The following is a 144,179-nucleotide window of genomic DNA, read 5'->3' on the forward strand; positions in this document are numbered from 1 at the left end:
TATCAGCCTAAGTATAGAATTTATGACTAAGGTTCCAATGGCAATCACAGCAACAACAAAAATGAATAAATGTGACTTGATTTAATTACAAAGCTTCTGCATACCCAAAGAGCAACCAATAGAGTGAATAGACAACCTATAGAATGGGAAAATATATTCAGATGCTATACATCCAATAAAGGGCTAATAACCAGATTCTACAAAGTACACAACCAAATCAGTAAGAAAAAAATCAAAGAATCCTATTAAAAAGTGGGCAAAACACATGAACAGAAGCTTTTCAAAAGAAGATAAACAACTGGCCAATAAACTATGAAAAAATGCTCAGTGTCACTAACCATTAGGGAAATGCAAATTAAAACTCTAATGAGATATCATGTTGTCCCAGTCAGTATGGCTTTTATTAAAAAGTCCCCAAACAATAGATGCTGGTATGGATGCAGAGAGAAAGATACACTTATACACTCTTGGAGAGACTGCAAACTGGTAACACCACTATGGAAAATAATAAGGAAATTCCTCAAAGAACTAAAAGTAGACTTAGTTTCCATTTCATCCAGCAATTCCAATGCTGGGTATTTACCCAAAGAAAGGGAAAAAAGTCATTTTATCAGAAAGACACTTGCACTCAAATGTTTATTGGAGCACAATTCACAATCATGAAGGTGTGGAATCAACTCAAGTGCCCATAAATTCATGAGTGGATTAATAAAATCTGGTGTATGTATAATATGGAGTTCTACTCAGTCATAAAAATAAGTTAATACCTTTTCTAACAATCTGGATGGAACTGGAGACTATTCTAAGTGAGGTATCAGAAGAATGAAAAAACAAACATGACAGATACTCACTACTAAATTGGAACTAACCGAACAGCTGTGCAGAGTAGGAAGTAAAACTCAATGGAAATCAAGCAGGTGGGAGGGAGGAAGAGGTGATGGCTGAAATCATAGCTAATAGGTACAAAATACACTGTCTGGATGATGGGCACAGCACACTTATAACTTTGTCTAAAGTAGTACAAAACAATCTATGTAACCAAAACATTAGTGCCCACATAATATTCTTATAAATAAATAAATGAATGAATAAATGAATAAATAAATATTCTTTTTACTTACGATTGCTTTGGCTATTCAGACTCTTTCTTGGTTACACACAAAGTGTAGAATTGTTTTTTATAGACTTGTGAAATATGACATTGGTATTTTGATGGGGATTGCATTGAACCTATGAAACACTCAGGGTAGTATGGACATTTTAACAATTTTATTCTCCTGATCCATGAGCATGATATGTTTTTCCATTTGTTTGTGTCATCTGCAATTTCTTTCTTCATTATTTCATAGTTCGCCTTGTAGAGATCTTTCACTTCCTTGGTTAAGTATATTCCTAGGTATTTTATTTTCTTTGTGGCTATTGTGAATGGTATTGATTTGATTTGATTATCAGATTGACTGTTATCGGTGTATAGAAATGCTACTGATTTGTGTACATAGATTTTGTAACATGAGATGTTGCTGAATTTATTTATTAATTCCAGGAGTCTCTTGGTGGAGTCTTTGGGATTTTGTAGATATAAGATCATGTTACTAGCAAAGAGCAATTGTTTGATTTCTTCTTTCCCTATTTGGGTAACCTTGATTTCCTTCTTTTGCCTGATTTTTCTGGCTAGGACTTCCAACACTATGTTGAACAGAAGTGGTGACAGTGGGCAACCTTGTCTGGTTCCAGATCTAAGTGGGAATGCTTTCAATTTTTCACTGTTCAGTAGGATGTTGTCTGTGAGTTTCTCTTAATGGCTTTTATAATTTGATATATGTTTCCTCTATGCCTAGTTTGTTGAAGGTTTTATCATGACATTTTGCTGAATTTCATTGACTGCTTTTTCTGCATCTATTAGGATGATCATATGTTCTTTGTTTTTGCTTCTGTTTATGTGGCGAATCACATTTATTAATTCATGTATGTTCAACAATGCTTCCATCTCTGTGATGAAGCCCACTTGGTTTGTAGAGGGTTTTTATCATGAAAGTATGCTGAATTTTGTTGAATGCTTTTTCTGCATTTATTGAGATGATAATATGCTCTTTGTTTTTTCTTCTGTTTGTGTGGTGAATCACATTTATTGATTGATGTATGTATGCTGAACCATCCCTGTATCCCTGGGATGAAGCCCACTTGGTCATGGTGCATTTTTTTTTTCTTTTTGATGTGCTGTTGAATTTCATTTGCTAGTATTTTATTGAGAATTTTTTTTTTTTTTTTGAGACAGAGTCTCACTCTGTTGCCTTGGCTAGAATGCCATGGCATCAGCCTAGCTCACAGCAACCTCAAACTTGTGGGCTCAAACGATTCTTCTGCCTCAGCCTCCCGAGTAGCTGGAACTACAGGCATGCACCACCATGCCCGGCTAATTTTTTTCTATATATTTTTTTAGTTGACCAATTAATTTCTTTCTATTTTGTTTGTATGTTTGTTTGTTTAGTAGAGACAGGGTCTTGCTCTTGCTCAGGTTGGTTTCAACTTCTGACCTTGAGCGATCCTCCCACCTCGGCCTCCCAGAGTGCTAGGATTACAGGTGTGAGCCACCACGCCCAGCCGAGAATTGTTGTATTTATATTCATAAGGGATACTGGTCCATAGTTTTTGTTGCTGTTGTTGTATCCTTTCCTAGCTTTGGTAACAAGGTGGTACTGGTTTCATAGAAAGAGTTGGGGAGGCTTCCCTCCTGCTCAATTTTGTGGGATAATTTCTGCAGTATGGGTACCAGCTCTTCATTGTAAATCTGGTAAAATTCAGCTGTGAATCCACCTGGTCCAGGGTGTTTCTTTGTTGGAAGATTCTTTATTACTGCTTCAATCTTGTTGGTCATTGCTGGTCTGTTCAGGAGTTATATTTCTTCCTGATTGAGTTTTGGGAGGTTATATGTTTCCAGAAAATTGTCCAATTCTGCTATGTTTTTGAGTTTATGTGCATAGAGATTTTCATAGTTTTTATAGATTTTATTTTGTATTTCTCTGGTATCACTTGCAACATCTCAAATTTGGGAAGATTTTAGCCATTATTTATTTACAAATTCTCTCTTTCATTTTTTTCTCTCTTTTCTTTCTAAGACTCTCACAATGCATATGTTGGTTGATGGTTTCCCACAAGTCCTGTTCACTTCTCTTCACTCTTCTTCCTTTCTGTTTCTCCTACTCAAGAATTTCCATTGTCCTATCAAGTTTTCTGATTCTCTCTTCTGGGTGCTCAAAACTGCCTATTAATCCCTAATTAATTTCACTTATTATAACTTTCAGCTTCATAATTTCTCTTTGGGTTTTGTTTTAAGTTTTCTCTTTTCATTGATTCACACATCATTTTCTTGATATTCTCCACATTTTCCTCTAGTTCTTTCAGCATTTTTAAAACAGTTGTTTTAGAGTTGTTGTTTAGTAATTTTGCCATTAGGTCTTTTTCATTAACAGTTTCTGCTGATTTATTGTTTTCCTTTGAAATACTTGCCTATTTCTTTGTATGCCTTGATGAAAGCTGGACGTTTGAATCACAATGTGGTACTCTAGAAATCAAATTCCCCTGCTCCCCAGGGCTTGATGGTTTTTGTTATTGCTTTTTTTTTTTTTTTTCAATTGTTGTAGGCTGTTTCTGTGCCAAAGATGAGCTTGGGTAAACTTCAGATATTCTCAAGTCTATTCTGAGCTTTAATCTTTCCCTAGGCATGCATAGTCACTTTCTAATTTTCCCCATATATGGAGTTGCTTTTGAATGCCCTAGTCCTAAATGTCTGGCTCCCAAAAGAGTTAAAAAGAAATTGAGGGGGGTAGGCAAACACACTGGGCCTTTAAATTCCTTGGAAGTCACTGCAGCCAGAGGAGGAGAGGGCTTGCAACAATATCCCCTTTGCCTGCACCTCTGATCAGAAGCATCCATCAGTAATTAGAACACAGATCCTAATATTTAGAAGACAGAATTCTTTTCTGTCCAGCATGGCTCCTGTAAATTGTGTGTAGGTTGTTCTAAGAACACATGCATAGCTGCCTGCCATGAGACTGGAGTGGGGGAAGGTAGCTACTACTGTGCTAAGAGCTGACCTTCACCTTAATTAGCTGCAATTTATTGTCCAAGTCTCCCCTAGAAGTTACAATCCTCTGATAGGCTCCAGAGTTCCAAATGCAATTGTTGTCAAGATGGGGAGACAGACTCCTGGTGTTTCCTCTTCTACATGTTCCCAAATTCCTCTCACCAATAACTTCTTATTGAATAACTGAAGGGTTTTAAATTTTATGAATATATCAGAATCCTGCTAATAAATCCCCACAATATAGATTGTGAAAATGTATATTGTTCTAACATTTTTAGGACTACAACGTTTCAATAAATATTTTTGTTGCCAAATCACAGAATTTATTAATAATATTTTCTTTAGTATAAACTGTTAGAAGTGAATTCCTAAGTACAGTATGTAAAAATGCAATGCCATTAAGTAATTTAGGGAAATACAGCATCAATTTATTTTCTTATCAACAGTGTACCTATCTAATTTCTCCTTAAATCCAGCCTTTACTGTGTCGTATCATTTTTTTAAAATGTCATTATATTGTTAAATTCTGTAGTAATTTGACTATTAATGTGATTATTTTATATGTTAATTTGTCACATATACAAATTCATTACTAAAATTTGACTTTTGTTTTAATTAATTTATATGACTTTTATTATTAAGATAATATTGTCATTATCTTAATTATAAGATTATTAATTAACAATAATATTGTCATTGTCTTAATTGTTAATTAATATTATTAATTATTAATATTAATACTAATTATTAATATTGTCTTTAAATAATTGTTTTTATTATTAAGATAATATTGTGGAGTTTTTTTGCATATATGCCACACACATTTTTCTTGGTTCATTTTTATGGTGTTTTTCAGTATATTTTTGTCTTGTGGTTTCAATTTTTATATTCAAATTGTCTAAAAGAAATTTTCGTTTTAGAATTAATTTTAAATATGTAAATCATTCAAAATTAAATGAGTCTGGTGGTGATAAATTAGCATTATTTTAACATAACTTTATTGAGATATTATTCAAACATCATAATATTCACCCATTTAAAGTGTATATTCAGTGGTTTTCAGTATATTCACAGAGTTGTACAAACATCACCACTATCTAATTTTGGAACATTTTTATTACACTATAAAAAAAAACCCTGTATCCATTAGTAGCCACTCCCCATTCCCCAAATTTTCCCACCCCACTCCTAGACTTTGAAAACCACTAATCTACTTTCTGACTTTATGGATGTATATACCCTGGATATGTTTATGCATGTCATCATACAATATGTGGTCTTTTGTGACTGGCTTCTTTCACTTAACACAATGTTTTCATTGTTCATCAATGCTGTAGCGTATATGACAAATAGTATCTCATGGTATAGAATATATCACATTTTTAAAATCTATTAATCAGTTAATGGATATTACCACTTTTTGGCCACTAGGAATAATGCTGCTATGAACATTAGTGTCCAACCTTTTGTGTGAAAATATGTTTCTAATTCCCCAGAGTAAAGACTGAGTAGTAAATTAGTAGATAACTCATAGGAAGTCCATACTGTTTCCCTAAGTCACTGCACCATTTATATTTCTACCAGAAATGCATAAGGGTTCTAATTTCTCCACATTCTTTCCAACATATTTTATATCTGTCTTTGTAATAATAGCTATCCTCGTTGATGTGAAGTGATATGTTACTATAGTTTCAAATTGCATTTCTCTAATGACTAATGATGTGTATGTTTTAATATGCTTATTGACCATTTGTATATCTTCTTTGGGGAAATGTCTATTCAAATCCTTTACTCATTTTTTAATTGGGCTGTCGTTTTATTGTTGACTTAGAAGAGTCCTGGATATTTTCCAGATAAAAGTCCCTTACTATGTAAGTGTTTTGCAATATTCTCACCAAACCCGTGAGATGGCTTTTTGTTTTCTTGATGGTTTTCTTTGAAGCATAAAAGTTCAGCTTTCATTAAGTCCAATTTATCTATTTTTTTCTTTTGTCTGTTGAGCATTTAGTGTCATATCTAAGAAATTATTATCTAACTCAAGATGATGAAAATGAATTCCTATGTCTTCCTCTAAAAGATTTATGATTTTAGCTCTTACATTTAGGTCTATGATACATTTTGAGTTAATTTTCATGTATGGTGTGAGGAAGAGGTCCAATTTCATTCATTTGTATGTGGATACCATTTGTCCCAGCACTATTTGTTGAAAAGACTATTCTTACACCCATTGAATTGTGTTGGTATCCTTGTTGAAAAATCAATTGCTCTTAAATGAAAAGGTTTATTTCTTGATTATCATCAATATATATCCATTTTTATATCAGTACCTCACTGTCTGGATTACTGTAGAGCTTTGTAGTAAATTTGAAAATGGGCACTGTAAGTCCTTCAATTTTCTTTTTCTTTATTCAAGACTGTTATAGGCCAGGCATGATAGCTTAATCCTGTAATCCTAGCACTCTGGGAGGCCGAGGCAGGCGGATCACTCAAGGTCAGGAGTTTGAGACCAGCCTGAGCAAGAGTGAGACCCAGTCTCTACTAAAAAAAATAGAAAGAAATTGGCTAGACAACTAAAAATGTATATATAAAAAATTAGCGGGGCATGGTGGTGCATGCCTGTAGTCCCACCTACTTGGGAGGCTGAGGCAGCAGGATCTTTTGAGTCCAGGAGTTTGAGGCTGCTGTGAGCGAGGCTAACACCAGGGCACTCTAGCCCAAGCAACAGAGTGAGACTCTGTCTCAAAAATATATATATAAATAAATAAATAAAAGACTGTTTTAGTTATTCAGGGTTCCTTACAGTTCCATCTGAATTTTAGGATCATTCCATCAATTTCTGCAAAAAAAAAGACAGCTGGGATTTTCATATGGATTGCACTGAATCTGTATATCAAGATTGTCATGATGTTTAAAAGAAGCAATGAATGTGAAAGTGCTCAAAAATCTGTCAAACATTATGCACATATAAATTATAATCATCACTCTTTAGACTAGGATTATTTTATATATATATATATATATATATATATATACCAGTATATATATATATATATATACCAGTATATATATATATATACCAGTTACAACCCAGCCTTATTATTGCCTGTTAAGGCTTTTCTCAATTTGCATCTCATTCATAAATAAAACAACTGAGACCCATAAAAGCCTTAAAAAGTAGCAGTATACTTTCTCAAGAGGCAACAAGTGATGAATTACTTCACGCAGAACGCCATCAACCTCCCTAAAATTCCTCTGTAGACAACATTTCTCCCATAGAGGTTCCAGACATTCTAAATTATATCAGAATATACTGTTATCTCTACAGCAGTGTCCTCTCTGAAATTATCTTGCTGGTTTATTTATGTGTTTACAATCTATCTTCCCCATGCTAGATTACAAACTCCATGACAGCCAGATCTTCCTGATTTTTTCTTTCTCTCCACTGCATCCCAGAACTGAGAACAATTATGGGCACAGAGTAGAAATGAAACAATGATTTAGCTTTTTAGTGACTAGGTGAAACTATATATTATAGTAGCTTACAAGTAAATTTTATCTGGAGCTAAAAGTTTGAATTAGGACCTTAGAATGTGCTGCACGACAATTTCTAAACATACTGAATATAAACATTACTGGTTATTTTGAGACATTCAATAGAGAGTATATATTGATCAAAATGCTTTGTAAATCACTATGATTATAATTTATTCATTCATTAAATAAATATTCATATAATTTAGACATAATAATATAAACAGAATATATATAATATCAACTTTTTATTCTAAATCCTTTTCTTAGAAGAAAGCTAGACTAGAATATTTCAATCTTAACTTATTGAGTGAGTTTTCTGCAGGAGAATATAATGTTCTTGGTTTCAAACATTAAAGAGTAAGTGCTAGAATACAGAACATGCCTCTAAAATAAGAGTAAATTGTTTTTCTGCTTAGTTGCTTTCATGGGCTCACCACTAATATCAATAATACTACATTTACTCAAAATATTTTGGAGAGTCTTTCTTTTGGAATTGACTTCAAAGCCAATTCCCATGCTACCAAACCCTAGAGAACTTCAGAATAACACCATTTTTAAAGCTAAATTATAATTGCATAACTTGATTAAATATTTTATTTACCAAACTTGAATCCTGGCTGTTAAATAGACTTTAAAAACAAATGGATTCATGATAAAAAAGACTCCAGAAACTAGGAATAGAAAGGAACTTCCTCTACCTGATAAGCGCATCTATACAAAAACCCCAGCTAACATCATATTTGATGGGGAAAGATTGAAAGCTTTTTCCTAAAGATCAGGAAATGACAAAAATGTTCGTTCTTGCCGCTTCTTTTTTTTTTTTTTTTTTTTTTTTTTTGAGACAGAGTCTCACTTTGTTGCCCAGGCTAGAGTGAGTGCTGTGGCGTCAGCCTAGCTCACAGCAACCTCAAACTCCTGAGCTCAAGCAATCCTGCTGCCTCAGCCTCCCAAGTAGCATGCGCCACCATGCCTGGCTAGTTTTTTCTATATATATTAGTTGGCCAATTAATTTCTTTCTATTTATGGTAGAGATGGGGTCTTGCTCTTGCTCAGGCTGGTTTCGAACTCCTGACCTCGAGCAATCCGCCCGCCTCGGCCTCCCAGAGTGCTAGGATTACAGGCGTGAGCCACCGCGCCCCGCCTCTTGCCACTTCTTATTCAACTTTGTACTGGAGTTCAAAACAGGGCAATTAGGCAGAACTTCCTCTATGAATGGAAATTGTGGGAGAATGTTGGGTGATTCGTCTGATGGATCTGGACAGAGTAAACTGAAAGCCTTCTGGAAAGGAATCACCATTCCAGATGCCATTAAGAACATTTGTGATTTTGAGATGAGATCAGAACATCTATATTAACAGGAGTTTGGAAGAAGTTAATTCCAACCCTCACGGATGACTTTGAGGAGGTCAAGCCTTCAGTAGAGGGAGTAACTACAGGTGTAGATCTTTACTGTCCTCACCCCCTCTCCACATACACACAAAATGATAACTATGTCTGGTGATACATATGTTAATTAACTCAATTGTGGTGATCATTTCACAATGTATACATATATCAAATCCTCACATTATACACTTTGAATGTTTACCGTTTTTATTTGTCATATATACCCCTCCCCCAAAAAGCTGCAAAAAACAACTCATTAAATCTACATCAGTTGAACTGGAGGGATTTTCATTGATTCCAGTCAGGTAATGTTATCTAAACTACAAGGGAGCTTTAGCTTAGATCCAGTTGCTCACTGCACAAAGATCCAATTATTGAGACAATGAGGATGGCCAAGGAAGAAAAAAAATTATTGAATGGGAGAAGTAGACTCAAATCCATCTCCCCAACTAACCAGAGATCATGGCTTATTAAGGAGGGGCCATGTGCATTGATTGGGGCAAGTCATTGAGAATGGTGATTCTTGGCATCAGGAATCTTACTCAGTGGCCTTCACAATCTCAGCTCCTTTATCTTGTAAAAATCCTGCCCTTTCTGGGAAAGAACTCACAAACTTCAAGTAGTTAGTTAAGAGAGTAGATTACTTAAAAAAAAAAAAAAATACAGGGGTCACTGAAATTTGTTCATAGAGCCAGTTAGATTAAGAACCACACCTTTTTGGAAAATAGATAACAACAGAACGACACATGTTTATCCTTATCTATGTTAATCCTTGTCTATCCATATACTTATTCAATTTTATGGGAGAGGAAAGGAATATGGCAAGATGTGTGCTAGGTTCTTAGATGGCATAACTATTGGGGGCAAGGATTGGGTGCTAATGTGAATGCAGAAGTAAATACAGGCCATACTTTTATCACTGCATGCTTTTCTTATTTTTGTAATCAATTTAGCTGCCTGGTTCAGTGGTCGTTTAATCTCATTCTGCCTACTCTATAGGCATCTTGTAAGGATAGATGAGAAGGAGCAACTTACTGCAATAGCGAAGAATCTAAATTCTTAAGGCTTTGGTTCACACCTAGACTCTACTACCAATAGCTATATGGCCTCACGAAGGCTACTTAAACTCTCTACAGCTCAGTTTTTTACCTGTGAGACGAGAATAAGAATAGCACCTATCTCACAAGTTTTTTGTGAAAATTTAATAAATAAATGTGTGTACAAAGCGTAGCACTGTGCCTGTCACTGTTCTAAACGAATTAATATAGAGGACAGTTAGCTTGCAAAGTATTTAGATTTATACAGCTTATATGGAAGATAATAATTATGATTGTTATGAATTATGTAATTATGAATAATTATGCAATTATGAATAATTACTAAATCATATACATAAAACATGTAACACAGACCTGACACAAAACAAGTACTCAAAACTTTGTGACTGTCCCTGAGATACGAATGACCATCTTTTTCCTTCTAACAGGACATATCCCATTACTGCCACTGCTCTTTCTCGTGGTTCCTCTTTTTTTCCTCGGACTAGAACAGTTTATCAGTTTCTTTATACACCTTAGTATCTCTGAGACAAGTCACTAAAGGCCTCTATTGCTGATGACAACTAGCGAGAAAGAGATGGGGGGGTGGCAAATGACATCCATTCATTTACTCATCCAGCAAACGTTTATTGAATGACTATCACTGCCGGCCCAGGCTGAGGCACTAGAAACAGGATAGCAATGAAGGAAGAATCAATCTGCAAGGGCGGTTTCAGGGTGGGACGAAGTGAAAACTTACCCTTTGCTCTTGGAAGTTTTGCTGAGAAATCAACTCACAACAAAGCAGATTTAATAAGAGAAAAGCTATACAGATTTATTTTTAACATGTATACCTGGGAACCCTCAGAAAAATGAAGATGCAACTCTTCAATGAGGTGCAGAGGTTTTTAAAGAATGGGGGCCTGAAAACAGAAAAACAGGTTTTGAGAGGAAGAGGCTTGAGTAGTCAGCAAATGTGGTCTTGTTATGTTAATAAAAACTTACCAGTGAGGAGAATAGACAGTGTTTCTTTTCAGTCCTTTTAAAGGTGTCCAAATCTCAGTTCATCTTTTCTAGATCCAGGAAGGATTGACCAACTGCATTCTCTACAGGTATAAATTCCACCTCCTGAACCCCCCAACACAAGAGCTTTGCAGTGTTATTTCTGTTTGTGAGACTCAATGGCTACCATCTCGAAATATGTCAAAGAAATATGTTTTGGGGTAAAATATTTATAATTTCCTTCAATGGTAATAGGTTTACGCGGTGAAAGGCAGTGAAGGAGCAGTCGCTGACTTGCTGAGCAGAGAGCTTAAACTTCTAGAGACACAATGAGAAGCTAGTGATTCACCCCAGAGAGTTTCAGAAAGATCTAGAAAGAGAGACAGCTCATACTGATTCTGCAGAAGGTGGGGGTAGCACAAGAAGCTAACAAGGCAGGCTTGGGGGTTAGTGTAATTCTTAAGATGTCTTGAAGCTCAGCCCTCTACCCATATATTTGTTGTATTCAGTGATTACCCCTCCACAAATTGCAAATAAAAGCATTTTTCCTCAGAGACACTCAACTTGAAAGGCTCTAGACCCTAGACACCAGACCCAAAAGAGGACAGAATGAGGCTTTAGACTGGAAAAGAAGGATTAAGTAAAAGCAGGTGACTTTAATTATTACTCTACATCCCTAGTGAGAGATTAGATGGCCCCTCTCAGAAGAGAAGTTATTGATAGTGATATTTGGTATATTACAACTTTGTGGGAGAAAGGAAAACTTCCTGTTTGCCCCAGAAGTTTTGCTGAAAGATGTACTCACAATAAGATACATTAATAAGAGAAAGAGATTATAAATTTGGGGTACAAATTTACCATGTGCACAGGGAGAAACACAGAGTAATCACCTAACATCCCAATGGGATCATGGAGTGAAAATCCAAACTCTGAAATAATTTAAAAAGCCGAATTCTGAGCCAAATTTGAGGACCATGGCCCAGAGCCACAATCAAGAAGGTTTGAGCAAGTGGACTCACCACAGTTGGGTTACAGCTTGGTTTTATACATTTCAGGGAGACAGAAATAACACATAAAGCCATAAATCAATACATGGAAGGCATATATTGATTTGGGCCAAAAAGGCAGGATATCTCATCGGCTGGGGGTGGGTGCCTTAGAAGTCATAGGTGGGTTTAGTGGGTTTAGGGATTCTTTAGTTGACAGTTGGCTGAAAAAGTTAGGCTTTGTCTAAAAGACAAGAGAGGAAATGCTTAAGATAAGGATCTGAGCACTCTGGGAGGTCCAGACAAGAGGATCTCTTGAGTTAAGATAAAGATCTGCTAGGGTGCTTGAGTTAAGGTAAGTGTGTCCTTTATTTTTCAGGAGATGCTATACCAGAATCAGGCTGGGAAGTAAACCACATTATATTGTGTGAACAAAACCTTTTTGGTGAGAGTTTATCACTCACCAGGCCCCTCAGAAAGAATTTGGGTGGGAAGGAAGGAAGGAAGGAAGGAAGGAAGGGAGGGAGGGAGGGAGGGAGGGAGGGAGGGAAGGAAGGAAGGAAGGAAGGAAGGAAGGAAGGAAGGAAAGAAAGAAAGAAAGAAAGAAAGAAAGAAAGAAAGAAAGAAAGAAAGAAAGAAAGAAAGAAAGAAAGAAAGAAAGAAAGAAAGAAAGAAAGAAAGAAAGAAAGAAAGAAAGAAAACAAAAAAAGAAAGAAAAAGATCAGAGTTAAGTCAGCAGGGCCCAGAAGTTTATATACCCTCATTGGGGGTGAGGTGGGGGGGACTATCATGGGCACATTTTCTCAGGACCCCTTGAGGCCATGTGCATTGGGCAGTCACACATATTCAGCTCAGAATAAACCTCTTTAAATTATTTCACACAGAGTTTGGGTTTTTTTTCCATTAACAAAAGAAAAAAAATTCAGACAAATGAATTCAGAAAAATGGATATCCAAGTGAAATTAACTCTGCTTGTTGTGAAAACACAGCAGTAAGATTGGCAACAGGCCAGGAACAGCATAAACAAATACCAGCAAAGTTATTCTCAGAATTTGTTTACTTAATATTTAACACTGAAATCAAACATAAGAGGGTCATTAGGGAGACCTTCTGCATTCTTCCACTAAAGCAATTAGAATCTGTAAGCAGTATAAAGATAAATTACTTATTTGGCCCTCCCACACAGCAGTTTGTTCATACAGTAAATATGAAAGCACAGCACTGCGTTGCAGGTTGTTTTCCATGGGTCTGTCTAGATTGTAGAGGAATGGAGGGCAAGGACAATTAGAAAGGGCCTGATGAAAGTGTATCACTTAGCTGGGTGCATACAGATGTTCAATCTGTTTTTGATTGACAGTGAAATTATTTTTTAGACAATCTGATCTAAAAACCACCCAAATCAATGTGCATAAATTCAAATGAAGCCTGCAGATTTTAGTTTGTCAATTCATGGTAAAAATAGCCCTAGTTAAACCAATTGTCCTATGAATCAAGTCAAAGTGATTCAACTAATGAATGTTTACCTACTAGGATGTGATGCCTAATATTTATAGTAAGCTTTACCATAGTGCCCTAACAAGGAAAATTATGCACCATGAACTGATGAACAGTTTAAAATAAGACTACTTATTATACTAGTATAGAAACACTAACAAGTTCAGGATATTCCACTTCAAAAATAAAGACCTTTCCCCCAAATGATGGGTAATTCAATCCTCGGGTTATGATACGGGATCGAATTCTGCCTGAAAACGATTTAAAAACTATGTAAACACATTTATCATATCCTTATGGGACATGTTTAGAAATTTTATTTTGTAGCTTTAGCTTCATTAGTGATTTGCTCCAATTTGCATAAGGAATTATAAGAGCAAGTGAGCTCAAGACACCCGAGTCCAAGCCGCTTTTCTTAGAAGACCTGAAGCAACTTCCTCAAGGTGTGTGACAGATTTGAACTTAATACTGCTCCCCTTTAATACTCATAAGATAAGGTACTTTAAGTATTTCAGTCGCTAGCAAATGAGATAAAAGGAGTCAAGTTGTGCATTCTCGATTGTCAATTACTGATTAATCAACAGAATCCTAACTGAATATTAATACAAATCACGTATTTCGTTGTGCGACCTAAGAGCATTAAGAAAAAAAAACAAAGGCAATACATTTAAATTTGCTTATTCATATGTATGCATGAAGAAAACATTTAATTGGGTCAACAGGAAATGTACCTTCTGGTGAATTTTACTACTAGCAATGAAGTCATCTCGGGTAAAATCTTCTACGTCCCTAAAGGCATCATGGCTAGAAATCATTTTTAAAATGCTTTACAGGGACATCTTTCTTCTTTCTATAGACGTCTGATTTGATTATTGTTCACGTATTCTTTTTTTTTTTAACTTAACTTTTTCAGTTTTTCTTTGGTTGGAATGATGTTTCCAGAAGAATAAGAGCCGGATAGAGCACAGGAAGGAGACTATATCTGCAGAAAAGTTGGAGAGACAAAGGGGAACGGGGTGAGAGGGTCTGAGGCTGGGGGAACGGAGGGGGCTCCTCTGTCCCCCTCTCCGCAACGTTGAGCGCCGCCGCTGTCCCGCGGGTCCCCTCCGCGGCCGTCTGGGGACTGGGGCTGCGCGCTCCGCCGCCGCCTGCCACCCCCGGGCCGCGCCGCGCTGCGATTGGACGCGCCGCCACCAAGCGCCCGCCACAAACACAAACGCGCCGGGGAGAGGAGGGGGGCGTTCGTGTGACTCGAGGGCTTTGGCTTTTTTACGTCTCCCCCCGCCCCTCCCCTCCGTACTCCATGCCGGGTCTCTCGCTCCTGCTCGCCTCGGCTCGCGCGCGCGGCGGGAGAGTTGGCACAGACCTCGCCGCCGCCGCCGCCGCCGCGCGCGGGCTCCCGCCGGTGCCGCTGCTCCTGCCCCTGCGCGCTGCGCCCCCGCCATGGGGCCAACGCGGGGCTCCTAAGAGTTGTGCGCCCTCGGCAGCGCGATCTCCCGCCCCAGTCACCGGGGGCGGGTTATGGCTTAGGGCGCAAGAGGGGACAGCCTAGAAGTGACGGGAAGGGGAAAGGACGGCTAATTGGGCAACAAGAGGAGAAGAGAAGAAAAGCCCAACGATGAGTTTCCACAAGGAGGACGGAGTGAACAGCCTGTGCCAGAAGGCGCTGCACATCGTCACCGAGCTGTGCTTCGCGGGCCAGGTGGAGTGGGAGAAGTGCTCGGGCATCTTCCCCCCGAAAGGGGGCAGCCAGGGCGGAGGCAGCACAGGTAACGCGGGAGGGCTCCGCTCGCGTCCGCGCGCTCCACCGGGACCCCGCGCGGCATCTCCGAGCTCCCCGGTCCTGCGCTTCCCGCGCCGCGCCGCGCCCGCGCCATCCTGGGGGCTCCGCACCTTCCTACCTCGCTCCTCCTCTCGTTCGGCTCCGGGCCACTTCGAGCGTGGGGCGTTTTGGGGGGTTTGGTTTCCTCCTGTCCACCTGCCCCGCTTCTCCCACTTCCTGGTGTGCTTGCTGCCCGCCGCCGCCGTCTCCCGCTCCGCGGCTCGCCCCGTGTCCCCGCGCTCTCCCACGCCTCGCGTCTCCCTCCCCGGGCGGCGCAGCCGCTCACGGGGGCGGCTCGCCTGCGGGACTCGGGCTGCCCGCTCTGGTCCCGCGGGTCGCGGGTCGCGGGCTTGGCGAAGGGGCCAAGCGGGAGAACCTGTGCCTGGACGCAAAGAAACCCCTTGTAGATGGGGCTGCCACGGCCTCGAAAGCAGAAAGTATCCCAGCAAGGGTAACCCGCGGCTGCAACCTGTCGAGCACTTGACAGTTTCCAAAACCCTTTAATACATGTGATTTTCTCGGATGTCATGAAAACGTTAGCAAGACAGCAGGGATTATTGATTACATTTTTGAAGCAATGCTTAAGGCTCAGGGCGCACTTGTGAAGGAAGTAGAAGAGAGGGAAAAGGTTAAAAATCCACTGCGTACATAAGCCCTTGCACAGCCCCCAACTCACAGGCATCCTCCCTACCCGTCGGGAAACTTGCAAGGGAGTGGGGTGGGATGGAAGAGGACATCCACCGTCAGACATCCGGAGATGGAAAGAAGTCTCAGGTCACAGCTTCTCCAAAAGGCTTGGGGGTGGGAAGGAGGGAATCAGAGCCACCGTTTTGGTCACAATCTGGATAAAGGGTTTTAACCACCCGTGCAAAGAAAGGTTGGTTTGTCCAGCCTGCTGCGCTGCTCACACCCGAGAGACGGACCCTGCGAGGACCACTTGTTGCGCTGGGAAATTAACACTGGTTTGGGGTATTTTCCGCATTCAGCTGGAAGGTTACCATTCCTTCTTTAGGGTTTTATTTCTTTCCCTTTGCTTTCCCCGTCATTTTGGTCTCGTGGAGGGATTTTGAGGGTTGAGGGTAGCCAGGGCAACAAGTGAAAGCTGAACAGACAAGCTCAGGCGGAGCGCGACAGTGGAGAGACCTGCGCGCTGGGAAGGAGCAAAGCGGGGCACACACAGTGAATCCCCTACACCCCACCACCCCGAGTCCAGGGCAGAGGAGGGGGCGATGAGGTGGGAACGGGTTTAGTTTAGCGTTTGCATTGCATTATTTACATGGCAATAGCTGTAGGCTTTGGGAATTCTCTGATCCGTAGCAACAGGAGCCAAGAGGGGCTTCTGTCCGCGCTTGGCCAAACTTGAGGAGATGCTGCTGCCGCTTGGACCCTGGAGCAGAAAACTTGGATGTTTTGTGAATGTATATACACAACTCAGAGTCTTTTCCATTTGTTCAGTAGGTGTTACATTCCTAGGACCGTACAAAACTCGATTATGAGTGGAAGAGACTGGGCGGACGCCTTGTACATGTGTGACACGTGTATGGTTGCTAAGCATGAGGTAGAGACCAAAATAGTATAACCTTAGAGCCCTCCGTGGTGATATCGGGTGAGCTCTTCCCAGACGCCTTTAGTTCACACACGCTCGGACAAGGGGCTGCAGTGGAGGAAATGAGAGCATTTAGGTTTGAAGCCCCCGTGTTTTGGTCATCCCACAGTGGATGTTGTGAATGAAACTGATTCCTCTCCACCTCCAGCCCCTTTGTGATCACAGCAGATAGAGGTTTCCTGGGTCTCAGGATGGCTGGTAGGGAGGAAAAATGTGTGAGGGTTGGAAACCAGATACCAGCTTCTAAATCTTTGTAAAATGCACAGCTGTATCAGCTTAAAGTAAAACACAGTACATGAATTGTAGAAAGGGTTCTGAGCTTATCCTAAGTGTTACAAGAACTAGTTGTAGTGCTAATTTCCTTTAGGATTTTCCTGTGGGAAGAAAAAGTTGGGAAAATCTAGTCTAAAATAACTGCAAGAATATTTTCCTCCCCATAAAGGAAAATATATACTATTCAACTAAGGTATTCAATTTAATATGTGAACATATATATTGAATGGATATCAGGAGAGAAGCCATTCAACTAAGTTGTATATGAGATATAAGGATGAACAAGATCACTTTATATTTTCCATTTGCAAATCTCTGCAACAGAAGTAAAATGCTTTAATCTGCAAATAGGATAAACTCCCAATATTAATAGATATCTATGAAGTGGATCCAAAGATTATTTACCAAATATTTAATTATATTAATTAGCACCCAGCTTCACATTGTTCCTTAAAATAGGTCTTCTTATAACTCTTGCAGTTGTGCCATTTATTATAAGTCCCTAAATAAAAGTACTTCCACTGACCCTCTACTCATTGTTTAATGAAAAGTGCATTATTGGCAGGAGGACTATCAGTGGTGTTGAATGGTACAGTGGTTATGTACTTTGTAAGTTAATCATCACTGCCCAGATGGCATTGGTTATTCAACATTACGGTGACAATTACAAGCTTCAAAATTGTGTATATTTTTAATTCCTCCACACAGAGACGGAGTGAGAGAAATTCAGGTAATCTGGTGAAAGTCATTCTACATTAAGGGAGTTACAAATCACATATACAAGTAAGGTGTCATCCTGTTGGTTTTTTAAGTGCCAATAAGGTTCAGACATCACCATCTCCTTTACCAAAACAGCAGTAGCAAAAGCTGCATTGAGGATTTCCCAGTCAAGTTGACCAATTTCATATTTTAGTAAAATTTGGGAAAACTTTAGACTGCAACTGACAACACTAGTTAATTTATTCTTCTGGAATAGTTTATTAGAGCCATTATATGCATCCACATTAATAGTATACTAGAAAGTTCATCATGTGCAATTTTTAGAAAATCAGATTTTTGGAGATTTTGGAGAAAATCAGATTTTTACCACTGATTCTCCTCCTCCCCCAAAATAGATAATGTTACCCACTAAATTCATTTTAATGCATAGATATAATTTAATACTAGAATGCTTATGGAAAATACAAAGCAATATATTGGGCTCAAATGTTATTTTTCAGGTGTACTGTTAACTAAATATAGTTAATAGTTTCTGAACTGGATTTTGGTTAATTTCTGGTCAGTCTTGAATTGCTGCCCAAATTCTTATTAGGTTCAAGGAACTTATGTTGTTTAAAAGGCAGGCCTCATCCATCATAGCTAATCAAACCCACTTAAGTTCACGCTCACTTAAGCTCACAATTGTATAGACTTAATTTAATATTGCCATAAGCATTTAATTCATCACTATTTTATTATTATAATAGTAATATTATATGAGTCGTGTAAATATGTTAACTTAAAAGATGACTCCAGATTTTCATCTTAGTCAGTTGCCTCTGCTTTCTTTGAACAAGAGCTGCTGATTTGAGTTTTATTCCACCTGTTTCTCTGCAGAATAGTGCCATACACAGAAGCAAGGACTGTGGTCAGACAACAGGGCGCAACCAAAGAAACAAAAGGCTTGGAATATCCGTGAACTAAATTATAATTTCTGATTAATTATGAGAAATCCTATTTTTGTACCTTTTGAAAAATTAAAGATGAACTAGAATTTTAAAATTAAAAAAGGAAAATGACAAAGGTAGACAGATAAGAGTATCAACCAAAGCAGTAGTGACTGGAATTGAGAACAGGAGAGCTAGTCTATGGTTTTCTGAATGATCATAGACACTTGGGAGCTAATGGTATTCATGGGCCACAGTGAAAGAATCATGCGAATGTTATGATCTTGTTAGCAAAGTGTTCTGCTTTACTCAGAGTTCTGCTTTACTCAAGAGTTTCTGAGGAATTAGCATTTTGGGGGTTACTTTATTTTCTGATAAGCGATCTGTTGTCCGTTTTTCAGAACTATGTCCCTTCATTTTGAGATAGTAAGACATTAGAAAGGAGTAAAATCTTTATAGCTAAAATGAGTTAGAGATATACAGTCAGCACAGATAGATAAGCAGATAGACAGTGGTAGAACCAAGTTTATACATATGTATAAAATCATACCAGAGTTGGAGCAGTTTTAAACCTAATTATCTGAGAGCCTAATCTAATTTCTGTAAATTTCATTAACTCTTAATATCACCAGATATAATAAGATGAATGTCATATAATGGGTTCTTTTTAATTTTCCAGAGACATTGAAAATTAGAGCTAGAGACATCCTACTCATCAAGTTTGCCCATTGTACTGGGTAACCTAAGAGTCCATGTGGAAAAGGCAGACCATTCATATTCATCACCCCTGTCCTCCAGTGATCTTTTCTAATCCACCTTAACTCTTTTCTTTTAGGATCACACCCAAACACTTGTCATTATGGTGAACAATGCCATCTCAGAACTATAAATTGAAATAATCCAATTCCCAACCAATAGCTCCGATATGTTCATCTTTCTCATTTGGAAACCCAATCCATTAACTTTTTAACTTATTTCTGAATCCCCTGCCAATAAATATGTCATCATGCATCATTTCATCATTGTGATCAGTTTCTCCTTTGGGGTTTGTTACATTCTCCTGGAAAAATAAATAAATAAATAAACAAACAAAAAACCTTATTCATTCATAAACTCATCTGTCTCTCTATCCTTACACCAAAGCAACTGAATATTTAGGAGGTTTTCAAACCGAGTAGACTAGTATCACTCTATTTGTCTCCAATTTCAGAAGAACTCTAAATTCTGACCAGGCACCCTGTGTTTTTCTATTCAACTTTCTCCTGTTTTCTATAGTTCTTATTTCAAACTTTCTTCACCTCTCTTTGAATTCCCAAACTATTCCCAAACTTCCCCAAATATTTGACAGTTGACAGTGATCCTAACTCCTCCTTTGGAAAGAAAAATGTTAGCTATAATAAAGAATTTTCCCAACTTCCTACCTGAAGACCTATAAATTTACTGGCATCTAGAACAATCGTTTTTTGGTTTTTTTGTTTGTTTGTTTTGTTTTTGTTTTACCACAGAAGCAGCAATTCAGTACTTTCACCTTTGCTTCATGAAGATCCCACTCACTGGCACTTTTATTGTACTTCACTATTAATTATTCTGCTTAACTTTCTGTCTCTTCTTGTCCACTGATTCCTTCTCATTTGTTTTAAGTATGCTGAAGTATTGCACATTCTACTAAAAACACCTTCATCGACTCTTACTATAGGTATTGCCCCCTCTCTCTTCCTTTCATAAGTACAATTTCCCGAAGGAATTGTCTAGTCTCACAGAATCCACTTCCTCACTCCCACTTATTTTCTAAACCACATTAATCTGATTAACAAAGCATCTAGTCTCACTCTCATTCTCTCTCGTCTCATCAGACTTGCCAAAGGCTTAATTGTTAAAGTGAATGGTCACTTGTCAGCCCTTGTTTTAACTGAACTTATTTTAACTTTTTACACTGTTGATTTTTTTCTTAAAATATTTGTCTAGTTTCTATGAAAATCCATTGACCTGATTTTATTTTTCACACCTCTCCTTTCTACTCTTTCCCAGTCTTCTATGCAGGCTTCTTGTTCCTTAAAATTCTCTGTCTTTGAATATTGGCATACGTAGGATTCTGCTTAGGAACTATTACCTTATCTTTCATGGACTGAGATCCCACTATTTAAGGAAGTCCTTCAATTTTAACCAAATTGCATTCATGCATGACTAATAGCTTACTTACAATTTCTACTTGCATGACCACAGGTACTTCAAAGTCAATACAACCAAAACTGAAGTCATGGTCTTCCTTACTTCATCATCCTACTTTTCTCCCAGTGAGTCACATTCTTGCCCTCTTTGAGTCTTTACACTCCGTCACCAAAGCTTTGTTCTCCCAATTTTCTCCTGAATCTGTCTTTTCCCCATTTCAGCAAACCTGGTTCAGAACCACTACACTCTTTCACATGGATGGCTGTTACAGTCTACCAACTTGTATTTCCTCCTCCCTCCTGCCTCCACTTCTACCTCTTCCCTAGCCACAATATGGTTGCTGAAATGTATATGTTGATTTCAACACTTTGACTGGGGCTACTTCTTTTTCTTTGAATTAAGTCCAGACTTTTAGCATCCTTCATGTCATGGTTAAATGTTGAATCACAATTATAAACATGGCATTTAAAATTTTTTGATGACTTTTATACATTCTCCTAGATCCTCAATCTTTGGATAGTCAGATTCCTTTTATTTTGTTAAATAAAGTTTGTTGGGAAAACGTTATGTCTTGAAAACCTAAGCATTAAGTACTGGATTTTGTTTTTTTAATACTATTAATGATTAATTATAATTGCCATAGTAAGTAATGTCAAAATAAATAAAATACAGTACTCTTGTTTGTATAATTTTAGTTTTATTTTTCAAGATAAATTCTTTTAACTTTTTCCTGTTAAGGGAAATTCCCTTTCCTCTTGCTTTATGTCTGTGGATGGAAGGAGCTACAAGATAGGAATAATCATGGAATCTCGACTCATCCCTATCCCTGAGAAATGACATGTCGATTTCCCCCTACTTTGAGGCCTATGCTTGACATCTTCAGGAAACAAATATTCTCTGCTTCTCTCTACATTGTAAATTTTACAAGGTCAGGCCCCCATGGGGAATGTCCACAGTAGTCCAGCCAAGCCTGTGACTATGTGGGCAAGTCCAATTAATCCAGGTGATATGTTAGCCAGTCTACTTTCTGAGAAATCTTAGCTGACATTCCCTAGTATTTTATTAATAATTGCTAAATTCCTGACTACTGTGTCCATCTTTCAGTTGTTCTGAACACAAAATGGATAAGAAAGTGAAGGGTTTTTGGCCTTCTGAAACATTAAAATTCACTTAGAAATTTTAATTTCTATTATAAACAAATTCATTTCCTTCAGTATCAAATATCACCACAAGATGATTTTCTCCCTTTCTTACTAACCTTCAGGATCACCAACCAATACTCAGTCAATACTTGATACCTATGCCTCTTTTCCCCTAGGCACCCTTGTTTAGAGAAAAATAAATAGTTGATAATGATAACTGTTGTACTTATTGTGCAAATTACAATGCCAAATACTTTGCACACATTTTCTTATTTAAACCTCACCAACATTCCTATGAAAAAGTGCAACTACACTTATTTTCTTGAGGCTCTTAAAACCTAAACAACTCGCTTAAAGTCACACAGTGGTAGAGTTGACATTTGAGCCCAGATCTAAACAGTTTCACAACACAAGCTATTAATATGTTATACCATCTTCCTATTAGGAGAGTTTCTGCATATTCTCTCCAAATATCCAACTTTTAGTTATCCAACCACCTTGAAATCCACCTACATTTGAGTTCCTTTTCAAATAAGTCCCCAAATATGTTTTTAGTAGCTCCACAAATATTTTTTGGCCATGTGATATATACTAGGCATTAAAAATAAAAAGATGAATACATTTTGCTCCTGCTCTGAAGGATCAGGGAGTGAGTGCATTCGTAGTATGGCAGTATTTGGAGAGGCAAAATAAGTATGAATTCCATAATCCCTTATCCACTATTATAAAACCCTAAAGCCACTGAAAAATGGAAATTCTTTTTTTAATTGTGGCACTCTGGCACCAAGAGCTTACCAGAATTGGCATTAATTATTTAATTAATTAAGACCATACACTATTATGATCTTCAATGATCCCACGTAGTGTGACTAAATTCATTTATTTCATTATAGATACAGTAATGTGTTCAGTTACTGGATGTCATTCCAGATAATGTGTACCCTATTCCCTTTCTGATGTTAAAAAGACAATAGTAATAATTTTTGAAACACATCATTGCCGAAGAGTTTGGGATAAAGGATTATAGGCCAATCGATAATTACAACACTAGTGTTATAGAGGTGAGTGTGCTTTAGAAGCTCCAAGGCATAGAGGAGACAGAGGGGGCTTCAGAAAGAGGCACTGTTTTAGTCAATTTTGTGCTGCTATAACAGAATACCTGAGACTGGGTAATTTATAAAGCATAGAAATTTATTGCCTCACAGTTCTGGAGGCTGGAAAGTCCAAGATCATGGGCCCACATCTTGTGAGGGTCCTCTTGTTGCATCATAACATGGTGGAAGGCATCACATGGCAAGAGAGAGAGAGAGAAAGGGGCAAAACTCATCCTTTCATCAGGAACCCACTGCCTCCCTAACTCACTTACTGCTGTGATAATGGCATTAATTCATTCATGTTGGCAGAGCCCTCATGACCTAATCATCTCTTTAAAAATCCCACTTCTCAACACTGTTGCCTTGGGGATTAAATTTCCAACACACGAACTTTGGGGGGACTCATTCAAACCGTAGCAAGTACTATTGGGTCTGATTGTTGAAGAATGAATACAAATTTGTCAGGCAGCCAAATAGGAGGAGAAAATGCATAGGAGCTGCATGAAGCAGCCTGAACAAAATCATGAGAGGGAAATGTGTGGTCAGGATAAGGGGGGGGCAGGGGGGAGGAGTGGCTGAAAAATGAAGCTGGATCAATAGCCAGGAGTCAAATCGCAAAGATGCCGTGTAATGCCATGCAAAGTTTGTATTTGCCACAGATGGCTAAGAGGAAAGAGGTACGGTGACCACACACGCTCGGATGCCAAGACACAACTCAATTTTTTTTTCTGCTACTCTGGCTTTATTGATAACAAATATTTTCCTTTTGAAAGTGTCCTGGTCTGGATGAAATGTATGGTCCTACAAATGACAGAACCAGATGTCAATAGGAAGACAGTTTTTAGCAGTGGGGGAAATGGAAGTAGGTTCACAGAGTTCCACAGGACTTTATCCTAAGATAAGAATTATGAATGGCAAAGCCCACCTCTTGGGAATAGTGACATAAAGGGATTTCATAAAACCCTGTGGGTAGAGTGTAGAAGGTTCTCTCATGCCTAACCCCCGTGAATAAAAAGGGCAAAATTTTCAGTTAAAACTGAAACTACTTGCATTCCTCCCTACATCCCACACTGTCCTGCAGTTTCCTTACGTCTTGGCTTTGGCTCCAACTGCATAGGAGACACCCTGTTGAAAAAGTCAACTGAGTTAAACTATACAGAAAAATATAATGGAAATGGAGCTGGAAAGACATGAAGATTATGAAGCCAAAATTTATATTTATTCATCTGTTTTTAAACCATAGCTAATAATCAGGAAGCACGTCAATGTATACCTTTTTCTTTTCCTTAAGTTATGGCGATGATGAATAATGTAAAAATAAACTACAAAAAATAAAATATGGTCACACTTCACCAATGGGATATAAACAGAAAACATTCAATAGTTGCTTAGTAAGCCACTGGAAAATGAAGGAAAACATGCCTATGTATCGCAGCATGTCAAAATTAGTTTTTATTCTAATAATTAAGTAGCTATAAAAACTTGGAAGTATTTCAATTTCTGAATGGACTTCCAGTAGCTACAAACTGAGGTGTTTAAATGGAACCATTTTATCTTACCAATTAGGAAAATATAAATTAAAACAAGGTATCCTTTCCCCATCAGATCGGTGAAAATTAAAGTGCAACTATTTCTCTGAGATTGTGGGAAACAGTAAACTCATGTGATGTTTCTGTTGCAGCAACCTGGATTCATTTTGGAAATATCTGGTAAAACCAAATATATACACCATCTATTACCCAGCAATTCTATTTCTAGATATTTACCTTGGAGGAACATTCAAAATTAAATGCACAAGGAGAAAAGTACAAGAATGCTCATTGCAGCTATGTTGTAGTAGCAAACATTGGGCATAATTATTAACCAAAGTCAATACTTTATTCATATTTCCTTAGTTTTTACCTGGTGTCCTTTTTCATTTCTGGAAACCCATGCCGCATTGCATTTAGTTATCGTGTCTCTTCAGATGCTCTTGGCTGTGACAGTTTTCTCAGAGTTTCCTTTGTCTGATGACCTTGACAGTTTTGAGGAGTACTGGTCAGGTATTTTGCAGAATGCCCCTTGGTATTTGTCTGATATTGTTCTAATCATTAGATTGAATTATGGGATTGGGGGAGGAAGACCACAAAGGTAATATGCCAATTTCATCACATCATATCAAGGATACATGCTGTCAACGTGGTTCATCACTGTTGATATTAACCTTGATCACTTGGGTAAGGTTAGTGTTTGTCAAGTTTCTCCATTGTAAAGTTACACCTTCCCATATAGTACTCTTTGGAAGGAAGTCACTAACCACCATATGCTGCTCACACTTAAGAAGTAGGGAATTATTCTCCACCTCCTTGAGGGTGCAGTAATCTACATAAATTGTTTGGAATTCTTTTGCATGGGAGATTTGTTGTTTCGCCATTTGTTTGTTTACCCAATCCTATTAACTTTTAAGCCATATTCCTTTTAATCATTTTCTACAAGGCATGTATATTAATATTGTAATTGTTTTCAAATAAAAATATTTTAAAGATACCTAGACAATTTGTCTTAGTCCATTCAGGTTGCTATAACAAAGTATGATAATCTGAATAGCATAAACAATAAATTTATTTCTCACAGTCTGGAGACTGAAAAGTCCAAGATCAAGGCACAGGCAGATTCACTGTCTGGTGAGGTCTCACTTCCTGGTTCATAGGTGGCACCTTCTTGCTGTGTCCTTACATGGTCCAAGAGCAAAAGAGCTCCCTTGGTCCTGTTTCATAAGGGCACTAATCCTATTCATGAAGACTCCACCCTTGTGACCTAATCACCTCCCCAGAGGCCCTAACCCTTAATATCATTGTTTTGGGGATTAGGATTTCAAAAGATGAATTTTGAATTGACACACATATTCAGACTATAGCACCATTCGTTAACTAATTTAGGACTTAAGAAAGTAGGAGCATACAAATTTATCAGAAAGCACCTATGAAGTTTGAAATGTAACTAGTAGTATTGTTATTAGTATTGTTAATAGTAATGGTAATGTGTTATTCTCATTTAAACTATAGAAAGCAATTTACACAAATATTAAGATTATTCCCTGCTTAGAGAATGAGAAGTTTGCATCTTTAGATCAAAGATGAAGCAAACAAAAGGATGTTCTATCATGTGCAGTTTCAGAATTTCTTTAGTTCCATAGCTTCATGGCAAGTCACAGATTGTCAGCCTTCATTTGCAAAATCTTGAACCCCTTGTAGTGTACTTTGAAATTATAATGCATGTGTCATCCTTTTCCCATATGTGATTGGAAATATTACCTGGGATAGATCTTTTTAAGTAACTCCTTTGTGAATTTCCAGACATGATTATTAATCTTTCCTCCCTACAAAGATAACTTAAAGATGAATCTTTGAAAGTCTACATCAGGAAACTATTAATAACAATTATCATGTAAAATTATCACACCATTTTTGCCCTTTTATGTTCAATATTAATTAATATTTCTTTACATTGTAATTTTTCCAGATATTTCGGTCAGCCTGTTAGCAGTCGTTGTCAGCTTTTGTGGCCTGGCCTTGCTAGTTGTCTCACTTTTTGTCTTCTGGAAGTTGTGCTGGCCATGCTGGAAAAGCAAACCTGTGACGTCCAACGTTAGTACCCTGCCACAGAGCATTTCGAGTGCTCCTACTGAAGTTTTTGAGACTGAAGAGAAAAAAGAAGTTAAGGAAAATGAAAAGCCAGCAGTAAAAGCTGTTGAGCCTGCAATAAAAATCAGCCACACTTCCCCTGATATCCCAGCAGAAGTCCAGACTGCTTTAAAAGAACATTTAATTAAACATGCACGTGTGCAAAGACAAATTACTGAGCCTACGTCTTCATCACGGTAAGAAAAGATCCAACATGTAAAGCTATTTGTGTGTGTGTGTGTGTGTGTGCGCACGCGCGTGTTTGTGTGTGCATGTGTGTTTGTGTGAGTTCATAAGAGAGAAAAACTTAGGTGGGAGGGAGAGAAGAGAGACAGGAGAAATGGGAAAGACATAAGAAATAGATAATTGAATAAAAAGGGAGAGGGAAGGACAGAGTAAGTAGGGGTGGAGAGAGGGAAACTGAGGACAAAGAAGCCAATCAGGAAACTGTACCATAAAAGGGGCTTTGTAGAATTTGTGGTCTCAGTAAAATCATATAGCTACAGACTATTGTTTAAATATCATTGGCTGAGAGCTGCTACCTGTAGCCTTTCAATTTAGTTTAATTCGATTAATAATGAAAAAAAGCCATTTGAAATGCATATCATGGAGGCACAAAACAAGGAATCATCTAGAATTTCACAGTCACAACTCACAGAAACTGACGTTTAGTCTACAACTATTTAGCACCTATACCATAAACATGAAACTGGTGGAAAATTTCATTGTTTATGTGAACTCATATAGGCCAAACTCTTATACTGGACAAAGTATGATAAGTTCCACAAGAAGACTAATATCATGAGCATACCAAGGAGTGTACACACAAGAGAGGAAGATCTCCTTAAGGAAATACATTGTAACTCAGCCTGGGAAAATCAGCAAAAGTTTGTTTGAATGAAACTAATTTGCCACAGTGAATTCAAATAATATTAACTGAAATCTTGTGGAGAGACATTTTTTTTTCCTGCTAAGTATAGTCATCAATTCTTAAATGATATAATAGTACCAGGTTTTCTCTGGTTCCTAGAAGTAGCAACTAGTTTTATTCTAGTGCAGGCTAAAATCAATGGTCTCTTATAGGGAGGTAACTGCTATTTCCTTCTAACTCATTTACCTCCTAATCTTACCTTCCTACCTTTCTAAACCTAAGGTGCATCCATGCTTTGCCATGCTTTCTGGCATAATATACTTTCATGAGTTTAGAAATCTACCAAATTGAAAAAACTGGGTCATGCTGGCTACTAATCTTTTGTGTAAATGAAAAAGGATTGTATCTATAAATAAATCCACTTCTTTCTGAAATATATTCCGGAAGGATAAGTAAGAATAATTGTTACCTTTGAGATAAGCAACCTTGGGATGAGGAGGATGGATGAGGTGCCTTTTCCATGTTGCACTTTTCTGTGCTACTTAAATTTTATAACCAAGGAGTGCTTAATATCTAGTTTTTATTTTGACAAGTTTTCTGAGCAGCAGCATTTAATATCATTTTAAAATTCTTATTATCCATGAATTTTATGTCATGTAACTAAAAAAAAAGTTCATTATAATTTGTTATTTTTTATGGATATTTAATGATTAAACTTAACTATCCACTGTACTACTTTTTTTATATTTTTTTATATGTTTTAGAAATGGTAAAAGAAAATGCCTTTGGAAGCAACTTGCTTTTTCCCAAAACATTGGTTCCAGTACATCTGTAGAGATAACTGCTTTATGGGGAATTATCTCATGTGGCTACTTAAGTATCACTACTACCATCCCTGAACACTCTGGCCAAATATGCTTTTAATATCCCCAAAGCCTTAGGACACTCAGAAATTTCAGGGTGAAAAAATTTCAATTAATCTGCAAAATGTTTTTAAAATACTAACAATAGCTATGACTATATATCAGGTTAGCATTCAGAATTATTCAGTTCTTTTAGTCGGTAAGTACAAACTACTTATCAGGACATTCAATTAATGAAGACAAATAGAGGTAATTTATATTTTTTGGAAACCTCAGAAAAACACAATACTATCTCCAAAACATTATCTGCTGAATATAAAGAAACCATGTATCTGATTATCCCTAGCTAGGGGAAGGTAAAAGAATGAAAACACATATGTGGACACTTGGCTTTACTAGCCACGGATTTCTCAGTAATTATGGGAAATTGAATAAATAAAAAAAAAACTTTTTTTCCTCAATCTTAAAAAACACAAAAATTAGATATATTACATATATGAATTAGATATATTTGATATTTTCTAAGAGAAAACTACAATACAAATTCATCATTTTGCTATAACTTTAATATCATTTCACCTGCCTCTTTGAATTTCCTTGTTTATGTGGGTGATTGAGGAATGAAGGAGAAATGATTTTTGAGCCACAGCAATTTGGTCCCTATGTCGAGGCACCCTTCCCGCTAACCCTTCAGCAACATGCATGAAGTGTTATTAATTATCCCCATTACTTGGAAGTTAACTGAAGCCCAGAGAGATTTAAACGTTTTTCTGAAGTCATGCAGCTGGGAAGAGTCAGAATTCAAATTTATCTAGATTGGTGGAACACATTTTAAGCATTAAAGCCAAGGGGATATAGTTTTTCTGCATTTAAAGGTGTTGGTTACAAAATGTGTTAAGGACAGGTAGTTTGGAGGTTACAGAATAAGAGCATCTTCCTGCTCCTTCTGCTCAGTTAGAATCTGGAATTGTTTGTGGTTATCAAGAATGACTAGCCGGGCGCGGTGGCTCACGCCTGTAATCCTAGCTCTCTGGGAGGCTGAGGCGGGTGGATTGCTCGAGGTCGGGAGTTCGAAACCAGCCTGAGCAAGAGCGAGACCCCGTCTCTACTATAAATAGAAAGAAACTAATAGGCCAACTAATATATATAAAAAAATTAGCCGGGCATGGTGGCGCATGCCTGTAGTCCCAGCTACTTGGGAGGCTGAGACAGAAGGATCGCTTGAGCCCAGGAGTTTGAGGTTGCTGTGAGCTAGGCTGACGCCATGGCACTCACTCTAGCCTAGGCAACAAAGCAAGACTCTGTCTCAAAAAAAAAAAAAAAAAAAAAAAAAGAATGACTAGAGTCATGATTTTAACCTCTTTGGCCTAGGGATGAATTCTTTGCAGAAAACTTGATTTCATTTCTAGTTCTCAAAAACCCTTATTTACATTAATTACTTCATCATGATAGAAATCACCTTTATAGAGAGAGGAAGAAGAAAGTGCTGAGTTCATTAAGTGCTGCAGTCCACTTGGACACAGAGATTAAGGGTACATTATTATAAAGCAATTATTCTGCTTAATGCCAACTTTGCACTAAGATGTAGCAAACTCAAACCTACCTGTACACGCATGCACACACATACACATGCACAAAATGAATTTAATACTTGGTTCTCACCTTATTAGGAGGTCCCAGCTCCCGCCTGCTGTTGGGTCTCCCTTTCACTTGGCTTCAACAGTAGATGGTAAACAAAATCATACCCTTTCAAGTTTTATTTCTCTGGAAATTGAAAAATATCCTGATGAGTCTAAAAGTTAGCAGCATTGCTGGAAACTGCCACATTTCCCAAGTTCTCAACTCCTTTTTCAAATACCTGGACATTTTGCCCTGTCAGCCTGCCAGGCAAACAAATGACCCAGCTGGCATTTGTGTATTTATTTCTCTATTACTAATATTCTTCCAGCATCCATCATGATTGTTTATTCATCAGATGATCTTATTCAATATGTATTTATCCTGGGCAGTCAGTGTATGCTTCTCACTCTCTCCATGCTGAAAAGGACCTGTAAAGAAATGTGCAATATAATATGGAGGTAAGACATGTAATACCAGCTTCAAAATAAGGAATTATAAGTGCCAACTGTGTAGTGGAGAATGTAGAATTCAGAGCACGAGAAATTATTTCTGCCTAAGGTGTGGAGAAGGGCCATCAAGCTGAGGCTAAAGGAAACCAGAAATTCACATACATGGCCATCAGAAGAGGATGTGCATCCCAGATAGAAACATTTTATGTGAAAAGTCATAAAACACTAAGCAGACAGCAGGTAAGCTACCTTGATCAGAAAATGGAGATGAGTGAAGGAATAATGGAAGATAAAATCAGCTGGAATTAAAGTACAGGGAGACCTTGAAATCATGACCAAGATGTTCTATGTCTCTCATGTCAAAAAAATCTTTGCAGCAGAAGAGTCCTATGGATAAGAGTTATGTTTCAGGACAATTAATTTGACAACAGTTTATAGGGCAGATTATGGGGGGAAGCATCTATTTTGAACCTAATATAGGAGCTCAGGCATAATAAAAATCAGGAAATAGCCAACAACAAAAAAGACAGAAACCTAAGAGAAGTTGTAAAGGAAAAATTGAAGATTTCTTGTAAAAAAATAAAAAAATAAATAAATGGCACTTCAGTCATTTCATGTCTAGTATAAACCTTTTAAAAGTCTGACATTCAAGGTTGGCATAAAGTCTGATTTAACCAACCTACCAGTATAGCATTTTGGTTCCATACACCCCTCAACACCCCCACATACCTCTGTGCTGCTTTCTTAGGCAGAAAATCTGCCGTATTCACCTCTGTATTGCTTTTTGTTGCCCAGACAAAGCACTTTATTTAGGAACTCAGGGTACACTTGTTGAAAAAAAAAAATCAATAAATGAATTCAAAGACCTCTTCTTGTCTATCCAAATAGAACTTCCATGGCTGCCTATTAGAAGGATGCTTGATCTTTTTATCATCCTCCTGAAGACCTTGGCTCTCTTTGCCTCTGTGTTTTTGTTCATGCTACTTCCCTTGTCTAGAATGATGATCTTTTTTTTTTACCTACTATAAGATCTTTAATGAAAATTCATCTGAGAGTCTGCTTTCTCTGCCCAAATTATAAACTAATATTCTTTATTATTTAAAGCTATAGTTACAATCTAACAATTATTTAGTGTCAATATAGAGCTCTAGTTGTTTACCGAACTATTAATAGATGCTAAGTTCTCAGAGAACAAGGGCATGTAACCTACTTTTATGCCTTCCTACCTTGAGCACAGGGTAGGTGCATAGCTTCACTTGAATCCTTTTGATTGATTGATCAACTCTCCACTTAATTTTGCTCTTTTAACAATATCATCAGGTGGTGAGATAATGCTGTTCATATTAGAAGGAGGTAAAGATGGCATACTCATAGGGATACATAGGAGAACCAGTTTTCTGTGCATTCATTAATAGTTTAAAGATGAGGTGAATAGTCAGTGGGAAAATAATTTGTGGAGGATGAGAACTTATATAGGTTTGCCACTGTTAGAACGAATTCTAAATTCTACCAAAAATAATGGCAAACATAATGGCAAACCCAATTGAACATGAAACAAGAGCAGGAAAATGTGCATGGGAAGCAATCACTGATTCATATGTGCTAATGAATTTACAATATTTATAATTAGCTGTGATTAGCAAAGTAATTCTTTAAATGACCACAAACACTGTCCAAAAGAATGCTAATGTACATTGTTATAAGGAAAATTAAGAATTTTGTAAAAATGCATAAAATGGGATTGCACAGTTTTCTATACTGTAAGAGATTTTTCAAAAATTAAATCACTCTCAAAAGATAGCAAAAATTAAAATTATCCATTCCAGAACACTGTACTGAATGGAAAATAAGATGTTACACAAAGGGAGAGTTTAAAAGATATATAGCTAACTAGGATATCAAGAAGCAAGGCTTGCCCAGGAAAATGGAAACATTTGTTTTAAGAAGATCTGTCTCCTTGAAGTAAAAGTTCATAAAACATGCTTTGCAGGAACTTGAGGCAGTTAAATAATCCCCTTTATGGAAGATGTGGATTTAGCATATACACTTTTCTAAAAGGGAATGATTCTTTGACCCAAAACCAGAGACCAATCTTACAAAATAGATTGAAACTTGAAGAGTTTGTTTTCTGGCATGTTTAAATATTATCTTTTCTAGACAAGCACCAATTATAAATGAATTGAGTCCTTCTTCTTTAGAATACAAATAATGCTTGGGAAGTTTGATTCTGTTAGTCATAGGAATCTCATACAAACTCCAGTGGGCATTTCTTTAGTCCCAGCATATGTTTATGATGAAATCCACGAAAAGCTGATAATACTTAGTCTCTGCCATTGTAAAGGCCCTTTTACTGGAATCCAGTAAAAGGGCTGGAGAGTGGGAGACAGGTCTGAAAACAGGTAATTTGAATACACTATTTGTAGTATTGCTCAAGGAGATGTGGCCACACAGAAGAAGGGTCGTCCAAGGTGGTGGTGAACTTAGTTGGAGGTCTATAACTATTTTTGTCTGAAACCTAGCTAAGCTCACCAGGAAGCGGGTTCATGATAGTCAGAAACGCATTCCAAAGTAAAGGAAGGCCTGAAATGGCACACTGAGCATAGAAATTCAGAGCTGGAATACATATTAAAGTCAAAAGACCTTCTAGGGCTGTAGTAATACTAAAAAAATAAGTTCTTGGATTTATTCTTTTGACCAGTTGCTATTGAGATTTTTTTTAATATTTAAGGGTTCATTCTATACTTGTTTAATATAAAATGTTATGTTCTCAGAACTTTATGGATCAAAAACTACAGAGACATATTTTCAACCCCATTACTTCATATGCATTCCTTTAAATATATGTTAGATCAAAAGCAATTGCTTATCATCTCTTGTTAAGGCAAGTAGTTTCCAAATAACTAAATATTTATTTCATTAATTTCATTATCCTCTTAAACTCCAACTCAGACAACCCTTCCAACTCACCTCAACCTCCAATGCGTTGATTCTATTACCATTTCAGAACCCCAAATTCCTTGATTATTCCTTGATACTATTTTGCCCTCTTCTCTCAGTTTTAATTCCATGGCCAGTCATTAGAGGCAGTCAGTCTCTTGCAAACATGCCCAATTACCTTGTTGCTCTCTACTTTCTTATTTGCAAGACAAACCCACAGCACTGGTTAAATTCAACTTTCTGTCATCTCTACACCTGCACATGGGCAAGTGACTGTGGCTGGTAAGGGACTTCATGCTGCAGAGTCCTGAGCAGTGCAGAGCATCACATGGTGAGGCTAGCTCAGGTCTCTCTTCCTTTTCTTGTATAATAAATTAATACATTAAATTCATGAGTGGATTAATCCATTCATGAGAGCAAAACCCTCATGATCCAATTCCCTTTTAAAAGCCCCCTCTCAATATTGCCACTTTGGGATTAAGTTTCAACATGAGTTTTGGAGGGGACATTCAAACCACTATTTTATACCAAGCAACTATTTTATACCTTCTTATCTTTGTTTAGACTTCCATCACCCTCTTCCTCCTTCTCAGCTTTAATTAATGACCTTCCCATTTTACTAAGAAAATTGAAGCAAAGAGCAGAAACCTCCCATAAACTCCCACCACATTAACAATCCTCTTGGTAGCATCTGTCCCATATAGTCACCTTCCTGATCAATATTAGATTAACTATCAATGCTTCTATCTAAGCCAATCCCTCCACTTGTCTACTAGTTTTCACTTTCTATTATGGCACCTTTAAGAAATTTCATTATGGCATTTTATACAACTTAGTTATATGTATATGTATACATATAGTGCTTTGCATAGGGTATGCTCAGATGTGTCATGAGTGAATCATTCTTGTCCTTGTTTCCAATTGACTGGAAGAATATAAGAAACAAAGAATTAAAAATTTGTTTACCAGAAATTTACTTTAGTCTTACTATTTGAGCCTCCTTAACTACGAAATGGGACTATAACTTAATATATGGTGATAGTCTCTGATGCATATTTCAATATTAAAACAGAAGAGGTGAATTTCTTTTAGACATATTTAATAACTAAATAGAGTACTGCTAAAGACATTTTTGCTTTTCCTCTCTGATTTTCTTATGCAATATCCAAGGTTAATTTAATAGACAGTAAAGACATTGCAGATTAGAGTAGGAGCATATAGGTTTCCCACTTTCGGAAAAGAGAACTATTGGGTGCTGAGAAGTGAGTTAGTCCAAGGGCTTCTTTAGTCTAGGGTGGTGGTCCAGGACAAGCTGACACAGGAATGACTTTTGCATCTCTGTATCCCTAGACAGGAAGCCTGGATTTGAGCTTGTCAAAACTAGAGAGTTCATTATGGCATTTGCACTTCGGCTTCTTGTGTTTTGAATTCTAATTATAATAACTAATGAAAAATTATAGTTTTCAAGGTCATATGCAATATCTCATTTGATCTCAAAAACTGTGAAAGGACTGTTTTCTAAATGAGAAAAAAAGCTTAAACAAGTTAAAGTTGCCCTCACTATGTAGGGGAAGTTGGGGCCAAACTGCAGTCTGATTCCATTCCAGCCTTTTTTTCCATCCCATCTCCATGTAAAAAATTTCAAACCCTATTTTCTGAGAGGTGAGAAAAAATGGGCTCATTTTCTCCTGAGTTTCCAGGACTCTACCCACATGTCAACCAGAGCAACTCTGTCTTTACATGTTCAACTCTGGCCTCGAATTTGGTTGGGGGAAAAGGATCTATTGGTAGTAAATATTTGGAAATCACTGTATAAATACACTATATTCCTGGGTCATCAATCAATATTGACTATATCTAGTTTGGTGTTCCAGGAAAGGTGGGGAAAGTTTTTTTCTCCTCTGGGAGAGTAGTTGGGTGGTGCCCTGCCAAGTTTGAAGGATAAGAATGGCAATAGTGACAGTCAAATGATTTTCACTGTGATTGGTTGGGTATTTGTGTGAGACTATATAGCCACTAATCACTGTCATTCTAAAAGCTGGGAAAAAGAGCAAGGAGAAAAAGAAGATCTGTGTTGTCATGGCAATAGTTTACCATTGTAATAATTAACGCTTTTCTTAACTGACTAGTTAAACTGTGAGTTAGAATATGCACTATTTACCCTATAATTAGGACACTGGCTTACTAGAACAAAAACGTTACTACTCTGAGTGCTATTAGAAGGGGCTTTACAGCCACGTGAATTATATTCACAGGCATAAAGAAGAAATTGCTTACTTTAGGGGAAAGATAGAAGTTTTATTATATTGAAAAGCATATGTGAGTGTGAAATTATATAATAAATCTATAAAAAAACAAGGTATTAAGTGCTTAGAGATTTTTCTGATAGAAATTAAAGGCTTGTTGCATAAGTGAAAGTGATTTTAGTAAGAATATTAGATTAGTCAATAAAATATTCCAAATATCTTAGGAACATTGACTATACAAACTTGATTATGTTAGACTCCTTTAATATACTATAACCTATATCACCTGTGTTCCTTTTTTTCTTCTTTTCTATTTTCATAAATTCTCTCTGACCTTTCCTCACCCTAATTTAAGCTCCTGCTCCTTTATATCTGGGGTAGATTCAGGGTCAAAATTCATTTCACATAATGCTTACTACATTAAAATGGGATAGTTCTGAAGGAACAGATCACTTTAAGATATGTTAGTAAAGACTTTTACATTTATATTCACTTAGATAAAGAAACTAAAATATTGGGTCTTAAATTCAGTATAGTTTTAATAATCCCTTAACCCAAGACAAAGTAGTCCTAGGATGTTTTTATATATAGAAATATTTCTTCAATATAGTCAAATTTTAACGTAATCAGTCATGTTTGAATATATGATAGAACATAAATTGCCTTGCAGATTTTACTTGGATACTTACTGTTTTCAAAATATGTGTTAATTCTTAGAAAATGTACAATATATATAGACTTGGTAAGAATTTTGTACATAATGTCTGATCATAGTTTTATTTAGAAATTAAACATTCTCCTTCCCTTTCAATTCTTGGCAACTAGTCAAAGAAGTTAAAAATATCTCTAAAACCATATTTCAAGCTATTTCAACCAAGTAAATGTTGGATCTTAGTATTACATAATTATGTTATATGTAATGTTTAAGTGGAAAAAGTTACATTAAAAACAAATATAAATGTTCTCATATTTTTATATGGTTATTTAGTAGAATGATTCATTTTAAAGTAATTTAATCAAACAAGATAACCGTGAATATGACAGTATAGCATAGTAGTCAAGTATGTGGCCACATGGCCCAGATTCCCTCAAATTTTAATTTTAGCGCCTCCCTAGTTGTGTGACTTTGAATAAGTAACTCACCTCTCTGTGCCTCCATGTCCTCATTTGTAAAATAGGAGACATAATAATAAGTACCTCATAAGGTTACATGATACTTAAATGAGTCAATAAAGAATTTACACACCTGCCACAGTATAAGCACTCATTATATTAGCTGTTAAAAGTGGGAAAATCAAAGAGCAATGGCACACTAGTTTTTACTGTAAAAATTCTATAGTGTATATTTGTTTATTTTTCCCTGCCTTTCATTAATTTTTATTTCACTCCAAATTGTCATGGATATTATTTTTTCCCATTTAATTCTTTATTTATTGTTTTTGCTGTTGTTATTTTTGTTCCCTGACCGGGAATCAAACCCAGGCCGCAGCAGTGAGAACACTGAATCCTAACCACCAGGGACCATTTAATTCTTAATATTCTTTCACACTCATCTGATACTGGAGTATCATTTTGCCGTAAGCCCTCTCTTTTCACCCATATAATTCTCTGTGATAGCACACAACAAGCCTCTCATTCCAGTGGGGAAGCTAAGCAGAACGTTGAGAAAGAGGTCTTTCGAGAATGCGGTAGTGTATTTTCACCTGTGGCACTGTTCCACCACTTTACCAGTCTCAATTTTGTCTTAATTTGCAATATATGTACTGAACTATAGTTTTGTTAAAAATTTTTTGACAAGTCTGTGAATAATACAGTAGTACCAGGCAGAGTTGCTGATACTCTCACTGCTCATTTTGGACTTCCTTAGCTATATAAAAGGAAACTATCTAAAGAGGCTGAATTAATTTCAATACAGTCCTAGGCATTTTTATGGGTGTGTTTGAATTATTGTTCATCATTTTAGTCCAATTATGAAAAATAAGCTAATTAAATATAAAAGAATGAATTTAGTACCATGTCAGATTGTAATTCAGATTTTAATAAATTCAATTTTATTAACACACATACCAATAATACTTTATCATGAATATTTAGACCCATAAAATTATCAAAGAACCGTAGAATGACGGAGAATGACAGAAATTTAGGGTTAGAAAACACTGAATGCTTTCTGCCTCAAGTGAGTTGGTAGACTTGAGGCAGAAATCTTTTTCTTTAACATCCAACCTTTGTTTTATACTTCTAGTTTGGAGCCGTTCACTACTTCACCATATTGAATAGATACTGGATATTTTTAAACATTCTTATATATTAAGCTAAAGTCTACCTCCTGTAACTTCTATAACCTCGGGCACTAGAAGACAGCTACCCTTAACCCATCTTTGCCCTTTGACCCTCCTGCTTCTTCTCCTTTCTTGGTTCAACGTCCTCAGGCCCAGTAACTGTTTCTCAAATGACATTGTGCCTAGGAGGGGTCTCACCTCTAGACGGTCACTAATTTTTTTATTCTTCTTTAAGAATCAGACTTCGAGTGTGCATCAATAAATAAAATGTTAATGAAGCAATGTCCTCCACTCTACTTAGCACTATAACAGGTATAAACGTACTGTAATAGAAGCGAGTGAAGGATTTTGAAGTGAGTGCCCTGACAGTGTGCTGACTAGATATTCAGTGTAAGAGAGGACGGGAAGAAGGAAAGCCAGCTGAAGGCACTTACAGAAAGCAAAATACACAGTGATAAGGGTCTGGACTGAGTAGCAGTGGAAATGGAGCATAATGGATAATTATATGACATGTTTCAAAGGAAACAGCAACAAGGATTTAGAAAACTAAGTAAATCCCATGAATAAAGGGAAAGTGATTCGAAGCACACTGCATGTTGCCAAGCATGAGTGACTGATAAAAATGTGAGTACTATTGTCCGAGATTGTGAGAGAGAGAACTGGGTTGAGGGAGCAAAAGGGAGAAAATGATGAATTTGTTTGAGTTTGGGGTGGAATGAGGAGACCAGTTTAGAAAACTTCCTTGGAGATTTAGAAACATGGAACTAGAAGGTTACATAGCTGTGACTTAGTTGACGAACCATCAGATTCCAGAACAGAATTATGGTCCGAGAACAGGTCATTAGTCTGATGGCCAGACTGAGGAGAGACAGAACGAAAGACCTGGGACTGAGCCTTGAGAAGACATATAGGTTGGCATAGCTATGCCGGACAACATCGAGGAAATTTGAGAGACACAGATCTTAACACAAGCCACATGTAGAAGATATTAGTAAGCTTATATATTTAACATTCTAGAAATGTTGGCTAGATGAATAATAATGATGACTATAGAAAATTCAGTTTGAATTTTAAAAACTCTTTTATGTTGGCCTCAAATTCTAAAATTCTACAATTTTTTTTTAGCCTTAGAGTTTTTGAAGCCCACCCCATGTTGAAAAAAGGAAAATGTGATCATTTTGGCTGTCACAACTATATATTCTTTTTAAAAGTAAATATCCATTTAGTTATCTTAATCATTAGAAACAGTTAACACATTGTAAGAATATGTGCACTTATAATTTTTATCTTAATACTGTAGTCACTAAAATATGAAATTCATGAAACCCAAATATCTCATGAAAAGAAGCCAGCCATTATGATTTTGTCTATAATGCTTACATCTCAATATACCCAGATGATGGACAATCTTCATAATTTTTTTGCAGAATATCCAGCTTTGTTGATAATCATGTTTCTCTATAATTGTCTTTAATTGTGTGGTTATGATTGCAAATACAAAGTTCCAAAAGCACATAAAAATGGGCATTCATGTTTCAGGTGTTTCTAGAATTTTTTAAAAGACTTTTTCTTTGAATATTACATTTCTTTTTTTTTAAAGAAGCTCTTTGATTGTATGTGTGTGTGTGAGAGAGAGTGTATGTGTGTGTATCTAGCCATATAGGTTTAGATACAGATATCTTTTCATTATCCTGGGGGGATGGAAGAGTTTAACGGCACTGTGTAACATTGTTGTCAATGACCTACCAAAATGATTTTGTGTGTATGTGTATGTGTACAGCCACAATTCCTTCAGGAGACACCTACCAAGGCAAATGCAGGTTTCCAGTGTTGACTTTAGCATGGGCACAGAACCTGTTTTACAGAGAGGAGAAACAACAACCAGCATTGGGAGAATAAAACCAGAGCTCTACAAACAGAAATCAGTCGACTCCGAGGGCAACAGGAAAGAAGACGTCAAAACCTGTGGGAAACTTAACTTTACCCTCCAGTATGATTATGAAAATGAACTTCTAGTTGTTAAAATAATCAAAGCCTTAGATCTCCCTGCTAAAGACTTTACAGGAACTTCTGACCCTTATGTGAAGATGTATCTTCTTCCAGATAGGAAAAAGAAATTTCAGACCCGTGTGCACAGAAAGACCTTAAATCCTCTATTTGATGAAACTTTTCAGTTTCCTGTAGTGTACGACCAACTATGCAACCGAAAGCTACATTTCAGTGTGTATGATTTTGACAGATTTTCTAGACATGACATGATTGGGGAAGTGATTCTTGATAATTTGTTTGAAGTCTCTGATCTCTCCAGGGAAGCCACAGTATGGAAAGATATTCATTGTGCTACCACAGTAAGTAATAATTCCACCAATATATTGTTTTTTATTTGACCCACAGTGATATATAGACCAATTATTACCCAGATTATTGGAATAAATTTTCCAGTAATGGAATTTATGTCCCAGGATCTTGCAAAGGTAGGATTTAATTTCATAATAATAATAATTCAGGGGCCTAACACTATATTGATAACTTTAGTGATTGTATAAATAAAAACTAGCTCTTGTAAGTTACCAAAAAGAGTAAGCCTTGTCTCCTTTGAAATATTTATCTGTAACTTATCCCCAATAGCCAATTTCCTCATAGTTAATATTGACTTTCATTATTTAAGATGATTTTGTTCTTCAGATCAAACTTAAAATGTACTTTGATGCTAGTTGGAAAAGTCCTTAATTTGATCTGTAATAGTCCATTACTTTAGAAGCTTTTGTGGAATACACACAATTACAATGTATGAAATGCTGAATGATCAAAAAGTGATTATTTACATTAGAACTTTTCTTTTTCATTACAAAATGCTTTTTCTGATCACAAAATATTACCAACTTTAGGATTGAAAATTCATAAAACAGAGTACAAACACGTACCATAAAATTAAAATAATCTACATTGGTACCAATTTGGTATAATATTTTAGCATATTTTTTTCCATTTTCTTGCTATGCATGTTTTTAAATAATTAAGATCATACGAAGTTTAAACTTTTTCATGCTATGTTTGTTTTAGTGCATGAAGTTTAGATATACGATCCATTTACCTCACTATTGTCTTGTTGTTAAACATTTAAATTAGGCATAAATTTTTTTACACTAAAAATTGGTGTGTTCTTTTTTTCCAAAATCCATTTCTTTATTCAAGACTATTTGTCCAAGATAGAATTATAGAAGTGGAATTAGAGAACTGATCTCTTAAGTTAGATTTCTAAATTGTTTTGGCTTCTTAGTTTTTAAATGGGGCATTTATTTAATTTTTACCATCAGATTGTCTTTATGTATTATTATCTTTTGCTTGAGTTTTATAAAAAATGTTAAGCTTAAAATGTTTAAGCTTAAAACATTTGAATAGAGACAAGGGATTATTTAAAAAATAAGAAAACAATTTTTTTACTCAAAATAACTCCTTTCATATTTTTTCATTATCAGTGTTTTACTAATTATTATACAATCAATATTTGGGTGATTATGTTTTCATTATAAATTATGTGGTGTTTTTAATTTCAGAATATTACAGGGTTCAAATGTTTACATTACATATGTGGATTACATTGCATCATCACAACATTGAATGTGATGAATTGAATTTTTCAGTTGAATTTTCAGTTGAATTTTTATTTCATGGTCTCCACTGTGATATCTATTAGGATATATATTAGGGAACAAAGAAGGAATGATGACATTGGATATATTTCAGAGGCACATTGGGGATCTTTTGATTTCACATGATTTTCACTGTATTGCTGAAATTTCTACAGGGAAATATGGTAAGAGTGATATTTATTGTTTTTAAAAATATGACACCTTCCAGAATTCTACAAATACAGCTAGTAATTGTTAGATTATTTCTTTTGATTCCTCAATCTTACTACTTTTTTTATTCATTCAAAAAATATTTACTGAGTACATTCTTTGTGCTTAGCATGCTCAAGTACCAAGCTTGCAACAAACATATTACTATTAAAAAATTGTTTTGAAGCATATTTTGTTCATATATTCAGGCTCAGAGGTAAGTCATCTGCAGATAGTCTAAAAATTAGTATCATTTTCTAGGAGATTGGCAGTGAATTGTTTTTTACATTCTCAATTTTTTGTATTCTAAACTGGTCCTTAGAAAAAGAATAGGAATTCCTCAGGGAAACTTCAGTTTTTGACTGCTAATAATACATACTCATATTTTGGTAAATATTAATAAATACTCAAATTTATTTTCAACCCTCCCATATGCCTAGTGTATTAATTTCTTATTTCTGCTATAAAAATTACCACAGATTTAGTGTCTTATTACAAACATTTTATAGTTCAATTAGAAATCCAATGTGGGTCTTACTAACTAAATAAAATCAAGGTGTTGGCAGGGCCTCATTCCTTGCTAGAGGTTCTTGGGAGATCCATTTTCTTATCTTTTCCAAATTCTAGAGGCCTCTGGCATTTGTTGGCTTAGACTGAACCCACGTGGGTAATCAAGGAAAATTTCCCCATCTCAAAGTCTATAATCTTAATCGTGTCTCTGAAGTCCCTTTTGCCCTGTAAGTAACATATTCACAGATTCTAGGAATTAGGACATGGCCCTCTTTGGGGGGACCTTTATTCTGCCTGCCACACCTGTACATATCTTCATTTCAGTATTCTGAATATAAAAAGAAGTTGGGTGAAAATAAAATTTATCATTAAATTATTTTAATAAAAGGACATTTTTCTTTAACTGGAACAGCAAGCCACACACTGTTCAAGATGCTGCTTACAGAATTTTTGTTTTTGCTTGAAAACATAGTAATGAAACCTAAATATCTAGACTATTTGGCCAAAGTTAATATTATGGTTAGTGTAGTATTTAATTAAAATTTCTGTTCAACTTTTGAAAATTTATTAAGCAATTTTATATTGACTTATTAGTAAAAATGAAAAAAAAAGATGTGGGTTGAAATTTGCTTAAGAAACTTTTCCTCTTCACACGTCTGTAATTTTAAATAGTTTATACAGAAATTATAGAATTTTCTAGAAAGAAGGAGAAAAAAAAGAAATAAATGAAAAGAAATATAATATATGCTCTTACTCATCCAAGTCCTATTGAAACCTACAAAGGAGATCCAATTATGCAGACATAGATATAAAAGAGTTTATGTAAAAAATAATATAATATAAATATTTGAATTAAAAGATTAGCTATCATTAGGTTAAGAGATAATAGCATTCCATGGTGTGTATATTAAAAAAATATTAATAGTGATGACAAATATAAATATTCTTATAAATCTTATAATTTTATAATTATAAGAATTCTTATAATTAAGGTTTTTATTTGAAATAATCATTTATGAGATTTTAGAGTGCCTTTATATAACTGCAAATCTCCAACTTAATTTAGTCCAAAATTTAATGTGAAAAAAGAGCATTTTGCTATCAGTTTGAAAAAAAATAGTTCATGTGTCTTTAACTTTTAAGGATTCTTTTTAGTATCATTAAGTCCTGCTTTATTATCATATTGATGGAAATTTCATGAATCGCTTTTTTCTTCTTCAAGCTAATTATATAATTATGCCTTATAATTATTGAAAATAGGATTTGGTAAAAATCAGAATAGCTACTTTTTGTGATTGTTGTTTCTAATTATTTTCAGGTGTCTGATTCCTACAAATTTCCATCATAGACACATTTTTTTCCATATGTTAAAGGCCTGTCCAAGGCCTCATCCAAAAATCTTCCCAGGACAGTTCATTGCATGAAATTGATTTTTTTTTCTACAGCATTCGATTCAAATAACTTCGATTTGATTACATAAATATTTACTGAGAACTTGTTATGTCCAAAGTTCATATTTAGATCTAAACTGGAAAAAATGACTAGTAAAATACAAGTTTTAGTCAAGGACTTCAGTCTAACAGAGGAGACAAGTAACAAAGAAAGTATCTGCCAGAGTGTAAATTATTATATAATTTTTTCCTGATGACCTCCATAAATGTCACACGTGCTCACACACACACACACACCCTTTCTGGTACAGATTATATCCCATATGAAAATAGTATTTGAGATCCCCTTTGGATGATGGTAGAATTCTGAAAAGAGAACTTGGATGTTCCTTGAAAACTGCATGAGCAAAAGGAAATAAATCAAGACTGTAGCATGTTTTCAGGGGAAAAAAAGTAGAGTGTGAATATGGAATGAAGAAGAGACTAAAAAAAAAAAAAAAAAAAAAAAACTCGAACCATAATGTTATGCTTAAGCTACAATCAGGAAGACCTTTAGGACAATGGGGTTTACATTTATTTTGTGTTTTATCACAAGAGTGCAATTACTGGAGCTATCATCTCATATGGCAACGCGATGGATGGGTACAGCCGATAAGAGTGGAGGCACTGTGAGATGTAGCGGCCAGGCAGGAACCCAACTCAGCAGTCTAGATGAGATGAAAGAAGCCTGACTGAGGCTGGTAGCAGTGAGAATGGAAAGGAGCTACTATATGCTAAGGAAGCATCGGCTGTTGCACTTATTTAAACATTCTGCAAATATTGGCCGTATGTCTGCCACTTGCCTCTGAGCTTCTGGAAGGCAGAATTCATCTTGCATCTTTCACAGCATCTATAAGTGCTTAATATCTGTTGAATAAATAACTTAGCACATTTTTATATGAGGTCAAGTGTAGAATTATTTAAGTACAAATCTACCACTACCAGAGGAAAAAAATAATGTGATGGTGTACCCCCACTGATTACAAATCAACTAAGTATAGTTAATTACAACTAAGTATGTGCTTAGTTATATTTTGTTAGCATTAGCTACTTTGTACAGAAAATTTTTTTTTTAATCTTCAAGGGATGACACCCATTCATATGTAAAATAAACCAGGAAAATCTTAAATTATTGGCAGAAATCTTATCAAGTTGAAGCAAGAGTCACATATTTTGCATTTGTGATTTCAGGACTAACAAATTATTTATATATAAGAATGATTAATATTTTATCAAGAATTAGCAATTTTTCTTTTTGAAATTAGAGATTGAACGACAAAGGAAACAATAAAGGTGAGTCTTTATTCTGTGCAAAACATTAGTTTTCACTTTAGGGGTGATTCTACTATATATCCCAAATATGGCAAGCCAGATACCTCTGGCACTAACATAGACATATCTCCAATGTAGGGGAAAATCACATTGAAAACCAGTGTGTACCCCATGCTGCTATTTCAGAAATGTAAAGGAGAAATACATATTCATATTCAGTTATATATACAAAACAAGTCTATGTAAAGACACACAAGAACTTAATAATAATAGTTTCCCATTGGCAAAAGTGGTAGAAACTGGATGAATGAATATAGAGAAGGAATGATTTGCAGCATATTGCTTTAGGTATATTTTATTTTAAAACCATTGTTGTGCATACTATTTTTTTCTTTTTTTTTTTCACAGTAGACATTGCAGGCCTAGACTGTGCATAATATTATTCACATGTTTAGTTAACTTTTTTCAAAAAGCCAATCACTGTAAATACTGATATGTTTTGAATGCTTGTATGTAGTTTTCCCTGTGCATTCTCAAAAAGCCATTGAAAGTATACACAGATTAGGAAAAGATTTCCTTTTCTCCAACAGTACCAACTTCATTTTGTATATTTATTTACTCACTTACCTAGTCAATGAATGGTTTTCAGCATTGTGTTCACCAACTTAAAAAATTTTCACAAGTAAAGGTGTGTGTGCCTACCACATTGACCTGGGTTATAGCTGTAAAATGTTTGAATCTATTATCTTCTTACCAAGTATCTGTCAAAGATTAGGCCTTGACATGACAAATACAAAGGAACTGCTAAGTTCACTATATCAACCATTTAGAGTACTGAATGTACCTACTGAACTTCAGTTTGAAGTAACTTACTTCATTACACATTATTAAAATATTTAAAAAATTTTAAAATTTGCTTTCTTATTTCTAGATATATATTTGCAATTCTACCCCCAATCATCTTAGATCAATTATAGAATCACAATAATATTATATTTTTTCCCCTTAGCTATCAATGCATTCTCTTCTAATATTTAACTATGGAATGATATGTCAGCTAATAACATTTTAAAGAGCGACAAAATTCCAGTCTCAAAATTATAAGGAAAGAGGTGTGGCTGACGGCAGGGTAGTAGGGACTGGACCTTTCTGGTCAGGGACTATCAGTGTCACTGGGTCTCCCAGGGAGTAGCAGTCAGTCTTGTAGCCGTAGGCCTCTAGATTGGGAGGATGAGCCCACATCTGCTTCTCTCTGAACACCCTCGTTTTCTATTTATCTCTGCAGTAAACCTGGCCCAGGAGTGTAACAGATTGCACATCTGCTAATGGGCAGCCAGTAATTATTCATTAACTCAAATGTTGCAAGTAAATTTCATGAATCTACATATAAAGTCTTTTAGTCATTTTGCAAGAACTGATGGAAAGTACCTATGTTGCAATATACAATTAAATTAAGTTTAAAATAATAAAGTCTTAGCTGGGCATGGTGTGGTGTGCACCTATAGTCCTAGCTACTCAGGAAGCTAAGGCAAGAAGATTACTTGAGTACAGGAGTTCAAGACCAGCCTGGGCAACATAGCAAGACCCCATCTCTATAAATAAATGAATAAATAAATAAAGTCTATCATAGACTATCGCAAGACTATGAGAGTTCTCAATGCATGATTCTTCTTGGCCTTAGCACCTGCCCAAGTTAGCCTGTTAAAAAAGAACTCCCATGAATATTTAATATTCAATAAATCACCATAGCTTATTGTATTATTTTTAAAGTTAGATCACATCTATGCACATTTAGAGAAAAAGATTTCACTGTCTGACCAGTCTGCTTTGACCTCCTTTGCATTTCATGGGAAAGATTGCTGGTAAGTAGCTATAAAAGAGTCCACAATAATGATTATATCAGTCTTTTTTAGCAGTTTACACAGCAGCTTCGGGAAACACTTGTTACAGGGTTCTGTTTACAAAACGAAAAATCAAAGTTAAGGCAAATCTGAAACTTAACTTTGCACCACCAGTTTTAAACTTAGTTCAATGCTGTTGCTATACTTTTTGGATAAACATAGCATTGTGAGGTAAGCACAGTATGATTTCTTTTTTTTTTTTTTTTTTTTTTTGAGACAGAGTCTCACTCTGTTGCCTGGGCTAGAGTGCCGTGGCATCAGCCTAGCTCACAGCAACCTCAAACTCTTGGGCTCAAGTGATCCTCCTGCCTCAGCCTCCTGGGTAGCTGGGACTACAGGCATGCGCCACCACACCTGGCTAATTTTTCCGGTATATTTTTAGTTGTCCAGCTAATTTCTTTCTATTTTTAGTAAAGACAGGATCTCGCTGTAGCTCAGGCTGCTCTCGAACTCCTGACCTTGAGCAATCCTCCCACCTCAGCCTCCCAGAGTGCTAGGGTTACAGGTGTGAGCCACCGAGCCCGGCCAGTATGATCTTTTGATTCATTGAAAGGGTATCATTCAGAAACGGGTAGCCAAAGTGGCCACTTAAAGAACAGCTACCAACCACATTTTAGTCATAATATTTGGGGATATTTAAAAAGCAAAATGACGGGGCCTTTTGCTTAAATTCATTGCATCTACATAATTTCCAATTTAAATTCCTACACTGTTCTACTTAGGAAGATTATAATTGCCATCTGGCTTCCCCAATCCTTGGGACTCTCTCCCCCCCGTAGCTATAGTTAAAGGCAGTATAGTCTAATCAGTAAAGCACTTAAGGCTCCGGCACAAACCCACATGGCTTTGTATTCCTGCTGTGTCACTTATTTGTATATGTCTTTGAGCAAATTACCAAATCTCTCTAAATCTTAATTATATTATTTGTAAAAGGGAGATTATGAGAGGGGAAACCATCATTTGTTGTGAGGACTCAAGATAAGTCATTAGCACAGAGTCAGGCATATTCTTTTCCCCATGGAAGAGTATGTTAATAACTAATAATTAAACTGCTTAAATCCTAGGGAGAAATAGAACAAATTTAACTAAACATCTTTAGAACCATACTACATTCTTAAAACTTGCAGCAGATCCAAGTATGTTGTTAGAATATCGCAAGGCTACAATGCTTCTCTTTACTTTCTACAACCTTCAAGCACTAAAAATCACATTATGCCTCAAATATGGATTTTTTTACTAATTGCATCTAAGAGAGAAAAATTGTCTAGAAATTTCCTGAAATAACATTGACTCCAAGGTAAAAGCTCATGCTTACACATGCTAGCTTCCAAAAAGTGTTAGCTATGGTATATATATATATATATATATATATACCATAGCTATATATATATTTTGTGGTAGGTTTTTGGATGTTATTGACTTAGCCAACATATTAAATATGTTAAATATATTAAATAGAAATAAAGACCTTGGTTCTAAAAATGATTATATCCTATTATTATGGTAAGGGATCATCTTAGGTGTTATATTTTTCTATTCAGGTGGGAAAGTTTTGACTCAGAGATCATTTAAATCTTTTTAGTCACAGTATGCTGTGATTCAGTGAGTGGACACAATTGCTTCTTTTTATGACGTACACACTTACCATGCCATCTAGCCTGTCCTTCACTCCTACCTCGGGATGATCTCCCAATTATTTTTTTCACATTCACTAGAATGTTGGCATTTTACTCAGTTTCTCTCCCCTCCCATCCGGGTATCACCCTTCTGAGCGCCCTAACTGTTCTACTGCCTCTCCTTCCCGTTCCCTTCTGACTTCCCACTACCCCTATTCTTGGTAATCTGGCCCGTTTCTAACTCTCTTTACTCATTTTTACCACTCTTCTATGTGGTTCCTCAGCATTGGTTTCACCTCACGCAAAGCCATAGCTTTTGCATGGCTGCCAGCTTCCCATCCACGGATGCCCCCTCAAATCTGCGTTCTCCCTCTTCCTGCCTGGCGAAGCCTCAGTGGACTTTTTAGATTCCACTCAACTCAGACTCTCCTCCTGGGGGAAGCCTGGCTTGGCTTTCTTCCCTTTCCACTGGGCACTTCCTCCTCTTTGTTCCCTCACCACCCTGCATCCTATGAAACCTCACGAGCCGAAGATGCTGGATGTCTCCATCTGTTCCTTTAGGTTCACTCTCCACTATTCTCCTCCACCCAGTGTGGGGCCTCATGAAGCCAACTTTTTTGGTTCTGGGGCTCTGTGCCTTCTGAGGCAAGAGTCTCTGCCTTCTGGAAAGCTATGTTAGGGAGGGAGAATGAGGTTGGGACATGTCTTTTCTGTCCATTGCTCTCTTCCCCTGTGAGAACTCCTCAGGCTGGCTAGGTCCTTCCCCTGAGGGTACAGTTCCTCTCCTGGCAGACTTTTCTTCTTCCCATTTTTCTTCTGAATCCAGGTGACTGTTCCCCTTCACTCTTTCAGTCATAGTGGTCATTACATCCTCCGCTGTTACCAGCTGCAGGGCATGGCACTAATCTCTGTGGTTTCCTACTTTTGGCTCCCTCACATCTGTGAATAGTCCCTTCATGAAGCCCTCTGGAATTACTTTAATTTGTGTGTGCCATCTGTTTCCTGCTGCATCCCTAAAGAAAGAAAACGATTCCTAATTACAGGCAGGTTAATTTCCTCTAACATTTCTGGACCATGCTGTGTATCTGAGGGTTCATTACCTTAGGAGAAATCAAATCCGTCCTTTAAAGGCTTGATGATAAGACAAGTCATTCAACCACAAAAAGTGAAAAAGACCCCTGACCATTGCTAAAACTCTCTACCCTGTTACACCGAGAACTTCAAATAATCTCCTTAAATATGGAATTCCACATTTCATTGCAATTGAAAAAGTCAGAATTTCTGGCTCCTAAAGTCAAGATTTTGGATAGGGACAATACATCATTTACTTAGAATAGTCTAGAAAAATAATTCTCTATTTATGCTCATTTTATAGATTCCAAAACATTTTTATGTTCCCAGGTTCTTGCTTTAAAAGTTAAAGTAGAAATACTTACAAAATGCTATAGATGTCCCTGCTTTTTAAGTAGAATGTACCAAATATAAGTTAACCTTTTCTTAGTAGTGATGATCTTTGAAACCATTAATTATATAAATTTAAAAAACAATTTTATTTTGTTCACTGATCTCTTGCATTTCACCATTTCATCTCTATTATACATATATATGCTTCCTATATTCCTTACTGTTCCAGTTTGTTGCTCTTAAGTTAAATAATCAGATACCAAAGTTGGTAGAATTATATATTAATAAAATCAGTATTTTAAATAATGACCAGAGATCTTTTTCTCAGCAAAGTACATAAAACTTGTAGTAGGTTGCCAAAAGTCTTTCATATTACCTTAATAGGTATGTTCTGGGCTGGATTTTGAGAGGTCTTATATCTAGATCACATGATCATTATTTAGAATTGGTAGAAGGTTCAAATTTAATCCTTTTATTTTATAGTTGAGAAAATTGAAACCCAAGGTTGTTTTTAAAATATCATTTCAATCCACAAAGCTGATTAGTAGAACAGCCAGAACAAGATTTTAAATCTTTGACTCTCAGTTCAATTGTTTTCCCTAAATCATGTTTCAGTTTTACAAGACTCAAAATATATTAAATACTAAAGAGAAAAGAAACAATTTTTCTTTTAAAACATGGAAGTTCAACTTTTGGCTTACAGAACTGAAATCTCTAAATACTAATATAGTGTGAATTAAAGAAGTTTGTACTATAACACTAGAGACAAAAAATATATTTATATAGCCTTTAAAACTTATAATCATGTCAAATCTATCTTATAAAACTGTGATTGAAATGTGTAGAGAACTAAGCAATGCCTGTCTTTGCCTTATTTTAAAAAAACAATCAAAGTCACTATTATTTCAGGAAATTCCTAGGCAATATTTCTTTCTTAGATGCAATGAGTAAAAAATCCATATTGGGGTATAATTTAATTGTGTCTGGGTATATTTTAATTTGTGTCTTGGTACATTTTAATGCTTGAAGGTTATAGGAAATAAAGAGGAGCACGTTAGCCTTCAGATATTCTAGCAACACACCTGGATCTGTTGCAAGTTTTAGGAATTTAGTGTGGTTCTGAAGATGCTGTTTAGTTAAAGTTGTTCTATTTCTCCTTTGCATTTAACCAGCTTAATTATTAGTTGTTAACATGCTTTTATATAGTGAAAAGAATATTCAGTTGCTTTTTAAATGCAAATGTTCGAAAGAATTCTCCTCTTCCTCTGTAACAAGTTGCACTAAACTGTTTCCTATAAATCAGGTATCTGATTTTATAATTTCTGAACATTTTTTTCAAAGACATACAATATTTCATCTACTACCTTTGAAATCTAAGACCATGTGAACAATTTGAAGTTTGTTTTTCTGGCTATTAAAATTTTAGGCATGATTTCTATTGGCGAAAGCTACAGAGTGAAGCAGGAAAGTATAGGAATTAAAGTGAGTGTACTTTCCTTAGAATCCTAGCATTGGTATCTTTTAGCTGCATCCCTTTGAATAAATTGCTTAACATTTCTGAACTTGTTTCCTCAGCCACAAAAAGAGTTTTATAGTATCAACCCCACAGGAATATTTTGAAAGTAAAATGAGATAATAAATGTGAAATGCTCATGAAATTTAAAGTTTCTAATTGTCAGTTATCTCCAACCTGCTATAATCTTGCACACAAAGGAGACACCTTATTTGCTCAGTTACTAATATCCTAGTTCCTTCCATGTCCTAAAGTTCTTGCTCTAATATTTAGATTCCTTAAATATATTACCCTTATGTTTTTTAAATGCATGAGAGATACTTATGTCTTAACTCCTTTCCTAAATCAGGAAATAGAATAAAATATGACGATATTATAAAGGGCTATGTCATAGCCTATGTTGCCTTAAGTCCTATAAATTTAATTCATTAAACCAGAGACATTCTGAATGGATGCCCATTTTATTCATGGTTTTGGAGTGCTTTTAGATTTTAAAATACTCTAAGCACAACCTCATACCCTATCGTAAGTAAAGGGAGATGAGCACCTATCAAATCTCAGCCTACAGAAGAGCTTAGATATCTGCATGAAGAAAATTATGCCCAAACAGGCAGTTATCATACTAATTACACTGCTAATGTTCTAATTTATAATCTACTTATATAGAGAGGAGCAAGGATTTTATATCCAGTGACTCAGCAAACTTTCATTTAGGTCTCCTGTATACCAGACACTCTACTAGGTATCTTAGGACATAAAATGTCCCTGTTCTATTAAGGCCTACTTTCTAGGAAAGGGAAACAGGAAATACCATGTTTCCCAGAAAATAAGACAGGGTCTTTTATTTATTTTTCCTCAAGTAGACACCCTAGGGCTTATTTTCGGGGGATATATTATTTTCCCCTCAAAGCCTCAGCTTGCAGCATGCACAGGATGGCCGGGACCTGACAGGGGGAGTCGACCTTGTTGGTGGGGCTGCCCTCACCTTTCCGGTCACCTCTGGGATAGTAGCTGTCACTATGGGGCAGATGAGAAGGGCTGCTCGTCTGCTTTACTGCTCCGAGACAAAATGCATGGGTTGTGCAGATGCGCTGCGTAGCCACGCCCATCACTAGGTCTTATTTTCGGGGTAGGGCTTCTGTTGCACAAATGCTTAGAAATCCTGCTAGGGCTTATTTTATGGGTAGGTCTTATTTTCGGGGAAACATGGTAGTGAAGGAAATATCCCGCATGTACCATGAAGCAATGTGTTTTATGAAACATAAGGCAGGATAAGAGATAGGAAACGGCAGTAGGACAGGGCCACCCTAGGTAGGGTGCTCAGGTAAGGGCTTTTCGATGAGAATGATGGGGGGTAGATAGCTGGGGGTTAGGTCATCTAGAGCCTTCAAGGCACAGAAAGAGCTTTGGGTTTTATTCTGAGTAATCGAGGCCATTGATGTTTTTTGTTCAGAAGTGAGCCATGCTCTCACTTAGAATCAATAAGATCTCTGGCTAGCACGCGGAGAATAAACTTGGAGAGGCAGGAGTGGAACCGTAAGATCAATTTAAGATAGACTCTAAGATAGTGAAGGCAAGTTCATCCAGTCTAAATGCCTACAGACAGCAGTACTTAGAGGGATTCTTTTAATTAATTAAGAATTTAAAAGTATTTAAAAGCATCAATCAAAAGAGAGTAGTCTATAGTTTATTACACAAGTTTCTATGCCCTATCTGTAAATGATAATTGAGTTTTGAAAACAAGTCTCCAGTTTATTTCACCGAGAAGCTTATGATCTCTCTTAACCAGTATGATGAAGAGTTATCAAATTTATATCCCCGATTTGTGTGCCAGGTTGCTCTTGTCCCCGTATCTATGTTGGGCTGTTCCTTCTTTGCTTCAGCGTCCCAGTTACACAGGCGATTCTGAGGCTTGATTGTTAAATCAAGGAAAGATTGTTTTAAGGCCTCAGCTCTGTCTCTATAACCTGAGCACTTCATGGCGCTTGGCAGTTAATGTCTATGGCTGTGCTGGATAGGATAAGTGCTAAACTATTTTGGCAGACGGTTATTTCTCTCTTGGCCAGGAGCTGAAAATGGGTCTCCCATGGGGCAGAAACATGGACGCTCTTAAACAGTACCCCTGGCAATAGCAGCTCTGGGTTGTTACCGTTAATCACCTAGTGCCCAGTGGGGTTTGTAATTATCCAGTCCCTAACACTGCCATGTTCTCTGCCCTGACTTCAGCCAAGTTTCACCTGGACTTTGTGCCATGGCCAAGCACAATGCTTAACATTATGTGCCAAATGCAAAATGCGTTCCTTCCATTGTGCAGAAATACAAGGAGGTCCTGCTAAGGGGCACCCGGTGAGCATTTTCTTTGTCTTCTAATGGAAAAGAATCAATAATGAAAATGGGATGTAAGAATCCAGGGATCTTACTATGTTTTTGATAGAGGCCTCCTTTTCCTATTCCTGCCCCCCACTCCTCTGGAACACAATGAAATCCGATTTAATCACAATCACTGGGAGAAGGAAGGCAGGGAGGAAGTGCTGTGTGAAAATTGTGGTTCTTCGAAAGAAAGAGGGGAATCGGGTTAGTAATTGAAGGATGCTTATAATGTTAATTACATTTCCTAATTGTACTCTATCAAGCAGCTTCTTCCTCCTTCCTGTTTGCCATCTAGAGTCACTAGACGCCTTGTGCTGGCTGGTTGGGGCTTGGCCAGATGTGCAAAGAAAAAAAAAATCTGTAGACCTTAGGGATATATTTGATTCTGAAATTTCAATGTACTATAGAATTACAGCAAACATAATCTCAGATCACACAAGACTAGAGAGATCTATAGAGAAATAAGGTTCAATAAAGCTATTAATGATAGATGAGTATTCTCTAACTGTAGCTCCCCAAACCTTACATGTATCTTTAAATGGCTCAAAACTGTTAAGACTATTAGTTTGTCACATTCTCGGGTCCGTCATATGTGGACAAGCCCCTGCCCAATTCTAGGGGGGAGGGTTACTCACAAAGACAACAAAAGACACAAAAAACTTGTTCTCTGGTTGCTGGGTAGTCTTCACTCCTTCCAACAGTAGATATCTGTGCTGCAACTGAAGTCCTGACCTGGACTGATGCTTTTATGATTTATTTATTTACTTATTCATTCAATATGCTTTTTATTGAGCATCAACCTCGTGCCAATCATTGACCCCAGAAAAATTGTCACGAACAAGGGGAAAAAAAGTGTATTTATTTTGAGCATCTATGTTGCAGGCTGCAAACTGGCCTGTATATATTATCTTTATATATTATCGTTTCTAAATCTAACTGCAACCCCTCCAGGTAATTGTTATTAGCCGTGGAAATGGATCTCATCTTGCAGGGAAAATCAGAGGTGATCTGATTCCTAAGGAGGGCCATTTAGAATAAGGCCACTGTGTTGCCATTTACATCAAAACTAGAGCCCATGCTTTCTGCTTGACCTTCTGGTCATCACTGGACACCCCACGCCTTTCACAGCCTCTTTGTATGCTGCACCTTCTGTTTTAAATTCCCTTTGCCTTTACTCATTCTTCAAGGTTCAGATTAAGTGTCACCCACCTCTGAAGCCCTCCTAGATTCTCATGGGAAGAATCAGGTACCTTTCACCACTATTCCTATAATCAAAACCCAAGAATCCCTCTAAAAAGCACTTATAATACTGGATTCCCCAAAAAGCATACACTTTGAAATGATGCAGACCTACGTTATCATTCCAGTTTGACGTCTCACTGTGTGATGTTCATCGAGATTAAGTAACTTGTCCAAAATCTCATATAAACCCTAGGAGAAGAAAAATTTTACCTTGGTCATCAGTATTCCTTCAATGACCAGATTGTCAGGGGCCATATGTGTCATGTTGAGGAGTTTGGACTTTACATTGTAAGCCCTGTTTGTCCAGCACATAACAGAGTATTCCCTTGAGAACTTTAGCAGAGCCAGAGGATAATATAAATAACATTGCACCTCTGTTATCCTGCATGGTGATTCCTCACAAATCCCTGATTAGATCAACCCTGATACTCTCTGTTGCAGGAGGAAGTGCTATGGATCCTTCCTGGGAATTTAAATGAGAGCTGTTTTTTAGGATCACTTGTTCTTGACCTTGAAACTGAGCAGTTAGCCCCAATTGATCCTCTGTGGTCTATTCAATGAGGCACACCAGGCGCTATAGCAAACAAGGCCTGAAAGGTCCTGTCCAGACATTCCTGAACATGCCTGAAACTATACGTGCTATTGAGCCCTCATTTTTTTTAACCAGTGCTTAATATTATAAAATTTTAGAGCTGAAAAATAAATTAGCTCATTTTTTTGAACACTCCCATACCAAGGAAACTGAGGTCAAGTGAGGTGAAGTGGAGTGTTCCAGGTTAAATTCCATGATTTTCTCAGGTGAATGAGAGGTATGGGTCAGGGAGAAAGAAACATTTCACGTTACTTTGAATCTGGTAGACCCACTCTGGGTCTGCACTTCACCGCAGCTTCATGTTGTGGGCAGGCTGATGAAGGGCTAGTAACTTGATGAAGAAGCTCGTTTGATCTAGTAACGCATCTTGCTTTTAACAGTGTGAAGAAACCATCTGTTTTCTTACCACCAAGGAAATGCAGGAGGCAGGCTACACTTAGGGTGCTAAGTGGATGTGAGGGCTGCTGTCACCATAGCAACCAATTGTATGTTTAAGTTTTTTTTTTCAATAAGTCTTAATGATTCTTACATCCGAATATATCACTGAATTCAAACCTTTCTTCAGCCAACACCTTCCCACAAATATTTTACTTCAATTGCCTCTCTTCTTTTTATCCTGATCTAGTCTACTCAAGATAAAGAAGTGTTTTTCAAATATTGTTTTCCTTAATAGCAGTATTAACTTTTGAATGTCTGTTTATACCAGGCACCTTATGTGCTTGGCATCTACCTTGCAAGGTAGATAGTATTGTCCCCATTTTACTTGCTATTAAGCTCAGGGAGGTCAGGTATTTTTGCCATGTGTTTGGGAACTAGTACATGGATCTTAACTCTAGTTTCTCTGACCCAGGAACTTATACCCTTTCTACTCTGGCACACTCCCACTTTTACATGTCACCAACACCTTTGGATTCCTTCTGCTCACTGAAGTCATCAAATGGCTACATCAAGCCTGAAACTCCTCTAACATGTCACCAAGCTCCATTTTTCTCAACACATACTGCCTATTCTTATTTCTGAGTATTTATCATAGTACTCACATATAATATTATTCCTCTATTTCCCTGTGAAATCTCACCTTCTTAATTCTTTAAACCCCCTGTAATGATAATTCCCCTCCAGGAATACGTCCCTTGGCTCTAGTTATAAAGCCTTTAATCTATCTCTTCTCCATCTCTTACACTCAACCACTACAGCTTGATTTAACTATTCAGTTAGTCCTGAAATAAGATGTGCAATACAAATATTTGCATCTCAATTAATTCTTCCAGTGAATTTTATTTTTATTTTGGAGAAAGAGGACGTGGAAAAAAATTTTATAGGCATGACTTTGTCTATGAGATTGACTACAGACAATCATAAGAAAATGATCTTTATCTACCCAGCTGTGTTTGGGTGGAGCCAGGATGAGCAAATCAAATATACACCCCCTTCCCCAGTTTTACTGTTAGCTCATTTTCATAAGCCCACTTTCAAGTAGGGACTCAGAAGATTGCCATGGTGAATGTTCAGCCTGATAAATTAGTGTGTATGAGAATGGAGTAAAGATCTCCTCACCTGAAAGGAACTTTATGGAACACTATATCCTAGACTTTATAGTAGGCTTTTAAAAGTTATTTGCCCAAAGATACAAGAGTTTTCAAAGGTCAATATGGAAAACTCATGTTTATATGAAATTGTAGAAAATGAGATTACACATAAGTAAAATTTTTATAAACTCAGAGCCTTCCTCGTGTTAAGCTGAAATTACCACTTTAAACATTTTAAGCATTTTGGATAAAAATAATCTTGAAAAATGGTGTACACTTATCTACCTTCGTAAATAGAAGGTATATTTCCTTTTCTTGATGACTCTAGGTCATCACTGTAATTATTAATTACTGTGCAAGTTGGTCATAAAGTGTTAAGCATTAATTTACTGAGGCATTATTAGAATGAGCTCCCCTTAATACAAACTGATTTCAGATTGCTATCCTTTTTAGAGTATTTGCTTCTTTTTTTTAATCTATTTTGTGTCTTTGTAGCTATCCTTCATGGCTGCCTTCACTAGACCTATGCTATTAATTTCCTCATCTCCACATTTCATATGTGAGTTTTGACCTGCTATCCATCGATATGCCAAGTAAACAATTGTGCTAACATTATGTCTAAAACAATAGTAAATTGGTGTTAAATAAGAAATAATGTAGTCTTTTTATATAAAAGAACTTTAGTGTGTAATTATATGTATGCTATATGTTCAAAGACCTTGTTTCCTGGGTCTTGGCTGGGCACCGCAGAGTTCGGATTGTTGGGGCTGAGGATAGCCTTACAAACCACAATAGTATGGGACTGGCTGAGAAGAGATGACAATGAAAACTTTACTTGCTCACTGGAGCTGGTAAATATCTGTCTCAATACTGAGACAGGTTTAGTGGAGAATACTGAGAATTAGCGTACACGATAGCTCAGAGCACTGTTGCCAAAATCTACAGTTCTGCATTGCATATCTTATAAGACCTTTTTTAAGGTCATGCCATTTAACTTCATTAAGTTCATTTTCTCATGATTATCTCTTAGATCACTTCAAGCTTCAAAAAGTTTAATAATATTGGTATTTACCTTAGAGAGTATTCTGCCCTTTGCAGTATGTAGGCAGGTTGTTCTTTCACATTGATACTTCCTGAAAGGAAAAATGAGGCTAATGGAGACTCAAACTTTTATGCAGTTATGCATGCATATCTTCCCTCAATTTTTACCACCCAGTTCATTCTAGTTTCCTTAAAGCTGCTGATTACTTGGAGTTTGAACATTTACATAGAGTTCTCACTACCGCAGTAGGCATGAAGCCAAGCACCATGTGATCCGGAGCTCCCGGAAGGTGGCCTTTAATGGTGCTCTGTGCTCTTAGTGTTTTGGTCAGCTCCTCAGTTTAGCTTCTCTCTGTTTATCAAATACTTGCTAATAACAGATGGTCAAAAGTATGTTGCAGTTGAATCCACAGCGAGGATCTTTGAGAGATGGAATCAGATGCGGTAAACTTTCTTTGTTCCACCAAGTAAGCATATGATATATCTAGAGAAGTAGAAAAATTATTTTCACAGATTATTTAATGTGCAAAAGTAAAACCGTATCAGTCAGACATGAAAATACATTTTGTTAATCCCAGACTGTTTGTGTACTTTTTTTCTGTTTTCACATGCTGCATTTCCTGTTGGGTTCTAAGGATTTCATGCCTGAAATCATGTCTCCTGTTTCTCTCCTGGCTTCTCCATCACCACACCCACCGTGTTTCTTGGTGGAACTTGGTATCATGCTCTACATTCATAGAGGGATCCCTTAATTTGACGAGCTGGCAACAAAATGTGCAACACTTATTGACAGTAACTGAAAGGAGAAATGGCCAAGGAGGGAAAGGGGGACGGCTGTCAGACAGAAAATTTCATCCCATAAACTGAGCCTAAAGAAATACTTGGATAAAGAAACAAAAAGAGAATTGTGATAAAAATGGCATTCAGACTAATTTTCTTATCCCTATATAGCCTACTCGCTCCCTTCTCAACTGAGATCTTCAAGGGCAGAACTTTGCCATGTTCATTTTGGTGTCCATAGCACCTACTATTGAGCCTAGCAAATAACACTCAATCATTGTTAAAGGGTGAAAAGAAAGGAACCTCTTCCTACCACTGTGTGAACGTTTAGCCAAATAAATTAGTGTGTTTGAGAATGGAGTAAAGATCTTCTCGAATTTGTGGTAGGTGTAATTCTGGAGGAAATAAGTTGCTGACTATGCACTCAACTTTGCAGAACTAGGTTCTTAAAAATTCTTCATGATGAACTGTTAACATCTGTTGGGCTTACTCTTACAGCTTGGGTTCTGAGTTATGTAATCCTCATTTCCTTATTCACGATCTAGGAATAGTAGAGCCTAGTAATTCAGAGCAACAACTCTTTGAGATGCATTCTAAATTTTCCATTGTCCCCATTCATTTTCACTCTTCCACCATCTCTGCAGTCAAACCCAGCATATAAATCTATGTCAGGATACTATGGACAGTTCTGCTTTACAAATGAAACAAAACAGGTTAGGTTTTATCCAGATTAGTTAAATAATTTATTCATTCCTTCCAAACCTATGTACTGACAACCAGCTGTATACCAGGCACTTCTATAGGATGTAAAAAAATAAGACAGCCAAGAACCCTGCTCTCCTGGACATTAGGGATGGGAGTCAGGGAAACAAAGGAAAAAATGGATTTAAAAGATGGTATCAGACAATGATAAGCGCTCTGAGAAAACAGTGAAGGATCTGGGAGCGGGAAGGGTGTAGGATAGGAAGGAGGGACTACCTTAGAATGAACAACGTGATGAGGAAGGCCTCACTGAAGAGATGCTCTTAGAGCTGAGAGTCCTGCCTGGTGAGAAGCCAGCCATGTGAAGATACAAGAGAAAAAGGCACTAGTCAAAGGTAGAAGAACACAAAAAGGCCTCAAAGTAGGAACAAACTTCATGTGTTTGAATAACAAAAAAAGGGGGGTTTCTTCATGGGGAGGTTACCTGCATCAGAGCTGGGGAGGAGAGGCTAAAGATAAAGGGAGAGAGAAAGGTAGTGCCCAGATGACCTTGAGCCTTTTATATATGACCTTCTAATGTATTGTCCATATTTAAACGAAGACATTGATTTAAATATGGAAAGAGATGTTCTTAATAATTACACCATGACAACAGATATAAAGCAGGAATTTTAAGTATAAGTCTTGGAGTTACTCCACTTCTATGCCAGGGTAAGGAGTTTGAATGTTAATCCAATACAGTTGTGAACCCTTAGTTTTAAGCAGGAGATTGATATAATTGGATTTGCATTTCATAATGATCACTTGGACTGCTGTGTGTGAAGATTTAACTTCTGGAATGAGAGACCAGTCTCAGAGGCTAGTAACCCTGGCAAGAGGTGATGGTGGCCTACACAGCAGTAGTAGAACAGAAACAAAGTCGCTGATTCAGGATATATTTTATAGACAGTCACAGTCAAGGGTCACCCATAGTTTGGACATAGAAGTGAGGGATAAAGATCAAGGTGACTCCTAGGTTTTTGGCTTCAGCCTTTTGGTGGTTTGGGGTGCCACTTGCTGATAGTGGAAACACGGACAGAGGATTCAGTTTTGGAAAATGATGGGGAATGGGTGGAATCAGTGGTATAGTTTGGAATGTGTTAAGTTTGAGATTCTTGTTATAAACACTAGTGGAGATGTCAAATAAGCAGTAGGGACATACTCTTTTCTTACTGCGTTAAGAACTGCTTTCTTACAATGTTATCTGTATCCCCAATAAAACAATCTAAAATGACATTCTGATATTCTGTTAAAGTGATTTTTCACCCAACATCTTCCATTATATTTTGTTTTCACTATTTGGTGTTTGAAATTGCCTTTCTAGGAAAGTATAGACCTGGGTGAAATCATGTTTTCCCTTTGTTATTTGCCGACGGCTGGACGTATGACATTAACGGTTATCAAGTGCAGAAATCTGAAAGCGATGGATATTACTGGTTCCTCAGGTATGTATAAAATTGGCCAGAAAAATCAAGGGCACATTCCCAAATAAAATATTCCATCCATCTAAAATTATTTATGGCTATTGAATTATTTGTCCATAGTGGGGTGCTATAAAAAAAAGAGAGATTGCACATTAAAATGTTCCAAATCACCTCTTTTATTTACATTATTGTTATGAAATTTTTAAAGGGTATTATCAAATGGATTGACTTTAAACTTAGGTTCTTGTTTTTCTTTCTTTCCCTACCAATTTAGTTCTATCTCAAAAATACAGAACTAACCATCCACCCCTGCACTTTCAGCTGGTCAGTTGTTTATGAGGAAGATTCTTAGACTTTCAGCTATTTGTGAGGGCCACATGAAGATATATAGTTTGAATTTATTTCCCTTACCTGATCTGCAGAGAAAAAATCATGTTCCAAGATCACCTTTTGCATTCTTGAGACTTTTCTAACTAAAAATTTGGGTATCTGTAGAGTCTGACAGAAATAACTAAATAAATCAATGCTTTTTGAAATTTCTGAAAGGAATTCTTGAAGGAAATTTCTCTTGTGCTAACTTTGATAAGGAGGTGATAAGCCACCTCATGCTTCTTTACTCCTTTATTTAAGTTACTGTAGTTCTAGGGGGTTATTTATAATTTAATACATGAACATTGGCATAGTGGAAGAAAAATAATAAGCAAAGAGTAAGGAAGTCAGTAAGTGTTGAATTCAACAGAAATAAGAAATAGTGGTGGAGATATAGTAAAAGATGATGTTTGGGGAAAATCTATAAAGCTGTGGTTCTTCAGAACAACACAGAAACCCACATTTGCATCACAAAAACAGGGGACCTCTAAGTTCTGCTATAAAAATATCTCCTGAATATAAAAGTGAATAAAAAAGGAGGTACAAAAATAAACATGAAGGTTATGCACTCTTCTGTATAAGAATGAGGAATTTTAGAACATATATTCATGTCACTAATTTGCATAAAGAAATACTACAGTGATGCACAAACACTAAGGGGCAAAGAGGGATGGAGACAAATGGCAGAGAGACGTCTTATTGTATCCCTCCATCATCTTGGTTTTTGCATTATGCCATGATGTTCCTTTTTTAAAGTTCACAATACATAGTGTGTATGTGTAGCTAGATACACCAACAACAAGTAAATTCTACACTAATTTTGATTTTAAAAAAGTCTTGGGTCAATAAATGTTGAAGAACTTTAGATAAACAGTGTACTCTGCAAATTACTGTGCATTCTACTCTTTTTCACCGCATATGAAAAGAGATCAAATTTTAAGACAAGCAAACAGCATCAACATTGTAATTAAGTGCAGGGTTACTTTTTATTTATATGGAGCTTTTCATCAGAGGAGCGCCTGCTTTGCTAACACCACCTCATTAATCCTCACAACAGGCTTAGGAGAATCAACCAGGAGCCAGGAAATTATCCTTGCCACAAGCAGAGGAATGTAGCAGAGGATAATCCATGCCTCATTCCCATAGTTAATGAGAAGGCCGAGGCCTGGGGCTGAAGCACAAGTGTATCACAGAAGTGAGATTCTTCTTCAAAACATACTTCCCATTATTAAAAAATTTAAAAATAAGTGGGAAACAGACATTAACATTGCCCTATTACCTTGCTCTCCTCTCCATACTCTTATTTCCAGCCACAAAATACCTTTTATTCCTGGATGGAAATGTTTTTGAAATATACAGACCCATTTTTCTAGAGTTTAACACATTGACTGCCACACTAGAAAAAGAAAATTTTTCCTTCAGGCCATAGTGTTTTATTACAAAAATAGAATAAAAAATGAAACGATCCTTTCTAACTTAATGAAAATTTTGTTATTGACTTCTATTCATTTAATCCACAATTTTAGACTTAAATTGTCAATATTAATTGTAACAATAAGAACATCAACAGATAAGCTTTTCCCGAACCAGCTGCAGGGTTTTACTTCACAAGGCCCCGGGCTCAAAATTGGCATGAGTTAAATATAACTCACATGGCAGTTAAAGTGTTATAAAGCATTCACCTGCTCAAATAAATGAGTATTGCCATAATTTTGGCTTATTCTAAAGAAATAAAATTTATTACTATGAAAATAGAGGCAAAAGGAGACGGTGGTGCTACAGTTAGAGGGCAGCCAGAATGAAAAACAACCACAAAGATAGAGCAATGATTGATTTAACCATCTAGCACACCTTCAGCCCACTGTCAACCCTTCCAAAAGCCATGCATGCTTTGAATAAAAAGGCACAAAAGTTAGGCTTATTAGAAATTTAGTATAATAGTATATAATTTTCTATAATACTGTAACAATTTTTCTATTTAAGATGTGAGGTGGAAGGATAGGGATCAAGTCATCTCAACCAAAATTTGTTAACAAATTATCTGATCCCTTTTGCCCATAAACTAATAGGCCAACTACATTCTTCTCTTCTCATTGGCATCATATAGACAATGTCATATCAGGAGTCTTTTGTTGTGGCCATCTTTAAATATCACCCTTTTTATCATATACTCTTGTACATGCAATAAATTATTTGTAGGGATTCTTTCTTCAATCCGAGCTCCTTATCAAGCATCAACACTATGATTAAAATGGTGCTTTTCATTTTAGCACCTATTCCAGCAATCAAAGAAAATTCCAAGAACAATTTAGTTTTTGCTGTCTAATTTCTACTTGTGGTGATGCTACAGACCTGTGTCTAGATACAGTGTTGCTAAGTCTTTCACAAGTTTTAGTCTTTTTTTCTTCTATATCATTCTGAAGGGAACTGATCTTACTGCAATTATTCTTAGGTGTTAGGTGGACATTCCCTATAAATCACTTCTAACAAAATGTGTCCTCAAACCACCGTGCTAACAGGTGCATTACAGTTCTGGAATGGCTCTTGATAAACTAGTGGGTTTTCTCTGTTGTATTAAAAACAGTGAGATCAAGTGAATTCTTTTAGTTCATTCAAGATAAATTGCTTACATTTAAAGTAAGAAATTTTAGAGACTCTATTGCCCCCAAATAACTCATTTGAATTTAATGCTACTAACACCAAATGGTTTAAAATACCACTTTTCTTATTTAGTAAAAATTAACTATGGTTTTATCTATGCTTTTTACTATTACTTTCATTTTAATAAAATTGCCTTCCCTCTCCTAGATCCTTATGTCAAAGTGTCTCTGATGTGTGAGGGTCGAAGATTAAAAAAGAGGAAAACAACTACAAAGAAAAACACTCTAAACCCCGTGTACAATGAGGCTATAATTTTTGACATCCCTCCAGAGAACGTGGACCAAGTCAGCCTCTCCATTGCTGTCATGGATTATGATAGGTATGTGCATCTCTCTGCTCACTGAAGTGCGGCCACGTCTAGTCACATGCAGGCCAAATTCAACTTTCTGGGTTATTCTCTGCTACGGCAGGGTTTTTTGGGGTTTTATTTATTTACTTATTTATTTATTTATTTATTTATTTATTTATTTATTGTTTTTGTTTTGGTTTTGGTTTTGGTTTAGTTTTTCTAATTTTTATTAGAAATTGTACATTCTTTTTTTTTATTTCAGCATATTATGGGGGTACAAATGTTTAGGTTACAGGTATTGCCTTTGCCCCACCCAAGTCAGTTTCAAGCGTGTCCATCCCCCAGATGGTGCCCACTGCACCCATTAGGTGTGACTATACTCATCCTCTCCTTCCTCCTCCCACCTGCCCCACACTCGATGAATGTTACTACTATATGTGCACATAAGTGTTGATCAGTTAATACCAATTTGACAGCAGTTTTAATATAAATTGGAGGAAGGAAAATGATTCATTCAAAATTCATTGTTTGCTATGTTACAGTTTGGGGTTTTTATTTCCCCAAAAGAAGTCATTATTAAATTAAAAATCACCTGCAGCTGCTGAAAGAATGGGTCCAGAGGTAGTATGGACTACATTAAAGAAAGCACTATTGTAACGTCTTTTTACAGTAATAACAGAGATAACAATTAACAATTTGCGTTTCCAACTGGGCTGGAATATGAATATTACAATGCTTACCTGAGCTCTCTCACTAACTAGGCATATGAGAGGGCAAGTTACATAATCTCTTTGGAACTTACTTCCTGTTTGTAAAACTTAAGCATGACACAGAACTGCAAACAGTGAGGATTAAGCATGGAAGGTGAATATAGTGGCCATAGGAATGCAGCTTTGATGCTTTCACATTAAACTTAAAATGTTTTGTGGATAGTGCTTCCAGCTCACACCCTTGGAGTCACTTCTCCTTTCATAAAATAAACTGCAGCCTCGCCAATGCAGCCCTGAAAGCTCTTCAGGCTGAGGCTCCTACCTCTACCCTCCCACTCTTCCCTTGGTCTGGAATGTCCCCTGCTCTGTACCTCCCCCCAATGCTCCACAGCTCTGCAGACATGTCAGCACGTCTATTAAGTCTTTCTTGGCTGACCAACCTCTTCTTCCTCTGAACTCTTGTCCTACTAAAGGTTCATATCTCTTATTTGGCCCTTACTATATACTTCTTTTTATTATTTTCATTTTTATATTTATAAATTTTTGGAAAGGAATACATGTATCTTTAACCTACAAAATTATCAGCACATAAACAGTGCTTTATTGCATTTGCTTTGTTCTAATAATAAGGCAAGTGGGTACAGAGGAGACATACACAGACACACAGAAAGAGTGCCCATTTTACAGAATCATGAGAATGTTAGTAGCCAGGACTCTGTAACCTAGGGGCATTCATGTGTTATCCTCTGGCTCAGAGATAGGAAAAACAAAGCACTGAAAAATAAAATGATTTGCATCATCTATTTGAAATAAATTTATATATAAGTAAAAAAAAAAAACTGTGACTATTTAAAGAGAGAGAGAGAGAGGTCTTGAATTAGTTGAAATTTCCTACCCAAAAAATGCTGTAAACATTTTCATCAACAGTCCTATTCTGCTACTGATGCATTCACAGCAATGAATGCAGGTAGATACAATGGAATATTTGTCACCCAGGCAATTCTAGGGAAATAGATATTAATGAGATAAAACAGGAAGATAAAATTTTTATTTCTAAAAATATGCTTCTTTGGGGAAACTTCATATTGAGAAAAATGACACTAAATATACATATCTACACTGGTGACAAGAAGAAAGTAATGAAATGTCCTGATATCATTTAACATTCTCTTCAGAAATGTCTGACAAAATAACCCTGTAGCAACTCCTTTAAATTAGGTTCCTTTTTTTTTTTTTTTTTTAAGACAGAGTCTCACTTTGTTGCCCAGGCTAGAGTGAGTGCAGTGGCGTCAGCCTAGCTCACAGCAACCTCAAACTCCTGGGTTCAAGCAATCCTTCTGCCTCAGCCTCCTGAGTAGCTGGGACTACAGGCATGCACCACCATGCCCGGCTAATTTTTTTCTCTGTATACTAGTTGGCCAATTAATTTCTTTCTATTTACGGTAGAGACGGGGTCTCGCTCTTGCTCAGGCTGGTTTCGAACTCCTGATCTCAAGCAATCCACCCGCCTCAGCCTCCCAGAGTGCTAGGATTATAAGCGTGAGCCACAGCACCGGGCCTGGGTTCCATTCTTGAGAAGCAACTTACCATGCAGTCTTGAGCCAACTGCCCTGATTCAGCTCCTGCCTTTGCTTCTTACCAAGTATGCAAAGTCGAGCATCCCTGACTTTCTGGGCATTTAGTTTTTTATCTGTAAAATGAGATGATAATAATGATATCCATGGTCATGGTATGACGATTAAGTGGGTCAGTACATTTAAATTACATAGAACACCAGCACATAATAAGCTCTCAAAAATATTGACTATTATTATTTTGATTCATTGCTGGGAGAGCAGGACATGAATAGAAAATAGAAATGTTGTCCAGTGTGCTCTGTTATGCAATAATAAATCAAATGCCCCAGGGTTGAACATAACCATGCTCTGCTTCTAGTAGTACAAGCAGCCGCACACACTGACATATAGTTTAGAGTCAACTAAATATGCTCTTACACAAAAGACAATGGGTACTGGGCTCTTGGTGAGAAGTCTAAACATCATTACAAAACATTAAGCTTTGTGGAAACAACAAGATCTGATTTGCATCACTTACATTTAATAGGACTACTAAGAAAGAAACTCATCCTATAGGTAAGGACCTACTGGCATTTCTCATACACACTATTTTGATGATTGCGAAATGAGTTCAAATTACGGAGCGCTAAAATGGTTTGTGTGTGCTTCTTATCTAAATTCATTTTTGAACGTTGATATTGTTTAGTAAATTTCGTTTCGCTTAATCATTTTCATTTGACCTGAAGTAGTAAAATTTGCAAAATCACAGAATCTGGTGTTTTAATCATATGTTTAAAATTCTATCAAGACGTATGAAACCCCATCTATCTGTGAATGTTGGAAATGAAAGTATAATGTTCTACTAATCATAGGGTAGGACACAATGAGGTCATAGGAGTGTGCAGGACAGGACTGGACGCCGAAGGTCTTGGGCGAGACCACTGGAATGAAATGCTGGCCTACCACCGAAAACCCATAACACACTGGCACCCCTTGCTGGAGGTAAGCTGGAGAGTTCCTGACATCTGCCCTCTCTTGTCTCTTTTGCTTGCATATTCTTTATCTGCTAACCTTTATCTGACATTTTACATATTAACTTTTAAAAAAATAATGATAAAGATTGCTCTTGCCTTTGTCTCACAGTGTGTAACATTTAGTGTTCAGAGCTCCATGTGCGTTGTTGGATTTTAAAAACCACTAGACTTTCTGGCTTCATATTCCTGTGGACAGTAAGCCCAGTAAAAACTGCAAGTCTGTTATGTTCTTTGCATAGCCTGAAAAACTTAAAACAGTGAGTGCTGGGGCAATCTAGTACGTTTGTTATTAACTGGAAACTGAATTTTTGTGCTTCTCTTTTGTGAAAACAGCTGCCTTACTTAAAGTTCCCCATGATCCCTAAATGGAGGTACTGTCACCTTATACCAGTTTTCTATGTAAGGGGGCAGGTTTGTCTCCTTCAATTCTGGCCAGGAAGTAAAATGGCTCACAGATTTTAAAAATATTGAGGCATCAGTTTGCCTGAGTTCAACGCCTGACTCTACTGTGTGACTTCATATTGTGGAACTTTGGGCAAGTTACTTAACCTCTCCAAGTTTCGCTATGACTCTATCATAGTAGTAAACTCAGACTAAAACTAAATAAATGCTGATCTATCATAGTACTAAACTCAGACTAAAACTAAATAAATGCTGGCTATCAAGTGCTTAGCACAGAGTATCTCACAATGTTAGCAATTATTAAAACTATTATTAATAGTTATATTGACCAGAGGAAGTGTCAATACCTGTTTTCTGTTAGGATTTTTAGCCATGAAGTTCGTCATCAGTCTACTGAATACACCAAATGTCGCTAGGTTGGATGGCTCACTTTCCGAAAGACAGCTGCTAGAGCCTCTTGAAGAGTCACACAGGAAGTAGTTTATATGACCTGATCAGTTGAGAGGTTATGCATGTTCACAAAAAGGATGTATAGTAGATGATGGATTTTATGCACTTTAAGAAAAAGAATAGTTACCTGACCACATAGTAAGTGAAAAATACACCTACCATCTCCTCAGAGATAATATTCTGCTTCTTGTCCTGGCACTAGGCACTGGTTGAATGGGAGAGGCTGTGCAGTGTAATTCAGTAAAATATCTGTGGGACCAGGTTCTAATCTCAGTTTAGTCACAAAAATGTGACCTCGGCCGTGCTACTCAGTACATTGTGGGGAAAATTGGATGAACATTGTATGAACATTGCATGCTCAGCGTCGTGAATTGTCATCATAGATATATGTTTATACATGAATGCTCCAAGTTTTTACCTGAATTCATAATTTAGTGTATAATAAATCATAAAAGACAGACAGACAGACAGACACACACACACACAGATACCCATTCACATAGTGTTTTCCCCTAGAGTTTCAGAAGTATTGACAGAGGTATTCTCTGAGTAGCTCAAGCCTTGGAAAGTTATATTTTGTTTCAACAGTGGATATTGTCTAAAGTAGACTCTACTACTTATTATATAATTACTATTCTTTTTCTGTTCTCTTCTTTTTTTTTTTTAAGTTTGAAAAATGAATGTTAATCCTAAGAATCTAGGAAGGAGAGCAAAGTTTTGTTAAGCAGGGACCCACAATGGATGGAGAAGTGGGTTCTAATCTTTGTTCCTCTGGCTGTCTAATCCTGGGCAGGTAGCTCACTCTGTCTACAGCTGCATTTCTCCATATTTAATGAAAATGGAACCCCATGCCCCTATAGGCTTCACACAGATGATGCAACAACAATTGATATAATTTGAACAAGAACTTTTGATAATGAGAGGAAAGGTACTATATGACACAAGGCATATTAGTTATTTATAACTGTTTAATAAGCAATTATACACTCAGCTGATGATGGGAGCTGTGGAATAGGCATATTTGTGTCTGAGAACATGTGAATACTTTTCTGTGATAATAAATAAGATGTACAGGAAGATAAGCCACAATATGGGCATCAGAAAAAGATTCCAGATGTTTATCTGATAACTGAGTATCCAAGAACAAAAAGGTATAAATGTACTTTCTCCAGCCAAATATCTCCTTTTTTCTAATCCTTGCTCTTACATTTATTGGTCAAACAGAATATATATGGACTGGAGACCTAAGAACTGGCTAGATTTTGCACTATGAGAAAAATAAATGCATAATTTAAATTATATGAGTTCTTGTCAGAGAAGGGACAAATATGAGAAAAGAACAATTATTCAAGAATTGGGACAGGTGATAGAACAAAGACTAAAGCATCATTTAGAAAATATGGTTACTTTCACCTAGAGGATCACATTTATTTCATGGTAGTTAAACTTTTTAAATACACATAGGTATTTAAGGATCATGGGAAATTACCTTGGTTATTCAGATCTGCCAAATGTAGTCCTTCTCATCTTATTAACTGCTCCTGTAACCACCTCCTGCCTTAGAGCAAGTGGAATGGAGCCTCTCGTGTCCTGGAACCTCTGTTTTATTGCTCTTGCCTAGTAATTGCCCCTCACTCCAGTAAACCATTAATTATTTTAAAAAGAACTAAAAGCATGCCATAAAATGTGAAATGATTCTGCTGTCATAAACAGCTGTCTGTGCAGTGCTGCTCTGTGTACATCTGTGTACCCTGCTTTGCATAAATTCTGTATTTATGTCCCCTTGTGCCACCTGGGAAGGTATCAATAAGTCCTGAAGGGCAAGGGGAGCTGTGTATATCTTCTCTTCAGAGACTTGCGTATTGTGGTTGAATATTCACCATTAAAAGGGAGCAACAATTAACCACTGTATTATATTTCTGTACTAGATCACATATTGTGAAATTATTGTCTTTCAGTTACCTGGCCGGGCAACCAGTTTTGATAGTCAAGGATCCTGTCCATCTCCCAAACCACCTTCCACACCATAATGCCTCCAAAATAAGACCATTATAATAAAGATCTAAGACCATGTGCTCATTGGATCAGAAAAAAAAAAAAAAGTGAAAGATTTGATTTCTTCATTTAAAATATATCCATGGTAATGTACAAACTTGATGTGCAATTTTTATTACTTTTTTGTCTGTTTTCTTTTTTAACTTTGAACATCTGAATACCTTTTACTTCAATACACATAGTCCTTAGATGCATCCGGCATTTTACCCTTCCTGTCATATGCCTATTAGCTCAAAGAGTGTTTTACTATGTTGTAAATCTTTGCATAAGCAAAGAAATAAGTTTTTAAAGATTAATACTTATCAAAAATTAAACATAGTTTATGTTGCTATTGTATAAAGTAGCACGTCACAAATGTATGGTTTTGATTTTGTTGCAACTATGTTCATTTCCAATTGTGCACATGGTTCTATATAAACTTTAAAGGAAATTTAAACTTAACTTACGCAGCATTAAATCTTTGCACAGTAAAATTGATGTTACTTATCTGATAATATCTTCCTTTTATCTCAGCAAATTCTTTTCTTTGTGAGGTTTGGCTCTGCAAACCCTCAAACTTGTTCTTTAAAATATACAGATAAAGCTGTAAATTTAAAGAATCATTTTGAATATAAATTTCAGAAGTGATATTTAGTGATTGGAAAGTGGAAGATTGAGCCACTAATGGCTACTATTTTATACCGTCTTCTTGTTATATTAGTTCAAACATCTGTTGCACCGTTTAACTGATATTTTTTAAAATTCTAATAATCTCAAATGTAGCATTAGTATTCCGAAGTGAATAGAATCAGAAGTTCATTTCTAAAGTGTCTGTAAGGTTCTCAAATACTGTGACATGTATTTTTTGTGACATGTTATTTTTGTGACATGAAGTTACCGTGTAGGCCCTGTGTTTCTGGTAGATCATATTAACAGACACCAAAGGTACAACTAAACTATCTGTGCTCATTGTCGTTTAAATTGTACACAGTACTGGTGACTTTTAAACCCAATCATAAGCTAATCATTGAAACTGAGTATTTTCTTAAAGAAACGATGATTTATTTTTCCGCAAACTATAGAAACATACCATAAATAATACAACTTCAACATTTAATGAAAATAAACAAATTAATTGTAAAGGCCAAGACCTCCACTCCTCTCGTGAAAGGCATTTGCCTTCATAAGGATCAAGGATCAGGCCACTAGATGTAAAGACTATGCAAATGTTTTTACAAGACAGAACTTTCTTTTAAATCGGGTCAACTTTTTTGTCTCATTGTCAGGCCCTATTGGAAAGCATCTATATTGGATTACCCCAACCTTACTTTGGAGATATGTAATATAGATAGTGCATATTTCAGCTAATTCTAAGAAAGAAGGTTTTTTTGGTGGTGGTTGTTTAAAAAAAAAAAGGGCAAGAAAATAAAAACATTTTTCAGGATGAGAAAATTTTATCAGCAATTATGAAATTTTTATTTTCATAAAATTCCATATTTCTTAATATTAAGAAATAAAATTTTAAAAGCCTTGAAATTTTGTTTGTGGGCATCTCTCATGATGATTGCATTACCACTACGGGGTTAATATTTTACATTAACCTTTTAAAGGCAAACATAGTTTTGCTAAAAATTTTTCAAAAATGTTTGTACCATCCTAATGACAAGTATTCCTAGCTAAAGTTTTCTCACTGAAAATAATAGAAGGAACCTATTTGAAAATACTTGGTTACCTTATCAAGCCTAAAAGAATCATTTGCTATTTTAGGCAGAATGAAGATGACCTCCCACACTTCCATTTTGGAACTCTTAGTTTTACTGGGATATAAAAATTTTCGAATGGGAAGACAAAAGTTATACTCTTAGTAGAATGATATTTTTGGAGTCAATTGCTTTATTAGTAGATATTGCTGCAGCTTAAGGTATTAAATAAATTAGCAACTACATTTTCCAAATGAGTATAATAATTATTTTCTTCCAAAAACATATTTTATGGACTTCTTATTGATCCATAGACACTTCAATGCTTGCAATGAAAAAAAATATGAACCATCAGCCAATGGGGAGACTTTGATATGGGGATTACAGATTAAAATAAGTTTTTTAAATAATTTTTTAAAAAATATTTCCTAGGAGTTGGAATAAACTCATCATGCTAGAGTACTTGTGAATCCTGTGAAAAAGATTAAGGGGAGGAAATTCACCACAATTCATCTTTCACATAATACATGAGGGAAGTTTACCCTCAGATTGATCAAATGTGATTATTAAAAATGATAGTTCATATTATAAACATGTAATTCTTCCTCTTTCAACACAGCACACCCACTCTCTATAAAGCCCACACACCCATGTGCACATAACTTATCTCTTTCTACTTGTGATTGAAAATAAAGTATTTTTAGTTTCAGTATTTAAAATAAGATTTGATGTTAGAAATATCCTCCTCTAATTTGTGTGGGACACCACATTTTAATGACAGTACTGACACTTTATGAAGTCATAGTTCAGGTGTACAATGAACATCTCACTTCAGGGACTTCTTCAGGGACTTAAGAAACATAAGTCTAGGAAAAAGGAGCAAGTGTTGGTTCATTAGCATAAGAACACTGATGTTCTTTTTAGTTTTTTAGGGTTTGTTGTTGTTTATACCTGATTCATCAACAAACAATCAGAGGAATGAGTAAACTGAATATGAAAAGAACATTAATGTTTGTAGGGTACACAATCTTCACAAAACTGAACATTTCATGCTTTTTCACACTGGTTTCCTAATAATATTTTTCTTGACAATCTTAATTTTTTTGTCAAGCCAGCCCTGTTTCTGGTACTTCATTTTACATGTAAAATTTGCCATATTGATATATTCACAGTTCAGGAGCAAATATCATTAGGACTAGTGCCAGGGGAGTAGAAGCAGGAAAGCAGAGCCAAGCACCCACTTTCTTATGCAGATTTGGAAAGTGTGTGCACGTTCTAGTTACTGCAGGGAGATCACAAGTGATCAATACTGACTCAGGTTTTAGATAAAAGCAAATATATTTGAATCTATTTGGTTGTGATATTTAATTGACATTTCCAACTGTGTTTATTCTCCTATAAATTTTATTTTAAAATTTTGCAGACTCAGTAAAGAGTTATGAATCTCTTAAAGCTTTCATTTAATGATTAATTACTTCAAAATTGAAAAAGTCAAAATTCCATCCCTTTGTCAACTTTTGTTATTCCTAAAACAAAATATAACTTACTTCAGGATGAGTTACCAAAAGAGCCAAAGACTATTACAAATAAAGGCACATAAAATTTTCACATTGAACACATGGTTATTTCTTTACCTCTTTAAAAAGAGTACTTGATATTATTTAAGAACATATATTTTTATGGAATGGAGTTAGTCTGACTTTTTTCTTTTTTGCCACTTAGTTGTAGTTATAACTAGGTAACTTCATGACCTGGTAATTTTTTTAAAAAAATCTGGAGTTGATAATAATTTAAGAAAATCATTCAACCTCTACTTAATCTAAAGAAAATGCAGAGATTCGTTTATTCACAACCTGTTCTGAAAGTAACTCCAGTTGTTCTGAGGTACTTGAATTGATCTAAGCTTTTTAATCTTTAAGCTAAAAATGTATTGTCACTGAGAAGTGATTCAAAAGAACTGAAGGTAAAATAAAGTAAGAATTCATATAAGTAAATGATAGTTAAGCAAAAATGTTGAAGCATATGGAAACAAAGATATTAAGATGCAAAATCAAAAAATTCCTTTGTATAATATTTTAACTTTTAGAGGAAAGTAATTTCTCTGACATTGCTCAAAAAAAAAAAAAAACAAACCATGACACAGCATTTAATAGTTAACTCAGTGACATGGCTAAAAATATGATTCATCTGAACCTGCTGTAAGGACCCATTATTTAAAAGAAAATAATGAGTTTATATTTTACATGGGAAACAGAGCTAATTAAACTAAATGCTATTTCCAATATGTTATTCAGTGATATCCTTTTAGGTAGAATTTTCTATTTAATTAAAAGACTCTTCTATATTTACTCAGTATTCTGTTAATTAAAGTGAATGGTAATTTAATAAAAGATGTATTGGTAATTACTTTTCATCTGCCATTAACAGTTAACCAAAAAGATGTGTATTTGAACAGTGGCAGTTAATATTTGGTTCAAGTATTTTCTTCTCAAAGTAAAAAATTATTTTCATTTTCATCCTGTTCATCATGAAGACAGGAAACCAGGGTTTGATTTCGTAGCATGACAACATCATGCTACAGAGATTTGAAAAAAGAAAACACTAAATTAAGGGCTGAAGTGTGATTTAATGATTTATTGAATGCAAACATTTTGAATACTAGAAACCTTGATTGAAAAAATAAGTAGAAGATGTTTAAGAGAAAAGATAGATTCTTCATGCCTGAAATGATTTAAATATACTCCTGCCAGGAGAAATCAACTAGAATTACCCTATATTGAGACACTAGAAATTACCTGCTAATAATATATGCATGTATATGGAAATATTTTAATCTAAAACTGACAATAATTTCTTCGAAACTCACCTGGACCATGAGAACCCTCTCTAAAAAGCAAAACTATGCCTGATCTTGTCACCAAAGGGTAAAAAACAAGCCATTTTCTTCTGAAATTTTGTTGTAAGTTGCATCTGCTATGCACAGAAGGCCCTATATATACTGTACAGGGTGGTGGGTTTCAGTTATTCAATGCCATGTTTTTGTTCCCTCAAAAATAATTTATTGGATATTAATGCATATTGCAGATATAAGTCAAAAATGTTAAGAGAAATATGCCTCAACATTGGAAGGTTAGTGCCTTGGATGTGTATTTTATTATGCCTTTCAAAATTCTGTTTTTCTTTATAATCTGAACATCAATATGAAATTATATTTGGCTATGATTTTGCTGTAGAATAAAGTTTGTGGACCCCCAAAAAGCTATAAAGCTATGTACAAACTGGCCACAGAATCATTCTCTATAAAAATTGCATGATTTGTTCTATTTATATCTAGATAGATCATTTTGTGGATTTCATTAAAATTTTTTTCTTTAAAAATACACCCTTAAGCTTTCCATTTAAAGAACACCAGTAATCTTCAGTGTGAATAGCTTCATAAATTTTATCACTGTATAGATAAAAAGTAGGTAGACCAACTCTAATATACAAAATATTTGCATTTATACTTTGTTTTATAAGCAAAAAACCCAGCCCAAGTTGATGTCATTCACATTAAAATGTTATTGACCCTTTCAACTAAGAAGTGATTGGGTTTATCTGCAAAATATGGAGAAATTAAGGAACACATGAAGTGAAACTTTGATTTCAGACTGAAGAAACAAGAAGTCAAAATAAAAGAGAACTGCCTCACATTGTAAATGTGATGATCCCACTAGGGAATAGTCCAAGATACTTGCCAATTATTCTAAATTGGCAGGAACCACTAAAATCTTCATTTCACACATGACATCAGATTATTTGGGTATATCATATCTGACCTTTTTTTGTGCCCTTCAGTCGTTGTTCATAAGGTGACTTTTTAACTGAAGTTTGTGATTTAATACTTAGCCATTGTTCAAATTAATATCTTTGACTTCCGTATTATAGAACAGATATTTTAAAATCTTTTGAAATTCGTGTTTCTGGCTTTTGTACATGGTAACCAGCCATTTGTGAAACTTGACAGCATATAATTGTATTACTTAGAACAAATGTTTTTTGCAACCACCTTTAAAGATGTTACACATTGCAGTATTTTTACAATGTCTTCTTTAGAATGTGTGAACATACTTGTCAGGTTCAGATGAATTATGTAACAATGAAACCTCAAAGCTGTTATGAAGTGTACAGTTTATGATTACTTTTGTAAAAGAAAATGGAAAAGCACTTGAAATATAATTTTACTCTGTTTCATATGTATTTTGAAAAAGAAATAAAGTGATTATAAATTATTTTTGTCTGTGTTTGAAGAAAATACCTTTTCCAGTTTTAATTTTGTGACCTTTATGTTGTTAATTTTCTCTGTGACAGACATTATTTTTGGTATTTGTTAGCAGTGCAGAGTTATTTATTTATCAATAATTCAATAACTCAGGCACAGAATATATTTTAAAAGCCTCCTCTATACCATTTTTATCACAAAATTATTAATTTAAGTTCCTAGATTGTTTCCATTAAGCAGCAAGGAGACAACCATGAGTCAAGTGTTAAAAGAGATAAATGCCATTTACACAAATAGCTCAATTTGTTTTACCTGCAAAAAAGTTCCAAACACCTGGAAATACCTTAGTGATTCAGCATTTGGAGTATAGCAGATATTTTGCTTGTTTGTTTGTTTGTGTTTTGCCTCAGATTTCTAAAAATGTTTTCATAAGGAATATAGCTGTAGCAACCAGTTTTAGACAGTCATCAGAGCACTGACTCAAAGATCATAATTGTTGGCAAATCAGATGTTCTGTGCCTAGAGTCATTGTTCATTAAAAGAAAAATACAGCCCTTACGAAGCAGCAAGTAAATTAATCTAAGCCTCTGCCTAGAATGCATGCAGGATAAAGAGTCAATAATCTTTATCTCTGGCCTTGCTTATGTCTTATGTCCCTACATCCAAACAGTGTGAGAAACCTGAATGAAATCTACATACTTCTACAAAAAAACAGTCAAATTGCTGCTTTTTAAAGATTTTCTTCATAGTATTTCCAACTTTTCCTCCAGGAAGTGTTTATATTCACATTGGTTTAGGAGTCATATTCCCCCTAACAATACATGAGTTTCCAAGTGCCCTAGTCAACAGTTGGCATTATTATTTGAATCTTTCTCAATTTGAACATGAAAAAAAAAAAATCAGTGTGGTAATTTTGATTTCCTTTTTGTTTGTTTTTTTCCTAGTAGGATTGGTCATTTTTTAAGTCTTTTCCCATTCTTTTGTTGAGATCTTCTTTCTTATTTTTAGAGGTTTTTATTTCATTTTTTAATGCCACAACATATATATATATAAATGAAAAATATATATTAAAAATATGTGTGAATAAATATAAAAAAGAGGGCGACATCCATTCATGTCCACAGAGAATAAACCAAAAATCTAAACAGAAACCACAAACAGGACACTTGACAAATGGTTTTCATTTTCATGCTGCAGTTAGAGATTTTGTAAAAATCTACTTTTTTTTAAATGAAAATTATCCAGAGTTCCAAATATGATTATAAATTGTGTGAACAGAAATGAATTCCCCCTATGAATGCATTTAGTGAATCTTAACTGATTAGACTGTGTGCATTTTGGTGAGCAAGGATTTTTTAATAAATTTCAGAACATATATGACTACAAATTCTACCTGAAGTGGGAAACTAGATGTGAGTCAGTGACAGGAACTTAAACCAGAAAGTGAAGGAGTTAATAGAGAAGAATCATGTTAAGAACACAAGACATGAACAGACACCAAATTATACAACTCTGAGAGGCATAGTATGCCCTCTCTAGTCAATGTAAATGGTGTTACTAGGAAAACATAAATATGTAACGCCTCGAATTAGTAAATAACAAGGCATAAGTAATACTAAAAGCTACAAAGTTACCTCAACCAGAAGCTATGTTTGAAAGCTAGCATCAAGAATTAAAAGGAAAATTTTTTAAACTGGACACATTCCCTAAAACATATAAAACATGTACCTATGCACCAAGCACTATGCTCATTAGTTACCTTATACCCTATCTGGAAAAAATCTCTATGATGTATTATTATCAACATTTTAAAGATGGATACATTGAGGCTCAAATCAATTAAGTGGATACACAAGTAGTTAATGGCAAATCACAACTTTGCACACATGGCTAACTCATTCCAAAGTCTGGCCTTTTATTCTCTACAAGTTATAAAATATAAAAATTAATATTTATACAATTTTAAAATATTTTCACATATACTGTTTCTTAATTCTTACCACAAGGCATGTGGATATTATCACCCCCATTTAACAGAGACACAATTGTAATTCTGTCTATTTGTAATTGTAATTACAATTGTAATTAAGAGAAGTCAAATGAAAGCCAAGGTCAAGCAGTGGATTATGAGGCTGGGCCTCAAGTTTTTGGCCCTCACACCACATGTACATTGTATGACCTGTTGCTTTGTCAGTAGAACTCACTCAACATACCATGAAACAAAAGAAGACTTAAAGGCATTTTTGCCTCTTTAGATAAATCACCAAGATGGAAGATCTATACACCTCATTAACACCTATTTCACTCATTTATAAGTTGAGATGAGTTATATCTCCCTGACCTAGCAATTAGATAATGTGTGTACCAGTTTTGTGATATGCAAAACACTCTACAAATAGTAGATACTAGTTGTTGTACCAACATCATTCCCATCGTTAAGAGCTGGACCCCATGAATGGGATACATATTTTGAAAAGCCATAAGGTAGGTGTCCGTGTACATCAAGTGGCTAAAAAGAGGGTGTAGGTACTGAATTGACCCTGACCTGACACAAAAAAGCAATGAAAAGTAGAGAAGGGACATAGCCTACAGGCTCAAGTACTACAGACTCATGTTAATCATATTCTATGTTTACTATTCTTCCATTGCCAATACCATAGTTCAGATTGTAGAGCCTCTTTTCTGCATTTTGTAAATCTTTCTAATTGGTTTAAAAATCTCCAGATTCTCATAGAAGCCACTCACTCTCTACTACACAGATTTATCTCCAGAAAATGCATCTCTGAACATCCCATACCCTTACTCAAAAACCCTAAATAAATCTTAAAGGAAAAAATGGTGGCACTGGAACAGCTGGAAATCCATAAGAAAATAAAATAAGATTTGACCCCTACCTCATGTCACATATAAAAATTAATTTCATATACATCAGACTTAAATAGACGTTATGTTGTTTCCAGCTGTTTTTCAACAATAATAAAATTTAAGAATCTCTTTTTAAATAATTTTGATATTTAGCTATCTTACATAAACTGACAGCTGTCATTCATTCATACATAAATATTTTCATCAGAAACTTCTAAATAAGCCAAAAGGATCTAGTTACCAATGTCAGGCAGCATTCTAATCCATACAATTCTATTTTGAATTTGCACCATTTTTAGGGATATTATTCACAACAAAATAGGGTATTATTATTTTTCTTTTTCTTTTCTTTCTTTTTTTTTACCCTGAGACAAGGTCTTGCTCTATTGCCCAGGCTGGAGTGCAATGGCCCAGTCATAGCTCACAGCAACCTGAAACTCTTGGGCACAAATGATTCTCCTGCCTCAGCCTCCTGAATAGCTGGGATTACAGGTGTGTGCCAGCATGCCTGGCTAATTTGTCTATTTTTAGTAGAGATGAGGTCTCTCTCTTGCTCAGGCTGGTCTCAAACTCCTAAGCTCTAGCAATCCTCCCGACTTAGCCTCCCAGAGTGCTAGGATGACAGGTGTGAGCTGCTGCACAGGGCCTAGGATGACTTTTAAATTGCAGAAAATAAGTCTGTATTAATATTTTCATAACATGTTCTATGCATTTAACTAATAAGTAAAGAATGTGAAACAACCAAATATTTTATTATTGTCAAGAAGTTTCCATCTGGTACCAATATGTTGAGAATATATTGAGGTTAAAATTATAATCATCTTCATGGTTTCAAAGTCAGTTTGAAAATGAAGAAATGATGTCAACTGAAATTTACTCTTATAGCAAGGAAACTTAAATCAAAACTTGAAATTTTATCACATCTTAGTTCAGATTTTTCCCTTTATTTCATACACAACAGGTAACATTATTCCCTTGTTCATGTAATTTGTTCTAGCAATGAAGATTTAACCATAAAGAATAGCTATTTACAGTACAAAAGATTCTAATTTAAACAATACAATAGTAACAACAACAAAAACAACATTGGAAAATTTCAGAAAGTATGAGACTTAAATACATTTAAAATCAATGCAAGTAAGGGTTATATGCTACTTTCATGGTAAAATTGTTGCTGATAATTGCAATTATATAATAAAATTATAATTAAATTAAAATTATAAATAAATTAAATACCTAATCACTTTCAATAGATTAAACAAATAGGATGTATCTGAAATTCATAGCAAACTATATTTATTTAGACAACTATCTCTTTAATTACGAAAGATACTCAGGTTGGGTGCAGTGGCTCATACCTGTAATCTTAGCACTTTGGGAAGCTGACAGTTGGGAGGATTTCTTGAGGCCAGGAGTTGGAGAAATGCCTGAGCACAAGTAAGACCCTATCTCTACAAAAAATTTTTTAAAATAGCCAGATGTCGTGGTGTGCTGTGAGGTAGGCTGACGCTACAGCACTCTAGCCCAAGAGACAGAGTGAGATTGTGTCTAAATAAATAAATAAATAAAGTCATCCCCTAGGACTCGTCTTATAGTCATGAAAAATAAAATAAAATGAAAGTATACCAATACCAAGAAATAAACTATATCTAACCAGAGCTGAAATTTAGAAGACTATTACCTGGCATGATAATGTGTACAGTGTCATCATAAACAAGTGAATATGTTTGAACAAGCATGTAGGCAGGTCATAGCAGGACAGAGAAGGTGAGATTGAAGTACCAAAAGCAGCTGCACAATTTTCATTTGCTTTCTGGTCAAAAATACTGCACTGTTTGCCTGGTCATAAAGTAAAGAGAAACATGATTTATCCCTTAACCTGTACTTTGAAAAATGTAGCACATTTAAACAGTAAAAAAAGTTGTAATAAAAGACCTCTAAACAAGGCTAAATTTGCATTTAACTTTTTAGATGTGGAAATGTTCAAAGAGTATAGTATACTCATACACTATGTACTTGTACACTATGTATACGATATTTGGAGAAGTAATTCAACAAAATGAGAAAAGAATCAAAAATCAAAGATTTTAAGAATAGAAAAGAAATCATAGTATAAAAACTTTGTCCCTAAGAAATAAAACGATTTAAGTAAATTGTTTGAATAAATACTAATTTATTAGAAAGCTTAATATAGTATTAAAAAAACCAAAAGAAAAAACATGATATAAAAATGTGAAATAATAACATAGACTTAAATTTTAGATTTCCCTAACAAAAATTAGATACAAAATGGGGGAAGCAATGGACAAAACAAAAGCAAGTTGAATAAATTCTGTGTTATAATACATGGAAGTTGCTAGTAGACACCAATATTCAAGGAAAATAATAGTTATGTTGTATTTACCTAAAAATAGATCTACTAGAATGAACACAAAGTATATAGCATCTAAATTAATAGAGGAGAAAAACAAAGTAATCTATATAGAAAAAAAAAAAAGAAACCAGAAAAAGAAGGGAAACAAGAAACTATTAAAAAATAATAAATTATATCAAAAGATAACATGAGATCAAATATTAGTTAAGATAATCAAAGTAAGTAGGAAACTTCACATATGTATGTCAAATATTATCAGATTGAATATACAGCATAAATGTTCAACAGCAGTACTTTGGCAAAATAAACTGACATATTGTATTTTAAAAATCACATTTCAGAAAATAATGATATCAGAAAATTATTTTTATAAATCTTAAAGAGAAATTAAGACAGGAAAAGTGACAGGATTGTGTAATCGCCCATGTAAAACAAGCTCCAGAAACCCTGTCCCTTCTCTCTTCTATCATTATTTCAAACAGTATCATATCAAACACTCTTTCCCTGTTTGCACTATGATTCCCCACAGGACACAAGCATGGTGTTATTTTTTTCCATCTAAATTTCTCTTTCTCTCTGTATGCTTGAGTGTTCTCAGTGGAGAAGGAAGTAAGGATGTCAGCTGAGAGGGAAGGTGACAAGGAAATTATTTAAACTATGAGAAAGGAAAAGGTATGAAAATCTTTCAGGAGAATGGGAGGATGAACAGCCTAGGGACCTGGTCCCTAACCCTCAGCAGTCAGCAGATTGGTAACAGTCTATGGCCTGTTAGGAACCAGGCCACACAGCAGGCTGTGAGCCCACAGAGAGTGAGCAAAACTTCATCTGTGTTTACAGCCACTCCCCATCTCTTGCGTCACCACCTGAGCTCTGCCTCCTGTCAGATCAGCAGAGACATTAGATTCTCACAGGAGCCTGAACCAAACCGTACTGTAAACGGCACATGCGAGGGATCTAGGTTGCACACTCCTTATGAGATTCTAATTCCTGATGATCTGAGGTGGAGCTGAGGTGGTGATGCTAGCACTGGGAGGCAGCTGCAAAATCATCCCCAAACCATTCACCTCCACCTCCTGCCACCCTTCCACCTTCCCCCCAATGGAAAAATTATCTTCCATGAAACATGTCCCTAGTGACAAAAAAGTTGAGGACTGCTGGCCTAGGGGAAGGTACTCTGATTGCTAGGAAGAACTAAGGATCTCCTTTTAGGCTTGTGGCATGAACTCAAAGTGGGAACAGTCAGTGTGGCTGTGTGTTTTTCTCCACCAATGTTCACATTCAGGAGGATGGGCCCAAAGTTTTAATGGAATAGGAAAAATAGAGGGAGTAAGCTGGAAAGATAGGAGATGGGAATCCAAGAGCACAGTGCATGAAATTGAGAGAATAGAGGGGTTGCAGTTATTTATGTCATCTATAAGTAGAGAAAACCACATCAATGTGAGTCACAATAAAGATATAATGCTTAAATTTATAAAATATGGTAAACAGACTGAGTCAAAGTTATTCATTCATTTTTTTCCAATGGATGTTATTGAGAACTTACATGGGAGAACACAGTGGACCCAGACCCTACTATTATGAAGCTTACTTTGAGGGTAGGACAGAAATGTTAATCATTCTAATTGAGACATGTAACTTTTTGTTATGTTGTATAACAGAAAGACCTAACTTAGTCTGGTAGAGAGCAGGTCAATGAAGGTTTCATTGAAGGAAGGGGTAGCTGAGACCTGAAGAATAAGAAGGTGTAAGCTAGTTGTGGGCTATAATGGGAAACAGAGAAAATTATGCAATGATCCTGAGGACCTTAGAAGGCGTGAAAGATACTGACTATGAGAAGAACAAAAAGATCAGAAGAGTGTGTAGTAGCACAGGATGAGGCTGGAGAGATAGGCAGCAGACACTTCATGTGATAGTATGACCACTAGGGCCAATGGGATGCCTGTAAACAAGAACATTTCAAGTTTACAATTTTAAATTTTTGAGTGACTAGATTTTGAGATATGCAAAGGTGAAAAAGGGAGAACACTAAAAGAAAGAAATTTTTGATATAGGAGAGGAATTCAAAAAAATTTTTTCACATACTGAGTTTAAGGTGACTGAGACATTTAAATTTCTATTTCAAGTAGATGGATATCAAAGTCCAAATCATTTGCTAAGAATAAGAGGCAGGAGGAGAAGGGGTTAGGTCTTTTAGGACAGAGAGTAAAATTCTGAAATATTTAGGTGAAAGTTGCATGAGTTAAGGTTGATACTGAAGAACTGAAGCATAAAAATAAAATAGTTATACCAATAGGCTACATAAGATAATAAAAAATACAGGAGGTTCTGGCCTTTCAATGAAATGCCTGCTCTGGAGATTTTAAGATGGACCAGTTTGGGGTGATGAAAGGTACAAGGTATAGCCATAAGAGAACACCATTTGAGGTGCGTGGACAAACCATGAATAGCCTGCATGTTTTATGCGATTGGCCCAGAGGCGAATGGAGTATGGACAGGTGAGCAATTTCTGCTTGGGAGATGCCGCAGGAGTCGTCTCATGAAGGTGAGTACGTGAAGGAAGCAGAGGCTTTGTAAGATCATAGATAGAAAATACCAAATGGCACAGCCAAAGGGTGTAAGAGGAGTGAGAGACCGGATCTGTGGAGAGGAGCCCCAGGGCATTATGAGATTATGAACTTGAGAGTGGTTGGATGACCACAGGGTCTGAGGATAGCAGGAATGCCACGCAGCAGATTTCACCCTCTCTGGAGGGTGGTGGGCTCCTGGCTCCCCAGGGTTGCTGAAGTCTGGAAAAAGATGCCTAGTGCTTTGTGATAGGGCAGGGAGCAAGCTTTCTTGATCTCTTGGGGTGATAGCTGTAGGAAGCTCCTAAGGAGCTTTCCTTTTATTACTAATATATTGCATTATCCAACGTGTTCAATTGTACTTCAATATGCTAAAAATGGTAACAGTGTTCTGAAAAAGAAGAAAGATTAATAGCTTTTAGTCAGGGTTCAGAGCATGAGTCACTTCATCCCCAAGGACCACCTCCATGCCCTGTGGGCTGATCTACAAATCAGGCTCTCTAAAGTATGTATTTGCATTTTCTGCTACTTGATGTCACTTAACTGTGGATAAAGTGGTATGTACCTCTACGATAAATGGAGACTCTTCAACTGAGGTACCATAAACTCTTCAATTAATCAATTCTCTTATTTTAAGTTGTTTTAGAGAAAATCAATTTATGCAACCCATTTTGGCTAAATGAATCATTTGCGTACTCTTATAAGTTGCACCTATATCACGAAAGCAATGACTAAAGCACTTCAAAAATCACTTTTTATGTAATGTGATTTGTTCACCCTGGATAAGAAAAGTTTTATGAGTTCAGGCTGTTAGATAACTAAGTTGTGTGTGGAGCATGCCATACACAGGCACTCTAAACTTCTTAAGGGAAGTAGCACCAAAAAAATCTTCAACCAAATGTGTAATTACTTGACTGAAACTCTTACCTAAATCTCTGCCTCATTTGTACCTTAGCCAATAGGCTTGGACAATTTAGAGACTTATAACATATACAAAAATCAATACAAACTGTCTTAAAGACTTAAACTTAAGACTTAAAACTGTAAAAATACTAGAAGAAAACAAAGGGAGAAAATGACATTGGTTTGAGCAATAATTTTTTTGATATTATTCCAAAAGCATAGGCAACAAAAGCAAAATAGTTAAATGGGATCACATCAAACTAAAAAGCGTCTGCAAAGCCAAAGAAACAATGAATAAAGTAAGAGACAAGTTACTGAATGAGAGAAAATATTACATACCATATATCTGATAAAGGGTTAATATCCCAAAACATATAAGATATTCAAACAACCAGAGCAAGAAAATAAAATACCCAATTTAAAAATGAGCAAAGTATCTAAATAGACATTTCTAACAACAAGGTATACAAATGGCCATATACAAATGTTGAGGATATATTAAAAAAATCCTCAACATCATTAATCATCAAGGAAATGCAAATTAAAACCACAATGAGATATCACTTCATATGTGTTAGGATGGCTATTATGAAAAAGATAAAAGATAAGTTTTGATGAAGATGTGGAGAAAAGGGAACCCTTGTACACTGTTGGTGGGGATGTAAATTAGTACAGCCATTATAGAAAATAGTATGGAGATTTCCCCCAAAACTAAAAATATAATTACCATATGATGCACTATTCCCATCTCTAATATACACAAAAAAGATTGAAATTGGTAGGTTGACAAGATATCTGCAATCTCATGTTCATTACAGCATTATTCACAATTGTCAAGACATGGAAACAACCAATGTGTCTATCAATGGATGAACAGATTTTTTAAAAAATGATATATATATGTATACACACACATAATAGAATACTATTCCACCTTTAAAAAGAAGGAAATATTGCCACTTGCAACAAAAAGCATGAACCTGGAGGACATTGTGTTGAGTGACACAGAAAGACAAATAACACATGATCTCTCTTATATGTGGAATCCAAAAGAGTGCAATAAGAGTAGAGAGGAGAATGGTGATTACCAGAGGCTGGGTGTTGGGGAATGTGGAAGATATTCATCAAAGTATACAAAATTTCAGTTATATGGGAGGAATAACTTCAAGAGATTTATTGTACATCATGCTAATGATAGTTAAAGGCAATATATTGCATACTTGAAAAATACTAAGAAAGTAGATTTTGTGTTCTAACCACAAAAAAAATAATTATGTGAGAAAATACATATGATAATTAGCTTCATTTAGCCATTTCACAACATATATATACATCTTAACTTCATGTTGTACACCATAAATAGAATTTTTGTTTGTCAATTTAAATAATTTTTATAATATTTTAATTGTTTTAATACAAAAGTCAGGCAGGATGCTGAATAATTCTTTCTTGGGCAGGCTGTCCAAAATACTGCAGGACATCTAGCAATTCTTGTCCTTTCTCATTAAATGAGATAGAACTGTGACACCCAAAAATACCTCCCACTGATCTAATGGCATTACTTCTTTCTCCCTGGTTTAAGTCTTTGCGGTATTTCTATATTCACTTTTATTGGCCACTGGTCCCCTAAGTTCCTCCTTAAGGAGCTAGAGAGTGGAGTGTATAGCAGTGTATATGCATATATGCACACAGTGGGTGGCATAACACACAGAGCAGGATAATATTTTTAGGTATTTACCAATATCATTTATTCCTTTTTTTTCCTTCCTCTTTGGAGTTGACTTTTTCTACCCCTTTCTTCTTCTATTTTCCATAGTCAAAAAAGGCCAGATATTCCATGATCATTTTCTCAGGGAAGAAATATGACAGAGGAAAAAAAGAGTTTCTTCCTGGCCTTTTATTTCAAAAGCCTATGCTCATTGGGGCATGAAGATGACTTCGTCAAATTGAAGGAGAACTTCTCTCCACTGGAACCCCTACGAGACTAGAATGAGTTTCTACGGGCTGGGTGGTGGGGAACTGAGCCCCGGATAAGAAGGCCTGCCAGGAATGAGTCATGGGGTCAGAAATGAGGGATTTTAAAGCAAAGGATCACTGTGACAGAGCATTTTAATCAAGGACCTGGCGGCTAGAGAAGGATGTCCTTCCCACGCTTCCTGCAGCAGGAGTCTCGCCCATCCCTCATCCCAGGCGGTTAAGCTTTTTGCTGATGACAGGGCTTCCCTTAGACCACAGCCCACTCTGAAGTGAATACGGAACCCCCAGCAGAGAGTGATGTCTGCCATGCTGCAATGCTGCGTGGACACGTACCGAGGTGTTCCAACTACCACTGGCTTACTTGCATCCTTTGGCAATTCCTAGAATAGAAAAATAGGTATAGATTAGGCACATAATAGGATTGAATTTAGGGAAAGTCACTGTAACTGTTTTTGGGTGGGGAGGCAGTTCAAAATCTTCCTTTATGCAAAGTTGGAGCCAACTCGAGTGCGATGTCACCTCAAATTCATGTGGACACAAACCCAACGTGTGCCTCTCATCTGTCCGTGTAGTGTAGCAGAGACAGTGGCTTGGCTACTCAAGGGTAAGGTGGATTTTGCACGTTGTTTGGTTCATTGGTGTGCAGAGGCAAGGGGTACAGGAAGAAGTGGTGTTTGGTTTTTTTAAAGTTTGATTTCGTATTTGTTGATTTGCTTTGGCTTTGGAAGCACACAAACATTGACAGCAGGTGACTTGACTCATTTCTATAAATCTGGATGCTGTTCTGGGAACTTCCCGGAATGTTCAATTCTGTGCAGAACTGAGCTGCCACTGGTCCGCTGTCCTACAAAGGGCCAAAGACTGGGTACCGCAGATACAGCTCTTTGTTCCACCGAGTCCTGATCGCCCCTCACTTCCCTTCACCTCCCTGTTTCTCCTCCCTTCCTCTTTCCCAGCCTTCATCTTTGGGACCGTAATGACATTCTGAAAAGTACAAGATGAGAAGTGGCTGCTGTGGCTCTTGCTTCAGGTGCAACTTGTTTTGATTTAACTTTACAAAGTTAAGATTCACCTTATACACAGTAGTGAGAGTGCCTGTCAAGTTCCTTAGGGTCTCTAAGCCAGAATACAAGAGGCGTATGCACAGAACCTACTACCCAACAATAGCACGAAGAGATTCTGGAAGCAACAGGTGCATATTACATTGGCCAACTGAATTACATGACTGCAACGGAACAAGATTGGAATAATTTAATGTGGAACTTTTAATTAATATTATATTTGTAATTTTAAAATGCTCTCAGCTTGATCACTTTGACCTAATGCAATGATAGCATCACATTAACAAGACTTTTGTAGATTTCTCAACACTTGGGAGTTGGCAAGTCTGTCTGGCTGCTGGCCCCAGTGCTGCTGGCTGAGGTTAGTACTATGTGCTCTGTGCTTTTTGGTCCCATAACTTGGAGAAAGTAGAGCAGAGAACCCAGGATTCATAGCCCTGTGTGCATGCTCAAGCAGAGTTTTTGATTTGGAGTTTTGTTTTGGATAGTGGGTTGGGTGGCACCGTTTTGCATCTGAGTTTTAAGCTCACATAGCAGGCATAAGCAAAAGTTTGCAAGTGTAATGGAGCAAGCACCTCTGGACTCCACCTGGGTTTTGCTTCCCAGACTATAAGTCAAGAGTATGCCTGCTAAGTGCAATAGAGAGACAGAAAAAGGATGCAACTGCCAGTCTTCAACTATCCTCCCTGCCCTCTCTTCTGAACCACTCCTGCCTCCTCTGTGTCTCATGAGTATTCTTCCTCATGATGGACACTGCTCCTAGTTTTACCAAAAGCACTGTTCCTTTACTGGCATACTGAGTGTAGAGTTCTGATGAGGCTGCCATGACAAAATACTGCACCACAAACTGGGGATGCCTTAAACAGACATTTATTTTCTCTCACACTTCTAGGGCCTGAAGTCCGAGAACAAGGTACCGGCAAGGCTGGTTTCTAATTAGGCCTCTCCTCCTGGTTTGCAGGCAGCCACCTTCCACCAGCGTCCTCACATGGCCTTTCCTCTGTGCCCATGCAGAGAAAGAGATTTGTGGTGTCTCTTCCTCTTCTTATAGGAAAAGGACACCAGTTCTATTGGATTCGTGTGCCACCCTGTGACCTCGCTGAACCTCAATTACCTCCTTAAAGGCCTTTTCTTCAATTATAATTAAATTGGGAGTTAGAGGCTCAACATATGAATTTGGGGGTGGGGCACAATTCAGTCCATAACACTGAGTATTGGGTCTGGGAAGGGAGCTGACGGCCCATATCGCTCCAGTCTCTGTCTTTCCTCTGTTTCTCTCTGTCTTTATGTCCCTGCCTCTCTCTAGCTCCATCCTCTTTGTACCTCTTCCTTCCTATTTGTCATTTTCTTTCTCATCTGCACTGCAGCACAAGGAAGGATCTATAGCTCCTGCATTTTGGTTAAAAATTTCAAGAGCCTAAAAAATTATTTCCTGACTGCCAAGAAAACACTGGACCTATAATATTTAAATTCAATATTAAAAACGCCCTCTTCTTTGCAGCTACTTGAAGTCAGACACCTGTTACATGCAGACCAATGTCAACATCAGGTGTTAATTTTTATCTGGGACATATTTCACAATATTATGGTGTTGCTTTTCACCAACATAAAAATGTGTTTCAGATTCCGGTACCTGAGAACAGTCTTGGTCACATGTCCAGCTGTATTTTATTATCTGGCTCAGAACATTTTGTCTTTCTATTCTGAATCACAAAGTGACCTCACCAGTTAACCTGCTGTTATTGAAATAAAATCTAAATAACTTCCAGAGCTATGGCTGTGCCACACACATGGCAAAATTGAACATCACTGAAGCTAGTCTAATTTTCTTGGTATAAGTCACCCCAGCAAGGCCATCCATTTCCATGAACGACAAGAAACCTAAAAATTCTAGAGTTATAAAGAGAACACGATCCATATTGTAGAGTTGGTCCAATAAAATTGGAAGGTTGGACAAAAAGGTACTGTCCCAGAGGAAAAGAGTTGGTTTACTCTTTGATGTAAACTGACCTATCCTGTGCTATGGCCTCTCCTCTTCTTTAACCCACCCATTAGTCTAATTCCCATACTCTCTTTAAGGACAATCAAAATCTCACATCCATTAATTAGTATGCCCATAAGACTTCAACACGTAGAATTTTTTTTAAACTTCTCTGCTTTTATACTATAGAAACTAGAACTAGATGACACATGTATTAGACTGCTCTTTCTACCTGTTTCCTTGTCAAAATTATGAAGCTTGCAACAACAAAGACTATGTATTCCTTTGTGCTATATACCACACATCTTGATTAGAGGAAATGTTTTTGGCTTTGATTTGATAATGCCAATTGTCAATTCAATTAATAATCTCTCTCTGAATTCTTCATTTCACACACACACAAAAACCATGACTTATTCTTTAAAAACATTCCAGAAAACACGATCATATTAGCAGGATCAATAAACCATAGAGAGACAGGAAATCGCACGATATAGAACTAAAATTTTCACATAGTATATTCTTGTTTTGATTGTTTCAATTATTTTCCTTCTTATTTCATCTTGAAAATAAATATGTGATGAAAAATATCATCCTGTATATATAAAAGGATATTATTTCCAATAGGATACTTTGTTTCTAGAAACTGTATTACTAGAGGCAGAAATATCAAAGTCACAAAAGGGATTCAACATGTGGCACACATTGATTTATTCCATTATCTTTGTCAAATCACTGCTACTAGCCAGACACTGCTTGGGTGATAAGAGGAGAAAGAGAAAGTAGACAGATAAGGTCCCTGTGGTCATAGAGTTTACATTCGTGTCTGAGATAGAAAGATGGACAATAACAAATAAATAAATAATAACAGATGGTGATAAATGCCAAGATGAAAGTAAATAAGGTGACATGGTGGAGAGTAAATGAGTGGACCTGTTTTGAGAAAGATTCAAAGCAGATCTTTTTGAGGACGCGGCACATTTAAGCTGAGAACTAAAAGATGAAGAGAACAAGTCAAGTGATGAGCTAAAACCAAAGCAGACAGACAGCAAAGGCCAGTCCCTGAGTCAGGGAAGAGACTGCTGTGCGGGAGGAACCTGGAGAGCTACTCTGCGTTCTGTCTCCTTTTAGGATAAATTATTTCCTTGGCTTAGCCCTGTTCTCCATCCAACACAGGCTGCTTCCAAGTGTTTTATATAGATGTCAAAAATCTGTGGGAGACAGAGAAGGCGGCCTGAAATGAGGTGCGGGGACAGAGGAGTACGAGATCATACTCCAGCTACCAAGGGGGAGCAGAAGAGCAGCGAGGGTAGCTACTAAGGAGTTTAGATAAGATTCAAATGCAAGGAGTATCCAAAGAAGGGTTTTAATCAAGATTGTGACAGGCAGCCATTTCTTGATATTTCTGATCAATTACAATAACCTCTCTGTGCCTTCCTTACCCCTAAAGATCTCCCCCTTAAGAAATGGCTAATCCTGAACTCAATCCTTCGCTGAATTAAACATATAAAAAATATATATATATAAACATATAAAAACTTACTTGAAAAAACCATAAAAATATAAAGTAAGAATTTATTTAACAAAGAAGAAAATTTAAAAATTAGAAAAACAAAAAAGAAAGGGCTGATCCAATCACAGTAAGAAGACGGAAGCATTGCCAGTTGGATGAAAAAAAAGACAAAGTCAAATCCATGAGTCTGGCCCTGGCCCCGGTCTCATGTGAGAAACCTGTGCCTAAGCAAGACCACTGCCTCTTCACAACTGTTCACATCCAGGGCTGGAAGGATTGCCAATTCCACACTAGCCCTGCTGAGTTTCAGAGGTTTATAAAATTAAGGTATCGCAGTGATTCTTGAGAAGTTCAGTCAGTCAGTCATTTGCTAGAAAATATCACCAAACAGTAGGGAACAAAGTGAAGGAGCCTCTGTAGAAATATTCCAGGTTCTTTGTGTCCTCTGAGGGCAATTATCATCTTGATAGAGCCCTGTTCTCCACTTTCGAAACAAGCTACTTCCAAGACTTTAATATAACCGTCAAAAACTCTAAATGCCTAGAGGCGCCAGGCAAAGAAGATAAATGATTAAAACTGGGCTGGTGAGGACTAGATAAACTCCAAATTATATACCCCACCGAAAGAGGTCAACAGCTACTCAGCTATACAGCTGATTGTCACTCAGCAGGATTTTAGATCCATATTTTAAAGAGAAGTCAAAATCTCTATGTTAAATGTAGACAACTAATTGGAAATTGTTTAAATCACTGTGTGGGTCAAAATTTAAAAAGGAATAAGAAAGAAAAGAAATTTTAGTCTCACAGCTTATATCTGACCTGTCAGTAATGAGTTTGCAAATTCTCCCTTAAGGTACCGTTGGAAGGTCACACTAATTTAAATCCATCCAGGCTTCCTCCCGCTTTCCTGGACCACCAACAGTCTACTAGGATTTAGAAAAACTTCTCAGAAGATCCAGTAAACAATACATTGGTGTCCTCAGGAATTTCCATATTAAGGACTTTTCTTGAAAACTGCAGTAAGCATAACCAAGGAAAAATACAAGAGAATTGAACAAGAGTCAACATAGTCAACAATAAATTACAGTAGACTTTAAAATAACTAAAGAGTAGAATTGGAATTTTCCAACAAAAAGAAAGGATAAATGTTTGAGGTGACGGATACCCCAATTACCCTGATTTGATTATTATATATTTATGCCTGTATCAAAACATCGCATGTAGCTAATAAATATATACAACTGTTATGGACCCATAATAATTAAAATTTTTAAAAAATAAAGTGAGGGAATAAACAAGATGGTGGAAAGTAGAAAAATAGAAACGTGATTTAAATGAACATATGAGAAATATAGGGAGAACAAAACACACTATTGTGTGACACTATCCTAGTGACCCATGTAGAAGAGTGGAATGGAGCCTAGTACAGGATTCCAGTCAATCACAGAGACTTTAGGTGGGAAACCGGAAACCATGCCCATGAGAATACCGTAGCAGCGCTGATGGAGGAAATGGCAGGTGTGATAAACTGAATACGGGAGGTAATGAACTTGTTGAGAATAAATGAAAGTATATTTCTGCTAGAAGAAGCTGAGATTTGAAGGGAACCACTATTATTGTTAATGCTGTACTTGGAAAAAGTTTTGTGAATTATGTTCGTGATCTGCTCTTACAACTAGCACATTTGAAAGAAAACGAGGGTTTGATCTCCCGCAAATTGTGATTTCGGGGGAGGTAAGGAACGGGCCCATAGGCGCATGCCCAGTGCACGTTGTCCTGCAGTAATAACCAGGGGTCATATCTGGGTGAAAAAGTACATTACTGTTAAATAACTCTCAGGAAAACAATAGCAACCACCTGATTCCAAATCTCTCCACAGTCGCTCTAAAAAGACAGAAAATTGGTAAAAAAAGAATAAATAAAATCACATGATTTTTTATTCTGACAAAATACACATTAAAATATTTAGGGGGTAAATGGTATGATATATGCCACTTGCCCTCAAGCTGTTCAGAGGAGAAAAACTCTCTGACCTTCCAAGTGTGGTCATTTATTCATGCATTCATTTTTCATTCATTCCACAAGTATCATCTGTTACATATGCTGTGTTCAGCATTGCTTCTCCAAATAGAATTCCTGCTCTCTGATATGTATTTAGTGGATATAACACAAATAAAACGACGGCATCTTCTTATGTTCCAAACATATAGAAGTCCAGCTCCATAAAACAATGAGAATGTTGCTGGCCTTTATTGCGGTTCACTTAAGGATGTGTTAGAATTAGTTCGCAAATCAGAGAGCAAAACTTCCCAAACTCCCTCAGAGTTCCACTTACATAGTAACTACTCACATCTCTTAAACATTTCTATTTGTGAAATGTATGCAGAGCCCCAAGGCGTTCTTCTTACTTCCCTTTCCCCTGTCTAACCAAGCTCTTCCAAACTCTTCTACAAGTCCCTTTTTACCATTCTTTTATACTGATGATCAGAACCTCTCAGTTTCTTCCAGCATCTCTTCTTCCTCTACCCAGCACACTGAGGGCCCTCATAGGCACAAAGAAGACCGTTAGCTGCGCAAGATACAAGACATTCTTCCTCCTTAGAGACCTGGGGTGGAAGAGAGAAGGAGCTTAGGGAGGGAATGGAAGATTAAAAGTGAAGGGAAAGACTTACAAGTAATTATATATTTTCATTTATTCCTGTAACATAGTTTATGGGAAATAAATACAACAGACTATTCTATTTCTTCAGAATGAAAGACAGTCTCTTTCCTTGAAAAACTTCCAATCTGGTATCTAGTCTAGATTCTAGGCAATAAAAGAAACAAAAGAAATATGGATTCAGGCAGTAAGAGAACAATAACATAATAAAAGCATTTCTATTGGTGTGATGACCATCATGCCCTGAGACAGTGCGGGGTTGTGACCATGATCTCTGTGTGTCTACTAACAGTGAGCCCTTCACTCTCAGGTGTCTCAAGTTAGATGAGAGATTCTGCCTGACACATCCATCAGCAGATTAGAGGGAGGTCGATCTTTAACACCAGACAAGTTCCTTTTCAAAGACAGAGTTGGTCTCCATCCGCAGGAACTTATAACTAGATTTTCCCTCCATAAGTTCCTCAGGGAAGATGTGTGCTCACTCCGGGCTGCCACTATTTAAAGGAGCTTTCCATAAGTTGTAATTTTCGTTATGGCTCTTGGGGAAACTGCATACACTTTAACCTGCTGAAACACCAAAAACCTCCATTATTCTGAGTTTAGAGCAATAGGCTGCTGAGGGTGTTGCATGCGGGGCCTTTTCTGACTCTCAGGAAACTAGCTAGCATTTGGATGACAGAGATGATGAATGATAGTCCCTGTCCTTTCCAACCTCGAGGGCTAATTTTGATAATTCCAATGATGTCAAATCATTACCTGCATAGAATGATCAAACAAGCCAATGATCAATTCTGAAATAAAATTTAAAAAAGGCTTGATTGATACCTAGAGATTGAGGGCTACAGATTGAGTCTTTTAAAGGCAAAGATTCCAAGTTTCTTTAAAAAAGCATACTCTATACATGTGAATCTAGTTTTTATAATAGTTCAGCATTTAAAAAAATCTTTACAGAATTGAACATTGGCACTTTTTAGAAATGGGGATCAAAGAATAAGAAAAAAGTAATTTTTAAAACTTCTGCTGGACGGCAGCTCACACCTATAACCCTAGCGCTCTGGGAGGCCAAGGCAGGAGGATCAGTTGAGGTCAGGAGTTCAAAACCAGCCTCAGCAAGAGCAAGATCCCCATCTCTACCAAAAATAAAAATTAGCTAGACTACTAAAAATAGAAAAAATTAGCCAGGCACAATGGCGCACGCCTATAGTTCCAGCTACTCAGGAAGCTGAGGCAGGAGGATGGCTTGAGCCCAGGAGTTTGAGGTTGCTGTGAGCTAGGCTGATGCTATAGAACTCTAGCCCAGGCAACAGAGCAAGACTCTGTCTCAAAAAAAAAACAAAAAAAACAAAAAAAAAACTTCCTTCGCTGTCCTACCTTTGTCTGACAAATTTCCTGCCTCAGACATCAGCTATACACAACCAATTAAATGAGTACACATTTCTCTTTGAGAATTCAAAAAGCTCAATTATTTGACTGAGTGGAATGTCTAGCTCAGCTTCTTAGCTGTTCTTTTCTGTTATGTGGTGCAAATTTAAGTGGATCACTGCCAAAATTTATGTACAAAGAATTTGGGGCCTTTTAAAAACAGATGGTCTTTAGGACTTCTTTGCCCCATTTTTTTCAAAAAGCTCTCAAGAGAAGGGAAAATGGGGAATTACTAATCAATGGGCATAAAATTTCAAATATGCAAGATGAATAAGCTCTAGACATCTGCTGTACAATATTGTACTTAAAGTCAATAATATGTATTGTATACTTTAAAATGTGTTAAGATGGTAGATCTTATGTTAAGTGTTCTTATCACAATAAAATAATTTTTTTTTTAAAGAAAGCCCTATGAATTGAGTGCCTTACTCTCTCATAGCAAACACAACTCGAAAATGACAGGTACCAAATGGCATGTGTGCATTCTGCCATGGTATACTGATCATGTCAAATCCCCAATGAAGTTTGAAGCAGCACTTTAAAGTTTTTCATGACTTTTAGTTTAATTCACAGTCACCTTAATCTGCAAAATAAATAAAGTAAGTCCCATTCAAATGTGAATGCTTCAAAAATAAAATTACATGTAGGAGATACCATTCAAATTCAACACGCAATTTTTAAGCACTTATTATATACCAAGCAGTGTTAGGTGCTATGAGGAACACAAAGATGAGGATGGCACAGTTTACTCTTCCAGGGACTCATAATCTACTGCAGGAGGAAAAAGACATACATAAGCCATGCATACTTAATAAGGTACATAATGAAGGACTTGTCCCACCTCGAAAGAGTTGACAATTTCCCAATAGAGACAAACATTCTACCAGTGCTAATACTAAGCAGAATGTCCCAAGAGGTTTATTAAAAATATACAATGCAATTGTGTCAGGTACAAACATTTGTAGAGCTTCTACTATTTGCCAGTCTCCATGCATGACACTGGTATATTTATTAACTAATTTAAGAGAAATAAGACATTAATTATCAGCAGAAATCAAGGGAGGTTGGTGCATATCTAAAGACTGATTAGTACAAATTAAGCAAAAGCAAAAGTTTACAATTCTGACCCCCCCCCCCCCCAGCCTGGTTTGGCAGAGCCCTCCTCCCATTCTTCAGCACCTACACACCCTTTTCTAATGTAATTGCACGGGTTGTGTGGGCAACAGCCATGACTAAGTATACTGTTCACTATCTCAACCTGTCAACCTGGAAAAGATGAGCATCAGATTACGGATAGCGATAGACAAGCAAAAATTCAGCAATCTCAAAAGATATTTTCCAGTCCTAAAATTTAGTTATTTTATGTTTTGTTTTGCATAAGGGAATATTCAAGGCAAATGTCTCAACATTTGGCTTCGGTTGATCACACTTGGGTTTCCCGTTAGTTCTTTAGGCAATTTAAAACAAAAAATACACACGTTAGCAACTAAGGATGAGAAGGGCAAAGAGCAAAGAGGAGACATAGTTTAGAAATTCATGACTTGTAATGTTGTAGTATTGGTGTTCCATTTGTTATAAAGAGAATACAGTACTGGAATCTAATGATTTCTGATTTTTTGATTTGTCACTTAAAATATTAATATCTCTTTATACCCATATCATGTAGCCAGAATTTATTAATACTATGCCAAGCATATTCTATGGTATCCCTGATTTATTTATCTATGGAACGTTATAGAAGCCCGGCAGAGAATGATTGAATTCTCTGTGATTTTTAAGGAATGGCATCTGCAAAAGCAATCCTCATGTTGTACTGATCCTTGAATATTTTATTTATAATTATGTCAGTCTTTAATTTTTTTTACTTCAAAAAACCATAAATGTTACTCCAACAGGAAAAATGGGCCATATAATTGAGCAATCCTTCTTTAATTATGGTAAGGTGCACATTGTTCTAGCAACAGCTGGCAGGAATTAAGGTTAGCTGCGTGTAAATGGCAATAGCAGATTCAGAATGCAACCCAACGTTATCTGGTCCGTTGAAAATTGATGAGTCATGTACCATATGTACTGTACAATCTCTACAAATTGAAACGGATGAATTTGACAGGCTGGTGTTGTTTTCTATAGAAAAACTTGTCTGTAGCCCTTGCAAATTATCCATGGACCTTAATTTATATTTTACATATCTAAAGAGGACCATGATGGTGGTAATGATCTTTAACTGCACACTCTAATGATTTGTAGCTTCTTGTTTTTCACATAACATCAGAGTGAATTTTGTACTAAAGTTGATGCCTGCCTTATTGCTTGCACTTCTGCAGTTTTTTTCAGTTTATAGGTTCTACAGATGACTTTTATGAGAAAAAAAATTACAAAATATCATCAATTACTTATCATGACTTCTATTAAAGATATATTCGTTTAGTTTTATTAGGTTTAGGGGTATTCCTCAGAATCTTATCTCAGTCTATTAGCACTTTGAGTTTATCCATCTAATATAACAGTATTATTCTTTTCATCTGCTAGTTAAAAATTTTCTTAAAGAAAAAATGCTCCAACTGCCAAAGATTTATTTTTTCAAATTTGTTAACCCCAAAAGTGTTAACATATAATTAAATATAATTATAGCTAATGTTGCCTTATTCAATGTTCTCAAATATATTTAGACTTCTCCAATCTGAATTTTGGTGTTTCAAAAACAATTTGTGTGCTTCCTGGCATTGATTCATTCTCTCACAAAGTATCAATTGTTGAATGATATGAATACTATAGAAAATGTTGGTTTATGTTGTGAAATGCATTTATGTAATTTTGAAAAATTCTTACTGCATCTTTTTTTATGTAGACTTTTATACAGATATAGCACACAATGGTTTTTGAATTAGTCGTGATAGGCTATAGACTGGTAAAAAGGAAAATACAAGAAACCTGAAATCTTAGAGTTTTAATCCAATAAAGATTTATTTCTTGCTCATGTCAAGTTCAATGTGAGTTGGGCACCCCCCCCCATCTCATAACTACCTCTGTAACATATGGTTTCTAAAGTCCCCACCTCAGAATAAAAGAGAACAGAACTATTGCATGAGTTATTTTTAACAGACAGGTCTGGATGTGACTTATCTTGGCAACTGGCCAGAACATGGTCACATGGCCACAATACAACTACAAGGGTGCATAGGAAATGTTGTATTCCCATGTACCTGGGAAGAAGAAAATGAAACAGGATTTGGTAAACACATAGCATTGTCCCTGCCATGCAAAATCTTTAAAAAGATTGGCCTGTAGGACTGGAGGAAACAAGAATGCATTTTGTATAAATGAAGTAAAAATTTGGGTTAGTTTCATGCTAGAAGTAAACTGGCATTTTGAGTCACGGAGATATAAACCTCATTGTGAAGGTATTCACTAAAAATTAACCTTTTGATTTCAAAACAAATCAAAGACTCCATATGCATTTTTATCAAAGGTACAGAAGACTGTTTAAAACAGGACACTAACCTAAATATTTCGTCCACTTTTTCCAGTGAGAAAGCTCATATTTTTCTCCTTTCCGATTCTTTCCAGTTCATGTTCTTTCTTATGCAGATTATATCACACCCACTTGTACCTGCCATCAGAGATAAACACAGTTTCGCCCCTGGAGTCTCTTCCTACAGGTCAGGACTTCATTCTGATTGTTCACCATCTGTGCTATTTTCATTGATAAATAGTCCCAATGTCACCGTTGCAGTATTGACACACTTTCATGCATTCACGTACATACAGGTACACTTCTGCACCTGTTTACTCGTGTACCCACACACGACAGTCACTGTCAATTGTCGCTCTTCCTTTTTGCTTTATTTTCTTCCTTTGCTTTATTTTATATGCATTTATTTGATTTTTTGCTTTGTACACTGATGCATTCCTTGCCACCAGGACAGAGTCTGGCAGCCAGGAGCTGCTTAATTAATAGGTGATAAATAAATAGTTGAATAAAGGAAGGTATTCTATGTTCCAATTGTTACAGCAAGTGTTACAGCAGGCGGTCCCGAGGACAAACCGAGTGGAACACGGAGAGTTGGAGAATCAGAGTTTATTTGCAGGCAGGCTCAAGGGGCCTCGCCACCAAATTCTGAGCCCCATCTACCCGATTTTTCCCATTTTTATTAAGTTGGGGTGGTCCCAGAGGTGGAGTATCAGGTGTAGGTTAGTTGATTTAATAGGTTAATTTTATGTTGATGCACCACCACGAAATAGATTTAGTGTTATGCTGATGCCAGGCAATAGACTAGTTGCTGGGCCAGGTAACAGGTTAGTGCTATGCTGATGTGGGTCTTCCTATAGTGGTGGGGGTTTCCTTGCCTGATGTGCCAAGTAATAGATGGAGGTGTCCCTTATCACAATATCAATGAGAGTAGATAATCTCTCTGTGATCCCTTTTTATCATATGTAAAAACAATATAAGAATCTTTGTCTTCTAGGATTATTTTAGAAATTACACAATGTCCCAAGAAAAATTACGGCATTTATTTTTTGCAAATATCTTAATTTATTTACTATTGCCATGGATTTTATTAGAAGGGAAACTGATGTTCACAAAGTTGAAATAATTTGCCTATGCCTGGTGTTACTCATGTAGCACACTTACAAACTTATTGTTATTCAGATCTATGTGGGAAGAACAATCTTTGTTTTCCATTTTTACTTTTCCATGACTGATTTTATTTTTCTCATGAGCACCAACCCCTTGGGGAGTGGGTGGGGAAGTGCAAGGTGGTCCTTGCTGTTTTACAGCAAGAAGATTTATGGTGCTGAATTTCCAAAGAAATACACTTTGGTTGGAATTATGACCCTTTAACTTACTAGCTCATGTAAGTGACTTCCCTATGCCTCTGTTTTCTTATCTGACAAATGGGCCTTGCGTTGATTAATTTCATGTGTAAACTCAGCTGGGCCATGGTGCCCAAATATTTGAAACATTTTTGGGGTGTTTTAGTAAGGGTCTTTTGAATGAGATTTACATTTAAATTGGTGAACTTTGAATAAAGGAGACTGCCCTCCCCAACATGGGTAAGCCTCACCTAATCACTTGGAGGAACAGAACAAAGAGTGACCACCCCCAAAGCAAGAGGGATTTCTTTAGCACATTGCTTTTGGACTTGAACTGCAGCATTGGCTCTCCCTGGGTCTCTAGCCTGCCAGCTCCCATTGCAGATTTTGGACTTGCCAACCTCCATAATTGCGTGAGCCAATGTCTTAAAATAAATCTCTATATATACACACATCCTATTGGTTCTATTTTCTGGAGAACCCAACTAATACAGGTATAATAATAGTACCCTCCACAGTGCTCCCCAAAACAACTTTGTATAGCACTTGACATAGAGTAAGGCTCAGATAAACCATGGCTATTAATGATATTTGAGAAAGTTTATGATTGATTTATATGAAATATTTGGCAGATAAAAAAGATCTTACAGAAAAGTGGCAATAAAATCAGTCTATCCAAAAAGACTCTCCTTGATAAAACTTAATCTTCTTTTTAAGTTTTTGTGTTTTTCTGGATGACATGCCATTGCTCACCTTGTTTCTGCAGCCTGTGATTGACTCAATTTGAATAAATATGTGCAATGCCTTATTTTAGCAAAGCGTCAGCAAAGTAATTGAAAGATGTAAGCTCTCTTCTTTCATAAATGATCATCCTAAATTTTAAAGGTTTTCCATTTAAAATAATTAAAAACCTTCTCAAGGCAACTTTTCTCCTTCCTTTTTTTTGAAAATGAAGCACCTCATACTTTTTCATGTTTTATTTCAGAATCATCGTTGGTCAATGATCTGCATGTATGTGAACTGAACCTGTGACCATGTATTTTGACTTCGTTTAATGAATTTGACCAAAAAGGAATAGTTGCAATTCCTTTAGGCACAATCTTTCCTCTAATATTATCAGCTTCTCTTTTAGATTTAGCTTTGAAAAACTCCTTATACTGCCTCCAACTTTCTGCATCTGGTCCTGTACACCATCTGAAACCAAAGCAAGGGAGTTGGCTTCTGTTCTGCTGAAAAGAAGACTAAAAACCTCAATGCCCCGTGGCACTGTGGGGAACAAACTACCTTTTTGTACAGTTTCTCTCGTTATCTGGACCAATATCATATTCTCAGGCTTATGGTTAGACTAGAAGCATGCTTGGAGGTTGGGGGGGTGAAAAAGGGAATTTTTCCTGAGCCCCAAATCCATCTTTTAGACCAGCCTTGTAATCTCCTTCCTTTTATCATCTAGAGGTTGAACTACTGTGTTCCTCCTTTTTCAATGTTTTTTAGCTCTTGTAATTTGGATTTGATTAATCCTTGGAGCGATCTTCTTTTTTCTTTTCTTTTTTTTTTTTTTTTTACCTATCTATCTGACCAGGGACCACAAATCTTAAAGGCATTTATTTCAAAGAAATCTCTACCAATTAAAATTAAACTCCTTAGCATACCAAGGTATTATTACTCCCAGATAGTATATTCCCACTCACATTGATCTCTCTTTTGAACTTCAAGAAAACTTATCTATGCTACACATCTTGGCATTGTATGGGTATATATTTTCATACTGTTTTTCAACTATTTTGATGGAAGAGATCATGATAAATAGTATATTAAAAATTTTTTATATGGAGTGGTACTGTAAAAACAACCATATGAATTGAAGAGACCCAATAAATTTGGTGCTAGTAGCTTTCTTACCGATGCAGAAACCAGGAAGTTTACAGGCTTCTAAGAAAATCTTGACATTGGGCTTGGCGTCATTTCCAACATTGGTGATTAGAGGTGGCTCACTCCAGACAACATTTATAACACTGATGCTTGGAGATGGCTGGGAAGGTGATCCACAACTTTTTCAAGCTCTGATCAGTAGTGGACAGGGAAGTGGTAAGGAATCAATGTGCCAGGGGAGAATCGGGGTTGGAACAAAAAAGCATAGTATACAAAAACTATATGATTTGATGTGAAAGGGTGTGATGCCATGGATTTCAGTCTCAGGCACATGAAAATGCTCCAAAAGCCCCAGTGAGTAGTCTCATTCGCTAACACTGATCACACACCAGACTAACCACCCATCCTGTCCCAGAACCTAGAAAAGACCAGGAGTAAAACCTTTTGTCTGACATCCCTCCCTCCATCACCAAAGATTTCCTAAGCCCTTCCGTGCATCCAGATGCCATTTTGGGGATCAGAAGAAAAAGGAAAAAGTCTGAGAAACTAGCATTTATATGAATACAACTGAGTTCCATACAAAACTTTAAAAACTGGATTGAATGAGCTATCATGGATTGGAAATTTATCTCCCAAATATTTCATATAAACTGATCATAAACTTTCTCAAATATTATTAATAGCCAGGATTTATTTAAGCCTCACTGTAAGCCAAACACTATGCAAAGTTGTTTTGGGGAGCATTGTGGAGGGTGCTATTACTATATCTGTATTAGTCAGGGTTCTCCAGAAAAATAGAACCAATAGGATGTGTGCATACAGAGAGAGAGATTTATTTTAAGAAATTGGCTAATGCAATTATGGAGGTTGGCAAATCCGAAATCTGCAATGGGGGCTGGCAGGCTAGAGACCCAGGGAGAGCCAATGCTGCAATTATAGTCCAGAGGCAATGTGCTGCAGAATTCCCTCTTGTTCTGGGGAGGTCACTCTTTGTTCTATTCCTTCAAGTGATTGTTGGCTGAGGCCCACCCATGTTGGGAGGGTGTGGGGCGCGGTGGCAACGCCATTCTAAGATGGCGCCCGCTTCCTGGTCACACCCTACTGTGCGTCTGACACACAGATGTTCAGCGCATGTGCAAAGCCTTGCCTCCTCTCCTGTTCTGTGTTGACCAATCAGGTTATGCCCCGTGTACTTACTGTCTATATAAGCAGCCGCCGAGAACGCCTCGGCGTCTTCCGCATGTAACTAGTTAAGCAATCCCCATTAAAGCGCTGTCAGAAGAACTCCAGTTGCCGTGTCTTCCTTGCTGGCGAGGCGGGCGCGACAAGTGGTGCCGAAACCCAGGAACCGAAACAACTTTGAAGCACCAGCGGAGACGACCTCGATAGAGGTGAGTTCAGAACTGACGCGTGGGACGGAACCGAATTCGGACCTTTGCTGACCGAGGTAGACTGTTATTGAGAGCCCGTGAGCCCCCTGCTTTACAGGCAGGGCAAAAGGTGCTCTCTGACCATCAAGACAGTACTTCAGAGTCAGACAAAGGGAGAAGGCCTAGAAAGAAGAAAAGGGAGAGAAAGAAGAAAAGGGAGAGAAAGAAGAAAAGGGAGAGAAAGAAGAAAAGGGAGAGAAAGAAGAAAAGGGAGAGAAAAAAGAAAAGGGAGAGAAAAAAGAAAAGGGAGAGAAAGAAATGTAAAGGTACCAAGAATAAAAATAACAAAGGAAAGGACAGGACAGAAGACAGAGGAGAAAGCCTTTTTCTGTCAGAATTTAAGAAATTAGATATTTCTGAGGATGATTCCTCTTCCTCCTCTTCTCTTACTTCCTCAAGTTCAGGGGAGGAGGTGGGGGAGGAGCTAGATTCAGAGGAGGAAGCTACTTTGGAAGAGGAAGCGGCAAAGTATGAGGCGGGGCGATATCGGCCGCCGCCCTACAGTGACGCTGCTTTTAAGGGATTGGGATATGCATCCTCTCCAGTGATCAGCGCCCAGACACTGAGATGGAAGGATAATGAGGGTAGAGAGGGCAGTTTTCAACCTTATGTCCTACCTCTGCCTGTGAACCTTTGGGGTAGAGATTTGCTACGGCAATTGGACTTTAAATTGACCAATGACTATTCTGTTCAAAGTCAAAAGCTGATGAAGAGCATGGGCTGTGTCCCAGGTAAAGGTCTTGGAAAGAATTTGCAGGGTAGAGTTGAACCTATAGAACCCATGCCGCGGGCCTTAAGGCACGGGCTGGGTTTTTCTTAGGGGCCGTTGGGGATCCTCTGCCCATACCCTGGAAAACAGAGGAGCCACTGTGGGTACCTCAGTGGCCCTTACCCTCTAAAAAGTTACTCGCTGCCCATAGCCTAGTGCAAGAACAACTTACTCTTGGGCATCTTGAGCCCTCTCAATCTCCCTGGAATACCCCTATTTTTGTGATTAAGAAAAGGTCTGGTAAATGGAGACTGTTGCATGACCTTAGAGCAATTAATGCCCAGATGCAGCTTATGGGGCCTGTTCAAAGAGGACTGCCCCTTCTCTCTGCTTTGCCTAAACATTGGAGTCTAATTATCTTGGACATCAAAGACTGTTTTTTCTCTATTCCCCTGCACCCACAAGATAAAAGCAGATTTGCATTCACGCTTCCTTCCATAAACCATGAGCAGCCTGATGCAAGATATCAATGGCAGGTTTTACCTCAGGGCATGGCTAATAGTCCCACTATGTGCCAACTTTATGTGGCCTCGGCTATCCAGCCGGTTAGGCAGAAGTTTTCAAAGGTAAAAATTATACACTATATGGATGATATTCTCTTGTGTCATTGTGATGATGGCGTACTTCGCCAGGCTTATGCGTCCCTTCAGGCTCACTTAAGGGAAAAGGGCTTGCTGGTCGCCCCTGAGAAGGTGCAAGAGGGAGAAGTGGACGCATTTCTTGGTAGTAGCATTCTCCCTGACAAAATCGTACCCCAAAGAATGTCCATCCGAAGAGATGCCTTAAAAACATTAAATGATTTCCAAAAGCTACTAGGAGATATCAATTGGCTTCGACCTTTCCTATGTCTTACCACAGCAGAACTGAAGCCATTATTTCAGATTCTAGAGGGAGACTCACACATTACGTCCCCTAGAACTTTGACTCCTGAGGCCCTTAAGGCTCTTCATAAGGTAGAAGAAGCCATTCAGAAGGCGCAACTGGTGCGCATTCAGCACCACGATCCTTTCTCCCTCTGTGTACTCCCTTCTCCTACGCTCCCTACGGCAGTGCTTTGGCAGGATGGCCCCCTTTTATGGGTGCATCCTCAAGCCTCTCCAGGAAAGGTGATTGGCCATTATCCTACCTGTGTGGCCGAGATAGCTTTAAAGGGTGTTAGTTTGGCTGTATCCCATTTTGGGCGTCACCCTGATAGCCTGATTTGTCCATATACTGCCAATCAGGTGAACACCTTATGTGCCACTCTTGATGCATGGGCCATATTGAGATGCACCTTCCCAGGGAGTATTGACAACCATTATCCCAGACATGCCTTGCTGCAGTTTGCAATGAGGAACGAGCTTATTTTCCCAAGAGTAACTTCGCTGCAACCTCTGGTTGATGCCTTGGATGTGTATACCGATGGCTCTAAGACAGGTATTGGGAGCTATGTCATTCAGGACAAGGTGTATACCAAACAGTTTAACTATTCTTCTTCTCAGCTAGTAGAGTGTGCCGTAGTCGGTCTGGTTCTCAGTACCATCACTGAACCTATCAACATCATCTCAGACTCCTTTTACGTGGTCAACGAAGTTAAACAGTTAGAGAACTCCTTTCACATTCTTGCCAAGAGTACTGTCTTTTCTGTATTTACAGAAATTAGGAATACTATTCAGAACAGAAGGAACCCATTTTCCATTCAGCATATCAGAGCTCATTCCTTGTTACCTGGCCCTATGGCTGCGGGAAATGCTATGGCTGATCACGCCACTCGCGCTCTCTGGGTGTCTGATGGCCACGCCGCCGCCATAGACTTTCATAAACTTTATCATGTGCCAGCTGAAACCTTACGACTTAAGTTCAACATCACGCGTGCAGATGCTCGTGAGATTGTACTGCAATGTCCAAATTGTGCTCCTTTTCGCACCGTTGTTCATACGGGCGTGAATCCTAGGGGTTTGCGTCCTCTACATCTGTGGCAAATGGATGTAACTCATGTCTCATCTTTTGGGAAGCTTCAATATGTTCACGTGTCTGTAGACACGTGCTCAGGCGTCCTTCATGCCACGCCTCTGGCTGGAGAAAAGGCAAGTTACGTTATCACTCACTGCCTAGAAGCTTGGGCAGCCTGGGGCAAGCCCCGGGCTATTAAGACAGATAATGGCCCGCCTTATACCTCAAAATCTTTTCAGCAGTTTTGCACTCGCTTGGGTGTGGAGCACCGTACCGGTCTTCCCTACAACCCTCAAGCGCAAGGCATCGTGGAGCGTGCTCACGGCACGCTCAAAATGTACTTACAAAAACAAAAGGGGGGAGATGCCCTACAGCTAGGGCTATCACCTAGAGGACGCCTCTCCTTTGCTCTCTTTACTTTAAATTTTTTAAATTTAGATGTCAAGGGACGTTCGGCAGCAGACAGGCATGTCACGCCTGCTCCGCCACAGAAAGAATTAGTGAAGTGGAAAGATGTGTTGTCTAATCTATGGAAAGGCCCGGATCCAGTGATAATGAGATCCAGGGGAGCTATTTGTATTTTTCCACAGGCCCAGGACAATCCCATCTGGGTGCCCACGCGGCTGACTAGAACGGTGCAGCAGCCTCCAGAGCAGCATGGGGACCCAGTGGCTACTCCTCCTGACGACAGTATGGATGATCGCGAGGATGGCAGCGGAGCCACGCTGGGGGATCCTGTCAGTACTTCCCCTGCCGATGCCTGTGACACATAACTCACCAATTTTCCCCCGCCTCTTTTCTACTAATGTTTCCCTGAGCACTGCATACCTGCCGTTGGACACGCAGAGTAGTAAACTGGAGGGAAATAGATCCTTCTCCTTGAAGGGGACTTTGTGTTTTGTGTGGGGTTAACGGAAGCTGCACAGACTTGGCTCCCCTGTCCATAGTGGCTGGGGGTATGGCAGGGAATGCTAGTTTCGCATGGAATCTTAGCGACTCTTTTGAAGGTTCTGTGAGGGTGATTGCGGGAGGGCGAAATGTGACCTTTGCCCCTACACCTGTCTGTTTTGGCCCCCGTTTATCTGGGTGGTATCCACGGAAAAACCCTCTGGTACACATGTGAACTGTTCCTCTATACGTGCAATTATACATTGTGTTGGAATGCCACGTCTCACCCCTCTGCCATTGTTACCCGCTTGCCTAGATACATTCCTGTTCCTGTTGAAGCTGCTAGCTCTATGACTCTGTTTCGGTCTTGCAGCCACGGCCGTCTTGCTGCTTGCTGCGGCTGGCGGCGGGCTGTGGGCCATCTGTAGGCTGCAGGCCCAGAGACGGAGGGACCATGTGGTATTGGCACAGGCATTTGCTGTGCTTGAACTGGGACAGTCTACACAGGTGTGGTTGACCATGCTAAAAGGTTAGCCTAGTTTTGGGTTGCACCCGCTCCTACCCCCAGGTATTTTAGCAGACATGGCCTTTGCACTCTGAGGGAATCTCTCCCATTGCACCAGATAAGGCATGTCTCCAATCCCACAGCCAGCCTTTGCACACCTCCGAGTTTTGCTCATTGCACGAGGTAAGGTGGTTGCTGGTAGAAGTGAGGCTCTGCATCCTTGATCGTACTGTCGAAGGACGGTGCTGAACGGTTGCTCAGTTCTCATTTAATTAATAAAATAGGGGGAGATGTGGGGCGCGGTGGCAACGCCATTCCAAGATGGCGCCCGCTTCCTGGTCACACCCTACTGTGCGTCTGACAAACAGATGTTCAGCGCATGTGCAAAGCCTTGCCTCCTCTCCTGTTCTGTGTTGACCAATCAGGTTATGCCCCGTGTACTTACTGTCTATATAAGCAGCCGCCGAGAACGCCTCGGCGTCTTCCGCATGTAACTAGTTAAGCAATCCCCATTAAAGCGCTGTCAGAAGAACTCCAGTTGCCGCGTCTTCCTTGCTGGCGAGGCGGGCGCGACAGGAGGGCAGTCTCCTTTATTCAAAGTTCACCAATAAAAAAGTAAATCTCATCCAAAAAGACCCTTACAGAAATACTCCAAAGAATGTTTCAAATATTTAGGCACTATGGCCTAGCTGAGTTGACACACAAAATTAACCAACACAAGGCCCATTTGTCAGATAAGAAAACAGAGCCATAGGAAGTCACGTACATCAGACCGCAAGCTGGTAAGTTACAGGGTCACAAGTCCAACCAAGGTGTATTTGTTTGGAAATTCAGCACCTTAATAAACATTCATGCTGTACAACAGGACAATTAGGAGTTTGGCAAACTAGTTAGGGTAGTTGAATCTTTCCAGACAAATGAAATAGCATACATCAAGGCTCAAAGGTCTGGCTTATCCAGGGAATATGGCAAAGTCCAGAATCATAACAACGAATTTCCTACTTCCAGTTTGTTATATATTTTTCTAATTGGTCACTTTACATTGACTTGGTTTCTAATTATTTAAGCCAAGGTGTCTTAACTCATATACCCAGAATATCAGAGAGCTGTGACCTGAAACCATATATTTTTGATCACCCACAGATTTCCTTTCTCATCTTTATGCATTTTTGCTATTGCTCTTAGCTCAAGTTGAAGGATGATGCTACTAGAGCTTTCTGGGCAGAACAGACATTTCTATTTACCATTGGGTTCTATTTAAATATGCCTCTTATGTGAATATTCCCCAAGAGAATTTACTTTCAGTTCTTAAAGCAGGAAAACATTTTTGTCTCCTGAAATATTAGTATCTTCCTTTTGCAAATATAATGCAAATGATACAACCTGTTCCTTTTTTTCCTTCTTTTCTTTTCTTTTTTTTTTTTTTTTGCTTTTGCAACTGAAAACAAGAAGGCCATACTTACAATTCTATTGTAATAATCATTCTTATTTTCCTCCAACCCTGCTGTCTTATCTCCATTATTTAATTGTAATTCTATTTTTGATTGATATTCTTAAGAACCACTTCAAATGCTCTGTGCAGTAAAAGAGGAACTAAATGATAAATGGGTGTGAGAATAAATCAATGAGCAAGTGAGTAAACAAACAAATGACAAAGAAATAAGTAGCTTCCCCTGCCTTGGCTCTTGCCAGGAAAATCAGGGAAATTTTATCCCCAAATTCCACTTTTCTGGTTCAAGGAATGATATGTTTCACATGAGTTTATGAAGACCTATGATTGTCTTTTCCTCCATTAGCCCTGATTTATTAATATAAACTGTCCAATTGATGTCCTGACTCCTAGTAGCAGCTTCTGCTTTAGCCACATCTCTGACATTACCAATGTCCTAGGTTTCTTATGCAAATAAAATCTCCATAGCCCTGTTTTGCTGGCTCTTTTGACATTATTTGTAAATATCTGAAATCTCAGTGGATTTACCACTTAGTGCTTAGATCCTAATTACAAGGTCTCTCTCTCTCCCTCTCTCTCTCTCTCTCCCTCTGTCTCTTTCTCTCTCTCCCCCCACCACCTCAAAATAACAAAATCTGCATGATGTATGTATCAACGGTACATTCCTTTTAATTGCTGAAGAGTATATTTTTGTATAGATCTACCACGTTTTTTTTTTTTAAGCATTTACCAGGTGAAGGATATTTAGTTTGTTTCTAGTTTGGGGCAATTATCAATAGTGTCACTATAAATTCTCATATATAGGTTTTTGCATGAATATAAGTTTTCATCTGGGGTGGGGACAGATAAATACCTAGGAGTGGGATTGTTGAGCTATAAGGTAAGTGAATGTTAGACTTTTTAAGAAATCACCAAACTGTTTTTCAAACTGTGTGCTATACCTTTTTGTATTTTCACCAAAAATGTATTAAAGCACTCGATAGTATCAGGGTTTTTTGTTTTTTAATTTTTAGCTGTTTAATAGGTGTGCTTGGTAGTTCATTGTGTTCTTCATTTGCATTTCTTTGGTGACTGATGATATTGAACATTGTTCATGTTCTTATTTGTTACCTACTCCAGAGAGTTAAGGCCAGTTACTTTCAAATCTAGAGATAACATTTGTGTATCATTGGAGTTGTGACCAAGCTAAGACATAAGTGAAAAGAAGGACAAAACAAGGCTAAAATATTCCTGCTATGTTCTGAAAGAGACTGGCATGAAGCTTAATCGAGAGTTACATTTGTTTTAGGGGAGACACTTTAGGATTTACTCCTGAGTACATAAAGGTATATCCATCTCAGTTAAATCAAGCTCAGGTGGTCAAATTAAGGTAATTTAAACCCCTACAATTCCTCTGCCTCTCTAAGATATTAAATATGAATCTCTTAATACTACAATATGCAGAGATAAAAATGCATGTTTTTGTCTACATTAACTGTCATTCCTTAGATGATTATTGAATTTTTCTTTATGAGTTTAGTTCTCCCACTAACATTAAAAAATAGAGGCCAGGCACAATGGCTCATGCCTGTAATCTTAGCATTTTGGGAGGCCAAGGTGGGAGGATTGTTTGAGACCAGGAGTTTGAGACCAGCCTAAGCAAGAGTGAGATTCCATCTCTACAAAAAAAATAGAAAAATTAGCCAGCCGTGGTGGTGCAGGCCTGTAGTCCCAGCTACTCAGGAAGCTGGGGTGAGAGGATCCCTTGTGCCCAGGAGTTTGAAGTTGCAGTGAGCTATGATCACACCACTGCACTGTAGCCAGGGCGACAGAGCAAGACCCCATCTTAAAAAAAAAAAAGAAAGAAAGAAAGAAGTGGCCATGATATTTTATACACACACGCGCACACACACACACACACACACACACACACAAGAGTAAAGGAATATTTGCAGGAGATGAGATAAACCAAGCATCCTTCTCAGATAATAAAAGCTGCTAACATCTTGCTGTGGTTTGAATGTTTGTCCCCTCCAAAACTCATGTTGAAACTTAAACCGCAACATGGCAATATTGAGAGGTGGGGTCTTTAAAAGGTCACTGGATCATGAGAGCTCTACCCTCATAAATGGATTAATCCACTTCTGGATTAATGGATTAGTGGGTTATCATGGGAAGTGGGACTGGTGCTTTATAAGAAAAGGAGGAAAGAGCGATGCCCTGCAGCCTTGAGACTGTCCCACCAGCAAGAAGGTCCTCCCCAGAGGCATTGTGGCCCCTTGACCTTGGACCTCTCAGCTTCCAGAACTTTAAGAAATATGTTCCTTTTCTTTATGAGTTACCCAGTTTCACATATTCTATAATAAGTAACAGAAAATGGACTAAGACACATACCTCTTGAAGTTTCCTTTTTTTACAACATTTGTTGGACTCTGAACCTACAATGATACTAATATGAAAACATGACAATCAGTTAACCTGCCAGTAAAGGTGAATGCTTCAAGAATCCAGAGCTGTCAACCAAAATTTAGTCTTCTGGTGGTTATCCACACACCATCAAGGTGCATGAGACTTAAAAGGGAGGTCACTCGATCACTCAAATCTTCACTCTCTGTAAAGCTATGTTCATTACATCATTAATTTCTTGAGGTGTGTTTGTATTTTCATTCGTTTCAGATACAGACTTCAGACTCTGCAAAGTGAGTAAGCCCTATAGTGCAGCTATTTCCAGTGAGTAATGTGAATAACAGCTCACTGCTCCTCACTGAACTGTTATTATATGTCAGATACGCTAATTGCTTCCTTGAGTCTCTCGTACAAAATGTGCTCTGCTTGAACAGCCATTCTGTAGTCAGATACAGCATGTGCATGTGTTCTCTCTCTCTCAGCTCTTGGCAGCTTAATTGCAACACTGTCAAAAAGATCACAGCAAAAAATCTATTCATTTCTCATCATTCACATTCAAATCTGTCTAGCAGTAGGGTGTTTGCATTTGTTAAGTAGGAGAAAAATTCTGTAAAACGTATACTTTTATAGTATAAATGAACAACTGGTATAATATTTGTTTTTATTAAAGTCAAAAACAAGAGCACTTTGTGGATAGAATACAGCCTTTAAACTCTCATAAATACTGAGTCTATTTTGATGACTAACAAAATAACCCTAGTTAAGTTAGATGGCAACATATACCCTCTCCCATGGGTTCTGAATAAGTATGTATATTTCTTTTCCATTTACCTCTCAAAAATATTTTTCTATTGAATGTAACTTCTGACAGAAATCCAAACAGTTATTTGAAGTTAAATTGTAGTTATATTTTATATTCTGTAGTTATATTATAAAACACATTAAACATCAGATAACTACTAGTCATACAGAGATTCCCTAGACTTCTTTTTTTGTTGTTTTGTTATTTGTTTTTTGCTTTTTTTTTTTTAAAGACAAAGTCTCACTCTGTTACCTTGGGCAGAGTGCAATGGTGTCATCATAGCTCACTGCAACTGCAAACTCCTGGGCTTAAGTGATCCTCCTACCTCAGCTTCCAGAGTAGCTTGGACTACAGGGATGTGCCACCATGCCCCACTAATTTTTCTATTGTTAGTAGAGACGGGACACTCTTGTGCAGGCTGGTCCTGAACTCCTGAACTCAAGCAATCCTCCGTCCTCAGCCTCCCAGAGTGCTAGGATTATAGGCGTGAGCCACACACCCAGCCTTAGTCCTCTTTTCACTTATAATTGTTTTATTGTCTCTGCACTTCAAATAGATCACAGCAAGAAGTGTTAATGCCCAAGTCAAGTTGGACAGTGTTGGTGGCTGTGGTAAGAGATGGCAATTGATGGCAAAAATGAAAGAGTATGTATCTAAATGGTCTGCTCCCTAAATCCAACATGATGAGTGGTTAAGCAGATGCAATAGTCTCATTTCCTATGTCAAGATCTTATTTGGTAGAAAATATCATTGACAGGACATATTACCTCAGGCCATTATTCAGAGCTCAGAAATAGGGTCAAAATGACAGCAATAGTATTTATCAATGAGAATGAAAGCTGCATATGATGGAAATAATAGAATCGGAAATAATACTAGATAAATGTATGAGAGAATAATCTTTCTCTCATGTAAAAGAAGTCCTAAAATAGAGAGTCCAGGACTAGTGTTGCTGTTTCTTAGTCACTAGAGTTTGTTTTTATTTGCCATACTAAGTGCATAGATTTCATCTTCAAGGCTGCCTTATGTTCCCACATAGTGCCTAGAGCACTGGTCATCACTTAAGTATTCCAGGCAGAAAAGAAGGCAAGAAGAGAAAAAATATGCTCCCAATAACTTCTGAATTTGGAGAATTTATATTTTTTTATGTATAAAATTATAGCATTCTATAATTTTAAATTATTATTTAAATTATATAAAATGTTTATAATTATTCCAAGTTATATGCTCTCCAAATCTGTTATGAAAGTTTCTTTGTAGATTTTAAATAAACTTATTAGTTAGCTCCTCTGTTTTCTGTAATTATTTTTTGACAGATTTATTTTTAAAGGCTGAAAGTGTTCCATATAATTGCATTTCTGAAAATAGTTCCCTATATCTTTAATAGTTTTTCTTTCATATGTTTGACTATGATAATATTTAGTGATTTTTCACAGTTCCTTCTGTACTTAACCTTTCTTATCTTATTGTTTTTATCTATAGAATAATAATAGTACCAATACCTATTTCATAGGGATGTTGTTATAAAAATGAGGTAATATACATGCAATATTTAACAGAATACTTTGCACTTAATATTGTATCAAATTATAGTTACTCATTATTTTCATAATAAATAAATAGTAAACAAATAAAATATGGCATTATTTTACAATTGATGAGATATAATAAAAGAACTTTTTAGACTTCATGTTAGAAACATTTTCTTTCAGGTAAGCAAGTGGTGGTGATATTGGCTCCATAGTATAGAAAATGCAAGCATTCTAAAGGCACAGATTTTTTGCCTATTCTGTCTACTCTTATATCTCTGATGCCTAGAATAGTCCCTGACACATAGTAGGCTCTTAATAAATATTGAGTCATCACTTTATACTTCTTGATCTGGCAGTAGATCATATAAATAAAGTAAGTTCAGTTTTTGAGTTTCCAAATTCTGAAGTCAACCCATTGACAAGGAACAGAAGCCTTAGTTTGGGTTGCAGAACAGAATATAAATATTGGGAGCCTTTGTAACATAAAAGTGAAAATATACCTGAGACAAAGTAGGAGGTAAAAGCAGAGAAGGAAGATGCCATACTATCTCATGGGTTTGATAATAACTGTCACTTTATATAGATTTGAAGCAAGATACTGGAAAATATTGATTAAACACAAGATGGGGGTATATTAATTGTTTAAAATTATGTAAGTATCTAAAAGAAGAACCTAAATAATCACATAATAAGTGAGGGAAAAAGGGGATCATGTAGGTGAAGTAAATTCTCCTCCCCATAGCAGGTACTTTACTTTATTACATTGTAATAAATAATCAAATAATTGTACAACTCACCATAAGTTGGGGACCCCTGTTCTAACCCCAGCCAAGCCTTTAGGTGATTGTAGTCCTGGCCAATATTGTGACTATAACCTCATGAGATACCTTAAACCACTCCCAAATCCTTGGCCAACAGGAACTACGCATGGTTGGTTTAAGTTTTCAGGTAATCAGCTAAGTAACAATAAAAAATCAATACAGATTTTGGTATCTAGAAGTAGGGTCCTGCTATAAGAAAAACTTTAAATGCAGGGCTGGGTCTGGAACATGCAGTAAGTAGAAGTTGGAAGAACTTTGAGAAAAGAGATAGTGAAAGATTGAAAAGCTATGAAGACACACAAGGAGGCTATGGGTAAGGGCATAAAAGAATGTGAGGAAAATGTTATTGGGGAGGGGAGGAAAGAAGATTTTTGAAATCACAGAAAGTTTAGGAAAACCATCACCTCTGTAATGTGAAAGGTACAAAATGTGTCCAAATGATCTAGCTAAGTAGATTTCTATGTAGAATAGTGAAGGTGTTAACCGGTTTCTTCTTGTTGCTTATAGTAAAATGTGAGAGGACAGAGAAAAGACAAAGGAAGGGCCATTAAACACAAAGAAACAAGGACTTGCTGGCCATAAAATCTTCTAGCCTCTCCAGGTGGCAAATGATTCTAAAATTAATAAATGGGTTCCAGGTAAAGATCAAATTCAGTACACTGCCAAGAAAATTTTTCTTAAGATGAAGCCTAGGCCAGGCGCAGTGGCTCGCCCCTCCACTCTGGGAGGCCAAGGCAGGCAAGTCGTTAAGCTCAAGAGTTCAAGACTAGCCTGACCAAGAGTGAGACCCTGTCTCTACTAAAAATAGAAAGAAACTAATTGGACAACTAAAAAATAGAAAAAATTAGCTGGGCATGGCAGTGTATGCCTGTAGTCCCACCTACTCGGGAGGCTGAGGCAGGAGGATTACTTGACCCTAGGAATTTGAGGTTGCTGTGAGCTAGGCTGATGCCAAGGCACTCCAATCCAAGTAACAGAGTTGAGACTCTGTCTCAAAAAAAAAAAAAAAAAAGATAAAGCCTAGCCTTCAATGAACTGTGATATAAGTAAGAAATAAATCTTTGTTGTTTTTAGCCACTGAAATTTGGAGATTTTAATTGTATAAATGTTCCCCTACTTACAATGATTTGACTTACAATTTTTTGACTTTATGATGGTATGCAAGTAATATGCATTCAGTAGAAACTGCGCTGTACCAAAACCTATTCAACAATTGTTTTTCACTTTCAGTACAGTATTTAATAAATTACATGAGATATTCAACACTTCATTATAAAACAGGCTTTGTGTTAAATGATTTTGCTCAACTGTAGGCTGATGTAAGTATTGTGAGCATGTTTAGGTAGGCTAGGCTAAACTATGATATTCAGCAGGGTAGGTATAATAAATACATTTCCATATACAATATTTTCCACTTATGATGGTTTTATTGTGATATAACCTCCATTGTAAGTTGAGGAGCCTCTGTTATTGTAGAATAGCTTGGTGTATCCTGACTAACAAAATGAGCAAAAGCAGCAAAGCATATTAAAAAGAAATGCGTTATATCTGAGATTCTCCAAAAAAGCAGTGTGTCAGAGCTACCTTTGGGCACTTTGCTAAAATTCTTATATCCACTTCTCTTCCCCACTCCACCTTTAAAGAATTCTTTTTTATATAAATGGTCTACAGTGAATAGAATAGCAAGGAATGGATAAAACTAGCTGAAAGGACAAGGAAATAATCGGATAACTAGAGTTGTATTGCGTCCTGAATTACTTAAATTCTTCATGAGTTGCTCCGCAACTCAGTGGCATATGCCTAATGGTTAAGGGAAGCTGAGTGTGCATGCTCTGAAGCCAGGCCACCTAGGTACAAATCCCAGCTTAATTGTTAGACAATTTATCTTACCTTTCTGTGGCTCTGAAAAATTATATCTACCTGCTGGGCTTGTGGTAAGATTTAAACCCATTAATGCACAAAGAATGCTCAGGATACAGACTGTTAAGATAAAGTTAGACTAAGATTTCTCTACATACAAAGTCTCAAAGACAGGGTTTTATTCCTGCAATTCCTATTAGATTATCTGAATTTTTTAATCTTTGTTGGGGCTCAGAAAATGATACCCTGAAGTACGGTGCTTTGGCATGCTGAGAACTTCGAACCAAAGGAGACCGGAAGGCCTCAGAAGCGAAGTCTGTCTGACCTTCTCTGCTTTCATGTTTCCCACTCCTCTTTCTTCCTGAAGCAATCATAGGAACCAGAATAATTTTTCCCCAAGGCAGGTCATAGAAACTAGAAATATTACTCTTACCTTCCCCTACCTTTCTGTACAGGAGTTGGCCATAAAGAAATACTCTGACCCACCTTGACTCATTGGAGACCATAAGATCTTCCTTCCAGAGGGAGTCCTGCCTGTACAGGGGAGGAAGGAATGCTACACACAGAGGCCAAGGAGAACATGAACAGAAATGCCTCACTGGGTCCCCAACTCAGTCTACTACCATTAGTTCATAGCTTTTCGTCCAATCGCATTTCTACATGGCTGTCCATCCTTCATCAAATTTAAGCGTAAAAATGGATAGTTTTTCCTGGGTCTTTGTGTCTTTATTTCTGGAGGCTCCCATGTCACGTAAAATTTGTTATGTTTTTCCCCCGTTAACCTGCCTTTTGTTATAGGAATGTCAGCCATGACCCTTACGACAGGTGAGGAAAGATATGACACCTTCCCACCCTGTCATCTTTAGTTGAAGTGTGTATCCATGGAAGTTAAACACTTTTCTTGTTAGTCACCTGGAATTTTTTTGACAGATTGTTGATGGGCACCTGAGTGATATCGTTCTTTATGACATATTAATCAGTCACTCCAACCTCTTTTAGCTTTGAAAAATTCTATTATGTTCTGAAAGATGTGGCAGTTTCTTCCATCTTTAAATTACTTGGCTTGTGACAGGCAATCTTCTATATACAATGTCACTTGACATTTCAATGCTGCGTCACAATGCAGTCTTTTCAGAGGCATTTTAAGCAAAAAATTAGGAATCCAGAATTATCTTAAAATTCAACTGCCTGTGGAGTTATCAATGCAAGTATCTCTATTGAGGTGACAATCAAATGAACAGCAACCTGTAACAAGTTGAGCTCTCCCAAGCAAAGGCATTGAAAACTTAGCCCTTGCCATGGTGGCCAGCAAGTTTCTTTTGACATTTGTAAGCTACCTCTCAATTTCAGAAAAAAAGGCAGAGAAAAATGTGCAATTTGCAAGGCAGGAAAGAAGACAGATTATTTAAGGCCTTGCACAGATCTCGTGCTACTTGTTTTACGTATTTCATCTCTACTCCTCATCATCTGAAAGATTACTGTTATTTTTCTCTTTATCCAGATGAAAAAGGTATAACTTTTAAGAAATGTAACTATCCCAAAGTTACATAGTCACTCACTCACATATCCTGACATTTGACAGAAGGAAGAGTTGAACACAGGTGTATCAAAACAAAAACCATGCGTATTCCATTATGTTACTTTGCCTATCAAAGTCATACAAGCTATTATATAAATGCTGATTAATTCGTAAAGGAAAACAAAAATCTCGGGACCCCCAAACTCCTTCTGCCAGAGGGAAACTTAAGCGTGGAGGAGACTGAGTCATGCAACACCCTCTTCCAAATGAATAGCTATTACTTCACAATCTTGTGTCAAAGCATTATACGTTAGTCAGACCCCTACAGAAAGGCAAAAGGCCTCAGGCATCTCCCGTGACAGCCCCCACAAATCATTCATAAGTAAGTTCTTTGCTAGCTTTAAAAACTTTCAAGATGTATATTCTCCCATAAACAAGGACATGCCAATTATAACTTTAGATCTTCAGTCTAAGTCTAGGTCCTAAAACTAAAGTCTGTTTGATTCCACACTGATAATGTTGATTACAAACTTATTTCCCTCATTCTCCTCCTCTGATCCATTATTTCCACTGAAATAATCTAATCTTTGGTCCATAATATATTGCTGTACCTTGGATGTTCATATTGGGGCTACTTTTGTCTACCTGTATAAAAACATTCTTGGGCTGGGTGTGGTGGATCATGTAATCCTAGCACTCTGGGATGCCAACATGGGAGGATCGCTTGAGCTCAGGAGTTCCAGAGTAGCCTGAGCAAAAATGAGACCCCGTCTCTACAAAAAAAATAGAAAAAATTAGCTGGACAACTGAAAAATAGAAAAAATTAGCTGGGCATGGTGATGTATGCCTGTAGTCCCAGCTACTCAAGAGGCTGAGGGAGGAGGATCACTTGAGCCCAGGAGTTTGAGGTTGCTGTGAGCTAGGCTGACGCCACAGCACTCTAGCCCAGGTGACAGAGTGAGACTCTGTCTCAAAAAAAAAAAAAAAAAAAAATTCTTGAGTAAAATTTTGTAAGCATACTGAATTCTTAATATCCTCTTGTAGAAGACAAGAATATACCACCCCAAAACATACCCTTTGGGTGTAAGGATTATTTTGAGTTCATTATTTTGAAAACCTGCAGCTATAGGAGAAGTTCTAAAAATGGAGTAGGAAGTTACCCTTTCAAAAGAGAAATTCACATCTATAAAGCAACTGCATTTGTCAGGGTGCCTCCTTCTTTAAACAAGGAAGACAAGATGACTCTAAATCACTACAGTCTTATCAATGGTCAAGGCACTGACTTAAATCTGTGACTTAAATAACAAACCTTACCCTTGTTTACCTGATTTTCCTGGTCACATCTCTGTTACTGAGCATCCCCATGCCCTTCTTTCAGGGGAATAGGATTTAGTTCTGAATTCAACATTGTAAGGCTGGTGGCAGGCACCCCCTCCCCTCCCTAAAGAAAAAAGGAGAAGCTCACAAGATCCACAAAAATAACTGCTAGGCCCAGCTAAGTTAAAGGATAACCACACCTGGATGCTCACCCAGATAAGAAAAGTTTCGGTGCCTGGAGTCCGTACCCAACTTTCGGTTCCTGGATTCCACAAATACTGCCAGCCCCTCCTATTTCTCCACAACTGCCAAAGGTCACAGTGAAAATTCCCCAGCTCTTCCCGCCAAAAGTCCCCAGCCTGCCTCAGACAGCATCAAAGCCTTCACCCCTTTCAAATGGGCGTGACTTCTCTGGCCCCCTTTTTCGGGACCTGTGAACCTCACCCAGGAGCGCTCAAATAAAGCCTTATTGTTTGCCCCTTTCCACTCTGCTTGTCTTTCTTTCTCTGGTGCTGACCATCCAAAAAACCTTACAAACACCACCTCTTTGAGATTTACTCCTTGTGTCCATGAAGTATGCATGTTATTAAACTTCTGTTCATTTTTTCCCTATTACTCTGTCTTTTGTTACAGGGGTCTGCCCAACTAAGAATTCTGAAGGGTACAGACAAAATTATTTTTCCTTCCTTACTTACACTTTCTTTCCCTTTTTAAAGATGTCTTTGTTAATTGTTTTTTCTTGCTTCATTTTTGTTTTCACATATCAACGTTTTTTGCTATTTTCATGTCCTTAAATCATTTTTATAAAATTACTCGTTTGTTCCTGGATTTTGCTATTTTTATCCCAATCTCTTCACCTTTAGTTTTTCAATCTATAACTTAATTAATGGAGCTTGTTCTAAAGAACATCAATTTTTGCTCTTTAAACCTTATTTTACCCTTTTCCTTGAGAATTCTCTTGGTATTTTTTAAGTCTCATTACTTTCTGACCTCTTCAAAAGAATAAGCCTTTCTTCTTTTAATTATATTACCCTATGTATTGATTTCTTGTTTCCACATGATCCATCTTGCTAATCTTGCATAAATGCTGTATAATTAATGAATTTTACTATTTCCAGAGCATTTAAAAATACAGTGTGTTATCATAATGTACATTAATATATTTGTATATATAAATTTGTCCATATGTAGGGGCCAAGGGAAAACTACCCCTTTGTCCTCTACTTTGCTGAAAATCAACTCACAAAAGGCAGATATATATAAGAAAAGGCACACAAAATTTTAGTTTAACATTCATAGCACAGGGAGATCACAGGAGAATAATTATCCAATAACCCATTGTGGTACAGAAGCTTATATACACTTTTTCATGGGGCAGGAGAAGACAGGGAATGTAGATAATTCTTCTGAGGGATAGTATATCATTAGGGGCAATGAATGGATCTGGGAGGTGGGAGGTAGATATTAAGGGAAAGTGAGAGATGAGTGACACAGGAAAAAACGTTGTCTTATTATGCAGTTAAATTCCCCCAGGTCATCACTGGAGCCCTCAGAAGAATAGATGGAAAGTCTGTCTGTGCATGTGATGATGCCCAGCCTCTTCTCTTCTCCGTAGTTGGTCTTTCCTGGTTATATGGTGAGATCTTGAAAAAATGGCATTGAAGCCCATTGTATTTCCTTTGGAAAGAAGCTTTCTTGGTCAGGTAAGGAAATTCCAGAGAGTGTTCCTCCCTGAGCTTGGGGGAAGGAGGAACAAAATGAGAACCTTGATTCTGAGGCAGCTTCTAAGGCCTCTCAGCATGTCAAGGCAATAGCCTTTGGAGTATCACTTTCTTAGCCCCAGCACATGTCTTGATTCTATTGTCCTCCTTTTTTTCTTACATCTCTTGACTGGACTATTAACATGTCCTGTCAAATAAACTTAATGTTCTCTTATTTACAACAGGTTGTAAATGTTATGTTTCCAAGATTGTCTTACTTATTTGCATCTCTGTTATCTTATCCCAAATAGAGCTAAAATTCCCAGCCCAGAGACACTCTAAATTCTCAATCTTCCCCTTTCACTTTTTCTTTACAGGCTTTGTATGTGAACAGTTACAGATCTGGCCTATGCCATTCCTTGGTTCGTTTCCATGATTGTGTCAAGTTGGCAGTCTGTTCCTGGTTCTTGGTGTGCTCTCGGCCAAAGAATGACCAGAGACACCGAAAGCAAGGTAAGCATGAAGTGAAGTTTATTGAGCCAGAGTAAGATACATTTGCCACAGATGACAAACAGGCTTGTCATTAACAAGAGGCGCTGGTTATGGTCTGGAGTCTTGTTTTATACTGTCTGGATTTGACCCTCCTGATGATTCAAACGTCACCATTGTACCACTCTGATGGACAGTTAATGACATGATAATTAGTCTTAGAGAACTCTAGGTCATTTTCCAGACCCTGTTGTGTCTGGGTTCTCCGGACTGTGAGCTGGAGCATTCCCTGCATTCTTTTGCAGATTGGTAGGGTGTTCCCTTCCCCCACAGGGTGTGCAAGTTGCTCGGGGTAGGATCAAAGTGGGGCAGCACCAAGGTAGGGAGACCACTTTTGACTTTTGGAGAGTCAGAGGTCCCTCTACCTAACAATTATACATCTGCAACCCTGGACTCACGTATTTAAAACATCTGTCTACATGAAACCAGTATTTTTTGAAGCATTAATTTAACAAATATGTGTTAATTACCACTGATGTTCCAATCCTTTATTGCATGCTGAGAACTATTTAGAACACCTCATATATGTTAGCTCATGTCGATGCCCTCTAGCCAAAGACCTCCAGAAACAAAGCCCCAGCCACTATAAAGACTCAGGGGCCAGCCCCAGCCCCTGACTATGAAGAAAAAGCAAAGCACAATCAGAGAAGGAGGCAGCGTGCCCCTGCTGCCCTCAGTCTCTTTTTAAAGCCTCATCTTTTCTCTCTGACAATTAGAAAAGAATTTCAGGCATATGCTTAGGAGAAGTTGCCAGCTCATTTCTTTCTTTTCCCCTTCCATTAATGACCTTGAAACAGAACCAGATATAGCTGTCTCTTATGATAAGCTCTATCCTCATTTATCACAGAATCTCTTTTACATGGAAAAACTCTGTTGTGTCTTCCTTCTCTATATCCAAGATGATTTTCCAACTGCACGTTTTACTAGATGAATAGCGGAGACACACCTTTTGCATATCTGGGCAACCTCCCCTATTTGTCCCTAAAAGAAAAGAAATTAAAAGAAACTAGTATGGTGTTGGGTTATCTAAGTACTGTGGGTTAGAAATGATTTAAAAGAAAAACCCTGAACTATATTTTCCATATTACTGTAGAATCCATATTATCCCCCGTGTCTGGGGAAGGTGAGGGAGGTAGTCCGCTATACAGAAAGAATTCTAGGCTCACCACATCTAGAGTGCCATAGCAGCTCCAGCTGGTGTGTTTTTCATATTGTTCCCATCACTCAGCCCATTCTCTCTTCCTTTCTCTTATTTTCATCAGAAGCTGGGAAAGTCTCTGTAGCAAGTATAATTCTTGCTTTTGTAATAATAACGTATGTTGGAACATAAAGGCTGCATATATTAATCTCTCAAATAATGTGACTCTGGACAGGAACCTAAAAAGCAGATAAATTGCAAAGTCCAATCTCTGATACATTTTATAAATTCTGGAATAATTCACAATTGTGAAATCCATTTTGCCATTTCAGTTAGTGGAAGTCCATACGGTTGGTGTCCTAGAATGCCTTGCATTATTGATTTTCATACTGGTTCCAAACCAAATCCACATTAGTCATCCCTATAGAAAAGGGATTCATCACCTGCAGGCTCCATAGAAGTACTTCCTGACAGCCTCATGCTTCATTTGCATTGCTACGACTGCAGAAACAGAGTATGGGGCAGAGCTAAGAAAGGCCAGAAGCCTATACAGCACCAACCAATTCTTAGATTATAGATTAAATGAAACATTAACTTTATAACTCACGTGTGTTATTCATAAAAATGACTGATCTTTAGCTGTCCCTTGTAGCCTTGTAGGGTGACTGAGATACTTCTCTCCCACAACAAAGTGTTGCATATGTAATTACTGTGGACCACTATTTTTCAGTAGTTAACCAAATGAAAAAGTCAGGAAATATATATTCCCTAAGACTTAAACACTACTGTGTTCCTACTGAGTGTAACCTTGGGGATGAGGTTGCCAGGATGATGCTCCCAGCACTTACTGCAAATCAGCGTAGATCCCACAGTCTACTGCCCAAATGCTAAGTGTGTAGTTCTCTTGGATATTGTTGACTAAAAGAAATGTGAACATTTGGCACCTGGCTTGCCGTAGCAACAGGCAAGGACATTTCCTCTATGCTATCTGATAAAATGTCAAGTGCCAGAGAATTAAGAAAAAGCACTAAGATATTTGGAAGACAGAGTCCCATTAAGGAATATTTTATGCTTAGTGCCAAGATGGGAAAAAAGAAGTCTGGAAAATATATGCATTAGGTAAAGGACAAGATGTTCCAAAGCTTTTGTAACACTAAAGGGAGAGATACTGGTAATTAAATAGATGACTTAAATCTCAAAGTGACAAGATCGTAAACCTCTAGGCAAGATGAGAATGTCCCTGCTTTCAGCTTTCCACTATGACAATTCTGTTTCACTCCTTCCCCAAGACTGACAGCTGTCTTGTTGCGTAAAGGTCCTCAGTGTGGTGCCTCTCCAGCTTGTTATATTCCTTTGTATTTCCAACTCAATTCCTCCATCTTTCAAAATTTAGAAATACAATGACCTATTCTCTCTCTCAAGGTTCAGCTTTCTTCTGACTCAATATGTATGGGTAACATCAACCATGGGAACTGGATCTACTCCATTTTCTTTCCTACTTGAAGTTACATCAAACCTATACTCAAACCTGATATTCCATCCACTCACATCTCGGTAGATTAGAGACCTGAAACATTCTCATAATGTCATAGACAGAGCTGCCTGGTACTAAATTGCCTTCACTTACAGATCCAAAGCCTTTTTTCTGAGTTCATCTGTAGTATTTAAGTTATAGAGACACTGTTATAAATTAATTTCTATTGACCCAAATTGGAGACTCTCCAAAAGAGAACAAATTGATAACTGAATATGTAATTAGAAATGGGAAAAATCTTAAATATACATTGTTCAAAAAATATTTAAACTTTTTAAAAAGGAGAAAGTCTTAGGAAAATTTTATAGGGTACTAAAGAATAATAGATCAGTCTTTCTCATAAGAACAATTTTCTCAAGTTGCTATTATTAAATGATATGATCGAATGTTCAAAATAAAATCTGCAATCTACTTTTCTATGATTGTACTAGTAAATGTAATTTGGCTGTGAAATTTTAAATTATTGTACCCTCATTTATTTTTAATCTTTTCAAATTAATTAGGGTATTTAATATGTAGGAAGTATAAACAGTATAAGGGCAAAGAAAACCAAATCTTTCTCACAGCACAGATTTCTAGACTCCATTCCCATATCCCAGAGTCAATGACCATACCAGATTTTTTGTGTGAACATATAGAAATATTAACATAAAAAAACAAAACAAAACTATTATAAAATAATTTAAACAAATTTATTCTGAGCTGCATATGAGTGACTGTGGCCTAAGAAAACAGTCTCAGATGTCCTGAGAAAGTGCACCCAAAGCAGTCAGGCTACAGTTTGGTTTTATGCAATTTAGGAAGACAGGAATTGCAGGTAAAATCATAAATAAATACATGGAATGTATGCATTGGTTCACCCCAATAAAGAGAGACATACTGAAGCAAGGGCTTACAAGTTACAGGTGGTTTAGGGATTTTTTTAGTTGGCAATTAGTTGAGAGTGCTAAGTTTTGTCTAAAAACTTAGAATGAGTGGAAAGGAATGTTTCATTTAAGATAAGGGGGTCTGTTATCTGTCATGTGATACCATGCTAGCAAAACAAGGCCTGTTTAACTAGATTTTATGGATTGTAAGGTGCAACTTAACCTTTGCCTTGCATGCCCACTGGTCTAGTTTATCATTTGCTATCTTATTGCCACCAAAAGTCTGTTTTGTCAGTCTTGGTCAGTCTATAATCTCTATTTTGACATTAATGCTGGTCAGTTGTTATGTTTAAATTCTAAAAGGAAGGGGGTATAATGAGGTGTGTCCAACCTCCCTTCCCATTATGGCCAGAAACTTAGTTTTAAGGTTTTTCTCAGGCCCTCTTGGCCAAGACAGGTCTATTCAGTCAGAGGGGAACTTAGGATTGTATTTTTACCTTACAGAAATATTCTATGCAAATATATAAGCCCAGTTCTGACCTTATTGCCTAACATAGACTTGCTCATTAAATCCTCATAGCAACCAATAAAGACATATTTAAAAAAAAAATACTTGGCAACTGAATGCAGATAAGTTCAGTAAGGCAATTGAGGTGCAGGTAAGTCAAGTAACTTGCTCATCATGCCACATCTCATAAGTAGTGGAACTATCATTCTACCACTGAAAGCCCAGTTCCAGATATACATTTGACCACAAAGCTTGACAGTTCTCAGAAGCCCTTGTCATTTCATATTAGATACCATTATACAATTTCTTCATTTTATATCCAACAAGTACAACAAATGAATAATCAGATTAATTTTGCACATTTGTTTGAGAATACTTGCATATGTTTTAAACATATCCTCTTTGTCGGCAAAAGTATGTTAGGAATGTAAGAAACCATTTATGTGTGAGGTTAGATGTTAAACTTTTGTAAAGTTACATTTTCTGCCTTTGGGGGGGGGCCTGGAAAACTATACCATACCCCACAATACAGCACTTTCACATGCTAAAATAAAGAAGCAGGCTCAAGGTCTCTCTGACCTTCCCTTCTCCCCTCCTGTGTGCCAGTCCTTTGTCTTCCCAGAAAAACACAGGATAAGGCTATTCTGTGAAGTTCCCTTATCTACCTAGAAACTGACCACAAAAGAGGAACACAATTGCCTTTGATCCTCTCCCTGAAATTTTATTAACCAGAGAAAATGTAAAGTCATATCATGGAGAAAGAGACTGAAAATTAAACACCACACCCACAGTGTAGGCAAACTTTGTCCCAAATTATCATATCTTCTCCAGTCACATCCATTTTGCAAAGACAATCATTTACAAACTATTGTCTGTTCCTTGGGCCCATTCAAGTCTCTTAAAAATTATTTACCACCCCCTAGAATTACTTACATTCCCCTCATTTCCCTGTTCTCTGTGAAGAAGAATATATAAGGTTCTGAACCTCATTGGCTCATTCTCCTGTGATTTCCCCCTATCACCTTAATAAATTCATATGCCTCTTCTGCTGTTAATCACTCTATTATCAGTTTATTTCAGTGAAGAGCAAAGGGGACGTTTTCCCTTCACCACTATATCTTATTTAGATACAGCATATGATATTGGAGTTGAGTTCCGTTCTCTGCTGGCTCTCAATTATACTTTCATCATAACCCTGTAGGAGTGTGTTTGCTCCTAAATTCAATCCAGACTCTCAATAGGAAGCAAAAGTAGAAATGTTGTCACCTGAAAACAAAAATGTATTATATTTGCCTTAACAGTCAGAAAAAAAAAGATATAATAGAAAAAAGGGAAATGTATTACAATGCCACTACATTAATATTCTCCTATTTTGAAAAGTACTTTTATTTGAGACATATACTCCTCACCTTTAATAAGGATTACTAATATGTGGTTTGTATGCCTACAGGGCTCACTAGTCTGAGATGTAAATAAAGTAATATTAATACAAATCCTCTAAACAATATTTGCTCTGTGGCTCCATCTGCTAGCTTAGCAGGAAATTAGCCCAAACATTGCCATTCTTTCTCTCCTATTATATTTCTCAGGGAGTCCATGGTGATAGTAGTGTCTCACAGATTAAACTACTATATCCTAGTGGTGACAGGGAGGAATTGTGATATTATATAAATAATGGCATGAATATATAAGGTAGCATGGAATACACATGGAACTACAATAGTTTAAAATTGAGAGAGAGGGAGTGTATAGCACAACACAATGGGATTGTGTTTTGGATAATGATAAGATACTATAGATACCAACAGTGCATATAAGGTTGCTTTAATAGCAATGAATATAAAAATTATAGTGATGATTAAATAAAGCAGAAAACAAAAGAAAGGACTCAGAAGGAAGTAGATTCCCTAGTACCCCAGGTATTCACAGGGCAGGATGGTAAAACTTTAAGTGTTAGCAGCTAGCAGAGTGACAAAGCAATGGAGGATTCCTCCAAGTATAAGAGCTAACCTTGCCCATTTTCGTAGGGTGCTTAGATTCTTCTACCTCTCCCATCCCAAATATTCTATACAACTACCCTAACTTCCCCAAGACTCCAAAATCATATCTGCCAGGTATAGTGCCATATATTACCAGGTACACTTTTCTGTACCTTACAGAAATAAGCCTGTAGCTTTCTGGTGAGAATTATTAATGTTTCACTAGGTGAAGTCAAGGTCAATTTCTAGGCGCAATATCCTTCTGTAGTCCAGAATTCAGACATTACTGAAGTCTATACTTAATCCTCCTCTAATCAGAAATTCTATATTCACACAGTGACAACTTGGCAGACAGAACATGGCTTACATATCAAGTAAACTAGAACAAATATTGAACTACCCCAAGAAAGGAAGGAATTATTTAAGTCAAATAAAACTCAGCATATTACCTTACCTTAATGACTGAATCACTTGCCCTTTTCAGCTTTGAGGGAGATTACTCACCAATCCATTTACTCACATTTGCAGGTTGGTCTCCTTTGGGAGACAATCCTCCATGACATTTTTTATTACTAGTATTTTTTAATTGACAAATTATAAATGTATATAGCATCTAAAAAATCCCAAACTCATGGAAGTAGAGAGTAGAATTGTTATCAGAGGCTCAACAGGGAAGGGGAGTGAGGTAGAAAATGGGGACTTGTTGGTCAGAGGGTACACAGTTTTAGTTAGACAGGGAGAATAAATTTTGAGGTCTATTGCACAGCAGGGTAACTATATTCTATAACAACTGCCTTAGTCCATTTCTGTTGCTTATACCAGAATACCTGAAACTGGGTAATTTATAAGAAAATTTATTTTCTATAGTTCTAGAAGCTGGAAAGTCCAAGGTCTAAAAGCCGAATCTAGGGACAGCCTTCTTATTGTGGTGACTCTCTGCAGAGTACCAAAGCCGGGCATTACATAGGGAGGGTATCAGTGTGCTAGCTCAGGTCTCTCTTCCTCATATTACAATGCCACCATTCCCACTCCTGTGATAACCCATTAATCCATTAACCCATTAATCTGCTAATCCAGAAATAGGTGAATCCATTTATCAAGGCAGAGCCTTCATGATCTAATCACTTCTTAAAGTCACCACCTCTCTATACTGCCACATTGGGGATTACATTTCAACACCCATTTTAAAGGGGACAGATTTTCAAACCATAGCAACAAAGTATTGTGTATTGCAAAATAACAAAGAGAAAAAAATTCAAACATCTTTCCAAAACATTTTTAAATTTTTTTCACAACTTGTATGAGCTTTTGTTCAGAAGTATCCCATGGTGGTGATTCAGAGCAAATAGAGTTGGAAGACAGAAATAGTGTCTCCTTCCGAGATAGAGGACAGATTTGCTTCCTGACTAAGATAATTAAGATAATGTCTGCCTCTAGCAAAAGTTGAGAGACTTTGCTAATAGTCCCTTCAGTGGATTAGAATTTCCTAATCTTCAGGTTCCTCAGCTGTGGCAAAAACATAACTGTGTACAGCATTCATGGGGGCTGACCTCTGCATTACCCTCCCCAGGACTTGGGGCTAAGTGGAACCTATGCAAACGTGAAACTCATGCCAGCTGCTGTGCCATGAGGAACAACGTCCTTTATCTCTGACCCAGGAGTCTGTGTCTTCTGCCAGTAGCTGTGAAATTGTGTCAAGTTAACTTGTTAGCTTACAAACAGGGTAAAATCTCAGCTCCTTCGCAGTTCCCAACAGACTTTTTCTCTAATACAATTAATATTTTTCTTCTATAAGTAGTATCATGGACATCTTACAGATAAAATAGGTGCTAACTTAATCATTGTTTTCAATTTGTCACTACCTATCTTGTAGCAGTTTCCTTCCAGGCTTGCATTTTTATGTCTTCATGTACTTCCTGAAAGTATCCTTACTTTTGACAATGATAGGATGATATAGGCCTATTTAGAGTATTTCTATCCTAAATATAGAATCATCTATTCTCTAAAAAGCTCTGATATTGTTTAAAGACTACTGAAAATCAAAATCTGGACACCAGAGTAGGCATGATACAGTGGCGTAGCATAAAAATTATACTATTTTGTCCTAAGTTCATAAACCCATGCTTGTAAAATTTCTTTTTACCTTGCTTTGGAATAAGATCTTATTAATTTATTTTTTTTTTCTTTTCTCACTAGCTTTGATGCTATTGTCAATTTTTCTTTTCCTTTAAAGTCTGTAGGGTGGCTTTAAAGTGTATAGATCTCGATAACACCTCATGCTGGTATCTCCAAAAGTAAAAGAAATTCTCACTTTCCATGTTTTATTCAGAGTTCAATCTTAAACAATAGAGAGCTTCTTTCTAAAAAAGTCAACAGGTATTAAGTGCTTCCAAAATTATTTTAAGAGTTGAAGGAGTTGATTCTAGGATAGGTTCCCAAGAATAACTAGAACCACATCAGAGAACTGCTCTGCCAAGGGAACTGCTCTTCAAGAACAGTAGTTGTGATGGTTTGAATGCCCCCTCCAAAACTCATGTTGACAAATAATTACCATTATAACACTATAAAGAGGTGGGACCTTTAGGAGATGATTAAGCCAGGAGGGCTCCACTCTCATGAATGGATTAATGTAATTATTGTGAGTGTGTTAGTTATCATAGGAGTGGGTTCACAATTAAAAAGGATGGGTTTGATCCAATTTCCTTTCTGTCTTGTATGCTCATTTGCACTTCAGACACAGTACCAAGGTCCTCATCAGATGCCAACACTGATGACTTCCTAGCCTCCAGAACAGTGAGAAATAAATTTCTTTTTGTTATAAATTACCCAATCTCTGCTATTCTGTTATAACAACAGAAAATGGACTAGGCAGAGTTATTTCCAACTGTTGCCTTCACAAGCACACTACTTTAGCTGTGATCTGGAGGTCAGGATTTCATAGCTAGAACTGTTTTCTGATGAAAACCACAACCTGATGAAAAAGGCATCAAGAAGGCACCAACAGACCAACAGAACCGTTGGCTCTTATACTATTCTGCCTTACCTTCAATCTGGGGGTCAGGAAGCTATTGCCACGGCTGATGTCTGTAGAGTAGTACAGCACCTGCTCAATCTGCAATGAGCAGACACTGTCTCCCTACATGAAACAGTTACAGATTCAATCCTTGCACAAATGCGTCTGATTTGCAGAAACTAAATTCCTCCCAAAAGCAGAGCTATAAGAAAACCTTAGTGAGAAAGAGTGGATTGCAGCCTTTTCATGTGCAAAAAGCTCAATAGAATGTGATTGAGAAGATGTTGAGTAAATCACTCTTTGCTATCCACCATGATTCTTCCCTCAATATCATTCTTCCCATTATCAGCTTTCAACAATAGCAATAAACCCATTGCTTAAAATTCTCTTTCTCCTTCCAATTTAAATCCAGGGCCATCAGAGTGACTAACAAGTGGCAATCTGGCTCCCTTTGAATTCTCTAATTCCCTTGCACGCCTCCCTACCCTCAACACACACATCCTTTTTTCCAGCCATGCCAGCCTCCTAGTAGTTCCTTCAATATGTCAAGCAATTCCTACTTCAGGGTCCTGATGTCCGCCCCCCCCCCTTCCTGGGATGTCTTTTTCTGATAATTGCATGACTCCTTCCCTCATGTCCTACAATATAGGGTACTTCAAAATGTCACCAAATCAATGAGGTCTTTCCTGCTCAACTTTCTTGAATTGAATCCTCATCAACCTCCCTCACTCTGGAATTCCCAATCCTTCTTTTCTACCTTATATAGAACTCAGCATTATGCTAGCGCACCACTCATTTTCCTTATTTATGGTATTTATTGTCTTCTTTCCCCACTAGTGTGTAGAGCCATGAATGTAATACTTATATTTTGCTAACTGTAACACCTCCAGTGCCTGAAATTGTACCTGGCATATAGTAGGTGGTCAATAAGAAAAAAAATAACAAATGAGTAAATAAGGGAATAAACGATAACTGTTCCTATATAACATAATACATATATACAAATAAAAATGCAACTATCCTCTCCTTTGGGGAAATGTACTGTCTTGTCAGTCATTATATTCTTCTCTGGTGCTGCGTTTTGCTCCTTTATCTCAGTCACAGTTGTGTCTAAATATATTTGGAGTGATTAAATAATGAACTTAATAATACACTTATATAAAATATAAGGAAAAATAACAAATAAAGAAAACTGATAAATACTTATAGATACTTACTACATCTTATGTAGTAACAGATATCTTATTCAGTCTTGGTCTTTGTACCTGGACACAGACTGTAATTAGTATTTTTATAACTTCATTATTCTGCTCCTATTGGATGTTTCTTTAACTTCAACACTTATCAAGGTTTGCTATATGACAACTTCCCAACTCAGTGGAATCTCTGTTATTTCCTCTGATGGGAGCATTTATCCCCTGGGATAAAACACTTATCAAGGTTTGCTATATGACAACTTCCCAACTCAGTGGAATCTCTGTTATTTCCTCTGATGGGAGCATTTATCCCCTGGGAACTTAAGACCCCTTGAGGGTCTTAAGAGTGAGGAGCAAATATATTTCAAGTTAGTAATTAAGCATAAAGTGAAAGGAATCATCCCACTGCTACCCCTTCATTCCTAGAGAAGATTAAATATTTTGTCTTCATTCAGAAGATATGACATACTTCTGGAGAATAAAATTGTAACTTTGCAAAGCATTTTTTCAATAGACTTCAATGCCTTCAATTGATAAGCTAATCTATTTTTAAAGACCATAACTGATACACAGTAAGGTGAATTAATATTATGGAAAGCACATTATCTCTTTTTTATTTTTTTCTGTACAGTGATTTTCTTAAACAGAAGTAGTACTGTGTGGGACACCATAATGGTGAACGAACTGTCACGGAGTTTAACAATGATATTGCTAGAAAAAAAATGACAGGCAGGGAAAGCAAATCCATTTCATGAGATATCTTCCTCCATCATATGCTCATAGGAAATATTACTTGGGGTCTCAGGTGCTTATTAGGAAGTGACAGTGCATGTGTCTTGAGAATTTGAACAGGTTTATCATGTACTTTATTTGTATCTCCATACCACCTTACGCCCAATCTCATTTGTATTTCTACCTCTTGATGATGGAAATTTGTTGGTATTGCCAATTCTACAGCCTGATAGACCATATAATATTCAGCTCGATTCAGGTAACCATTTGGTGTTCTCTACCAGGTGTTCAAAGCAGGCCAAATCTGGTTCACAAAAGCAAAATAGTAATTTGCCAAAGCAGTCATGGCTTTGCCTCAAAATCTTAAAAGACTATCCTGTGATTCTCCTGTAGAAATTTGTTAGAAGCTCCAAACAGCATCCTAGTGAGCTGAAGATACTTTGAGCATGACTGGATGTGCTTTCTCATCAGAGCCAAAGGACTGAGATGCTTGCGTTTCTGCCTGGACCAATTTGAGAGTCTTCTCTTACTCCTGGACTCACTCAAAATGCACAGCATTGCAGATTGGAGAAGAAAACCAAATGCTGTTTGTATTACTTTCAAGATTCTTACCTAGCATTATGCTCCTTTTACTTTGGTAGGAGATGTAAGTGTTGAAAATTTTTTTAAGTGATATCCTGACGTCCTCAGACTCATAACCTCTAGAATTAACACTGAGGTTGTAAGTTTCTGAATTTTTGTGGGATCTATCATTTTCTGCCATGTATGCATTTTAACAAGCATCTATGTATTTGCTACTTCCTGTAAATTAAGTCTTGTAAGCATGAATTCTATTCATGTAGTGAAGCAGAGTGATGCTCTGTTGAATAGAGAGACAATCGTGTTCCCTCATGACAGGATTATGGCATAGAGCCAGAGAGGTGATATAGAACTGAGTCAAGATAGTAAAGGTATGTTACAGTCCCTGCTTGGTGAAAGCACGTTGCTCTGGAATTCTCAGTTTATTGGTAGAGAGAAAAATAATATATTTCAATAGCTGTGTATCCAATACCAGGGTCTGTGTTTATTCACCCCAGGAATGAGACCACATCTGGAACAGCAGCTGCAACTAGAATGGCCAGTCACTAGACTTAAAATAACCCACTGGACATGCCAAACTGACAAGCCAAATATGCTTATAATCACTAAATATAAATAAGTTACACAAACTGAAAAAAATGTATTTATGCTGTTAAAAGTCAGAATAATGGCTACCCTTTGAAGGATAATGGCTAAAGAGATAGATGACTCTTTTGATGAGCATATTTTATTTAAAAAGTACAGTTTTCTTATCTCCCAAACCAGTCTCCATAGTATTTCTAATCTCCTTACTCTGTTTTTGTTACCACTGTTATTATATTTATTATTTATGGTCTTTTCATCTATTTGCCTCAATATAAATTCCATGAAGGCAGGGATCTTACTGTATTTGAGCACAAAATATCCTAAGAATCTAGAAAATTCCTAGCCTATAATAAACATCCTATAAATCTCTGTTGAATAAATGTCTAATTTTCATTTCGGTGAAAATTATATGCTTTTTCTCTATGGAAATTTTAAAAATATTTTGTTATTTTTGCTGTGCCCAACTGTGAATTTTTCTTACCTATTCTTTAGCACATTCTTCTTTTTGATTTCAAAGTATTACGGGGGTACAAATGTTTTTGGTTACATGGATCACTTTTGAAATGCTAGAGTCAAGATTAAAAGTGTTCCCATCACCCAGATAGTGTTCATCGTACCTGTTAGGTGGGTGTTTGCCCATTATCTCCTCCCTATTCCTCCCTGCTTGATTTCCTTTGAGTTTTACTTCCCTCTATGCACACGCACGCTCATCAGTTAGTTCCAATTTCATAGTGAGTACATGTGGTGTTTGTTATTCCATTCTTTAGATACCTCACGACATCTTCTCTTAAATGTTTATTGCAGCACAATTCATAATTGCAAAGATGTGGAATCTCTTGAGCATTCGTACATCTTACATCTTTCTTTAGTTCTGAAAAATTCTTTAGCATAATTCTTCAAATGTTGCCTCCTCTCCAAATCAGTTTTTTTTTTTTTTATTTTGACACGTATATTTTTTCCAAAAACTATTTCCAATTCCCATACAGGACATTCCAATGTCCTGTATTTCCAATTCTTCATAACTACCTGTTCTCATTTTGTATTTGTAATAGTGCACTAATATCTGTGTTATTATTTTAGTCTCTCTCATTCTGCATGTTCCATTAGAAGTGTTTCCCTTGGCATAAGTTATTATCTTTCTTGTATTTTTCTAACAGTACGTCTAGACATCCCATGATTTTTTTTTGTCTGTAAGCTTCTTTTTGTTTTTTTGAAATTTATTAAATGTCACCCTTTTGGGATACTTACAGTTTTATATCAGTTTTCAGTGTCACCCTGTGTTGGTCTGCCTTCCTATGTTTTTCCCAGAATGTTCAGGGATTTATATGAAAAATGAGGCCAGCAACCTGTGCTTATTTCACTTTTTTGATGAGAACTAAATTTAGTCTTCTAAATTATTTCTTGTTTCTGGAAAACTTTCTGTTTCTTGTTTCTGCAGATAACCAGGTACTTTCCAACCCTCCACCATCAAAAATAATAAATATTTTTCTACATATCTCTTTATGCAATTGTGTGGGAATTATCTGGGCGTTATATGCAAAAACAATATTTTTGAATCAATGTATGTGTGTGTACTCTATTTACTTTGATGACATGTCACTAGATTGCTCTCTGGAGTGAGCCCCTACACTGCAGTACAAGAGAGTTCCTATGTCTGCCTATCCCTGGCACTAACCAGGTTTCTAAATGTTACATGTCTAATAGCTGCAGAGTGATAAATCTTTTTTTCCATTTTCACTTATTTGATTAGCAATGACGCTGAGCATCTTTAATATGCATGTAACATTTCATGACTATGAGAACCTAGGGAATTTTTTTGCCCTAGGCATTCCAAAGACTGAGAAGTAGTTTCAGGAGTAAGGGCAGAGCTAGGAGGTAGGTTTAAGAACAATAAACATAGAACACAGGAGAGGATTTGAGGGACTTGCATTTTTTGTGACAAGCAAGGATCAGAAGGTTGTCTGGGAAGTATCATATTATTAGCCTAAAGAGTCTGCATAAAACCATACTTCCAAGTTTATGTGATGATGTTTGTATAGTGTTTAAAAATATAGCAAGATAATTTTCTTGCTCTTAGTCCTATTAGGCTTTTAAAATTTTTTAAATCACTGAAATTATTTTAAGAACAATAACGTATATGGTCCCAGTTATGGATAACAAGAAATTGAGGCTATGAATTAAAAAGAACTAGAACCTAGAACTTGATTCACCTTTGATTTTGAGAAAAGAAAAAGAAGTCAAATATGTGGTACATTTATTTGTCCATATAGAAACAGGTCAAATATTATGTATTGATCAAATATTCATGGTATAATGCATCCCTATTTAAGGATATAAACTAGGGCAAGAAGTAGGGGCAAGAAATGTGTAATCATGAGCAGCTCTGGCATAGTGAGTTTTGAAGTTTTTGAAAAGATCCAATGAATAATATTCCATTTCCCACCCGGGTGCTGAACAAATTAAGGCATAAAGGAAAAGAATTATTCATTAAATAACCCAACATGTCACTTTTATTATTGATAAGTCTGATGTTGGAGAATGTGACCTATGTTTGTGGGCGCACGGTCTTGCCAATACTGAACCCCAGAATTAGATAGAATTTACTTCCAAAGCACAGAAAATGCCTCCCCACTGAGGGACCTGGAAAACTTTGGCTATAAAAGAGCCTCATGTGTGTACACAGTCAGAGGCAGCCTCACTCCCAAAGAAGGGAAGAGGAAGATTGTGGTCTACACTTACTCTGCTTCCTCTTCCAAAATCCAGCAGCCACGTACATCACTTCAAGCCTCTAAATGAAATGAACAAGGTGACAGATGGAGCCCATGAGCTAACAGAGTAGACATTAATTGGAAGGTAGTCAGAAAGAATTTCCCCCACCACACTCCAATCTCCCAGTTCTTCATTCTCTTTCCTTATTGAGCTCAATCATTAAGTCTATAATGTGCAAAGCCTGTGATTTTTTCCTTGTGGATGAGATCAGCAATAAATACAAACTGATGTGCTATACCTGAGACCAACCATTGTTCTTTTTGGGTACTTTCCTAGCACTGCTAGTGGGCTGCACAGATTTTTCCCAGAAGCCTTTGAAATGGGTATGAACAGAAAATTAACTTAATTAATTTCTAAGCCACTCCATGCCCAAGGCCAAAAGTTCACTCTGCAGTCTGAGGTGAGAGATGGGACTTGCACCTCAAATTATGCACATAATATTATCCATCATAATCTATTCAAGGTTCTGCAATGAAAGCAAATGATAACATTAAATCACTCTAAAAATACATTTTCAGTATTACAGAGATATCTCAAATTTGCAAGTAAACTAATCCCACTATAAAATTCTCAGGGGAAATTTAAACTTCAAACATAAATTCCATTTGCAAGTTAAAGTCCACAGATATTAAAAATCAGAGGAATTAAAGTTAGAAATCAAATTTTCTTGGCCTTGCGAGATAAGGTTCAAATGAATTATATATAGGTTTCTTACTCCTCAGATTTTAATTCTGCTCAGTCTCTCAGATATGGTTTAGAGATCTTGATGGAGTTTTTGAGGACCTGCAACCTGAACTGTCTCTGATTGGAAGAGGTCTCGGAAGTGACATCAATTCAATGTCACATCACTCAAGAAACTCACTTTTACAGAAAGGAGTTAATGGGAAAGAAGAGATTGTCTCAACAGTAACCCATGTGCGTGACATTTAGAAAACGAATCATTCTTCAGACCCTAAAATAGTTATCCCAGACTAAACACTGCTGCCAAAACCTAACACCTGGGGTAACCTCAAACCAAGGTGTGGACTCAGTGTTCCAACTGCAGGAAGATAGAGAAAATGGTCAGCCTGTGCCAGTTGTTCAGAACCCATGAACTGCAAACATAGAATGATTTTGGAAAAATATTTTAGAAAAAAAAAGTTATGTTTAATATGATAAACTTATTAGATCTGGAGAAAAACCATTCTCTTTGTTTTTTCAGACAATGACATCTGAGAAATTGCTTCCTTCTTGCAAAGTTTAGCAATTTGCAATGGTAGCAAGTATAGTCACTAATTGATTTGGGGTACCTTTCTTTTATATACATTCAAACCTGTCAATTTTCATTTCCTTTGGCACACCAGTAGTAAATGTGAATTAAATGGTGCTTTATCTAGTTTTAAAGCAACTAGATTCTGGTGTGAGAAGGTATGTTTAGCCCTGTGCCATATTGACTGTTTTTGCATTGCTAAAAAAATTACATCTTGCTAAATAAATGTTGATATCTAAGAAACCTGTCTTGTTGGAAAGAGTTCTTCAAGCGGAGCCAATGTGAACCAATTAATAGGAGCAATTTTTTTCGGCCCGTGGAGAAGCGCATGAATCTAAGGTGGGTTCCTACACAAGTTCTTCTTTGGTGCTAAACACAGAATGGAATTTGGGCAACAGGTCCAATGCTACCTATTCAGGATATGCATCAGCCTCTTACTATGCTGTCTGGCTGGCACATGCAAAACTCAGTTACGTTGTATTCGGAAAACAGTAAACATTTCCCTGCCCTAGTCACATCCTTGTTTCAGCTTCCCCTTCCTAGCAGGACCTCTGTAGCCCACCGGCATCTTTCTTCATCCCCTCAGGACCAGCACATATGGTCAAGCTGCAGCAGGATTCATGCTAAATTCATCTATGCAACCCAGCGTGCCACTCTTGTGAAGTCTTGTAGTCCCACAACTTTGCTGAGGTCCTGACTTCTTTGATTCAAGACATCTTCATGACGACCCACTTCTATGGTAATAATCAACTGTGATAAAAGGTACCAAATTGCAAAGATCTCATAGACCTAGGCCACAACAGTAAAAAGCCAACTGTGGGATTCTTTGCATGGCCCACTCTAATCCTCTAAAAGATAATGCCAAGATTATAATGTCCATATACTATAAGGCAAGGTCCTAAACACACATGCTACCCTCAAATAGATTATTCCTCCTCGTCATTTTGTTTTACAAATTCTATTTTGCTTATTTCTCAAAATTCGAGCCCATTACGATTGCTGATGATGGAGCTCAGGAAACTTCACCCCCAAATAGGACTCCCTGGAATAACGAGTATTTTGAATTAAAGGCCCTTAGAGATCAACAGGCCTTGGAAGGTGCTCTCCCTCTATCTGCATAAACTAGACAGACCCATCAAAAAGAACAATTGATTGCCCTTTCCCTCCCTGTTATCTCAATATATTGCAAGCAGACCGAGCTTGCATATTGCAAGCTTGCCCAAATTGTTTTAAATATACCTGTCTCTCAAGTTAGTTTAATTTGCAAAGAGAATCATTTACAAGTCAATCTCTTTCCCCCATCCATTTATCCTCCCTAGCAAGGATTTATTCACTCTAAGCAATATTACTTATATCCCCCATCTCCGCCTCCCCTCTAAAAGAAGTGTGTGTAAATTTCTGGTACCCCATTGGGATACTGGGGAATCACTCTGTGATTCTCCCCATGTACAAATTGTAAATAAATCTCTTTCTCTTATTAATCTGCCTTAATTATGAGTTGACCTTTCAGAGAACTTTCAGGGAAAGGGGAAGTTTCCTCTCACCCCCACACTGATTTGAATCTATCCCCTAAATTGAGGCTAGCAAATCTTATTTCTGTAAAGAGCAAGATAGCAACTATTTTGGACTTCACAGAACAAGAAGCAAAAATCAAGGATATTATAAAGCTACTTAGATAGTTAGGTCCAGCGCTGAGAGAAAGACATATGAAGCCTCATGTGTAGCAAAATGCTGTTTATTGTGAGCATCTGGATGCAGATGGGTGGAGGCAGGAAAAAGGCATCCACCCAAGAAAGGGGAGAGCCTTTGGTTTTATCAAGGTTTTTTAGGGGGTCGGGGGACTGAGCAACAGGGCCAGAACAGCCACTGTAATAAATTCTTTTCAAACAATGGAGAAGGATAAGCATCCTACTCATCAGGAGAGGTAAGGAAAGTAAGTTCTCATCTTGCATTCCTTTATCTCCCTTGGGGTCTGGCAAAGGCTACCTGCCTAATGCATGCCTAGGAAGGGGAGAGCAGCAGGTTTTATAGGAGGTTTGGATGGAAGTTTGGGAAGGGTAAATTCTTTAAGCCTAACATAACCATTTAAAATGTAAAACTATTCAGCTTTAAGAAACAATGGTGACATAGCACCTCTTGTATTTTCCTGGATACAGCTGGAACCCATTCTACTAAGTGATGTATCTCAAGAATGGAAAAACAAGCACCACATGTACTCACCAGCAAATTGGTATTAACGGATCAACACTTAAGTGCACATATAGGAATAACATTTATCAGGTGTCTGGTGAGTGGGAGGGGGGCATGGTCAATATACGTAACCTTAACATTTGTACCCCCATAATATGCTGAAATAAAAAAAAAAACTTAAAAAAATAAATAAAATATAACCATTTAAAAATGCAAAAGCCATCCTTTTGTACAGCTTGTGAACTGTACAACAACGGGCAGTGGGGCTGGATTTGGCCTGTAGGCTATAGTTTTCTGTCACTTACTCTAAAACATAACATGCTAATTACCTAAAATTCCATCAATATACTTTTTCTTAAAGCCAGTCCGAAAAAACATTAAATCTCTCTTTAAAATGTTCACAGTTTGAGTTTTTTGATAGTGCTTAAAAAAAATAAAAACTAAAAAAAAAAATGTTCACAGTTATCATTTGTTTTTTCTAGTTTCCCGTCATCTATTTCTAATCACATTATTATTTCTCTTACTTTAATTTAGTCATAGATTTAAATTACAAATGAGACCTTTTAAATTTAAAATTCCAACTTCTTTTGTCTGTGACAGTTTTAGCAAAAGCACTTTGTGTGAGAGGGCCAACAATGAGGGTAGTAAACACTCTAGAAAGCCTGTGGTGAGTAATTAGTAAGTGCTCAGGCCCTGTTTTAAGAAATTTGAGCTGTATAGAAAGTACCTTAATTTAAATAATAAGACTTTTTAAAAATAGTGAAGTAGTAAAAAATTAAGAGGTAAGTGTATAACAATATTAAAATTCTTTCTAATATAAAAAAGACTTTGTTATACAAATTGTCTCTTCAGTCTGAAACACCAAGCCTTCTGCCTTTATTACTATAATACCATCCAAGAACTCCAGGTTCTTTCCAGGGGCTATAATTTTACATTATAAACTTTTCTTTTTCTTCGAAGTACACTCTCAGATCAATTACCTTGAATGCAAAATACTTTTTAACTTTAAACGTATAAAATTGAGGAGACATGCTATTATCATCTTAGAGAGTCTGACTCCATTTTTGATGTTTGCCTATTGACAATTTTCAAGTCCTTCCTCTCTCCCCTCTCCCCTCTCATCTTGGCCCACTTCTAAGCAAACTTATAAAAAAGCCCAAGTTCTCTCTTTTAGCATAGGTAGCAAGTTCAAACTACAAAAATCCTGCTCCCACCCCTTGATCACAATAAAAACCAAAGCCATCTACTTCTCCTTTCATTCAAGCTATTTTGGACCAACTTAGATGCCTTCCCCACTCCCCCCAGAAAGCCTCATAGGTGAATAATAAACCTTTTTATACCTTCGTGGTATGCACATGTGACATCATTATTCTCAACTTCAAGACACCTTTGAGTTTGGGGGCAGGGGCACTAGGCATTAACCCCCTACCCTTGTGCGTCTATTTAATTCTATCAGCCCACTCAAAGCCACCTTGTTAGCAGGTCTGTTTATTAATATTTATTCTCCTTCTAAGTTAGAATTCTGTATGCTTCTCTTGGGAAAAAAGAGAGCCTCCTCAGCCTGTCTTATGGAACTTGGATGTGGCCAACAAGCGGAGTTTGACGAAACAGGATTCCCAATCACTCTGCATGTCTTGTACCATATATGTGATCTAACTCCTTCCTCACTTCATGACTTAGAGGTCCTTCTTTTTGGCTTTGAGGGCTTATGAGTAATATCAAAGACAGCAGGAAAAGCTGCGTTTAACATGCTGTCACATTTGATAAAACAGAGTTGACACAACCATTTGAAGGGCAGGATATCACCTATAAGACTCGTAAATAAAATAGAGCAGTGCTGTTATTGTTGTTTTTACTCTGCACTAGAAGAAATCAGGGAAAGACAAGATGTAGCTGCTTTGCCTTAATGAAAAGGGGCCAGTGGAAAATCTCCTCTAGAGATGTTTAGGGTTCAAGTTGTAGGTTTTCTATTATATGTAGGAGAGTGGTTAAGGTCTCCAATCTGGATCCCAATTCCCATTCTGCCACTTATTTCTTGTGTGATTTTGGAAACTGTTTTAAATTCTGATGTGCATCTTAACCAACCGAAGACTCAAAGGAGGCCTGAAAATCATTTTTCTAGTTATTCACAATGTTTAATGTACAATAATGTATTTTGAATAGATGAGAAGTTTATATTTTATATTTTGCTGTAGATTCCTTAAGATCAAGTCTTCCTGTAGTATAAAATGAACTGTTTTCACTAATGTGAAAATTTTAAGCTAGAGAACTTATATGGTTTATTTATAATGAGAGATAGAGAGCAACCTAATTTTGTATCTCATCTTTGTGATCTTTGGTTTTTCCATATATTAGACTAAAGGCAAAGAAAAAAAATATTTTATTCTAAATACAATACAGAACTACTCAGTTATACAAGTGGGCTATAGACAAACAATTATGTACAGACAGACACAAAATTGGCATCATAAATGAAACTTTGAATAGGATCTTTAATATTCTAATTTTAAAAATTCTTTGATCTTTATGCATGCAATTACTATACATATTTGAGAATAGTGTATAACAGATAATTAGTTCCATTAATCTAATTGATCTCACACTCAAAATTATTTAGTTTATAAGTGTATGTTTAGTAAGAGCTTAAGCATCTTAATCCTTCCAGATGTATGATTAAGAAAATCTAATTGTGTCTAGATTTCCTAAACATTTCCATGATTTATTTAACTCTAAAACATACTTTCAGTTTAGAATCAGAATGCTTTATAATCTAAACATCTCAAATGAATGAATTTAAATTAAAATATTGTCCGGTCCTAGCCAAAAGTACTTATTTTGGAAATTCCTTATGTATTCTAGATATAAGTCCTTTGCTGGATATGTAATATGCATATTACCTTCTCTCAATCTGTACCTTGTTTTTCACTCTCTTTAACAAGGCCTTTTTGATGAAGTAAAATGTCTCAATTTTTTTCATCTATGTATCATGGTTTCAGTGTCAATTCTAAGAACTCTTTACCAAGTCCTAAGTCCTGAATATTTTTTCCTATTCTTTCTTCTAAAAGTTATAGAGTTTTACATTTCACATTTAAATAGATGATCCACTCTGCATTAATTTTTGTATAGGGTGTGAGGTCCAGTTCCCTGAGAGTATGTTCTTTTTTTAAAGTATCTTTTTCCCTGTTGTTCAGATTGAGTAGTTTTTATTATTCTATCAATCAGTTCACTGATTCTCTCCATTCTGTTGTGAAACCCATTCATTGAGTTTTTATTTTGTTTATTGTTCTTTTTTTCAGTTCTAAAACTTCCATATGTTTCCTCTTTATAATTTTATTAATTTTTTTGTTTAGATTTTCTATGTTTTTTTTTTTTTTTGGCTTAAAATAAAATTTATTCTCAAGCTACAGGGCTCAGCAGGGTGGCTCTGTTCAGTAAAGTTACCAGCTACCACCACACAGGCTGCTGTCATAGATTTTCTGGGTTTTTTTATTTGTTTTAAGTA

The 144,179-nt window shown here is 36.9% G+C and overlaps 1 protein-coding gene across 1 annotated transcript; it reads left to right on the forward strand.

Moving 5' to 3' along the window:
• Nucleotides 1-14,974: 14,974 nt before the first annotated feature.
• On the forward strand, nt 14,975-71,705 carry SYT10 (synaptotagmin 10). The gene is made up of 7 exons (XM_012782444.3): nt 14,975-15,292; nt 26,777-27,134; nt 39,986-40,553; nt 61,313-61,433; nt 64,590-64,761; nt 67,870-67,999; nt 70,842-71,705. The coding sequence occupies exons 1-7, from the start codon at nt 15,142-15,144 to the stop codon at nt 70,911-70,913; spliced, it is 1,572 nt and encodes a 523-aa protein (XP_012637898.1). The 5' UTR covers nt 14,975-15,141; the 3' UTR covers nt 70,914-71,705.
• Nucleotides 71,706-144,179: the final 72,474 nt, after the last annotated feature.

The sequence above is a fragment of the Microcebus murinus genome, chromosome 10 (genome assembly GCF_040939455.1).
Source record: "Microcebus murinus isolate Inina chromosome 10, M.murinus_Inina_mat1.0, whole genome shotgun sequence".
NCBI classification, from domain to species: Eukaryota; Metazoa; Chordata; class Mammalia; order Primates; family Cheirogaleidae; genus Microcebus; species Microcebus murinus.

Bases quoted from the DNA above. Each gene is read 5' to 3' on its own strand.
- SYT10 (XM_012782444.3), top strand. From the start codon at position 15,142: ATGAGTTTCCACAAGGAGGACGGAGTGAACAGCCTGTGCCAGAAGGCG. The intron at 40,554-61,312 runs GTAAGTAATAAT...TTGCCTTTCTAG, and splicing joins ATATTCATTGTGCTACCACA to GAAAGTATAGACCTGGGTGA. The intron at 64,762-67,869 runs GTATGTGCATCT...TACTAATCATAG, and splicing joins GCTGTCATGGATTATGATAG to GGTAGGACACAATGAGGTCA.